Below are 121,896 nucleotides of genomic sequence, written 5' to 3'. Positions count from 1 at the left end.
TGAAAGACTCATATTGTATATTGTATTATTAGAAAGACATATATTTCAACATAGATTATTAACAGCATAACTGAAAACCTTCTGTTACAAAATCGTATCACAAAAAACACCTTTCATATCTTTTGTGGCAAAACCAAACTCTTGAATTTGTCAGATGTTTTGCCAGGAATTTCTCTATGACAAATATATAGATGTGTATGCACAGTCATTCCAGGTTACAGATGAGTGACCACAGTGTCACCCCATTGCTATAGATGATCACATTCAGATACATCAGAACAATGATGGTTGAAGGACAAGCTAGGGGCTGACCATTTGATATTCTGGAGGGGGGCACCTGGGATTTTGTATGGAGATTAGATCTTTCTTCAGCTAAAGCTGCAATACCAGATATTTATTTATTTAAATTCATGAGCCTGAATATTTTTTTCAAGAAAAATATCTTGCAACAATATAACTTTCATAGTAGACAAAACAAATTCCCACACACTGAAGCATAATTACTTTTTTCAAGAATTTTATCTGTCAATTGTATATTTTTTTTATAAACTCCCAGGCCCGCTGCCCAGAATAGCAAATGGTAGGTGCCTGACATGATATTGACATTAAAAAAACCCAGGTTATTTAAACAGGTTACTGATGGATGAAAGTGTAGAGAATTCATGAGTGGAAGAAATATGCAAGTTTATTGAATGGAATATAATTGGTCTCTATGTCCAATAGGACAAGATCCACATGCTATGGAACATCACATAAGCCATGGATTCTTTCGATTTCTCTGAGCTCAGGAAAACAAATTGGCCCAATGATACTTAAACAATTGTATCACAGCTGATCTACACTGTTTAAATTCTCCTACTAAATATAACTAAGACACATTTTCACTGAAACGCAGTTCACGCGCAATCAGAACACATCTTCATATTGCATTTTATTGCTCAAACAAACCATCCATACACTTCACATTCTATCACTAGAACAGTCCTAACCATTGTCCTCAAGAAACATAAAAACATTGGGGAAGAAGGTTTCAAGGATAATCACAAATCGTGACCTGAAATATATCCCGTCCTGATGCCAACACCTACATACGTGGATACAGAGGGGTGCAGGGGTGATCAATACCCAGAGTAATGCTGCGACAAGGAATTTATCTTACCAACATGTTTCAATCTGCCACTGTAATTGAGAATTCATAAAAACAGCTGTTCGACTGAGCTGAGGTTAACTTGTGCTTTGTCACATGACTATCATTGAATCATAAACAACATGCATCTTTTTGCTTCAGAGTTGTGTATAAAGGATTTATTCTCCTGCTCAGAAATCCATGTGCAGCCTGTCTTCTTCATGGCGGGGTATAAGAGACTTCTTCTCAAACTTAGAAATTTATTTTCCTCCCCGGAGGGATTCATAGTATTTTATCAAGATCACGTTAACAAATCAGATCTCCACATTCTGACATTGAGGTGAGATAATATATTTATGATTGTGTAGGACACCAGGTTAACTATCAGGTACGCACCTGAAGAAATACCCTGTGGAAGTGACTGACCATTTATTATTACTTGGAGCATGGGGAGGGCTGGGATTTTTAAGAGGAGGCAAACAATAGTTGATTTACCCACCAATACACATTATTTTTCAGAACATCCAACATGTCCAGTGAATTAATTTTAATCTTAGTATAACCTGGGGACAAATTACTTTTTCAGCATTTTTTTGACCTCTTGACAGCTTGTCAGTTATTCCCTCCTTTTGTCCCACTAAGCCAAAAACATAATGGTGACAGACTGAAATCCCCTAATCACACAGACTTGTGACACCCCTATCCCCAATCAGGACCCTCTAATCAAGTAAGGACATGACAATAAAGCCCCTAATCATACTGACTTGTGACACCCCTATCCCCAATCAGGACCCTTTAATCAAGTAAGGACATGACAATAAAGCCCCTAATCATACTGACTTGTGACAGCCCAATCCCCAATCAGGATCCTCTAATCAAGTAAGGACATGACAATAAAGCCCCTAATCATACTGATTTGTGACAGCCCTTTCCCAAATCAGGACCCTCTAGAAAAGCCAAATTTGAAAGTTTCATGACTGAGAAAACAGTCTTGTGTCACATATCACAAGAAATAAATTGATAACAATAACCATGCAGCTAATTCACATTCTGCCTCTGATGGTATGGAACACACAACAGACTACGTGGTAAGAAACAGAAGCAACCTTGATAAAACAAAGACCCACTCACCAAATAGAACTCAACACACATACTATAAATATCACCCTTCTACTCTAACACATAAAACAACACTAACAAACACAGTTATGAGCAAACATTTTATATTAGATCATAATATTGTTTGATATAAGATAACATTGTGATCAATGAACATTAAAAAAACTGGACAATAATTCATAAAAATATGAAAACTAAGGAATAAATTATGGTAAAGCACTTTAAAATTTTTCAGCATTGGCACACTATATATAAAAGGGGATTTAATGATCCTTCGGCATCACAATTATGGATGAAATTACCATCAATAATTAATAGGAGTGTCACGAGTCATGATGTATCGCAAATGTACACATGAAACTATGATACACAATACACCTACCTATGTATCGATTAAATTAAATAGAAATTTCCAAGAAATTCCCCAGATTTAGTACGCCAAGGGTCACTTTCGTGGAATATGCCATTAGAATATATGCATCAATTATATAGTCCCCAAGATCCCTGGATAACTTTTAGTAAAGAAATTCTTATCCCTGGTGTCATGACACATAATAATAATAATAATATTAATAATACATACCCCTATCTACATGGGGAGATTCTAAGTTACTATCAGACGAAGAACTGATGGTTTTTCCATCCCAATTATGACTTGTAGGATTTAACCTTAAACCTTTCTTCCTCATTCCACAATTAACCAGTTACCTGTGGAGAGGGTATTACACTAGTCCTGACACTAGTAAAATGTGGTATGACAACTTGTTTCCTCCCCATTCTAGTAGCATAAAATACCACTAATCTGAAATCAGCTGCAACTAGATGAATTTAAATCAAAGTTTCTATGTATCCCTTATTGATAATACAGAAAACTGAACCTTTCTCATTATTTTAATCTGGGGTAAAACATTCATCTACCACTTACAGGAGAAATATTATACCACCTTTTTTAATAACCCAACCAGAATTAAGAAAAAACTGCAACTGCCACATGGTTCAACATGTTCTCACCACACCCAGTTTTAGCACCGCGGACAACCATGCCATTCCCCCATAACACCACTGCCATGATTTTCTGCTTGAATGAGTTTCATGCGTAACATTTCTCACAACCAACAAACCCTACATGGCATGAAAAGGAGGAGTTATTATCTGCAGAGCAATTCTTACTGGATTCGTGGATAACCATGCACCAATTTTTCCAATAACAAAGAAATTTATTTTCCTTAATGCTGTTTGAAAAAAGGTATGCTTTTTCTAAATAACATTTCATAGATATTTTGTCTTTAGCATAATTTACTTGGCAACAGTATTTAAAATCTTTATTTGGCCTATTACATCTTGACATAACATACACATTGTTGGATTGGCCTTCAATACCAGAACTGCCATTAAGTTCCACTGATTTCAAGTTTCTAATCGTAAGAACTATGGTATAATCCATTTTACATTCATTTAGTTTCATATCACCGTGAAAACCCTTGATTGGTGTGAACATATCCAATGGCAGTGGGGGGGATGGGAATTTGGAGCAGGATGAGAGATTTTACTTATTCATGTCAAGGCCATTATATTTTTATTTGTTGGATCATGGAACCAACCAACCAACCCTATTTTCTTCAAAACTAGATAAACATAACAAGCCTAATTTATGCTTATTTTCCCCCTGCGAGCAACTCATACACGCAAAACTATTTTGAGATTACTCAATGTTTTAATAGTAATCATCTATGAACATGAAATTCCTTGCATGATAAATCAAGAGTTATGTCCCTTGTCCTTGACACATGGACTTTGCTTACACTAACTCCCTTTGTCTTCAAAGAATAACTGACAAAAGAATGCTTCAAGCAGACAATGGAGCTAATGATATAATTTACTTATTATTTACTTATTTTTCCCCCTCCCCTGAAACAAGTAATATTTGTAAAAACATTTCATGAGACAGTGTAACAAATAGAAGCTAATGTCAGCTTTTTAAAAAAAATATACTATTCCCTCCTCCGACTTCCGACTACATGTATAACAAACAAAAATCTGTGATCCAACAAATAAAAAATAATGGCCCAATCTAAAACAACATTAAGAACAGCTCTTAGAAATCTGGGGAAAATTTCTTTTAGTTCAAAAGCTAAACATTTATTCCACATGTTCCCATACATTTATTCAATACATATGTCATTATAGACAACCCACCTGATACATTTCTATTAATGATATGACTTCAGCTACAAAGCTGAACTGGAAGGGTGTCTCGAAATTAAGATTCCTGTTTCCCGTAGTTTTGTCACAAGCTGAGCTTACACAGAGTAAGATGATTACACCACACGGAAACACTGGAGATCAATCTTACATAGCCACAATGATATGCATGAAATACAAACAATGCAAAATTCAAGTATCGTAATAAATGGGCAATTGCCAACATACGAATAATCACATATCACAATTTGAGCATTTTATGATTAAAGTTGTAATTACTTTTCATACAATGACTGAAATATATACATCAAATTTTAAACATCTTGCATTGATATTTGTCATGAAAAGGTGAAAATTGACAGCGGTAATGTGAAATTGCCTCCCACTTTATCAAGGTCATCTCATATGACCTTGGTCTTCCATTACTGTAAATGTGTCTGGATCAAACAACAAATGTGTCAGTCATAAAAAATAATGTCGCAGGGTAGAAAATCAATAACAAAAAAATTTAACTTGAAATTTCCCATGAAGCATCTCTTACACATGTCTGTAATGGATGGCACAACAGAGGGTCCTGATGGGGTATACTGTTTAGCGTAAAATAACTAAAAACATTTGTCATAAACATTAAATGAGTCAAATATTATTGTAAAAGATTAACTAAAATCTAAATTAAAAACAGACTAGCTCTTGTTTGTAAACTTTACTGTGATAATCATGCCAACATCTCATAAAAGTTGCGTATAACTAGATCAAACGATACAGCAAAAGCAGTCAGTGTTTGATAATTGCAGTAATGAAACGAAAGCAAACCCCCCTCTCCCTATGTTTCCCTAGACACACTGATGATCCATATTCGCATAGAAATGATTTTGCATTTTAGATTCAACTCCATGTCTTATCCACTATTCAAGTTCTTTTAATGACTGCCAAAAATTTTACTGACAACAAACTTGTGACACCCCAATCAAGACCCTCACATCTGGATGATGTCAAAACAATCAGTTTTCATTTCTAAAATTGGCAAATGCATAAACAATGAACCATATTCTCTCCAATATGGCAAACCTACACACCCACAATTCCTACAATAACTTGTATTGGAATTTTAAATCAATGAAATAAACCGGATGAAGATCTGACACCTGGGTAGCACAATTTAAACACAAAAAGCAAAGGTACTGGGGTAAATATTGGAAAATCAGTTTCCTGGTACCCATATCTGAAAAGAAATTCCACTTTGCAGTGCAGCACACATACAATCAAATTTGGCCTTGTAATATGACAGTTTGTGTATTATGGAAAGTGGAATTGTATATAATGGCATGGACTAAACATTGTTATTCCACTGTCTGTTATGAGTCACAGATGGACATGATCTTTCACTGAGATACATATGGTGAGATATATCGTACTTTTAAACAAAATCCTGTGACAAATCTTCCATATTGAAAATTGTATCATCTTTTCATAGAATTCCTTGGTAATATTCCCACCTTCTTCAGAGAGAAACATTCTCTCATTCCTTGGTGAGAATCATTCTCACATTCCTCGTTTTCTTCCACAATGGGATATCTTTCCTTCCACTTGCAAAGAGAAACATTCTCACATTCGTTGTGAGGTACTCCAATTACTAGGAGATATTTCACACTCCTCGTCCTGTTGAAATATGATGGTTCAGCAACAAGCTGTCCACATGGCAAACCCACACAGTAATTAGTCAGATATTTTATTCCTCTTGGAGATAAATTCATGTTCCAAGGTGAGATACATTCTCAGTCTACACGGTGAAGTAATCTTCTCTACAAGATACACAGTTGAAGATAAGACAGAGAGAATTTCACCACGGTCTTTTGATATCAAGTATATCTACACAAGTTTGACTCTGAGGCTTGCCGAGGTGTCTTAAACTTATTCAACGAACATCAAATATTTTACCACTCTCCTACCCTGAGTTCCATGCGGCCGGCAGCCAGCCAGCGTAGTACCTCTGCCACAGGCCAGCGCCATGTGACAATTCGTCACATCTTTCACAGTCCATTCAAGATATTGCATCTGCTTTTCATCCGTTTCATGTTTGACAAGTCTACACATTTTCATAAACAAATGTCAAAGAATGGTTACGATTCATTAAGAAAGTATGTTATGTTAATACGTGTAAATCTACTTGTTTTGCGTAATTATCCTTTTGCGTAATTACATTGGTAAAGAGAAAAGAGAAAAGTCTGGTCACGTGATATGCAAATTAGCCTGTGGCAGTGGTGTTATGCGGAGTCACCACTGCGCCAGAGTCTGATATTTTATATCAAAAGACACAAGGGTGATCCAATATCATTCTTCTTTCATTTTAACTGTAATAAGCAATCTTATCCAGCTTCAGAAGCAGAGAGGTAAGTGATGGCATTGACTGTGACATCATGCCATGGTAACTGGTGACGTTGCAACGGTTTGCTAAGCTATGTGATGCAATTTTATTGCAGCAATATCTCCAAGTAGAGATGGCTTGATCTCAGCTAAGCAGTATCTCCTGTGGAGGCCAGTTTGCATGATAAATATCTTTACCATTAAGCACAAGTCCTACATCTAATAACATGACACTGTTTAAGGGGAAGACACAATTTTCAGCTTAAAATAAACGTCTGAAGATGACAAGTTTTCACTTCTAATCCTCTGTTATTGCATGAAAATATATATACTTTAGCAGTGAAAACATCTGGCACAAATGCAACTGGAAACATAGCACAGCTTCAGTCTTCAGATATTTTATACAATGAATGCATCTTCTTTTGTTTTGCACTGGGATTCCTACTCTTCCATCCTCTAGAATGACATGAAATGGCTAATGGTAGAACCTTCAGCTGAAACATGGAGTCTGTCATGACCTCTAATAGCAGAACCTTCAGCTGAAACATGGAGTCTGCCATGACCTCTTATAGCAGAACCTTCAGCTGAAACATGGAGTCTGCCATGACCTCTTATAGCAGAACCTTCAGCTGAAACATGGAGTCTGCCATGACCTCTTATAGCAGAACCTTCAGCTGAAACATGGAGTCTGCCATGACCTTTTATAGCAGGACCTTCAGTGGAAATATGGAGTCCGTCATGACCTTTTATAGCAGAACCTTCACTGGAAATATGGAGTCCATCATGACCTTTTATAGCAGAACCTTCAGCGGAAATATGGAGTCCATCATGACCTTTTATAGCAGAACCTTCAGTGGAAATATGGAGTCCGTCATGACCTCTTATAGCAGAACCTTCAGTGGAAATATGGAGTCCGTCATGACCTCTTATAGCAGAACCTTCAGTGGAAATATGGAGTCCGTCATGACCTCTTTATAATAGAACCTTCAGCAGGAAGCCTTTCATGAGAGACAAGATCACAAAATGCTTATGTTTGAGATCAGCAGTTGCAGAAGATTAGAGGGTAAGTATAGTCAGACGAGTCTGGAACGAAAAGAATCAAAAGATGTTCAACAATATATTGCACGTACAGATATGGAAAGTAGATTCAGTGAGTGAATGTTGTTTTATTGTTCAGCAATATTCCAGCTGTATCATGGCAACCCGTAATTAATACCTGGCATAGTTTTGCATCGTATCGTGGAAACTTGTAAATAATACCTGGTGTAGTTTTACACCAGTCAGCAATATTCCAGGTGTATTGTGGCAGCCTGGAATTATCAAATGAGGGCCAGGAGGACAGTGGTTAACAGCATGAGCAACAATCCACACTACAGAGGCATGTTGACACACCATAGGCTAATGTAGCAGCCTGATCCTCACTAGCCCGCTCTTAGGATAACATGGGAGAATGGGGACCTTGTCTGCCCCGAGTGCCCAAGGGAGCTGCATATTCAGCAAAACACTGCATATTCAATACACACATATCATGGACTCATATATTATAAACAAAAGCGTCAAAACCCTTTCCATATCCATAGTAAATGTCTGCAAAAAACAGTCGATTGTAAGATTCCGACTATACCAAGAGTATGAGCATATGTTTGTCAATAACAATCAAAAATTGATGATGTACTACTCAAAAGAAGTTAAAGAAACCCTGGTTCTTTCATATTACAACAGTCAATCTGTCATGGCATAATATTCAATGATGAAATACTGAATATACAGATTTCCTGAACATACACGGGCCTACTTATACACAATACATTACTTGAATAAAATAAGGTATTTGAGCTTATGGATATAAAAAAATAGAACTTTATGTCATGTTTAATGTATATTGTGCAAACTGGTTGATAGAAACATCTTGCAAGCAAACATTCGTGAATGTATGGTGAAGAAAGTTAATTTAAAACAGGCAGGTTGTGCAACACCACCAGCCAGGTGGAGTGAGTGAGGGAGCAGGGAGTAAAGCTGCTCTTGCCACTCTTGGTGTCATATTGCATATAGTGAGCGAGTAAGTGAATATTATGAGATAATACCAGAGGCCAGGCAAACCAGTGACTGACAGCATGAGCAATGATACATGTCATCGAGGAATGATGACACAAATTTAGTCATTCATGGGAACCACTAAATCCCCATTTCCTTGGGCTCAACATCAAATTGAACAATTAATTGAACATCAAAATAATGGGGAATTGAACATCAAAATAATAGGGAAACTGAAATTCGAAATAATGGGGAACTGAACTTAAAAATGATTGAGAATTGAACTTCGAATTGACATGGGAATTAAATTTGAAAATGACACTGGAGTTAAACTTTATAATGATGGGAAATTGATCTTGAAAATGAACTGAACTTTGAAATGGTGTGTGAATTGAACACTGAAATGATATGGGAAATGGAGAATTGAACCTTAAAAATGACAAGAAATTGACCCTTTAAAAAGATAGGGATTTAAACTTTGAAATGGCATAGGAATGAGTTTGTGAGTTGGGTTTAACACCGCTTTAAACAGTATTCCAGTTACATCATGGCATGTCAGCTTAATGTGGGAGGAAAGCCTGAAGTGATTCAGGTCTCAGATGTTTAACACTTCAGCGAAACCCATGAGCACGGGTATGGTGCTGACAAACCTAGAAACATAATTGGGGCGAACCGGGAATCGAGCCCACAATCATAAGTTTCTGGTGTGCCCAAGGGACGCAACTCTGCACTGCGAATCGCGGCACATGCGATTTGAACAATGAAATAAAGGGGAATTGAACTTCGAATTGACATGGGAATTAAACTTGAAAACTTTATAATGATTGGAAATTGATCTTGAAAATGAACTGAACTTTGAAATGGTGTGTGAATTGAACACTGAAATGTCATGGGAAATGGAGAATTGAACCTAAAAAATGACAAGAAATTGAACCTAAAAAAGATAGGGATTTAAACTTTGGAATGGCATGGGAAACACATACTGAAATTAAGTGGGAACTGCACTTTGAAATGATGTGAAAACTGAACTTTGACATGTCATGAGATTATGTTTGTTGAAATGACATGGAAATTGATGTTCTAAATCAAACATGAGGATCTGATCCCGTGACAAACAAACCAGTTATCGGCGGTGTAAACAACACTCCACATTGTCTGTTTCAACCAGGTGTTACACAAAGTTGTGATATTTTAGTAAGTGGAATATATACAAGCTGCAAACTTACAAATAAATATGTTCAGAAATGCAGAAAGCAAGAACTACACCATCTGAAACAAAGGGCAGGGTCGGGTTAGAAACAGAGGTGAAATGGACTCACACAAATAAAACAAAAAAGCAAGCAAAGCAAACCGAAACTATAAATGTGAGAGAACTATTCAAATGATATATATACGCAATTTGTCATGACTTAAATCCCAGAAAGGTATTCATTTTTTTGGGTACTTTGTGTACACCAGTCAGCAATATTCCAGCCGTATCATGGTGACTTGTAAATAATTGTCTGGACAAGACAAACCAGTGGTTGACAGCATGAGCAAGGCTCCTAAACAGTTGAATACACTTTCAGTTATGAACTGTACCACCAAATCCACATTTCAGTGATGGCCTGTAAATAATCACATCTTGATCATGCAATCCAGTGATTGACACTGTGAGCAGTGATCCACATTGTTGGGTACAATGACACACAATCAACCAAGTCAACGATCCTGACCACCTGATCCATTTGGTTGCCACTTACAACCAGCCTAGGCTGCTGGGGACCAATTCTACCCAAGATTCACAACATGAGGTTCTTTTATTTTGTGATGGCATGCATGAAGAAAGTAAGGATGCATTTGTAATGATTCTTAAAAAATGGCAAATAGCAAAGCATCGTGCAACCGCTTGAGGACCATACAAGCAAGGTTTATATTAAGGCTCAAGTATAAAGAAGCTGAACTTTACCAAAGAACTTACATTTAAACTTTGAATGCTACGAAATATTTTCCTTTTCATAAGAACATGCATGTTTCATAAGGCCAGAGCAATGAATTACTTGTTTACACATCACGTTTTTCCATGCTTGTCTCTAGTAACCATTTATCTAAAAATTTACAGTTACATTGATGATGTTTGTTCTCTCCACCATGCTTTAGCAAAGATTTCACCTCAAGGGAAGAATAATATTTTTTCTACCAAGAAATGAACCCCATAAAGGAAGAGTGGAATGCACACAAAAACCTACAGTAACTCAATGCTGAAATACATACAGTCACTGTTTTTGTTAATATTAAAAAGGTCCTTTCATATATTTTGGTAAAACAAACAAGTAAATTTTCGGACTAAGCAGCAGCAGCAAGGTAATAGTGTTCCAACATTAAAAAAAAGCTGAGCACTGCCCATGAAGCCTGGAAATCAAATGTAGCAGCCGTGCATAAGCAATGCCAGGAACTCACCCCATTGGACTGATCCAGACGTAAAATGAGATCATCGTCATCATCATGCAACAGTCCACCATCGTCTTCAGACAACAGGAGAGGCTCCACATCATCTTCTGCTGCAGCCTGTGACCTTGCTCTCGTTCTTGACCTCTGGCGAGTTTTTGTGTCGTCTTCTTGCACAATCTCCATCTGCTGTTTCACGAAGTTGATGAACACCTAAAAGAAATGTTTGATCAAATATCAGTGATCTACCTCCAGGAGGTGCTGTGCATGACAAGTGATCTTTGTTTCTCCACCTGCATCAACTGAAGCCTTTCCTCCTTGGAAGAAAGGGAAACAGGAACAGAATAGGATAAAAACAGAATAGTTTGCTTGTTATTCATGTTTGCAAAAGGGTGTTAAAACTGACTCACACTATCCAGGGTGTTCAGACTGACTCACATTACCCTGGGTGTTTGGACTGACTCACATTACACAGGGTGTCCTGACTATCTCAAAACTATCCAGGGTGTCCTGACTGTCACACATTATCCAGGGTGTTCTCGCTATCTCACACATACCAGGGTGTTCTGACTTACTTACATTATCCAGGGTCTTCTGACTATCTCATACTATGCAGGATGTTCTGACTATCTCACATTATCCATTTGCTCTGACTATCTCACACTATCCAGGGTGTTCTGACTGACTTACATTATCCAGGGTGTTCTGACTATCTCACACTATCCAGGGTGTTCTTACTATCTCACACTATCCAGGGTGCTCTGACTATCACAAACTATCCAGGGTGTTCTCACTATCTCACACATACCAGTGTGGTCAGACTATCTCACACTATCCAGTGTGTTCTGACTATCTCACACTATCCAGGGTTTTCTGACTATTTCACACTATCCAGTGTGTTCTGACTATCTCACACTATCCAGTGTATTCTGACTATCTCACACTATCCAGTGTGTTCTGACTATCTCACACTATCCAGTGTGTTCTGACTATCTCACACTATCCAGTGTGTTCTGACTGTATGACACTATCCAGTGTGTTCTGACTATCTCACACTATCCAGGGTGTTCTCACTGTATCACACTATCCAGTGTGTTCTGACTATCTCACACTATCCAGTGTGTTCTGACTATCTCACACTATCCAGTGTGTTCTGACTATCTCACACTATCCAGTGTGTTCTGACTATCTCACACTATCCAGTGCATTCTGACTATCTCACACACTCCAGGGTGTTCTGACTATCTCACACTTTCCAGGGTGTTCTCACTGTATCACACTATCCAGGGTGTTCTGACTGACTTACATTATCCAGGGTGTTCTGGCTGACGGAGTAGTCCTCTATATGCAGGTCTTGCTGGGCCAGCTCCAGGGTGGAGAAGAGGTGGGCCAGGGACACACTCTCTGACTGCAGCTCATACTGGAGCAGGTTGAAGTGCTGCTCCTGAAACAGAGGTCATCCTCCATCAGTGTCTACAACATGGGTGAGTGTGTTGTAACAAACAACATTCCAGCCATATCACATTCAATCATGTGAAAGGTATCGTGATACGTATCGAATCGCACAGTTGGTGTATCGTCCAAGCCCTAATTGATATATGCCTGCTTAGAGGCAGATATGCCACCACAAGTCTGCAGCAAAGATCCAAATAGGAATTCAATATTTCCTAAGTCATGTTATTTTTGTTAAATAACTAATGCTATGGCTTTGTATATCACAGTCAACAGGACCATTTAAGTGGAATAGGCTTAAATGCCTAGTTTACATTATTGCACTGAATGCAATATTAAAATACCTCAGAATTTTCTAAAATACCAATTTTAAACAAAATAAATTTGTTCCACCCATTTTGCCTGCCAAGGGCACTGGTTAATGATTCTAGATAAACCCCTGGACCAGAAGTATTGTTTTATGATGGCTGGAGTGATATTTCAAGTGAAAAATCAAAAACTGTTTTTTGTGAGATGTAGCAAACAAAAAATATTCTATATTCAACAAACATGCACAAGCATGTACCGGTTACATATACCCCTAATAAATCATTTTCTAGAAAATAGTTTCCCTTGTCACAGAAGTCTTGCACTATCATCAGTATTTAATAGTAACTGTAAACTGAACACATGAAAAGAAAACAGCAAATAAAACTATTTTTTACCTTTAATAATGATAAAACCCAGGTCTTCGGTGTGATAAGCAAATGCTTTACCCACAAGGCTACCCGGCCGCCCCAACTTACGTATGAACATGAGTGAGTGAGTAATGTTTTATGTCGCTTTTAGCAATATTCCAGCAATGCCATGACAGGTGACACCACTATGGGCTTCACAAACTGTAACCATGTGGGGAATCAAACCCAGGTTTTCGGTGCGACAAGCTTATGCTTTAACCACTAGGCTACTGCACCGCAACCATATGAACCATACTATAGAGGAAGCATGGCGTATTGTCCTACTTCTGTTGCCTTACCTTGAGCGTTGCTGCTGGTATATTTCTCTCCACAAATCGTACAACCCCTCGACTGGCCTGTTCGTAATTTGGTCCTTTCAATCGGAAGCTGAAGGTGTATCCATCCCCATATTTGTTTTTGAGATGCTGAATGCTTCCGAGACACTTGAAGTGACCGTTGACCATGATGGCAAGACGTGTACAGAGAACCTCACACTCCTCCATGCTGCAACAGGTGAGCAGACAGTGACTGACTGAGACTAACTATAGTCAAGGCTACTGGATAGTTCATATTCATATTCCTTAGGATATGATACTGAGGGACTGGTAATTTATCATAGATCAGAGGGAGAGAGGGGAGGTCACCCCAAAAGATGCACTTGGACATGGGCACAGTCATCCAAAAGTATGACAAGCATTTGGGGAGGGTAATTATTGTCAGATCATCAAAAACCTCTGATCACCCAGCCCTGTAATAAATGACCGCTCCCTTGTGATACTAAATCACTCAACAGTAATAATCTCATGTAACATCATTCTTAAAATATTTAAAGCTTATGATGTATTTTCATTCAATAAGAGTTTAACTTTAGGAAGCAACTATTGCCTGAGTAAACTGCCCCACTAAAATATCATGAACAATTATTTTTTGCAGCCAGGTTTTTTCTACAGAAGCACTCACACATCAGAATACCAATTTCTCAATTCAAAGCACTCACACATTGGAAAACCCATTTCTAAACTTGCTGGTAACATAATACAATTGATTATCAACATATCGAGCAAGTAGGCGTTGCATCAACATAAAGAGCTGATATAGAGTAGAAAATATGCTTGATGACCTTTTTTGCACTTTTATTGGACCCTGATATCACTTTTATTGTATTGCATATCCAATAACACATTAATAACACTCTCCATTAGATGATACTGTAACAACTAGAGTGGTACTAGCCTTGACCACTAGGCTGTCCTAGCCTGTTTGAATCAAGTCATTCAAAATCCAAGTTTCTTGCTTTCTTCGCTGACATTTTATTATGGAAATCAATCTAGGTCCTAACATTGTTTCACACCACACTCAGCAATATTCCAGAAATATCATGGCAGTGTACACCAGAAATGGGCTGGACACATTGTACTCGTGTGGGGAATTGAACCTGGTCCTACAGCATGACAGCATGTAGGGTAGCCTCAACGGTTTAACCATGAGGCTACCCTACAACCCAGCTGTAAATGTCACAAAAGGCTCTAATTTCAACATCTAGGTTTTTGTCTGGAAATGAGTCCCAAGCCAGTTTCTGTCATCATCCTGGTACCGTTGACCTACTTTATATTGACGTTAAACAACAAACAAACAAGTAAAACCAACCTGTGTGAGGTTAAGATAACAGAGCGGCCATCTTGGATGAGGCTCAAAATGAGATCCCACAAAAAGCGACGTGAGTGAGGGTCCATACCAGTAGTTGGTTCATCCTGAAATGAACAGTGCTTTGTTTTAGATGAATGGAAATTGATATCAAAACATTTCAGAATAAATTGATAGAAAAGCCCCATGTGGCGCGGGTCGTAGACATTGAACACTCGATCTGGTGAAACCAATGAGCATTGATAATGTGTTGATGAAACCAAGGATTATAATTCTGGTGAATTTGATATGAAAAAGCATAATCAGTTGATCCAGTCAGGGCAAAGGGCTGCAACTCTGCACAGCGAGTTTTCCGCTGCAACTATAAAGAACTCCACCATCTTTCTAAAAATCTTTTATTTCTGAAAATATTAATAAGTTAAGATTTTCAACTAGAAATGTTTTTGGTTCCTTATACAAGTTATGGTTAAATATCTGGCAAATATCAGCTGTAGTCTACAACTCACCATGAATATAACCTGAGGATGTCCAATGAGAGCTATTGCTGTGGACAGCTTCCGCTTGTTGCCCCCACTGTATGTGCCGGATAGCTTGTCTGCATACTTGCTCAGCCCCAACTTGGACAGGGCCCAGTTCACAACCTGTAGGATGCAAGTCAGACTCTGTCAAGTCCTGTTCCCATGAACCATTAGTGCATGTTGACCTTGAAGTGTATGAATGTTGGCCTTGAAGAGTGTGCATGTATGTTGACTTTGAAGTGCGTATGTTGACAATGAAGTGCGTACATGTTGACCTTGAAGTGTGTATGTTGACCTTGAGGTGATTGCATGTATGTTGACCTTGAAGTGCGTGCATGTATGCTAACCTTGAAGTGCATACGTTGACCTTGAAGTGTGTATGGGCCCAGTTTATTCGACTAAAAGACATTCCACAGTATGTGTTGGCCTGTTGTTTTTCCCAGACAATTGGTCATTAAAGTCCTAAGTCTTCCAAACAACCTGAGGCAGGTGGGGGATCTATGTCTGCCTATCTAATAGCATGGTAGATGTGAGAGACAGTTGAAGTGTTGTGATCAGTCTATGGAAAGAGGAATACCTTAGATGCCCCTTGTAGACTTGATACTATAACTGACCAACCTGTTTCTCATCTTTAGGCGAGACTCCTCTGAGTCTGCAGTAGAACTGTAGATGTTCCCTGGCAGTGAGCTCATCGTAGAGGGAGTCAAACTGGGGGCAGTAGCCAATACTCTGTTGCACCTTGTTCAGCTCCTTGATCACACTGTAACATGGGATTGTAACAGAGGTAAGGTGAGTCACTGATGTAAAAGGGGATCACAATAAAGCTAATATAGGATTATAACAGATGTAAAAGGGGATCACAACAAAGGTAATATAGGATTATAACAGATGTAAAAGGGGATCACAACAAAGGTAATATAGGATTATAACAGAAGTAAAAGGGGATCACAACAAAGGTAATATAGGATTATAACAGAAGTAAAAGGGGATCACAACAAAGGTAATATAGGATTATAACAGAAGTAAAAGGGGATCACAACAAAGGTAATATAGGATTATAACAAGTAAAAGGGGATCGCAACAAAGGTAATATAGGATTATGATGGTGGCAACAGGATCACAATAAAGGTAATATAAGATTATAACAGATCATATTCGAGGTAATATAGGACTACAGAGGATATAACAGAGGATCATAACATGATAATAGTATCTAGAGAGGGATCACTACTGAAGTGTCATGAGTGAGTGTGTTATATGCTCATAACATCACAGCACTACATGTACATTTAGATTAAATGAGTGTGTGTATCTTTATGATCCATAAATCATAACTGACGTCAGTGAAGTAGTAGCACTGTTGATGCCTTGGAAATGGGAGAAGGACGTGATGGTCCTTACTTACCTATGACCATTAAGATAGGCACAACCAGATGTAGGTCGAAGGTCACCAGTCAGCATCTTGAAGGTTGTTGTCTTACCAGCGCCATTCACTCCAAGCAGGCCGAAACACTGACAGAGAGAAACAAGAACCTGTAGTATTAAATCTAATGAAAGCCAAACACCCTTTTCGCTGTGTCGAGTTCCCTTAGCCATCACGATTTGCTGGTCACGGCTTTAATACTACTCAACTTGTGATAGGGATCTTTGTACCTTTCCATGACGTCAAAGCCTCCAGATACATACCTCACCAGGTGGCACTCCCAGACACAGCTTGTCGACAGCCAGGTGGCGCCCTAGTTTGGCAGTCTTGTACACCTGAAGCACACAGTGGAGTTGGCATTATGACAGTATGATCAGCAACTTCAGCATCAACACACAAGAACCTTCTACAGAATGAGTGGGTGGGTGGGTGAGTGGGTGGGTAGTAGGGTGAGTGAGTGAGTGAGTGAGTGAGTGAGTGAGTGAGTGAGTGAGTGAGTGAGTGAGTGAGTGAGTGAGTGAGTGAGTGAGTGAGTGAGTGAGGATTTACAATATTCCAGCAAAATCAAGGTAGGGGACACCATGGGCTTCACCAATGTGGGAAACGAACCCAAGCCTTCAGCATGACAAGAGAACACTTTAACTACTAGTCTACCCCAACATGCAGTTACAGGGTTTACACTAAGAATTTATTGACATGGACCCTTTATGTGAAAGTTTCAAATATTCCAAAGGTACACCCGCATTACAATTTTTACTAGGAACTTCCATAATGGTTCGTCCTGGAAGGGGTAGTCATTGAAGTCTTATAAACATCAGTTTGTTTGTTTTCTAACTTATCATCATGATGCAGACCAGTCAAACAGTTAAATATAACACTTAGAAATGACTGAATTTCACATATGGCACTTATTACAACATCTGTGTGATCATAGTGTCCCTTTAATTAACAGGGTTTCATATCAGAACATTTGACAGTCATTGTATTTCAGTCTGCTAACTGTAGATCTGGACACAAAATGGGCTCCAGATTGTGGACTGTGTGAATTTGGTTTAATGCCACTTTTAACAGTATTTCAAGCACATCATGGCGTGGCAGCTAAGTGTGGGAGAAGAGCCCGAAGTGATGCAGGTCTTAGATATCTCCCACCTTGATGAAACCCACAGGGATGGATATGGTGCCAACAAACCTAGAAATATAATTAGGGCAAACCGGGATTCGAACCCAAGATCCTAGGTTTCTAACACATGTAGAGTCCAGTTCCTCATTAAATTTTGATGTTGGACTGCAATGTTACCTTGGTGAGATTTTCCAGTCGAAGCATGTCGTAACGGCCTGTCCCCTTCAGCACCCGCTTCCTCTCTGCAGCTACATCAACGTCTTCGTCAACATTTGTGGAGTTGGGCACTTTCACATATCTGTAAAACAAGGCTATACTCTGAATGGGTAACACTACAATATTGTTTTGTTTGTTTGTAGTTTAATGCCGCACTTGGAAATATTCCAGCTATATGACGGCAGCTGTAAATAATCAAATCTGGACCTAACAATTCATGTGCATTGATCTATGCACTTGGGTCATGATGACACGCATCAACCAAGTCAGTGAGCTTGACCATCCGATCCCGTTAGTCGCCTCTTATAACAAGCATGAGTTGCTGAAAATCAATATAATCCATAATTCCTCATACCTGGTTATTCTCTAAAACACTAATCATGCTAATATGACATGCATAGCTAAGCCCATATTAATTGTGCCACATGAATATTTTTGCCATTTAACAAAATGATATAAAAAAGTATCGTTTATTAGCAGGTTTGAAAGAGAGGGAGTTGGGTTTTAACTCCACTTTGAACTGTTTTTCAGTTGTATCACTGCATATCATCTTAATGTAGAAGAAAAGCTCAGGTTTTGGACATTTACAACTGTAGTGAAACCCATGAATAAGTGTATGGTCGTCACACAAACCAAAGATCATAATAACTGCGAATCGGGTATGCTATCACATAAACAGCGGATCCTGGTGTAATAAGGGGACACGATGCTGCACATCATTTAACCCTGAACGTTTGAAGTCCTGCGTCTGCTATGACTATTATTACGGCTTTCATTACTCTCCACTTAAACATAGACATACGATCACACGATACTTGGATCACACTGTGTAACCAGGAAACGTTCAGAGATAAATTATAAGATGTAGAACACCCAAAAATATTGAATATAGATTCATGCCTCATGCTTTTAGAATATTTCTAACACAGGAAATGTCTGGCTACCTGTAGAGTGGTGAACCTTACACAATCCCAGAACAAAGGCATATGTGGGTGTAGTTGAAATAACACTTGACTGTCAGCAAACCACCTACCTGGCAGGTATGAAGAACTTGTATTCACAGAGTATTGTAATGAGGAAGGCTATGAGTCCAATGACTGTCATGGCAACCAGATGTACTGGAATGATGCTCCACTCCATGGGGGACTTCATCATGTCGTACTGACCTGAATAACACATATCATCATCATCATCATCATCATCATCATCACCAGCAGCACCATCAACACCACTATCATCATCATCATCATCACCAGTAGCAGCGCGATCACCACCAACACCACCACCATCATCATCATCATCATCATCATCATCATCATCATCATCATCACCAGCATCACCAGCAGCAGCAGCACCATCAACACCAACACCAACACCACCCTCCCCCATCATCACCCCTCCCCCACACCACCACATCAGCATCATTATCACCATCACCACAACAATCATCACCATCAACACTACCACCAAATCATCATCATCATCATCATCACCAGCATCACCAGCAGCAGCAGCACCATCAACACCAACACCAACACCAACACCACCCTCCCCCATCATCACCCCTCCCCCACACCACCACATCAGCATCATTATCACCATCACCACAACAATCATCACCATCAACACTACCACCAAATCATCATCATCATCATCATCATCATCATCATCACCAGCAGCAGCAGCACCATCAACACCACTATCATCATCATCACCAGTAGCAGCGCGATCACCACCAACATCATCATCATCAGCAGCAGCAGCAGCAGCAGCGCCATCAACACCAACACCACCCTCCCCCATCATCATCCCTCCCCCACACCACCACATCAGCATCATTATCACCATCACCACAACAATCATCACCATCAACCCTACCACCAAATCATCATCATCATTGTCATCATCATGTTGCTGGAGACACACAATTAACCAAGTCCCCGAGCCTGACCACAGATCCATGTATTCACCAGATACAACACTCACAGGTTGCTGGGTCCTATGTAACCAGGCGTCCCCAGATTAATTTTGACTGGGTTCAAGACAAGAATATCCAACAGGGAAATAAGGCAACATTAATAAAGAGGTTAATGCTATGGTTACCAGTCTTAAAGTAGAACTCGTTCTTGTACTCATTGAAGGCCAAGTCCATGAGGCCCCGGCCCAGGCAGTAGTTGGGGAACATCATGAAGATAATCTTCAGGATGTCATGGACCTTGTTGAGATCCTGAAAAACAGGGGAGACAAATTGTTAAGGAGAGCAAAACATTTCGTACATGATCAACAGATCTGTCAGATAATTTTCATGTCCCTTGTCGAGATCATGAAACACAGGGGAGGCAACCTCAATACGAAGAGCAAACATTTTGTTCCAAAATCAATGTACAATGTTCCAAATTAAGCAGGAAAATTAGATTAAAGTTAAAGATTGAGGGGTTCTCTAGAAGCAACCTCAAGGTCCTCAGAGTCCCTCTTAATTAAACAAGAGTCATCAGGAGATGACATCTCCCCCCAGTCTGGTGCAGTTCGGAAATGGAGTTTCGCTACTTATATCCCTTGTTTGGTTTACTGCCATTGGACATCTTCAGTTCAGTGAAGATAAAAAATAATGCTGTTCAGTATTTTTCGAAATCCCAAATCATTAAAAGGTATCAGTTCACCACTACCATCATTATCAGTAAAGTCCAACTTGTCGTCATGAAAACATAAAAAAATTATAAAAAAACTCTTCTCAAATTATCAACAAGCACCCTACAGCGCTCTTACAATATGTCTGGTAGGTGTGTTACCTTGTCGTAGGAGAAGAGCTCAAGGAGGAAGCTGGACACAATGCATGTGATGCCAGTGAAGAGGTTGATGACTATCAAGCAGATATAGGCAGTACTGGGTTCGTTGAACAGGAAGGACGCGGGGTACATGACAGGCGTTATCGACCATCTGCAGGAAGAGAGAGAGAGAAGTTAATGTAAGACTCCATGTCATGGTTAATGTATCACAAAGAATCATTAAATACTGGCTATCAACTCATATACTACTCACAACAAGTCAAAGACTCCCACAATTGGAAGGCTGTGTGTTGCAATACACACCAGCCATGACACAGTAACTGTAGTCCTACGAAAAAATTGGGTGCTCTTTAACTTTTGGTAGCATATATCAATGACCTAGTTTCAGAAAGCAGTCTTAGTGCAATGACTATGGATAGTTTGTGTTAGAATACAGCAGCAGGAGTTCTGACAGTTGGTAGACACATCACACAGCATGACTGTTGTCTGTCTTTGGAGCTTCAATAGTCGCAGTACTAGGGCTGCTTTGATTTTGTTTGTTTGTTGTTTATAGCTGCACTCAGCAATATTCCAGCTATATGACGGTGATCTGTAAATAATTGAGCAAGACAATCCAGTGATTGACATCATGAGCATCGATCTATGCATTTGGGATACGATGACCTACATCAACCAAATCAGAGAGCCAATCCCGTCAAGCATGGGTTGCTGAAGACCTATTCTACCCTGGATCTTCACGGGTCAGGTTGCTTTGAGGGACACTGCATACAGATTAGGTGGATGAGCTACCATTAACACTACTTTAAGAAGTATTTAAGTTATATCAGAGTGTGTCAGTTTGATGTGATGCAGGTTTAAGAAGTATACCACTTTGGTGAAATCTGGAATCTGAACCCATGACCAGTGGATCCTGTCACCTTGGACAGCTGGGCCATAACGATACTTAATTTATAAATTCAGGATAATTAGCAAATTCCTGGATTTGAAACCGAAGACCAGCAGATCCTGTGAAGGCTAAGGGACATAACTCTGTTCCTTCCATCAGAGATAAGGTACAGCTACTTACCCATACATGAGGAAGAGAGCCACGACAGCAGGGAGGTTGCTGGTCGACACATACGCAGGTATTTGGAATATCAGCAGCACCATCACACACATGAAGGCAGGGATTGTGTAGTTGGCCTGGAATAGGCGTGAGTAAGTTAAGTTTAACTTTCTCGAAATTACAGACAAAAAGGAACAACAGATTATAATCAACGATAGCTAGGTTGGAAGAATGATTCCAAAACAAATATGTACTGACCATATCCCAGACATAGTTCCCGAGCCAGTACATGACAGGGTTGATCCCGGTGACAAACTGGAGATGTTTGGCCTTGGTGGACTTCTCATACACCAGGAACACCACAAAACTAGCCGGCACAAAGGACATGGCCACAATAATGAAGATGGCGATCAGGACGTCGGACCCCTCCATCCTGGAACAAGAATACTTATATAACAAGCTGCAATTATAATGATTGAAGCTTACCGCTTTTTATCATTCCTTCAGCCTAATGTGGGAGGAAAACCTGCCGTTTTGCAGGGGTCCGTTCCACTAAGTGATCGTAGCACTAAGGTGATCGTAACTCCCATACTTTAACATAGACTTACACATGTTGTAGCACTACGATCACTTTGTGGAATGGGGCCCTGGTCTTACACGTTTCCCACTTGGGAGATAACACACAAGCGCGATTTTGGTGATGAAACCCAGAAACATAATCAGGGCGAAACTGGGTTTCAAACTCACAATAAAAAGTTTCTGGCACGCCTGAGGATGGCAACTCCAACTTGGACAGCAAATTGCAGTGACAAAGACAACTGGATGACCCATGCCCCGCTATACTCAAAACACTCAGCCTACTTACATATAGTTGACCGTAGACATCTCATTATTGGTGTCATTCCAGGGGTGGTTGATGGCTGTAATGCCTGAAGCAGAAAATAAATTTTCTGTAACTAGTAGTATTTCATGAGGACAAGGTTAACACAAATTTCAACACTTGTTTGATAAAGGTACTATCACCTGTACTGAAACATAGCATTAGAAGAATAAAGAAGTTGTAATCCATTTCAACCCTGCCTGTATGGTTACTACAGCCACTTTAGAGCAAATATGTTTGTTTTGTCCATCAGCATATGGATGACGAAACACAACATACTGTATATAGCCGTGTATAAGGCGAGTCTTTCGTGCCTAGAATACAGGGGGATTTCAAGGTGGGTCGCCAACAGGGTGTACAGGGTAGAAAAGTTTTGATGATATTTTGCACCCAACACAAAGACATTACCATGAGCACGTAACACTGGAAATACTATGTCAAAAAGACGTACTGAAGTACGCAAAATAATCTGGTAATTACACTGTCTGGTTATAAAAAGTGTTCATTGTATATCTGGACATATGAATGGACTTTATTTGTAACCTATTTCATTTTATTTTTTCAAAAGTTTACATTCATTTTGGTGAAATTGTGTGTAAGGAAAGACATCGGTAGATTGCACAACTCACGGTTATTAACAGCAAACAGTCAGATTACCGCTGTTGACGCCTTGAAACGAACATACCCCCGGGTAACAATCTAATTCTGGATCTTACCAAAAGCTGCAGGGTTGCCCTTGCTTTTAGGCAGGTTGGCTCTCAGTATTGCGTTGTTGATGGTGTTTAGGTAGACGGCCATGGAGTGGTAGCCCTTGTTGTTGAACCACAGCTGCAAGTACACCACAATGACAAATGACAAATGACTGTGAATGGAATGAATGTTCTTTAACACCAAAGTCAGTAATAATCCAGCCTTATTCAAATCCTGATCAGACAAACCAGTGATTGATATTATGAGCAACAGACGAAGCCATACAGGTACTGACATGCAATCAACCTGAGTCTGGCCAAGCATCCATTCAGCTGCCTCTTATAGGAAGAATGTGACCACTGGGACCAACTCTACCCTGTGTAGAGTTATCCCACGGTGCCAATACACAAAGACTGAAGCAGTGACAAGAAAAGAAACAAAAGAAGAAAACATTGGATTTCTATTTCTGACATCCCCATGGGTATCCCCAATTACATCCCCAGTGACCTTCTCTTGTCACACATGCCCCCAATATAACAATACAAGTGCACTTTTCATATCAGTTTTCAATTAAAATAAAAACATTTTGATGTAATTGGTGTAAACATTGCAATGACTAACACTACTTTTCAATTTGCCTACATGTTTCTTTCACACGATAACCAAATCAAAACTAATAAGGACTATGTGACCCTTAAGGGTCAATGGCTGAACGATGACAATGGCTCCAGACACCATTTATTCACTCCATATATATGTCATCCATTATTCCACGTGGCCTTGCAGTACTCTTTGATCCCCTGCTACTCACCTTGGCGGCACTGCGGACTGCCAGCTTCCTGAACAGCGTGGGTGCCGATCTGCCAAAGTTCTCTGGTACATAGCGCTGCTCCAGACCAAAAGACAGAACTCCATATCTAGAAGAAGACAGTTGGTCGGTCAAAAAATGTATTCCCGTAAATAACAACAAATCTTTTTCAATAAAGTGCAGTAAAACTGTTTCTACTAAAGCATTGTTTTGTAGATAACTTTGTAATTATTCTTTTATTCAGTATCCATTTCAAATAATAATAATAATAATAATAATTCTCAGCTCCCTAGGGAATATGCAAACAATCTGCCTAGAAGGTTAACATGTAATACATATGGTCAAGACTAAAACGTGATGTTATGTTAGATATCAATGATAAATAAACATAATATTTAAATAACTGATGAACTTCGTCCAGTACCTGGTTTAGGGGTATCATTTCAGCAATAACTGGCAATGAGACATCTGGACATACCTGTGAAGTCTGTAGTCCTGTGTTGTATACAGTATGAAGTCCTCTGTCCTCTGTCCTGTGATGTTCTGGAGAATGTCCTGGGTGACGACCCGGAACTTGGGTGCCTCAGCATGGTTCTTGTTGCACTTGAAGCCAGTCTTGTCTCCCCGACACACGCAGTGGGGGTAGAAGTGGGTTGTTGAGTAGCTGGGGTCTGCAACATCAGAGCAGCGAGTGAGTGTGTGTGTTTAACAGTCAGCAATAATCAAGCTATGTCATAGCGAGTGTACATTATCAAGTCAAGGCAGACAGATCAATGCTTGACAGGATCAGGGAATAAAATTGCATGTCTTGAAGCAGGCATCTGTGAAGGGGTCACTAGTGGGGCTATTTTCACTTTTGTGATTGTATTGCAATAGTACTCCACCCTAATTGCATTAGTATTGCACTAGTATTAAAAAAACTTTAAGGCTTGATATGATATTAATCAATGAAATAGAAATGAATAAAGTATTGCTGACAATGTCAAAGTCGACCATCTTCCTCCCTGTCACCACTCAAACCAAAGGAAGTAACTCTAATCTGAAGTTATTGATATCCTTGCTAAGGACATATTAGGTTTGAAATTCGAAAGGTAAAAACTGATGGTTCTGACACATAATTTATGCTTTATTTATAATTAATTGTGACTTGAAACTTTCAATTGTTATGCATATTATCAACAATACCAATAGTGTTTTGATATTCCTATTGATATAGTCCAATCGTTGGGCAGCAGTTGCAATACATCGATTGTTCCATATATTGTTACACTTCTATATAAACAGTCAACTGAGATTGCTGCGCACCTATAGCCTCACCCCATTCCCCACAGGTGTACTAACTGTTCAAAGAGGGATAACTCCAACCTACTCATTCCAACTTAACTGCAAATTGACTGTCTGTAGAATAACACTGACCTATAGGGAAATCTACAGTGCTGTTGTCATCCTCGGAGGCCAAGTCAACCTTAGGCTGCACTGGAGCTTCTGGGGGGATGTAGCTGTCCAGGTGAATCCCCGGAGCGAACACTCTCCTACACTCAGGCTCATAGTACCGGGACAGGAGCTCGTACGTCTTCTGGGTGTAGTTCAACCTCTTCAACATGTCCACATCAAAGGAGCTATTAAACGGTTTCTGCAGCACACATGTGGCACCCACCCCAGATGGGAGGAAGAGTGTCCGGATTAATTTCTCCGCATCAGCGTCCTGGCTAGGTATTTCTGATCTTCGTATCATACGTTCATTTGTGAAGGGAATAAAGTTGCCTTTGGGCTGAGTGACATTGAAATACTGAGATGGGCTGAGTACAAGGGGAGGTAAGTCATCCACAGATGGCGCTGCTAGAGCTACTGTCATTGCTATGGCAACAAAGATGGCAGGGAGGATGATCTGCGAGAACAAGCTCCTCCAGTTGCGAGTGATGTAGTGGAATCGTTTGACGATGACGGCACGGAAGTGGTTGAAGAGCAGCAGCTTTTTATTCAAGATATGACTTCCACGACCTTCAAGCAAGATCTTTGGTTCATCTTCTGCAAGCATTGAAACTTTAGTATGAGATTATATATGTCTTGTCATTATTAAAAAGGATGTATTGTGACAGCCAAGTATAGCTGAGTGAGTGAGTGAGTGAGTGAGTGAGTGAGTGAGTGAGTGATCGAGTGAGTGAGTGAGTGAGTGAGTGAGTGAGTACCACTGTCAGCAATTTTCCAGCAACATCATAGCATTTTGGAACTGATCTAGTTTGGATCAGACAAACAAGTGACTGCAAGCATAAGCAACTATACACACAATTAAGGCATGGTAACACACAGACACCTGGTCTGACAACCCAATTCATCAGCTCTTTCAAACACAGGTTTGGGAAACAATATCTGTCCTGTAATCACTATGTGATGCTTCAGATAGTCACACTTAAGCATAAGTCCTTGATTAATGCCATAGATCCACATCACAAGAACACAGCTGCTTGTTTCATGAAGATATTAGTACAATAGAAGACTATTCCTTTTTTTCACCTTTTTTCACAAGGCTAAACATTGTTAAACAGGATAGAGCATCTTACAACTAACAGTGTATGCATTTTTAATGCCACTCCTCAATAACTGCATACGATGACAGTGCTTACATTTAAATGAAGCGAACAATAAGTTAACAATTAGTAGCTAATGGTGATATCACATCCATCAAGTAATGCCAACAATGTGCGGTCAATAGTTTGTAATATAAGATGGTTAGGTCCAGATATAAAGTCTCTGGTACAAACATGAGCTCACAATACTGGCACTGAAACCAGTCTTGACAGAACTGACCTGGAGCATTGTAGACCCCAATGTTCCTCACAGATGGATGTTCTGGCCGTCTGCTCTGTGCCGGCTCCTCTTCCCCTCCTGCAGCAATATCACCAAGTTCAAGGACATCTGCTGCAGGGTTGGTGATGCCTGTTGCACCCATTGCTGCTTCTGATTGGCTGTCATCTGCCACGTCCAGCAGGTCAGACAAAGATGCTGCGTTTTGACTGGCTAGATTGGACCTTGGGAGATCTTCAGGCAGGCCAGATGGGTCGGAAGATAAAGTCTCCAGAGGTTTAGCAGGTTCATCCTCACGACCTGAATTATAGAATTATCAACTGTAAGATAGAGGAAACACTTACTCATCTGAAGCCTGTACATTTGTGAGGCATTTAAATAATATCCACACTTTTGTTTTGTTTGTTGTTTAAAGCTGCATTCAGCAATATTCCAGCTGTATGACGGTGACCTGTAAATAATAAAGTCTGGACCAGACAATCATCAATCTATGCAATTAGGATATGATGACATGCACCAACCAAGTCACACAGTCTGTCAACCCAATCCCATTAGTCGCTTCTTTCATCATGCATGGGTTGCTGTTTTACGCTGCACTCAGCAATATTACAGCTATATGATGGCGGTCTGTAAATAATCGAGTCTGGACCAGACAAGCCAGTGATTGATATCATGAGCATCGATCCATGCAATTGGGATCGATGACATGCATCAACTAAGTCAGCGAGCCTGACAACCCGATCCCATTAGTCGCTTCTTTCATCCTGCATGGGTTGCTGAAGAACAATTCTTACAAAGATCTTTGCGGATATTATCGACACTTGACAGCCATCCTTCCAAAACAAAAACCCATCAAGTGTACCATTTCACCAAGCAATCTTAGCACTACAACTATCATGACTGTATGTTAAAGTTTGGAAGTTACTTCAGTCTTAGCCCTAAGATTTCTTTGTGAAGCAAAGGCCAGGTAGTACCAGGTTCTGAGTAACCATGAAAGCCCATGACAAAACCTGGCAAACACAGGCCTGTTTAATTTCATCAAGTCAACACAGTCCAACTCAGTTAAAATGCTTAAATAGTGAACCAGAACCGTCTTCCCACTTACTTTCTTCTTCCTGATAGCCAGCTTCTGTGACCTTCAAGAAAACCTCTTCCAAGGTCGTATCCTTCACACCATAGCTGATGATGTGGACATTGTCCATGTCGGAATCCATGGCCTGAAACAGCTTTTCAAAGCTCTTCTTCTTGGCTTCCTCAAATGGCAGAATGTAGTGTAGTTCCCGCTTGGACTCGGACACCAAGTACACCGTTGGCACATATTTCTGGATGAATTCTGTGACCTTCGCCTCCTTACAAGGGGAGACAAGCTTGGGTGGCTGGTGATGAGTATTTTCGACTTCTAGTTCATCACATGATGTGTCTGAAGAAAGGTGGAAGGATGCATATCAGGGTAAGAGAGCTACAGTCAAACACTGTTGTGTCGAAGTTGAAAGGGAGCTATGTAAATACTTTGAGTTATCCATGGTTCGACAAAACTGAAAATGATGAATAAAGAAGGAATATGCAGGGACCATGCTATTACTTCAAGACAACTGTAAGTTTGACAAATCAACTCACGGTTGTCTTGACATAGCGGTGTTTGACTGTATTTATAGGCACTATTGACATAGCAACAATTCTCAAAGGTACGTTTCTCCTCAAACCTGAATAAATCCTCAAAGTGAACCTGTTCAAGTCAGCTTTTCTCCCAACTGAATAAACAAGGTACATTTTTCAATCCAGTGAATCTCAACATGGAACAGTTTCTCCCCACTCATTCTGACAAAGGAATATTTTACCCAACTAAACCTAATAGGAACATATCCGCCCCACCCTCAATGAATCTGATCAAGAAACATTGACTCTTAACTCATACTGATATAACATATCTACTTCCTTAATCTGATCAAGTCTGATTTTCTCCCAAGTGAATCTGATCAAGTCCAGTTTTCTCCCAAGTGAATCTGATCAAGTCTGAATTTCTCCCAACTGAATCTGATCAAGTCCGAATTTTCTCCCAACTGAATCTGATCAAGTCTGATTTTCTCCCAAGTGAATCTGATCAAGTCTGAATTTCTCTCAACTGAATCTGATCAAGTCCAGTTTTCTCCCAACTGAATCTGATCAAGTCTGATTTTCTCCCAAGTGAATCTGATCAAGTCTGAATTTCTCTCAACTGAATCTGATCAAGTCCAGTTTTCTCCCAACTGAATCTGATCAAGTCCGAATTTCTCCCAACTGAATCTGATCAAGTCCGAATTTTCTCCCAACTGAATCTGATCAAGTCTGATTTTCTCCCAACTGAATCTGATCAAGTCTGAATTTCTCCCAACTGAATCTGATCAAGTCTGATTTTCTCCCAGCTAATACTGATACAGGGACTTGCTGAATGAGATCAATGAACATATTCTCCCTACCTGCATCTTGGTTGTCCTCAGTTGGTTCCTCCTTGACGACGGTCAGATGGTAGCCCTCCCCTATGCTGTTCTTCAGGAAGATGGATGACCCACAGCACTTGAGCTGGCCATTGTTGATGATGGCCACCCTGTCACCAAGGATGTCTGCCTCATCCATGTGGTGTGTGGACAGGATGATGGTGCGACCTGATGAACACAGTCACACTCATCACACTGAGTCAACAAAACACAGCAACACAACACACCAAGCAATGGATACAATATCACTATACTTTCGATGACCAAATAATTTCTAAGTGGTTGGTTGGTGGGTTTTTGTTTTACGCCGCACTCAGCAATATTACAGCTATATGACGGTGGTCTGTAAATAATCGAGTCTGGACCAGACAAGCCAGTGATTGATATCATGAGCATCGATCCATGCAACTGGGATCGATGACATGCATTAACCAAGTCAGCAAGCCTGACCACCCGATCCCGTTAGTCGCCTCTTACAACAAGCATAGTCGCCTTTCACGGCAAGCATGGGTCTCTGAAGACCTATTCTATCCCGGATCTTCACAGGTCAATTTCTCAGTGATTAATACAAAGGTGGCAGTATATCACACAATGGTTATTGTACCCTATGCATACATCCACCCATCCTATGCCCACTGTTTAATATGCATGATCCTATATGTAGGATATGCATAATCCAATATGCATCAAACACTCTTTGCTCATCCAAATAATATGCATCATCCCATATGCATCCACCCATCCAATATGCATCCATCTATTGTGTACAGATCCATTGATATCATATGCATCCACTAGTCCTATCTCTCTTGATATTAATATGCATCATCCCATATGCATCCTTCTTAATGCATCCACTAGTCCTGATCCACCCTTATCAATATGCATCACCCCATATGCATCCTTTTTTATGCATGTATAGGTCCTACCTCCATCCATATCAATATGCATCACCCCATATGCATCCTTTTTTATGCATGTATAGGTCCTACCTCCATCCATATCAATATGCATCACCTGATATGCATCTTTTTTTATGCATGTATAGGTCCTACCTCCATCCATATCAATATGCATCACCCGATATGCATCCTTCTTTATGCATGTATAGGTCCTACCTCCATCCATATCAATATGCATCACACCATATGCATCCTTCTTTATGCATGTATAGGTCCTACCTCCATCCATATCAATATGCATCACACCATATGCATCCTTCTTTATGCATGTATAGGTCTTTTCTCCCTCCTTATCAATATGCATCACCCCATATGCATCCTTCTTTAAGCATGTAAAGGTCTTTTCTCCCTCCTTATCAACATGCATCACACCATATGCATCCTTCTTTAAGCATGTATAGGTCCTATCTCCATCCATATCAATATGCATCACCCAATATGCATCCTTCTTTATGCATGTATAGGTCCTACCTCCATCCATATCAACATGCATCACACCATATGCATCCTTCTTTATGCATGTATAGGTCCTACCTCCATCCATATCAATATGCATCACACCATATGCATCCTTCTTTATGCATGTATAGGTCCTATCTCCATCCATATCAATATGCATCACACCATATGCATCCTTCTTTATGCATGTATAGGTCCTATCTCCATCCATATCAATATGCATCACACCATATGCATCCTTCTTTATGCATGTATAGGTCCTACCTCCATCCATATCAATATGCATCACACCATATGCATCCTTCTTTATGCATGTATAGGTCCTACCTCCCTCCTTATCAACATGCATCACCCGATATGCATCCTTCTTTATGCATGTATAGGTCCTACCTCCATCCATATCAATATGCATCCCCCGATATGCATCCTTCTTTATGCATGTATAGGTCCTATCTCCATCCATATCAATATGCATCACCCCATATGTATCCTTCTTTATGCATGTATAGGTCTTACCTCCATCCATATCAATATGCATCACCCCGTATGCATCCTTCTTTATGCATGTATAGGTCCTTTTCCCTCCTTATCAATATGCATCACACCATATGCATCCTTCTTCAAGTATGTACAGGTCCTATCTCCATCCATATCAATATGCATCACACCATATGCATCCTTCTTTATGCATGTATAGGTCCTATCTCCATCCATATCAATATGCATCACACCATATGCATCCTTCTTTATGCATGTATAGGTCCTACCTCCATCCATATCAACATGATTCACACCATATGCATCCTTCTTTATGCATGTATAGGTCCTACCTCCATCCATATCAACATGATTCACACCATATGCATCCTTCTTTATGCATGTATAGGTCCTACCTCCATCCATATCAATATGCATCACACCATATGCATCCTTCTTTATGCATGTATAGGTCCTACCTCCCTCCTTATCAACATGCATCCCCCGATATGCATCCTTCTTTATGCATGTATAGGTCCTATCTCCAACCATATCAATATGCATCACCCCATATGCATCCTTCTTTATGCATGTATAGGTCCTACCTCCATTCATATCAACATGCATCACACCATATGCATCCTTCTTTATGCATGTATAGGTCCTACCTCTATCCATATCAATATGCATCCCCCGATATGTATCCTTCTTTATGCATGTATAGGTCCTACCTCCATCCATATCAATATGCATCACCCCATATGCATCCTTCTTTAAGTATGTATAGGTCCTATCTCCATCCATATCAATATGCATCACCCAATATGCATCCCTCTTTATGCATGTATAGGTCCTATCTCCCTCCTTATCAATATGCATCATCACAAATACATCCATCCCACCCTCTCACCTTCTTTATACTGCATCAGGAGTTCCCAGATGGCCCTTCTGGCGTAGGGGTCAATCCCTGCAGTGGGTTCGTCCAGTATCACTGTCCTTGACCCTCCCACGAAGGCAATGGCGACAGACAACTTCCTCTGCATTCCTCCTGACAAGGAATCTACCACTGTGTGGCGCTTGTTGGGCAGGTCAAGGTCCTTAATCATTCTGACAACACACACAGTGAAAAATAAACTCAAACGCCATTATCTCGGCACATTGTTTATGATAGTTAAACTTAATAGTCCAAGCCGAATCCCCCAATCTCATTACAATCTGGGCCCCATTTCAGAATGCGGCCATACAGCTACAACTACTGCAAGTCTATGTTGAGTAATGGGCGAAATGACAGTCGTATGTAGCACTACTATTAATTTGTGAAACTGGCTCCAGATCTTTTCCTCTGATATAATGCCTCTCTGCATGAAGATCTTACAAAAAGAAAACCCACACATACATTTCCTCAATAATACACTATTCTGTCTCTAGATGTCATGGTGCTCATATATGACAGGGTGTATAAACTACTCACAAAATATAATAGTACGATAATATTCAATTCAGAAAATTCCTGTTAAGTCTTTTCTTAGAAATCAGTTAAGCATCCCTGAATTTCTTAACACAAGGGTTTTTTCAGATCTTCAAGCAGAGAGATCTGATATGAGATTGTAGGGTGCCCAGGACTTGTCTGTCATCCATTCTTTGATTTGCTACATCTTCCTTCAGAACCAGAGTATTATACTTCAGCTTTACACTTATGAAGTTAATGACATGACATCTCACAGCATAGAAAATGGGAAAATCTGTGTTTACCTGTCCAGTTCTATCTTGATATCCGGAGACTTCATGCCCTTCAGTTGAGCATAGAACCACAGGTGCTCCTCCACCGTCAGTCTGGGAAATACAAGACAGGTGTTGATATGGGAAATACAAGCAAGGTGATGATATGGGAAATACAAGCAAGGTGTTGATATGGGAAATACAAGCAAAGAATGGGCATGGGAAGGCAAGTAAGGCTACATGATGAAAACCCCCCATTTCATTAGCCAATGAATTGGGTTTTAACAAGAAATATTGTTCAATACATTCTTATACTCATATCAACATTTGTGGAAAGTTTAACACTGCAATCAGCAATAGTTTTGTTTGTTTGTTCGTTTAATAATGATGCATTCAGCAGTATTCCAGCAACAGCAGTGTTTGTGTACAATGATATCCAATAAACCCAGTCACACAGTCTGACCACCTGATCAGTTAAGCCGACTCTGGTAGGGACCTATTCTAACCCAGACACCTTGTGCTCCAGCTATAGCACTGCAGACTGCATGCAACCAAATGATGGCCAGGCAGACCACAAAATCATCACCCTTTCGAGTGGGTCACCAGTTGCAAATCCTGAGATAGTGGGATTTAATGGTGATGTCAGTAAATTTATACTTTGAGCAGCTACTTGAATAATCAACATTTTCATAGATTCTTGTGATGCTCCCATGTCTGCTTACTTGTCAAACAACACATTGTGTTGAGGACACATGCCCAGACTCTGTCTGATGACGTCCATGTCGCTGCGAATGTCAAGGCCATATATTGTTGCGTATCCCGATGTTGGGGGAATGAGGCCGGTCAGGATGGACATCGTGGTGGTCTTCCCTGCACCGTTGTGTCCAAGGAAAGATGTTATCTGACCTTCATAGAAATTCAAGGACAAGTTCTTGATTGCAGTCTTCTTGCCAAGCTTGTATACCTGAGGAAATGAGTACAAAAAGTTATCACTGGTCATATCATAGAGGATTTCAAATATTCTTATGTGAGGGATTAATATGGAGGAAGGCTGAATGTGTTCCGGTTGCAGAAATCTGCCACTTTGTGAATCTCAGGGAATGGAACTGACAGCGTGTTGTTTAAAGCTATTGCAGTATTATATGACGGCAGGTAAATAATCAACCAGACAATCCAGTGATTGATATTGTAAGCAACAATCCACGCTGTTTAGGTCATTGACCTGCCATCACTCAAATCATCGAGGTGCTTCTAGAGACCAGAAAAGGTTGCTGGGGACCAATTCTAACTTGGAATCTCCACCGAGTGATGGAGCTGACAGGCTAAGGACCAAAATACAGGAAAAAATAACATTGGAACCGTATAAAAACAAATGAATTTTTAAAAAAGATATTAACCAAAAGCCAGAAATATAGTTATTACTACAAAATAGTGTAAGAAGGGAACAAACTGGCATATTTCACAACCAATTTGTTGACATGTTGCATGTTATGCTTTTTCGTTTTGTAAAAAATCAATGAGCCCACTTTGTCTGCATCCATAATACGCACCCCTCTCTACACAGGTGTATTTCTACTGTGAAAAATGTGCATTATTCACAAGAACATATGGTCATAAACAGCTCTTCAGGCAAAATGTTTTCTCACAAATTGAACCCTGTTGCATGCATGACAAGCAAACAACTTTGCAACAAGGCTACCCACAACACCAGACAAAGAAAACAAGTTTGCATTAAAATACTGATCATTACCTTGGTGAGATTGTCTATACACACTCCTTCAGGTAAGTGGATGGGGTCCTGCTCAAACATGATACTTTGGTCTGGAATGAAACAGGTTTTTATTAACGCAGCGGTTAAACTTTATATTTTGAAAAAGTAAATATTCACAATAATCAGTTCTACATATAATCATCATAGAGAAGTCGAAAATGACATGAATTACAAAGTGTGCTTTCAGCCAAAATAATATTCATCTCTGCTGGGCTTTACAGTATTTCTTCTATTAGATGTTCCAGTGTCTATTAATTTCATGGAAGCATTGACTCGGCATTTATTCTGTTTAATGCTGGCACAGTGGCAACTCGCTAACTTGTCTGAAGGGAGTAATCATTAGATGGTGTAAGTTAATGTGATAGGGATCATTAATTTCATCAATTTATTCAATTGCAGATGGCCACTATTAGAGACCAATTGTCTAATAGATGCCTTGTTTCTATTTTGCGGAAAGAACGTATAACCTGGGGTCACTTGGCAGCTGGCCTGTTTTGGCGGCCAAGCATCTTAATAGAGAAAATACGGTAAGTGATCGCATGCAGGTGTTAACGGTTTTCTTTGAAACCTACTTGTCAAGTCCAGATAGATACATTATTTTGAATTCACTCAAGCACAGAGAATGGAATCATATTCAAAATGAATTGAAACTTTGAAACCCTGCTCACTTACCAGCACTCTGCTGTGCCATAGCGCACGCCTGGTCCTCCTCCGTGACAGACACATGGCTACCGTTGCCACGACGACACAGGTCTAGGACACTGGTGCAGTCGTCGGTGTGTTTGACGTGGCTGCCGCACCAGTAGGACTTGGTGAAGGGGAAGTACCACGGCTTGGAGAGACCATACGATCCTGAAGGAAACAGCAGATTATCATGGTCAACCACAGCTTGATCACTAGTATAAAGCGACGATCATAGCATGCACATATCTTGGTTACAATAGGTTGTGCACTGTTTTTGAGTTACGATGGTTGTGTCAGGTGTAGGAGTTTCGATGGTTGTGTCAGATGTGAGGGTTACAATGGTTGTGTCAGTTGTGGGAGTTACCTTGGTAGTGTCAGGTGTCGGAGTTACGATGGTTGTGTCAGGTGTGGGAGTTTCGATGGTTGTGTCAGATGTGAGGGTTACAATGGTTGTGTCAGTTGTGGGAGTTACCTTGGTAGTGTCAGGTGTCGGAGTTACGATGGTTGTGTCAGGTGTCGGAGTTTTGATGGTTGTGTCAGATGTGAGGGTTACAATGGTTGTGTCAGTTGTGGGAGTTACCTTGGTAGTGTCAGGTGTCGGAGTTACGATGGTTGTGTCAGGTGTCGGAGTTACGATGGTTGTGTCATGTGTCGGAGTTACGATGGTTGTGTCAGGTGTGGGAGTTACGATAGTTGTGTCAGGTGTGGGAGTTATGACGGGAGTGTCAGGTGTGGGAGTTACGATGGTTGTGTCAGGTGTAGGAGTTACGATGGTTGTGTCATGTGTCGGAGTTACGATGGTTGTGTCAGGTGTCGGAGTTACGATGGTTGTGTCATGTGTCGGAGTTACGATGGTTGTGTCAGGTGTGGGAGTTACGATAGTTGTGTCAGGTGTGGGAGTTATGACGGGAGTGTCAGGTGTGGGAGTTACGATGGTTGTGTCAGGTGTAGGAGTTACAATGGTTGTGTCAGCTGTGGGGGTTACGATGGTTGTATCAGGTGTTGGGGTTATGATAGTTCTGTCAGGTATAGGAGTTACGATGGTTGTGTCAGGTGTGGGAGTTACGATGGTTGTGTCAGGGGTGGGAGTTATGATAGTTGTGTCAGGTGTGGGAGTTACGATGATCATGTCAGAATGCACAAGAGTTACGATGGTTGTGAAATGTATAGCAATCATAACAGTTGGAGACATTCAGCACCAAACCTTGTATGCCATAATGACAATAATCAAGTACCTGGGAAGACATGCTCGATGTACCAGACGAGGAGTCCGTACAGGAAGGAGTCGAGGATGATCATGAGGATGACCATGAAGAGGGTGTACTCATCATCCTCCACTGGGGACCTGTAGATGTTGTCCCACTGTACCCCTACCCCCATCTCCTCATAGTACGCGAAGTACTTGGCCCCCAGGCCGAACGCTGTGGTAGAGGAGAGGGACTGAAACAGGCAGGTCACATGTCATGTCTTCATGTTATAGTGAGTGGATGAGAGTTGTCTTAAGCTCTTAATGTTTTAAATCTGATTTCAAGATTTCAAAGGTTTCAAATGTGAAGCCTATTTGTAAACATCATGGAGGACCTGCAAACTTTTCTGATTACCCCCATCGGAAAGAGCACCGAGTATTAGCATCCTCAGAGTAAATGTTTGACATGGTATGGTCTCAACACACATAATAAAGTCAGCAAGTACCCACCACAAGGGACTTGACATAGCCCGGGATGCGGTCGCCGGCAATGTCCTCCTTGATGGCCACGTACATGTAGGGGACGTAAGACAGGAAGTAGATGATGCCGGCACATGCAGCGGCCACCTTAGCCTTGGAGTACAACACACTGATCAGGAAACTGTAGGAACAAAGAAACAATAGAATAAAACTACATCCAGTGATAGAAGTGATGAACAAATAGCGTCATGGCTGGTTTACGGATTGTCCTATTTTGATTAATTTCTTTTATATACAAATTGTTCAATTTTTTATTCGACTTAAATGAATGATATACAATTAATCAAGTCAACAGGGAGGATGCTGTTCAGAAAATTATTAACTGAAAATTCATCTAGACATTTAAATCATTAATTATATTCAAACTAACTCAAATGGCTTTCAAATCTGCAGTACCCCATGGCATTTTGTCATCTCTGATAAAAAGACTCTTGTACAATATACCATTGCGCTGGAAGCAAACTCATTGGTTTGGAGGGCTCAGTTTCTGTGTAGCCATCTCAAAAAGGGAGATAACTGTGTAACGACAACTTCATAAGAGCTCTGATTTCAATATGGTACATCAGAAGTTCTATTACCTTAATGTTAGGAGATTGTGACACTTTCGGTTGAGAAAGTGTCTTTTAATAACAATGATGATGATGATGATAATAATAATAATAATAATAGTAATGCTTGTATTTATATGGCACAAAAAGGTCACAAAACTTTGTGTTCAGCGATCATGACATGAAATATATCAACACTCCCTTGATAAAAGCTTGAAATTCCTCTTTATGCCCTATTATCGACTTGTGTTGATATATGTGACATCAAAAGCCACTCGGGCGAGATTCTCTGTAGCTGCATAACCTCTCCTACTCACCATAACGATATAGTGGCTATGACATAGACCTCCAGCAGCATAAACACCACGAGGGGATCACTGTGGGCGAGAACACGCCCATACTTAAACATGGCGGTGAGGACCCCCACTGTGATGCTCATCTGCAGGAACGTCGTCAAGAACCATGCACACCAATGGACAGCATTGTTCATACCCATCATCTTCATCACCTGTAACCATGGCGACACAGAGATGTTGATCATGAAATGATACAAACACATTTTCATTGTTTGCTTACTTTACAAACTTACATTGTACTTCTTTGTCCAATCTCATCAAAGCCAGATCTTAGTTCTCGCTACCGCTAAACAAAGATCTGAGGAAATTCCATTACTGGTCACATCAGACCGACCTTTCGCAAACTTTGACTGACAAATGGAATGACTGACAAGAAGTCGACATTAGCCAATCAGAAGGCAACTTTCTCATGCTTTACGGCTTTACAAGTTTCAAACTTGCAACTATGCTTCAAAACATATTTTGAAACATTCTTGATTTAAAATTTGAAAACTGAACAAAAGAACATAGATTGTATGGATTCAGTCCAAAATGCCATCATTTGGAATACCCTGTGTTGAATCTTTTGAGGTTGCATGATTAAAAAACACATTCCATCTGTCACTTTCCCGATCTGGTAAGTGATGCTCTGATTGGTCCGATGAAAGATCATTCTGACATGACCCGTAATGGGATGTCCACAGATCTTTGTTTTGTGGGAGCGAGAACTAAGATCTGAATTTAATGAGATTGTCCTTTATCATATCTATCAACCAAAGACATTTGGTCATGACTTACTGATTAGAATGACTTAATTAGTAGAGGTGTAACGATACGATGGGGTGGCAGTATGATACATATCCCGATACTGTGGGTGCGTTATGATTCGTATCCCATTACAGCACTTTTATTTCATAAGTTGATATTTTTTTTTTTTGCAGGTGAATCACAACCGTGAGTCATATGTTTTAAAATTTTAAAGATCAAAATGGGCTATTGTAGGGCAGAGGGCACTGTGAATGTTCTGCTATTTATAGCCAACCGGGAAATACTACAGGATGTGCATAAGCTGGTTGTTGAACAAATATAACTTGTAATGTATTGTATGGTATAGTGATACATGGTTTGTTAATTGATGTATTGTAGCGTAGGCCTCGTATTGCCGTATCGTTACACCATTATTAATTAGGATAGAACTGACTTCTCAATTACATGCGGTAAGGGATTTCGAGTGGTCATGATGGGTGTTGTATGTAGTGAGTTAGCGATAATGGTTTTCAACCACTATCCAGCCATATCACTGCAGGGCACACTAGAAATGGGTACACACATTGAACCCTAGTGGGGAATGGAACAAAGGCCTTCAGCGTGATGAGCAAACACTTTAACCACTTGGCCACCTCACCACTGCTTTACACTGTATGGAAAAGATTTAACCCTGACACTTGACAGGTGCTTTCTGTCTGTATGCCACATACCTCTTTCAGCCGCTGCTCCTTCTCATACACAATGCTCTGCACCAACATGGCCACGGAATACACCCAGGATATAGTCAGGCACAGGGGCATCACATGCTCAATCATGAAGACAAACCTGCAACAGCAAACACACCATTTGTATATTCTAGCATACAAGCATTGGGATGTGGGTGTGGGGTGGGGGTAGGGAGGTGGGTGTGGGTAGATTGGGGTGTGCAGATGTGTATGTGTAGGGATAAACCCTGTGTACATTGTAAGGATATGTGTGTATAAGGATAAGTACGTATGAGAGTAGGTGCGTACAAAGGTAAGTCTGTATAAAGATACGTCTGAACAGGGATAAGTGTGTATAGGGATAAGTCTGTACAAGGATAAATGGTGTATAAGGATAAGTCTGTACATAGATAAGTGTGTATAAGGATGTCTGTGAGGATATGTGTGAACAAAGATGAATAGAGAATCTCAACCTCGTGTCTTTTGATATCAAATATATCAACACGAGTTGATAAAAGTGGATAAACTCTGAGGCTTCACAGTAAAAAGTACTGCTATCAACGAGTGTTGATATATTTGATATCAAAAGACACTAGCGTGAGATTCTCTATTTATCATGCTACATCATTCTTCCAACTTTTTCAGTTTGTAGACAGTAATAAGCAGTGTCTTGAGTGTAAAAAGTACTGTTAACAGCTTCAGTGAGCAGATCCATTAGTGGTGTCATTTAATTGTGACGTCATGGTAACCAATGACATCACAATGGTCTGCAAAGCATTGTGATGCAATTTCATTGCAGCAATATCTACTATGTAGATATCGCTAGATCTCACCCAAGTGATATCTTCTGTGGGAGCCAGTTTTGGATGATAAGTGTGTATAAGGATAAGTCTGTACAAAGATAAGTCTGTGGACAGCACTTACTGGTCATACATGAAGCAGGGGTAGGGGAACTGTTGAGCGTAGGTCCCTGGCTCTACCACATCACGCTCAACCTGGACATCGATGATGGCTCTCTCCACAATGTCCTGGAATACAAACATCCCACATTAACACGGATGCATCTACAGGCATATACACTGGCATAGGTAGAAATGCAATATACTTCCAACATGCCAATTTCTTCCTCCTTGAAGGCCATGTATTGTACATGTTGTACACATTAACTGGCAAGTGTATGTGAACAATTAACACATACAACAATTTTCAGGTGATCTTTTATTTATTATTAAATTATTAAGAGATAAAAAATCAGTAAACCATAAACAACATTATGACAGATCAACAGATAACAGATCATATGAACCCCAACAAACAATTTTTCATGTCTACCTGTGGGTAACTTTTAACAATATCATGACAGAGGATAGATCGAATGAACTTAGGGGTACGAGTGGCCCCCATGTCGTCTAAGGCACTGTAATTTGCTGTGCAGAATCGTGTCCTTTGGGTCCATCAGAAACCTATGATTGCGTGTTCAAATCCCATTTCACCTGATTATGTTTCCAAGTTTGTCAGCACCATACCCATGATCATGGGTTTCACAAAAGCAGTAAGTATCTGAGATCTGCATCACTTTTACAGCTTCTTCCCACATTAAGCTGACACGCCATCATATAACTGGAATACTTTTCAACATGGCGTTAAACTCACTCACTCACTCACCCACTTAACCCCCACAAACAATCCATTATGGTTACCTGGATCCAGACGAAGCCGAACTCGTAGTATGGGTGACTGCTTGGGCCAGGGCCTGGGTACCACGTCTGCTTGCGGACAAACTTCGTGGTTGGGGTGAAGGTCGCGTTCTGGCGGATCTTGTAGCGGATGTGCGGAGGAAGGGAGCCGTCTGCTCCTATGTTCTCGAATACAACACCTGGGAAGGAAACCAGTTTTTACTGTTAAAAGTGACCTGATTACACCTCGCCCATTCCTGATGTGGAAAATGTTGTATTCAGTGAACATTTTCCTATGAGCTATTCCGTAATTTTATGAAGTCGATGAATTCATAGTGTTTGTCAAATGTACCCTTAACAAATACAAAAACGTGAATTAAACCAGAATACTAGAGGTTCAGAAGTTCACCTTCATGCAGTGCTAAAACACTTGGGGTGTGAGAAAATACTTCACTCGCTTTTGTGTCTTGGCACCTCGACTATTCATTATGTGGAAAATGTTGTAGATGTTGAACCAATCAATGTAACCATAACTTTACAAAGTCTCTGAATTTATAGGGTCAGCTTTTGTGTTTTATAACCATACTACCCAACACTTGGATACAATGGGTTTTCATTGTCATTTGTCACGATTTTTCTTTAGATTAAATGACAATTTTATTTAAATGACAGTTTTATTGTCTATGCTGTCTAAAAGACTACCATGTCCTACCAAACAAATTAATTCGCCTAAAAAGGCGACTATGCTTGTCATAAGAGGCGACTAACGGAATCGATTGGTCAGGCTCTCTGGCTTGGTTGATGCATGTTATCGTATCCCAATTGCGTAGATCGATGCTCATGATGCCAATCACTGGATAGTCTGGTCCAGACTCGATTATTTACAGACCCGATGCCATATAGCTGGAATATTGCTGAGTGCAGCATAACACAACAAACAAATAAACAAACAAGCAAATTAAGTACAGCTGTATAACATTATATCTCACCTGCCAACACACTGACATTATCATGGTAAGCTTCATTAAGGAAGTACTGGACCATGGCTGTCTCGTTGTCGAATCCCTGGAACACGTTGAGACTGATGCCATCCATCAGAGTGAGCCAGCTGTGAGCAGCCTTGCTGATGACCTGGATAGAGTGCAGGTACTCCTTGCTGGTGGGCACCGTCTCGTTAAGGAAGGGAGACAACTGCGGGATCTGGAACATCCATCCCAGCATGCCACGGTGTTCTTTCAGCTCATGCTGCATCTGTTTTTCAAAAAGAAAAAAAACATGAATTCAGGTAGGAATACAAGTCAAAGGAGCTCATTTTCCGAGTTGATGCCAAAAGAAACGCGAACCATAGAAACATTTAGGGATGTATGTACACTAAGAAGAGATGTTTCAAATGTGTACCACTCAATGACAAAACTAACAATCAGTCAAGTGTTACCACAGAGTGACTTTATTCGTATCACGGTATGCTGCATTTGATTTCAAAACTTTACACGCTCTTCCTGCAGAAGACAAACGGTGCATCTCGAGTCATGGCTCTATGACGTCACGTGTTATGCATTTATGACCAACAGTTTACACAACATTACAGTATGTTTGTTTGTGCATCCATATTAAGCAACATGTATGGTATTCACATTTCTTTTGGCGGTGAGTATATATCTGTGACAAAGGGTTTTATCAATAGTTCAATGAAATTGAAGAAACAACTTTTAAAACACATTGAATATCAACTTAAAGAGAAAATGACCATCCATCAAATCTTTTCACTTTATTGATCTGTTGTGAACATTAAATATGAGTCTGCAAAAAGTCTGCTTTTAACAGTTTGTTGAACAATCTGCCATCAGGTATGATAGAAATCATCAATAAATCAGGCAGTGTGTTCATTTGTTGTTTAATGACACACTCAGCAATATTCCAACTTTATCAAGCTGGCCTGTAACCAAGTCTGGACCAGACAATCCAGTGATTATTATTGTGAGGAAACAAGTCACCTGATCCCTTACGCCACCTCTTATGACCAGAATAGGTTGCTGGGACCCATTCTAACCTGGAATCACCACAGGGTTCAGTACATCTGGGACAATGCGAGTCAGGTCACAGTGAAGTCCATCGACCCAGGTGGTCACCAATAGAAGCACTCTCCATACAGAGAAAGCAACAAGCAGACACACAGCCAGACTCTGACATACAGCAGACACCCAAACTGACAGACAGACAGACAGCTACACAGGCAGCCATACAGACAGACACACACACACAGGCTCCTACCTCTCTGATGGAGTCCAAGTTGTGGGCTGTCTGAGGCTCCTCCAGGTATTCCTTCAGCTCCACAGACACGTTCAGCCAAGTCCGCGCGTAGTCACTGATCAAGTCAATGAATGCAAACGAAGCATTTGCCTGCAACACAAACAAATCTACAAGCTGATTAAACTGTCAAGCAATTGTTGTTTGTTTGTTGTCCAACGCTGCACTCAGCAATACTCAAGCTATATGACGGTGGTCTGTAAATAATTGGGCAGTCGGGTAGCCTAGTGCTTAAAGCGTTAGCTCGTCACGCCGATTCTAAACATGGGTACAATGTGCGAAGTCCATTTCTGGTGTCCCCCGCCGTGATATTGCTGGAATATTGCTAAAAGCGACGTAAAATCATACTCACTCACTCACTGTAAATAATCAAATCTGGACCACACAATCCAGTGAATGACATCATGAGTATCGATCCAAACAATTGGGATACAATGACATGCATCAACCAAGTCAGCGAGCCTGACCACCCAATCCCGTTACGACAAGCATAGTCGCCTTTTACGGCAAGGATGGGTTGCTGAAGACCTATACTACCCAGGATCTTCACGGGTATGCTTTAACATACAATCATTTAAAGAAACCAAAGTTATGGGTCCACCTCAATCATGATAAGCATTGAAAAGATCTCGGATAGGAGTGAGTGAGATTTTCAGTTAAGAAAATGAAGTTCGTTTAACAAATTCTCCTTCCCTATGGTCTGCACACCTGAATCATGACGTCGTCAGCAGAGGTGTTGGCCGGGGCATAGAGGACCTTGGGGTTGCTGTACAGGACATGCAGTAGGATTCCCAGCATCCTGTGTTGCCGGGATGACAGGCTGAGGGCGTCGAGACCAGAGCGGTGTTCAGGGTTGCCGTCCTTGTCTGTGGGGATTGTTGGGGGCGGAGTGCCGCACACAGTCTGCTGCATGAAGGACCACAGCTTGAGGAGGCCTTGGGGATGCTGGGCCTTTGGTTTCACTGTGGGGATCTGTGCAAAACAATGTGTGAAGGAGTCGTTTTTTCACAGAACCCTTCTTTACATTTTTTATTTCGGAATGGAAATTACAGTTTTATTGGGAATTGAAATAAGGCCACTGTAATAAGAAAGATTAGAGTTACCTGCCCTTGCCATTTACAAAAATCTGGCACCAGATTCATGAATGGAAAAAGGGAAGAAAAAAGACTTGGTATCTTTTTCTTTCCTTTTTCAATTACATAAGTAAAAACTTTCCATAATATTCATAATTACTTGACATTCATCAGCAAACAAGGTTTGAGGCAATATGATTATCACAAAGTAACTTTGAAAATACACAAGGTCTTTTGAAACAAGGAATGTGAAGGTATATATATCTTTCAGAAGAGTATGTGATTTTAACAGGTACAACAATATCAAGCAAAATTTGTTGTTCAAGCCATTCATTTCGGTTGGCGTTTGTCGTAAAAATATGTTACTGCTCTCATTAAAAATCTAAATGCAGGTATATAACAGTAGACACCAATAAATGCAGGTACATGCTTTACGCCAAATACTAAAAACTATACTTTTATGTACACAGTGCTTACAAGTTCTACTGAATACGAAAGGGACCTGTTATGACGGTGACCAGAGAGTGACCATCAACACCAATAACCCTCCTACCTTGGTTGGCGTTGTATCAGTGGTGTTGCCTGCAGCTGGTGTTGTTTCGTTCCCGCCTTGGTGGGCGTCAGTTGTGTTGTCAATGTCGAAGGCATCCTGTGGGATCATTTCCACCAGCTTAGCCAGCATCTCCAGCTCTGTGTGGAACTGGACGAACTTGTTCACCTGTAAACCAACACAAGGCAGAGGTGTGTGAGGGAGAGTATTTTTTGTTTGTTTTTTGTTTAATGCCCCCAAACTAGTGATAGATATTATGAGCAATGACAACCATCGTCGGGGTACAATGACACGCCATCAACAGCGTTGAGTGTTTGTTGTCTAATGCTGCACTCAGCAATATCCCAGCTATATGACAGCGGCCTGTAAATAATTGAATCGGGACAGACAATACAGTGATTGATATTATCAGCAACGATCCATGCTGTTGGGGTATGATGACACACCATCAACGAAGTCACAGGTCCTGACCAACCATTCCATTTAGTCACCTCTTACGACCAGAATAGGTTAGTAGAGACCTATCCTAACCAAGAATCTTGGTGTCTTACAGGAGTAATGAAGTTTATGTCACACAGGTATATAATCTCTTTCAGTCATGATAGATATTATTACATTTGTTATAATTAAGTTTTGCTTGCTTATTTTTTTCTTAATGCTGCACTCAGCAACATTCCAGCTATATGACAGAGGCCTGTAAATAATCTTGTCTGGACCACACGATAAAGGGATTGACATCATGAGCATCAATCTAAGCTATTGGGATATACAATGACATGCATCAACCAAGTCATTGAGCCAGACCACCTAATCCTGTTAATCGCCTCCTTTGACAATCATAGATTGCTGAAGACAAAGTCTAACCCGGATCTACACAGTGCTTAACGTTGAGTAAGTCCCACGAGGTTGTTCTAAATGTCAAAAGCAAATGAATCCCATTCATGGAACTCTGCCCATGATACCTTGTGTCACCGTATCATGTAGTAGACATACTGCAACCATGGCAACATAATGGAGACAAACGATGAGTCTTTATCATTCTTTGAAGCTGATCTGCCAACTTTCTGTTGAGTAAACCACACATGATGCTCCACAAGCAGATGATCAATGAACTTACTTTGGTGATGAAGTTGGAAATCTTGTACGCTGTGGAAGTCAGGTTCACTGGCTTCAGGTTCAACTGAAATCATAATAAAAAGCTTTAACTACTCAATCCCTGGGAACATCTCATCACAGATATTTCAGACTACAGGCTCAGTTTGAAGACAGGTCTTTAAACCTCAAAATGAAGAGAGTACCTATAACAAGCGCTGTTGAGAATAGTCAGGCAGCAAAACCTTAATCTGCAAGCTCTACTAGTCGATTCTGTATTATCGCACAGCTACAGACATGAGGCAAGTGGAAGATGTGCTGTATCCTGGTGATGTGTATGGTGATGCAATTACATCTGCCTCACCATGGTGATATTACATCTGTCACCATGGTGATGTTACATCGGAATCACCATGGTGATGTTACATTTGTGTCACCATGGTGGAAACATCTGTCTAACCATGGTGATGTTACATCTGTGTCACCGTGGAGACAACCTCTGTCTCACCATGGTGATGTTACATCTGTGTCATCATGGTGATGGTACATCTGTCTCACAATAGTGATGTTACATCTGTGTCATCATGGTGATGTTACATCTGTCTCACCATGGTGATGTTACATCTGTGTCATCATGGTGATGTTACATCTGTCTCACAATAGTGATGTTACATCTGTGTCATCATGGTGATGTTACATCTGTGTCATCATGGTGATGGTACATCTGTGTCATCATGGTGATGGTACATCTGTCTCACAATAGTGATGTTACATCTGTGTCATCATGGTGATGTTACATCTGTGTCATCATGGTGATGTTACATCTGTCTCACCATGGTGATGTTACATCTGTGTCATCATGGTGATGGTACATCTGTCTCACAATAGTGATGTTACATCTGTGTCATCATGGTGATGTTACATCTGTGTCATTATGGTGATGTTACATCTGTCTCACCATGGTGATGTTACATCTGTCTCACCATGGTGATGTTACATCTGTGTCATCATGGTGATGGTACATCTGTCTCACAATAGTGATGTTACATCTGTGTCATCATGGTGATGTTACATCTGTGTCATCATGGTGATGTTACATCTGTCTCACCATGGTGATGTTACATCTGTCTCACCATGGTGATGTTACATCTGTGTCATCATGGTGATGTTACATCTGTGTCATCATGGTGATGTTACATCTGTCTCACCATGGTGATGTTACATCTGTCTCACCATGGTGATGTTACATCTGTGTCATCATGGTGATGTTACATCTGTCTCACCATGGTGATGTTACATCTGTGTCATCATGGTGATGTTACATCTGTCTCACCATGGTGATGTTACATCTGTCTCATCATAGTGATGTTACAACATCTGTCTCACCATGTTGACAATATCCTGGTCTGTGACGGAACTGCGCAGGTAGGCTGACAAGTCCTGGAACTGAGCAGACGTCATGTTGCACAGGTCCTTCTGGAGGTGAATCTGGAACAGGTGATCAGTGTCAGCATCAGATCAACTCTGCTACATTCATCAGATATGTTTATGTCAACATCCAAATCTCATCTTTGGTATTTTACAGCAGATTCCAAAGCCCAGAAAATAATGACAGGACCCAGTAAGTTACCTTTATGTCCAATCCTGTTAATTTCATCAATAAATTATGTCTAAATCAAATCAAATATCCAACAACTTGTTTTCATAACCATGTTCAAAGTGACCTGGAATTTTCATGAAATGCCAATCGTCTCCATTATCTAGGGTCTGGTCATTTATTAAAGTGGAGATGGGTCAGAGGTTTTTGATGCACTAAAGTACTGAAATACAGTGAAAATAATTACCCTCCCCTAATGCTTGTCATATTGCTGATGACCCTCCCCGTGTCCTTGTACATTTATTTCATGACCCTCCCCAAAAAGATGAAATACAAAAGCACTTTATATTATATTATACACTGTCCCTTTTTTCATGACCCTCCCAAAAGATGCATATTATTTTTTATGGTCCTACCCTTGAGATATTTTGGGGTGACCCTCCTGTTTCCCTCTGACCCATCCACCCTTATAATAAATGACTGGTCCCTTACATCCATCAAGCCAATAGTAGTCTCCCACCTTTGTTATCAGTTGGTCATGCCACAGTTTATCCCTTGAAGAATACCCTAAACCATGCTATTGTTATTATTTCAGGAGATCTCTTCAGATCTCAGTGACTCACCAGTGACTCGTTGTGGGTCTCAGGAATGAAGAGGTTTACAAGCAGTGTAGGGTCACATGACAGTTTTCTCAAGGACGAGGGTGAGAAGACCTCCATCTGAAACATGAGTGAGTGAGTTGGGTTTAACACCTCTTGGAACACTGTTTTCTGTTATTTCACTGCCTGTCAGCTTCATGTCTGAGCAAAGCTGAGGTCTTAGATGTTTACAACTTTGGTTTTTGTTTGTTTGTTTGGTTTGTTTGGTTTGTTGTTTAACACTGCACTCAGCAATATTCCAGCTATATGACGGCGGTCTGTAAATAATCGAGTCTGGACCAGACAATCCAGTGATTAATATCATGAGCATCAATCCGCACAATTGGGATCGATGACATGCATCAACCAAGTCAGCGAGCCTGACCACCCAATCCTGTTAGTCGCTTTTTACGACAAGCATAGTCGCCTTTTACGGCAAGCATGGGTTGCTGAAGACCTATTCTACCCCGGATCTTCACGGGTCTTCCAACTTTGGTGAACACACAGACACTGTAGTGGCGCTGATAAATCAGCAACTCTGGATGTTTGTTTTGTGAGGTGGAGGTAGTGAGGTAAAAATGGAATAGTCTTCAAAACTTTTATCATACAATGAGCCTTATGATGCCACTTGGGAAATAGCGTAACATTGCTGTAAATGGGGCTGTAATGAAATAATCACTAATTATGACCATATCACCATCTAAACATCTCAACCTCACCTTCAGCAGCTGGGCCATCTGATCAGGGCTAACGATGAAGGACGTGTTGAGACGTTCGACAATACTGATCAACGCCTCGATCACCACTGCCATGTTCTGACCCTCCAGGAGCTTAGGGTTACTCATTATCTTCTCAAATATCTGCGTCTCCAGATTATCAATATTGCCACTGGCAGACCTCTCCAGGATGTCTTCAACAATGCCTTCAACTCCCTTCTTCAGTATTCCCTGTCCAGTGTCTTTCCAGGGAAGTCTCAAGCCACCCGTTTCTCCAGACAGTGACTGGAGAATGTCTTGCATTGGTCCTGCGTCGGCGCTCCGTTTCTGGCGGTTCAAGGTGTCCTGCATGTACACCATGTCATCTCCGAACAGGTACTTGTACACCTGGGAACGGAGGCAGGGTCACTGTCAGCATGTTACACACATAACATCTATTTCATCTTCATACTTCAGAAATGCTTCATCATGATGATGATGATGATGATGATGATGATGATGGTCATTGTCGTCATCATCATCCACATCATCATCATGCACCACAACAACATCATCATCATCATCATCATCATCATCCTTCTCCATCATTATCACTGTTACAATCTACATGCCACAGTTGAAACTAAGATATTGCAGGGATTTATCTGGGGAAGGCTGATATTTGGCAGGGACCTTCATTTTACCGATATCAGAACCAATAAAAAGAAAGAGGCTTAAATGCTTATATTGACGTTAATGCATTGAATGCTATTTTAAACATGATAAAATACATCTGAAATTAAGAACATAAGAACTTTTACAAAATTTCAAATTTTGAACAACATAAAGATTTTTCTCAATTTGCCTGCGAAGAAGGGCACTTAGTTTGGAACCCTAGAAAAAAAACCTGCATTGTCTCAGTGTAAATGTGAAGTTATACCTTAACTGGTATAGATGATAACCTTTGCGATGGACAAAATGTATGTTGTTTCATGACTTGAATCTAACTTGCCACAAAGGGAAATTGGCCCGAGACTATAGCCCTTTTTAACAAGAAGTACCCCTTTAAAAACAAAATATTTTATAAATATTACTTTATTTACAGTTGGGCTGTTTCCTGGTTACAGAAAACATTGACCTTTCACAACCAAACAATAGTTACAAGTCATCAAAACCGAAACTGACATATAAAATGGAAAGATGAACTTAATAACACACAAATTTAAAGGAAAACATGCTTTTTCCTGTTTACATTAAATGTTGATTCTACCTTGAGTTTGGAAATTACTTGATTTTGATTGGTCAACAAGAGGTATCAAATCACAATAACCACAGCTCATTTGAAGACCACATCACTCAATATCTTCACTAACACCAAAGAGTTTGTGTTCAATTTTGACATGGCAGAAAGAAGATAAACATACTGTGTTAACAATTTACATGAATTAGAACTAGGTAACCAGTAGATTTAACCATTCTAAATGAAACATTTGAAACCACAAACTGCACGTTCAGCATTCAATTTAGTGTGGTAAAATCAACAGGTAACTAGCTCTAAATTGAAAACTTTATTTCCTAAATCAAACCTATCCTGACTACAATAGCAGGGGGTAGTGGCTATACTTCCTATTTCCTTGTTGATCTCAAATCAAAGAAAACACTGCCTGACATGAAAGACAAAAGAAAGACCTAGTTTCACAAGGACAGTTGGTGATGTCCCGGCAGTACTGCCTAGATGTGAACAGTCAATTTGAACATCGTGTCGATATTGACAAGAAAGACAGAACAAAGAGGAGCAAGTACTTCAAGGTTGTTTGGTTTGTTGTTTAACGCCGCACTCAGCAATATTCCAGCTATATGACGGCGGTCTGTAAATAATCGAGTCTGGACCAGACAATCCAGTGATATATCATATCATGAACATCGATCCACCCAATTGGGATCGATGACATGCATCAACAAAGTCAGCGAGCCTGACCACCCGATCCCGTTAGTCGCCTTTTACGACAAGCATAGTCGCCTTTTACGGCAAGCATGGGTTGCTGAAGATCTATTCTACCCCCGATCTTCACGGGTCAGTACTTCAAGGACAGAAGTGAAACACAGCATCAGTAGCTACTTCCTAGACGTGAACAGTCAAGTTGTCGATATTGACAAGAAAGGCAGAGTAAAGAGGAGCGAGTTTCACATATTTGGTAATGCGATGTAGCATCAGTACTTACTCCCTGGACGTGAACGGTTGAGTTTAGCAGTGTGTCGATATCCTCTTTGGGCAGAGAGAGGTTATTGTGGAGGAATGATACCAGACCCTTGACGCTGGGGAGCACCTGGGAGATCTCAAAATCTACAAAACATATAAGAATAAAATAATATAATCATGGGAATCAGGTCTCTCAACAATATCATAGTAATTTATTTCAGTTTTCAAGATAAAATGAAATTTTGACATTTTACAAAGGATTCCAATTAAAAATTAAGATAAAATAATACATTCAAGGTTGTCGGTCCTTCTTGCACCATCCTCATTAACAAATTACATTTTCTTGACATGAAATTTAATTAAACTTATTTCCATCTAAAGATTTGGGCACCTTCCATTGCAGTTATTGACTGGTCCCACATCATTGCTGTTTTAAGAGTCAATGACATTTTGACAAGACAATTATTTTGAAAGAAAAAAGTTTGCATAAATAAAATTCAGAATTAATACTTGCAATACAGTATCAATTTGGTTAATACAGTATTTCAGATAATACTGAAAATCAACCTGGCAACTTAAGACTCATAAGTAGAAGACTCCACACCGTAGTCGTAGAGATTGCTAAACGCTAAAAGCATCATTATGACATCTAATACTAAAGGATGAGATAGGATAAGGGTGACCTTTTTGGCCCACTACAAATGTCAATTTTTTTAAAGACGCAGAAAACTCTGACAGGACTTAATGTGTTGAGTGAGCATTTATGTACAAGGCCACTTAGCTCATAAAATCCTGTACATTCTGCTAACGGGCTAGTTAATCTTTAGTCATGTTAGGCAGCAGAGAAAAAAGTATTATACTTCTAGTCGTTGGTTTGGCTAAAAATTGCACTTTTCATCATTTTGACAAGCTCACTTGTATCATCCACCAACACTGACTCAAACAGTACAATCTTCATAATCTGGAGGAAAACCGTAGATGTTTCCAGTAACAAAATGCTTTTTATTACCAAGATTCATAGAAGTTCAGTAGCGTGAAGTCCAACCTGAACTTGACAAGCCCAAAAGATCTCATAAACTTCCCCACCCCAATACACAATACATTCAATCTGCACAGACACAAGGCATCATGTAAAGCATGACTTGTTCTGGGGGTAAACAGGTTAGAGTTACCTGCCCTTTGTAAAAAATCTGGAAAACAAGCAAGTCTGTGGGTGTGTAGGCTCGGGGACACCTGCAGTCACACAGAGGCTACAGCACATGGTATTTTCCAAGGGATAAGCCCAACACTCTCAAGGGATAAGCCCAACACTCTCAAGGGATAAGCCCAACACTCGCAAGGGATAAGCCCAACACAAAGTTATTGCCATGTTTAACCATTACTAGTGAGTGAGTTGGGTTTAACGCCGCTTTTAACAGTATTCCAGTTATATCACGGCGTGTCAGCCTAATGTGGGAGGAAAGCCCAAGGTGATGCAGGTCTCATACGTTTACCACTTCGGTGAAACCCACGAGCACGGGTATGGTGCTGACAAACCTAGAAACATAAGGCGTGCCCAAGGGACGTTTTTTATCATTACTAAGATTTGAAAACAGATGGTGATGTGAAGTGTTTGTTGTCATACTGCCACCAGAAAACACTTTGTTTTTGTTTCTGCTCTGTGTATCTGGGTACTATGAACATCCAAAGGCAAAGTTGATATAGATTTCTCTATAAGAAGCTTGAATATGGTTTGGTATTTCCATTTTTACACTCCAATAAATATCGATAATTGACATGTAAGGTAAGACAAAGGTAAAATCTTACCAGAGGCATTTTTAAACTGGTCATGTAGAAATGCTGGGTCATCTATGATGCTCTTGTACAGGTCTGGTATCTGGTTCATTTCTTCAGGAGTGAAACCTGGGTCGAAGAAATTGCGATTCTCTGCCAACACCTGTAGCCGTTTAAGGACGGACGTGGTGGAGCTAGAATAGAGAATCCATGATTACTTCTACAAAAGAAAGTGACACCTGGACAAAAGACGTTATAAGTTGCAGCAGTATCACAAGGGATACATGTGGTTTTATGCTTCCTGCATTTGGTGTTATACCATGAGCCGGAGGCGAGTGGTATAAAACCTAACGAGGGACTCATAAAACCCCATGTATCCCTAGTGATCCTGTTACAATGAACTTAATGAACTTTTAATATGACATTGTAAGAGAATTAAAACAATTTCAAAATGTTCGATTGAGCTGAGGTTAACTTGCACTATGTCACATGACCTACAGTGACTCGGAAAAAGTGTGTGGCTTCTTGCTTTGAAGCAGGGTACAAAAGATTTATTCTGCCTCTCAGAAATCAATGTGCAGCCTGACTTATTCATGGTGGGGTATAAGGGATTTATTCACCCGCTGAGATATTTATTCCCCACCAAGGTGGGATACATAGTATTTATCAAGATCATGTGAACCAGTCAGATGGAGGTATGACATGGAAGTGTGATCATTTTATTTACATTTAGCTGTCATCATCAGATTGTATCAACTATGGATCTTTCTTTCAGTATCATGACACATATCTGACCATGACATATCATGATATGTATTGTATAGTGACCTGACTACAGTGAGCAATATCAAATCATGACCTCACTATAGTGATATGTATCTATCGTGACCTCACTATAGTGATATGTATTGTATCGTGACCTTACAATGGTGATATGTATCTATTGAGACCTCACTGTGGTGATATGTATTGATCATGACCTCAGTGTAGTGATATGTATCTATAGTGTCCACTGTGGTGATATGTATTGTATCGGGACCTCACTGTAGTGATATGTATCTATCATGACCTCACTGTAGTGGTATGTATCTATCTTGTCCTCACTGTAGTGTTATGTATTGTATCGTTACCTCACTGTAGTGATATGTATCTATCGTGTCCTCACTGTCGTGATACGTATCTATAATGTCCTCACTGTAGTGATATGTATCTATCGTGACCTCACTGTAGTAATATGTATCTATCATGTCCACACTGTAGTGATATGTATTGTATTGTGTCCTCACTGTAGTGATATGTATTTATACGTGACCTCACAATGGTGATATGTATCTATCATGACCTCACTGTAGTGATATGTATCTATCATGACCTCACTGTAGTGATATGTATTGTATTGTGACCTTACAATGGTGATATGTATCTATCGAGACCTTACAATGGTGATATGTATCTATTGAGACCTCACTGTATTGATATGTATTGATCATGACCTCAGTGTAGTGATATGTATCTATCGTGTCCACTGTGGTGATATGTATTGTATTGTGACCTCACTGTAGTGAAATGTATCATATCTTACCTCACTGTAGTGATATGTATCTATCATGACCTCACTGTAGTGATATGTATCTATCATGACCTCACTGTAGTGATATGTATCTATCGTGTCCACTGTGGTGATATGTATTGTATCGGGACCTCACTGAAGTGATATGTATCATTCGTGACCTCGCTGTAGTGATATGTATCATTCGTGACCTCACTGTAGTGATATGTATTGTATCGTGACCTCACTGTAGTGATATGTATCTATCATGACCTCACTGTAGTGATATGTATCCCTTGTCCTCACTTTAGTTATATGTATCATTCGTGACCTCACTGTAGTGATATGTATCTATCATGACCTCAATGTAGTGATATGTATCTATCATGACCTCACTGTAGTGATATGTATCTATCTTGTCCTCACTTTAGTTATACGTATCATTCGTGACCTCACTGTAGTGATATGTATCATTCATGACCTCACTGTAGTGTTATGTATTGTATCGTGACCTCACTGTAGTGATATGTATCTATCTTGTCCTCACTGTAGTGATATGTATCTATCATGACCTCACTGTTGTGATATGTATCTATCATGTCCTCACTGTAGTGATATGTATCTATCATGACCTCACTGTAGTGATATGTATCTATCATGACCTCACTGTTGTGATATGTATCTATCATGACCTCACTGTTGTGATATGTATCTATCATGACCTCACTGTAGTGATATGTATCATTCATGACCTCACTGTAGTGTTATGTATTGTATCGTGACCTCACTGTAGTGATATGTATCTATCTTGTCCTCACTGTAGTGATATGTATCTATCATGACCTCACTGTAGTGATATGTATTGTATTGTGACCTCACTGTAGTGATATGTATTGTATCGTGACCTCACTGTAGTGATATGTATCTATCATGACCTCACTGTAGTGATATGTATCTATCGTGTCCTCACTGTAGTGATATGTATCTATCGTGACCTCACTGTAGTGATATGTATCTATCTTGTCCTCACTGTAGTGATATGTATCTATCTTGACCTCACTGTAGTGATATGTATTGTATCGTGACCTCACTGTAGTGATGTGTATCTATCATGACCTCACTGTAGTGATATGTATCTATCTTGACCTCACTGTAGTGATATGTATTGTATCGTGTCCTCACTGTAGTGATATGTATTTATACGTGACCTCGCTATCATAAGTATCATCTCGGGACATCATGATACATATCGTATCGTGACCTCACTGTAGTGATATGTATCTATTGTGACCTCGCTATCATAAGAATCATCTCGGGACATCATGATACATATCGTACCGTGACCTCACTACATTTATGATGACACGGAAGCGTATCTTGACTTTGTGTACAGCCCCAGTCTTATAGAAGTGACTCTACTACAGAGATTCTCACCTCGAGCTGGGGAAGTCCAAGAAGCCGTGTTCATCCGTGTGTCCATTCTCACAGAACATCTGCATGATGGAGACCAGGCCGGAGGACGGGAGAGGCATGGTGCGGAAGTGAGCTGAAAATAAACAAGTTGACATTTTACATCTTCCGATAACACAGACAGATTAAAAGATCATAAGGCCTACAAAGGTGGAGTTTAACTTCATCTGAAGGTTGTTTTTGCACTGTACTGTACAGCTCGTAACATAGTTTGCATCAGAAAATAGTGTGTGTGTAACAGTGTGTTACATTTGACTCATCAGGGCTTGAGACAGGATTTCAGTTTGTCAAACCTGCAGTTCTGTAGTCTAGCTGGTAGAAGTCCATATAATAAAAACATTTACCTTACATGTCTACTAAACTAAAAGCATTATGACAGCTTTGTTTGTTTTCCCTTACAGCATGTACAGAATCTTTACTTTCAATTCCATCTATCACAGAGAACTAGCTAGGCTAACACATTTGATTCAAGATCTGCAATTCCACTTTATTTGTCTGCTGGGAAATATTTCTTTTCTTATTGACCATGTACAATCTACAGTACGATGAAGATGGTGACCAATGTTATGATTTTTCTTCAGCAACTGACAAATTTACTTGCAAATCCATGTATTCAAGAAGCCCATAATCCTCATCCTAACACGTTTGACTAATTTTTTTTCCAAATCAAATTCAATTGAATATATTTTTATTTCGGTGATATATTGATTTACGTGTTATAAAAATTACCAAATCCAACAGTTTTGATGGTATTTTTTGTTTTCTCGTTTACAATCTTTTCAATGTCTGTCCTAATATTAGCGCAAATCAGCTTCATACACATTATATATGGATGTGATATTCAATATGACAAAGAGAGTGCCCAGTAATTTGCGAGGTCGATGCACATCAATAATCGCCCTGTTAATAAAGAAGGAATGAACACCTGTGCCTGTAGCAGTCATTACATGTTTACACATTTTAACATCTGTATTATCAGAAAAAATACTTTTTGGTACAGAAATAAACTGTCAAAAATTTTTCTTGATGACCTGCAATAACAGATTAGCTATGGGCCTATGTGAAGACCTATGTAAGGTCCTAGGCTGTATATTAGGATGTAATGATCGATCAAACTATCAGTTGTAAGACATCAGTGCCAAATTGAACTAGCAATTATCTTTTAATCATATTATTATTTTTTATATATCAACAATGACATCCGGTTACCATGTGATCACATCTCCACATATCTAGACAAGAGTCATCAGAAAGATGACATATCCCCCCAGCAGCTGTCTGTAAAGTAACCACAAGTAAATGTGCAATTCTGTACATGCTGTACATAATGAGTAAAGAGTTGAATGTTCTTTAAGAAGCATACATTGTTTACCAACAAAAGATCCACCATGGTCGCATCCATGTGAAATGGAAAGTAAAACGTGTGTTTCTGTGGGGTTTTTTTTATATAAACAAATGACAAATTACAAGAAACAAGCGTATAGTCAACGACGTCATCTATATCCCCCACCCATTTTAACACGTTATGGTCCCAAACCAGGTAACTGACCCAACATTTCTCTTAGCCCATGTCAAAATAGCTGCAATGGAAATTCTAAAATAAACATTTCTAAAACTCCTTAATATCAAATGGCACCTGTTCAGTATGTACTTTATATATGGACATGCAATGTTTGGCAAGGAAATATTTAACAGTTTACTTGTTATACTCCATAAGTGAACCCACCCTATATGAAAACTTAAATCCAACTTGTTGCCATGGAAACGTAAAAAAATAAAATAAAAAAATTCCAAAATAGCAAAAGGCACCAGTTCAGTATGTGCCTGGTAGACATGCAAAGTTTTGTAAGAAAGTATTTAACAGTTTTTGAGTTACGCTCCGGAAACGAACACCACCCTTATAGAACCTAAGTCCAACTTGTTGCCATGTAAACGTAATACATAAAAATTTCTAAAATTCCTAAATAGCAAAAGGCATCAGTTCAGCATGAGTCTGATAGACATGCAAAGTTTTGTAAGAAAGTTTTGAATGGGTTTTGAGTTATGCTCCGGAAACGAACTCTACCCTATAGAACCTAAGCCCAACTGGTTGCCATGGAAACGTAAAAAAAAATATATAAAAAATTCCTAAATAGCAAAAGGCACCAATTCAGTATGTGCCTGGTAGACATGCAAAGTTTTGCAAGAAAGTATTTGATGGTTTTTGAGTTACGCTCCGGAAACGAACACCACCCTTATAGAACCTAAGTCCAACTTGTTACCATGGAAACGTAAAAAATAAAAATTTATAAAATTCCTAAATAGCAAAAGGCACAACTTCAGTATGTGACTGATAGATATGCCAAGTTTCGAACAAATACACTGAATTATTTTCGCGTCATGCCCCGGAAAAGGAAATGATTATGGACGAACAGACGGACAGACAGACAGACTGGCTGATCGCTATATCCCCCCGCATTATATGCTGGGGGGATAATAATTACAAAGTATATAATGTTATGGTCGTTAGAGGTGAAACGATACATCGGTACACTCGTTAGTCCAGCCAAAATATTACTCCATAATTCCCGCTTAGTTCGGCAAATTGGAACTTTATAGTCAGTTAACTCCCTAAGTGCCTCGGGAAGATGACCAAAGAAGATCACTATTCACTATATATATTTCCCGGTGGGGCTTCTGGTTTCAAATAGGTCCCCATGAATCTATAATAGGCTTGGTGACAGTTGGTTGATTGTGTGTCATCCATCCACTGGTGGATCAAGAGAGAGGGGTTCAGGGGGTGCGTAGCCCCAAACCACCCATCACACACACATTTCTTAAACACCTTACATGTTAGCTTCTGTACAGCACCCTCGGCCAAGTCACTTTATGACTTGAGTTATGTGCACCCCTACTTTAATGAAAATCCTGGATCTGCCTGTGTCATTGTACCTAGGTGCATGGATTGTCTGGTCCTGGCCTGATTATTTACATCACAAAGTCACTATATATGATACATAAATATACATAATTAGCCTACTGTACTTGCTGTATATCATATATAGATATATATTTAGCCTACTATACTCACTATATTTCATGATATATATTCATATTTAGCCTACTATACTCACTATATTTCATGATATATATTCATATTTAGCCTACTATATTCACTATATTTCATGATATATATTTATATTTTGCCTACTATACTCACCATGCTCACTATATTTCATGATATATATTTATATTTAGCCTACTATACTTACTATATTTCATGATATATAGTGAGCATGGCCTACTTAACTCGCTATATCCTGATTTATATTTAAGTACATAGCTGACCCAGCTTCCACTGCTGTGCCTGCACTGTGCATACTGAAAGTGTCACACCTCTGTTATTGACTAGAAACACTTCAAATGTCAGCGCTGAGAGAAGGTGAAGGTAGCCCCTGTCTCAGTGATCAATACCCCAGCTTATTATTGATTTAAGCCGTCAATACACATACAATTATATTATAAGTGCATGGATCTATATGGCAGTGAATCACACAGTACCAGTCGATCATACATTCATGTGTAAATGACATCCATAACTGGAAATTCAGTCACTTAGTGTTTGTGAAAAATATTTGAAACAGTTTTGATATCCTAATATATCCTGCCAGATGTTCATATCTCATGATGCATGAGGACGTTGATAACACTGTACTGACATGATTAGACTTGAACCCGAGCACAGACTTGCCGCTAGAGGGCATGTGATGTATCAGCAATATCCACTCGCATGATATAATGGAGTATATCCATTGTAGTTCGAAATACGACATCAAAGTCTAGGGGTCCTTGTCACAGCCCAAAATGTCAAAAGTTTAAGATTCAGGGGGTCCATAGATTCAAATACCACTGGAGAAGACCACAGGAACTCTATTCGAGAGAGAGAGAGAGAGAGAGAGAAAGAGAGAGAGAGAGAGAGAGAGAGAGAGAGAGACTGACAGACAGACAGACACAGAGTTGGGGGATCCCCCACACCTACCCTTCTTCTAAGTATTTCAGTTGTCAAACTACCAACTCCACATATATGTAGATGTTTATACCTTCAAGCATCTGACATGCTGCTTGGGTTGAATACTCCCCAGGGAGTAGAAATTAGGTGCACACTGATCCACTGACCAGGGTAATTATCATCACCATCATAAAAGATAAGTTTGGTCCCTAAACATGCCAAAAGAGACTAAGTCTACTTAAAACTATTAGATGACTGTGACACCACAGGAGAAATGAAGATAAGGAGGAAGGGTCTCAAATAATCGTGACATTGTCATTATAAGATCCGACAAAACCACATGATGGGGTTTTTCGATCACATCTCTTAAAGGAAATATGTCAGGTCACCATGGACACGGAGGCTTGTGAATAATTGAATGGTCGTTCTTCATCCCAGTCATGGGCAACTCAGCGACGCACCTTCAAACCTGGGGACCAGTTGACAAGGACATGGAGAATGAAACCCTGTTTATCCAGACTGAATTTTCAGTGGAACTGTCTGGATTATCAAATTTCAAACTTAACGAATCATTGATACCTTTGTTTATATGAATATACATTCCTTGAATCATCATCACAAGAGCTAGGATTCCGGATGATTTAGAGAATGATGACGTACAATGAATTACGGATTATCTGTCCCACTTAGAGAACAGACTTTTAATGGCACAAAGTTTGAGTCTTTGGCAAGGAACTTGGTCCTGTGCACAGCACACAGGTCACAAATCAGGTGAAGTTAAACAACGTCGGTCACGGAGAGTAGGTGGATGGGTGACCATGTTAAGCAGCTTGACTCCTGAGAGTTTCTAGGGCTTCGGTCCTGCCCCACACTGAAGCACATGTACCACATGTGGTGTCTCCTTACGCAAGTGGCTTTGTTCGAAATGTACCTCTGTTCACCCAGCAGTGAGTGGGTACCCGGTAGGATGAGACGGTAATGTGGCTGTTTACCTTCTAGAGCCTCACAGGCAGGTTGGGCTGTATACTCCCCAGGGAGCTGAGAATGAAAATTGCGTGCTCACTGATCCATTGACTGGGGTAACAATAATGTAGCACTATGAGCATCCACTTGGTGAATGGAATCTGGCGCACACTGCAGTCTGATGTTCACATGATAAATGTGTGACCATCATGAACAATAAATGATGTCATATCATATATTTCACAACAATGAAGAACTCTAATATCATATGGCTTCAGCTGACCAATCGGCATCAATAATTGCTCAAATGCACATGTGCAAACATTACAAAGTTATTACACACAAAGTTATCTAAAATTCTGAACAGTTGGTTATATTTGATGCAATGGACTCGACACATCCTGGCCTTTCTGTGGTGTAAGCCTATATTGCATTCTGGCTTTTCTGTGGTGTAAGCCTTTATTGCATCCTGGCCTTTCTGTAGTGTAAGTCTTTATTGCATCCTGGCTTTTCTGTGGTGTAAGCCTTTATTGCATCCTGGCTTTTCTGTGGTGTAAGCCTTTCTTGCATCCTGGCCTTTTTGTGGTGTAAGCCTTTTTTGCATCTTGGCCTTTCTGTGGTGTAAGCCTTTATTGCATCCTGGCCTTTCTGTGGTGTAAGCCTTTATTGCATCCTGGCCTTTCTGTGGTGTAAGTCTTTATTGCATCCTGGCCTTTCTGTGGTGTAAGCCTTTAATGCATCCTGGCCTTTCTGTGGTGTAAGCCTTTATTACATCCTGGCCATACAGTGCCAGACATGAGCTAATACCATCTCCATTGCTCAACTGTGAACATATTAGTGTAAATCCTCAATTGGAAGATGCAACCCGAATATAGGCTCCAAACAAGAGGCAGAGTAAACTGCTTGCTGCGAAGGTCTCAATCAATTACTGGCCAATAATCAGACCGTAATCTAAGAATAACACAAATATTGAACTTTCCTTATTTTTGTCTGAGAGAGAATTCGTCCAAACTGAAAATGATAGCTGTCATAGATTCACCATCCTATACAGAAAGACAAAACAACTCAGCATCCATTACAATTTCTAAGACTGAATTATGAATTATTTCTTCTGTGATGTTCTGTGGCAAATTGGTATTGTGATGTGATTGATTTTGAAGTGTGGTTGGTATTGATCTGTATCGACATGATAGACCCAAGACAATTAAGAAAGATACTTAGAGGATAACCTTCGAGCAATGACGTAGTATTTGCCTTTGCTGGTGACTTTCAACATTATTTCACAAGGGGCAGATAATCCATATTTGAGAGTTGCAACATTATTTTATATATTACCAAAAGTCTTGTTTTCTGAGAAACTCACAAGTGGAGACTTTTACTAAGCTGGTTGTTGGAGCGATGTCACATACAACCAAATGTGATATCCTGAACAATGGAAGATGTCATCTTGAATTATCTCAGAAATTGCATTGATATGTCGCAATGTTTCTATGGAGTGCTTCTTGAACAATAAAACAACTGACATGAACTAGCAACAGCAGAAAATATAAAGTTGCATGACAATTACTAAAAAAAGTTGCACATATATCAGTAATCATGGTAATATATTAAGATAATGACAATAATACCATTAACACTTTTCACTATTTTTAACGGGGCGCTGGGGTAGCCTAGTAGTTAAAGCATTTGCTCATGACATCGAAGGCCCAGGTTTGATTCCCCATATGGATACAATCTGTAAAACCCATTTCTGGTGTCCCTTATCATGATATCACTGGAATATTGCCTAAAGAAGCAAAAAACCCAACTCACTCACTATCTCACCATTTTTAACTGAAATCAATACACCTACATGGGACTGAAAAGAAGCATGAATTATGCACCTTCATAGCGTACTTGGGTCTAGGTTATCTCGCTGGGATGGTCCTTACAGAGATAATCAGTGGGTCAGGCATGCAGCCCACCTATTGTCATAACTATCTTGCATGTTGTGTTGACATGAGAGACAATGTCAAACACATATGCTTACTCATCAATCATATGAATAGGTGAGGTGAAATGGGACCTAACATGGCGTTCAAGATTATTTCACTTATATAGTGACATGCATGTGTGTGTGTGTGGCTGCTTGTACTAGTCCGGACTGATGCTGGTATATAGTACCAGGACACTGAGACAGCATGCCACAGTCTAATATGAATACCCCATTCAGACATAGTAAACAGACTCCAACGTCCTTGTTTTATCTTCTTAGTGTACTGAGCAGGGTAATAACAAGTACCATATTTTTAAAGTCTCTCTGTATGACGCATTAGGTGAGGTGAGGTGAAATGGGGTTTAACGTTGCGTCCAAGATTATTGCACTTACATAGCGACGTGCAGGTACGTGTGTGTGTTTGTGTGGCTGCTTGTACTAGTCTGATGCCGATTTATGGTGCATGCTCACTGAGATACCATGCCGCAGTTTAACATGAATAACCCACTCAGACACAGTATACTGACTCCGAGCCGACCAGTCCTTGTTTTAGCCCATTAATGCTGAGCGCCAGACAGGGTAACAACAAGTACCATCTTTTAACGTCTTTTGGTATGACGCGGTCGGGGATCGAACCCCGGACCTTCCGCTCTCCGGGCGGACGCTCTACCACTTGACCACGGAGGCGGTCTATGACGCATTACAAAACATTACAATGTACACTTTCATACTAAGAAAAATAGTACAAGACTATGCAAAACCATGCATACACCTTGTAAGTTTGTTTACCTTTCAAAGTATACACTTTAAGTTATATATCTAAAACATCCTCTCCAGCAATTAAGTTTAGATTGATATGTATAATATTTGACAAAGTGTATTGCCATTAACCGGTGGATGACTGTACCGTTACAAGCTTACACAGTGACACTCATGTACTGTTATCATGTCTAAGATCAGACAAGGGTGTAACTGTTCATACATGAGAGATAAGACACAGCATACTCTCCGCTGGTTACTAACACAAGCTCCCAAGGTCAATTCTACACAAGTGTCAGTATGTATCCTGACTTCATCAATTGTCAATATTGGAACAGTTGCTGAAAAATTATAACAATTTTAACTTGATCCAGGGCAGGGGTAAAATATTCTTTCATTTGTCGACATTTAAAATGTACCAAAATTCAAGACACACATGCATGCGTGCACGCACGCACGTGCACACAAACACATGCTCACACACACACACGCATACACCCTTAGGCACGCACACAAACACAGAGAGAGAAACACACACGCACACAAACATGCACACACACACAGAGACACACAAACGCACACACACATGCACACACACACAAAGGCACTCACACAAACACACAGAGAAACACACACACTCACACAAACATGCACACACACACAGACACACACAATCACACACAATCACACACAAACAGAGAGAGAAACACACACACTTGCACACAAACACACACACTCATGCATACAAACACTAGCACACATACACACGCACACACACAAACATACACACACACACAGAGGTGTCGGGAAAAGGTAATTCTAAGCCCTGTTGAATCCTACAGATATATGAACGTAGAAACTTAAGCAAGCTTTGTTGAGACATCAGACAAGCCATAGGTTAACAAGACATTATGACGGCCAATAATTGCCAGCAGGGCAATCAATCGACACTAACGCCCTGATGGTATTACACAATCACGTCTTGAGCCGCATGCAATCCTGTTAGAGAGATGAAACATGTGGTCTCAGCTTCCACAGAAACTTAATGTCACGATAATGTTGACATATCAACCATCGCTGGTATCGGCGCCAATAACCACCAGCACGTTCAATAATGGATAGGCCTTTTCCCCTAGTGACTCATAACAGGTAACGAGCATTAGGTTATTTTGGGTTATCAAATAAAGAAATCTATTGTTGGGCTAACATTACTTGTTCATATATTGCCACATATCAAACGCGAGCAAGCATAAATGTGCACTCAAATTACGTGTAGCAGAGATGAAACTTGCCTTTGGAAAATATAACCATTATTAAATTACAAAAGTATTTTAAGGTAAGGTCAATTTTCTTCTTCTTGTATTTATGTATTTTCTTGGTCGATGACCTTAGATCATGAAGATGAAAGATGAAACATAAACACATATCATGACATTTGGAAATGTCAGCATTCGTTTTAGGTTCATTTTTACATCTAAAAGCTCTCTTGAAGTTTAGACAAAATAGACATAACAACACTTTAAAAAGAACCTTGTAAAAAATATATTTACTGTAGAAATAACGGCTGATATAACCGATCAGAAAAACTAGAGCCAATGTTTATCACATGAATTCTTATTTTAGATTTTGAAACAGCTTGATCAATGGTGACACATTGTTCTATGAACTGACAAGAGTGAGTGAGTGAGTTAGGTTTAACACCACTTTTAACAGTATTACAGTTATATCACGGCGTGTCAGCTTAATGTGGGAGGAAAGCCCGAAGTTATGCAGGTCTCGGACGTTTACCACTTCGGTGAAACCATGAGCACGGGTATGGTGCTGACAAACCTAGAAACATAATCGGGGCAAACTGGGATTCGAACCCACAATCATAGGTTTCTGGCATGCCCAAGGGATGCAACTCTGCACAGCGAATCGCAGCATCTTAGACGACTGGGTGACCTGTGCCCCTAGAACTGACAAGAACCAGATAGAATTACAATTACCTTGACCTATGTTTGTGCTACTTATCACTTTAGTTAGAACATAATAATAATAAAATTAATAATAATAATAATAATAATAATAATAATAATAATAATAATAATAATAATAATAAATGATAATAATAAGCTATTTATATTGTGCATATTTCCATCACTCAGGGGCATATTCAAAGCACTATTATTACCCTGGTCACTGAATCAGTGTGCACTCATTAATCATTCTCAACTCCCTGGGGAGTAAGCAACCTATGCTGCCTGTTAGATATACTGTTTGTTGCTTAACGCCACACTGGGCTGTATGATTCAGGCAGTAAATGAAGTATCTGGACCAGACAAACTAGTGATTGATGATGCAAGGAACAATCCTTGCCATTACGTTGAAACACAATCAACCAAGTCACCAAGCCTGACCACCTGACCCATATCCATGATATAGTGACCTATAGTATAGCTTCCTACGGGGACTTTCCTCACCAGGGCCCACTTGCACAAAGCGATCTTAGCCCTAAGATTATCGTAAGCCTATGTTAAAGTATGGGAGTTACGGTCATCTTAGCGTTAAGATCACATTGTGCAAGTGGGCCCAAGAATACCATGGAGTGAACTGACAAGAGGCTAACCCTATCAAACATGATTTAAGCAAACCAAAATATTTCCTCTTACTGTGAAAAACATTTTTTCTGAAACATGTCCCACTAAGGGGTGCCTTGTGTAAAAGCAGGACAAAGCCGTTCTCTGGGTCCTTGTATTTTATTCATACTGAAGACTCTAGACCCCAAATACCTTGGTTACATCTGTAATTGACTGGAATGAGCTAATGTAATCTTTAACTAATAAAAGCTGGGGAAACACAATGTGCTTTGTGTTCAACTGGCTGGCTGTTTGTCTAAAACAATGGGCTTGGCCAGGGCGTGAGTGATGTCAGCAGAGCATCTTGGGATATCTCACAGTTATTAACTAAGGATAGATACATATTTATAAACTTGTACATGTTGTAGGAAATGAACAAATCTTAAAAGGATAAAGGATATATGTGACACATAGAAATACTGTTTAATCAGGAATGTTTACAAACTCTTTTGATTGCAGATGGAAACGGATGATGATAATGTAAGTAAAAGTGTGTGTCTGACAGCTACTTTACAAATGTTGAACAATGCTTCTGTCTGAGGCACCATGCACAAAGACTACCTGGTACAGACATCTCAAAAGGATCAATAATAAAGGTAATTTACACAGGTGAGCTATATAACTTATAAACCCACCCTGAATATATCCCCTAAGATAAACAGACTTTCTGTTGTGTGTACTTAATTAGCATGGTTAGAGGTATTCAAACACAAACAAGGGCCATAATGTTCATCAATAAAACAAATCAACAAAATTAAAGCCATATCATCCTTGTCTGAAAAACGATTGATGTCAACATCTCAAAATAATGCTCTCCATCTGTTATGATTGATTCAGACAGAAACGGCTGCACTTTAGGCAAGCCTCAGGCTTGTGTTTCTGTTTCCGCCACAACAACGCAATACCATCATGCCATTGTCACCAGACTTGCAACATCTGCAGCAGGGTCGATGTCAAGATAAATCTATACACATATATGAATCTCAAAGTTGAGGAAATTAACTTATATCTCCATCACAGCTACTGTGAGTGAGTGAGTGAGTGAGTGAGTGAGTGAGTGAGTGAGTGAGTGAGTGAGTGAGTGAGTGAGTGAGTATGGTTTTACGCTGCTTTTAGCAATATTCCAGCAATATCACGGCGGGGGACACCAGAAATGGGCTTCACACATTGTACCCATGTTGGGAATCGAACCTGGGTCTTCGGCGTGACGCTTTAACCACTAGGCTACCCGACCGCCCCAGCTACTGGGAAGAGAAATCCTTAAACATATGAATTTTGATGTTAGAATCTGTGAAATGTTTACGATTATCTCATACGTGATGTTAGGGATCAGGTGTCCAGGTCTTCAAAGGTCCTGAAATTCAAGATTATTTCCTTTATACAGCACATGCATGCAAATGCTGCTATGGCTGCTATGGCTGCTATGGCTGCTGGTTTAATAGTGCTAGCCCACTGAGATACCATGCCGTAGTCCACCCAATCAAACACAGTGTACTGAAGAGTCCTTGTTCTAGCTCCTTAATGTCGACCGCCAGGCAGGGTAACAACAAGGGCCAACTTCTGGTATGATATTGCCAGGGGATCTAACCACTGAGTCACCCCAGGGTAGATGATCGACAGAATGATGGTCATAAGTATTCCCTGAAGCTTACTATTGCAAGTCTGGGCTAAACTATGGAAATTACGATCATATCAGTGCTAACACTATCACAAGTCCAAGTTGAACTATGGGAATATTGATCTAATTAGTTTATTTGTTTGTTTTTATGCAATTTTAAGCAATGTTCAAGCTATATGAGAGTGGTCTGTATATAATTCAGTCTGGACCAGACAATTCAGTAATTGACATTATGAGCATTAGGGCTGGGACGAGTCCGAATTTACTACCCGGGTACCCACCCCCCTATTACCCGACCATACCCAGGTACCCACTGTAGGTCTCAAGAGATAGGTACAAAATGTCCGATATTGGGCATGTTTTTACCATAGCACTGGCAAAACGTATTTAGATACATGTATTAAAAAAATCTGGTCATGCATACACTGAAGTTGACTCAAGTTATATATATTTATTCAAAGATGTGAAAAGTCAGAAGAAATGGGTGCATAGTCAGAAAGAAATGCAAACATTTGTGACTTGTAGTGTAACCATAGAGTTCTAGATATTTTTTGTCATTAAACAATATATCATATGACCAACCACGGGTCCGGGTAGTCCTGTGGGTACCCGGGTCCTACTCAGTACCCACCTGACCCGGGTACCTGAGTTACCCGTCCCAGCCTTAATGAGCATCGATCTACACAATTAGGATACAATGACATGAATAAACAAAGTCAGTGTGCCTGACCACCTGATCCCATTAGTTGCCTCTTTTGACAAGCATAGTTACCTCTTACGGGAAGTTGCTGAAGACCTATTCTCTATCTGCATTCATGGTGTCAGCCTCTAATTTGCCTGTTGGGTAACTGTACCCGAACAGCCCTGACAGGAAGATTGCTGTTCATGCTGTCAGCCTCTGGTTAGACTGGTCCTGGCAGACTGCAGGTAACTGTACCCGAACAGCCCTGACAGGAAGATTGCTGTTCATGCTGTCAGCCTCTGGTTAGACTGGCCCTGGCAGACTGCAGGTAACTGTACCCGAACAGCCCTGACAGGAAGATTGCTGTTCATGCTGTCAGCCTCTGGTTAGACTGGTCCTGGCAGACTGCAGGTAACTGTACCCGAACAGCCCTGACAGGAAGATTGCTGTTCATGCTGTCAGCCTCTGGTTAGACTGGTCCTGGCAGACTGCAGGTAACTGTACCCGAACAGCCCTGACAGGAAGATTGCTGTTCATGCTGTCATCCCCTTGTTTGCCTGGTCCTGGCAGACTGCAGGTAACTGTACCCGAACAGCCCTGACAGGAAGATTGCTGTTCATGCTGTCATCCCCTTGTTTGCCTGGTCCTGGCAGACTGCAGGTAACTGTACCCGAACAGCCCTGACAGGAAGATTGCTGTTCATGCTGTCATCCCCTGGTTTGCCTGGTCCTGGCAGACTGTAGGTAACTGTACCCGAACAGCCCTGACAGGAAGATTGCTGTTCATGCTGTCATCCCCTTGTTTGCCTGGTCCTGGCTTGTTTATTGTTATACAACAATATACATGAGAGGGGCATAAAACAACATTCACCCAATCCCATGAATGCACAGTGTTGTTTGTTTCCGCTGACTCTGACTTCGATGTTGTACTGGGAATGGATTCAGGACCCATGAGAGAAACACACCATGTCACGAACACAAAGCCAGGTCTACAAAGCCAGGTCATCCATATTGCATAATTCAAGTCTGCCTTCGGCACTGCATTCATCTGTCTGCACCTACATTGTGGGCCAATACTGCAGCACTAGACAGTGTTTATACATAGTTCATGATAAATGCCACAACTCCAGCCAAACTTTCTATTTCCCATTTAGCTAGATGTGATCCTTTATCACCACCAGATCAATATCAATCAATTTCATTTCTGCAAAGGTCAAAATAATTTGAATTCTTAAAAATAAGACCAAATCTACAAAAATATCTAATTCCCAAAACCTATTTTAAAAAATCTAACTCTAAGCTGTTTACTTTTGAATACAAATATAATAGGTGTTACTTATTCAAATTGATGATTCACAAAGATTATGAGCTGAAAGGATCCTTATAACTCCCTACAAGCCCCTGCAATCAGGGGAAACAGGAAATTCTGAAGATCTTAAATTTCTTTTTCCAGTTTCATTGAATTTGTATTTATTTAGCTTCTTCAGCAAGTTTAGTTTTTGTCTAACTTTGTTTACTTAGTTTGACAGTGTGACCATCAGGATGCTCACTTTTGTTAGTTTCTGTGATACACATTTTGTATTCTAATAAATAATGGTTTTATCAGTACCTTACTGAAGCACAATCAACATGATCAAGTGCTGTAAAATTCCTTAAAGGTGAAAAGTCATTCAACATGTTCAATATTGTTCCACAGGCTACATTCCCTTGTGAGACTATTTGCAAACATATAGCTGTAAAAAGAAAACTTGTTTTGTCTGGTCCACTTGTAGTCATATGAACATGTTTCAACACTTTCTGAATAATCATCACCTTCAAATATGTTCTGATACAAGGTAAGTTGTGCAGTGAACACATATACATCCTAAACATACCAAATATACCAGGAACAATAAATTATCTTTCTTTGGCCATAAGTATAAGCATGAACTATTAAACCTTAAACAAAGCAACCTCACTACCAACTTGGAACTTATGCCTACACATAAATATGAACTTATTTTGAAATAATATTTTTATTTTGAAAACATCTACTGTGTACAAGTGCAGAAATTCCGATGTTTGTAAGTTAAGAAAAATGTTTTAAAAATATATTCCTTGGGTAATATACATCATGATATATAAGGTAATCCAACATAAGGCAATATAAATGGAAATCTGACAATCAGATCAACGCCAACAGAACACTCTATTCTTGTTTCCTTTCTCAGAAAAATTCAAAAGACCTGTCTCCATGAGATAAAAATCAGCACTTGGCACAGAATCAATACAGCATTTCCACTTCAAAAGATTTCTTGCTCCTAGGGGGTAAATTTTGCGCGCCTAAGAACGTTATGCAATATTTATACAACATCCAATCTTGGGACCAAAAGTTTCTCACCCTTTACAGGAATAAATCTCACCCTTTACAGGAATAAATCTCACCCTTTACAAGAATAAATCTTTCCAGAAGCCACAACGAACATTTGTTTAACTGCAGAACAAACATTTTGCACCAGCATTTGGCTGAGCATTTAAGGACACACTTGTAATTTTTGAGTTTAGACATTGGCTGACCAAAAAAGTCTCGAACAGGAAGTAAATGAAATTGTTAAAAGTTATGTCATTTGTCTGTCCCCTCTTGTATTGATGGATTAGAAATAAAAGCACCTACAAAAATCCACACACACACACACACTTTAACATAGGCTTACAATAGTTGTAGCGCTAAGATCGCTTTGTACAAGTGTGCCCAGGACAAGTTCATCCATCCACTGTAATATATAAAGAGTGTAGCCTTATGTGTGCAGCCTTAGTCTCTATTAGGGTTGTCAGCGATACTGATGATCTAGTGTAGAATGCCTGACTGACCAAGAGATGTCAGTGAATATGTAGAGTATCTCGTACAAAGGACTGGATCACTTAATTTCATTATTGATATGTAATGATCTGTTTTGATTAATCGGATGATGAATTTGAGGGGTTATAACTGAATTAGTAAATTTGATTGTATATCACTTTTCTAAAATGTTTTCAGTTGAGCTAGAAATGAGTGAGTTAATATTGTTACAGGATGCATCAACTATATTCCATACACCATGACCATGGAGGATTAAATTATCAATCCTGGGCCACTTACACCAACCTTTGATAGCACAAGCAACCATCCACCTCAGTGGAGTATGATGACACACAACATGTGTGTGTGTTTGATTATCGCCACGCTCAGCATTATTCCAGCTATATGATGGCGACCTGTCAATAATCGTGTCTGGACAGCAATCCAGTGATTCAGCGAGTGAGTGAGTGAGTTGGGTTTACGCCGCTTTTAACAGCTTAATGTGGGAGGAAAGCCCGAAGTGATGCAGGTCTCAGATGTTTACCACTTCGGTGAAACCCGCGAGCACGGGTATGATGGCTGCCTATAAACAATCAAATCTGAGCAAGAATATCCAGAGATTAACATTATGAACACCACAGTTTTTGTCTGCAATACTCCTTTTTGTTTACCCCCATGGGGAGTCGGGGTTAGATTAGCAACCTATGCTGGTTGGAAGAAGCGACATAATGGATCAGGTGGTCTGGCTCAGTGACTTGGTTAATGGATTGTCATCGTATCCCAATGGTATGGCTCAAAATATCAATCACTGGTGGGGGTACGGGTGGCCCAGTCGTCTAAGGCGCTGCGATTCGCTGTGCAGAGTTGCATCCCTTGGGCAAAAATTGCTCACACTATCAATTACTGAATATCATGGTTCCTTAAAGATGTTAAATGTCAAACAAGAAACTTGATAAATCAGCACATTCGCATTGAATACACTATGCTTTAAACATGAGACACTGAGCACAGTGTATAAATGCGGTCAGGAGAAAAAAGGAAATCCAGATTATCACTGGCAGTATGATTTCTATACACCTTACATGCCACCTACAAAGTGTGTGTTTTCACATGACTTGGCTACAGTGTGCATCCCTTTTTTTCATCCTCATCAGGATCTGACACTGAATATGAGAGTTGACCTGCAATCTCTGTATCCCAGCAAACAGAACACCCAGCAACCAACTGGCTTGCTCCCATCATGTCAACATGACACAGGTGTCATTCAATATTTATCGGGCAATAAAACTCCCACAGCAAGCCGAAACTAACTGTCTATATGAATGTCGGCCACAGGTGAGGTAAGTAGTCATGGCATAGTCACAAACAAACACAGCCATTGATTGATTTCTTCATGGAAGCGAGACATGTCGGACAGAGTCCTACTATTTTCTGAGAAGTCATGCATACACTGCACAGCCTCACAGGTCTATTTTTAAATAGTTTGATGCATCAAATATTTTCAACGTAACAGCAATAAAAATACTTTCTCATCATCTTCACTTGTGCTAAACAACAGGTATATACCTATTTTTGGCATCCATTTTCAATTTTTATGCCTATTGAGCTCTAGGATACAGAATTACATGTCCCGAAAAACAACTAATATAAAATCTCTGTTGTGGGAATGAATGTCATATCTGACAGTCTGTGCCTCAGGGAGTGTGAGGTCATGTGACCTAAGTGTGTATTGGTTGTTTGAGGTTATGTGACATTATTTTGCCTTTTGTATTAGTTCTTTGGGGTCATGGGACTATGTGCTTTTTAAATTGGTCATGTGATTTACAAAAGTATCAATGATTGGCTGAGTGATTTGTAAATTAGTTTGTTTGTTGTTTAAGGCAATAATCCAGCTATATGAACACCACTTTCAAACTTACCTGAGTTAAGTGGAACATAGTCATAGCTGTATTAACTTGAATGAAAAATGGCTAGTCAGCAATTCTACACCAGTTGGTTCCAGACACATGTATTCATATATGTATTCATATGTGGCAGCGATAGAAACTAATAATTTTAACCCACTAGTCCTTGAAATGTTTCTTGTTTAACACTGCACTACACAATATTGAGTTTTACCAGACAATCCAGTGATTGATATCAAGAGCATCAATCTACACACTTAGGATACAAAGACAAGTCAGAGAGACTGACCATCTGATCCAATTAGTCTACAGCAAGCATGGGTTGAGGGTGACCTATTCTAACCCGGTTCGTTGGTTGGTTTGTTGTTTAACCCAACACTAAGAAATATTCCAGCTATATGACCGATGATAGCAGTCTGTAAATAATCTGGACCACACAATCCCGTGCTTGACATCATGAGCATTGATCTACACATTGGGATTGGATGACATGCATCAAGTAAGTCAGTGAGCCTGACCACTCGATCCTGTTAGTCGCCTCTTACGACAAGCATGGGTTGCTGAAAACCTATTCTCCACCTGGAACTTCACAGGTCTTGGCTGAGTGAGGTCATGTGACTTACATGTGCCTTGTGGATTGGCTGGAAGTTTCTTTCGGATCATAAGCAGGATGACAAACAGCACCAAAGGAATGAACAACTCGAACAGCAGCACAAACTGAAACAGCAAGAAAAATATTCAAAAACAACATCCGCAAACAGCAACATCATCTGGTCTTATACAACATGAGTGAAGGTCGTTTCCCACACCAGTCAGGAATATTACAGTTATACCATCATGACTGTAGTGCCCCTAGACTTGCACAAGTCTCTAAAGCAATAATTATCATTTAAAAATCATAATTTCTAGATAATATAAATAATAAGAATAGGTTGTCCCAATAAAAAAACTGGCATTCTTAGTATTGTCTGCTATCTAGACATGCCAAACATAAGGTAAAATTACTATTCATCCATGGACATATTATTCACTACAGCCTTGGAGCGAGGCTACAGTGCCCTTAGACTAACATTTAGTCTCTGAAATCTTATATTACACAATATCCTTCTTGACTCTAAAAATAAAAAAAGTCCCTATGCTGGAATAGAGCTAGCTTGAGCTGGCTAGACTTGCTTTTGTATGCATTTCTAGATTATTATTTTTTCATAAAATAAATATATTCCACGGTCAGGGTGCAGGACTACAGTGCCCTGTAAATAACTAGGTCTGGGTCTGGGCTGGGCCAGTGAAGGTTTCATCAGCACAATCCATCTGACACTATCCACAAGGTCAGACATCAGATCCACACAGTGCTCCACAAGCATGAGGTGGTGGGGACCTATTCTGACCTGGATTGATTGTTTGTTTATTAAACAGCATACTCACCAATATTCCACCTACATCACAACAGTATATATTCAAGTTTGAACCATACAATCTGGTGATTGACATTATGAGCATCGATCTATACAAATGGGATACAATGACATGCATCAACCAAATAAGTGAGCGTGACCAATTCAAAGTTGGGTCTACATGGGACTTCTAACCTGAATTTAGGTTAAAATAAAAAAATATCTGTGACAATTTACAGTGACCTAGTTATAGAAAAAGATTGGGTGGGTAGTCCAACAAAAATGAAACAAATATATCCAATACAGCCCATGCAAGTCTATAATAGTGGGCAAGTCAAATCTGATGCAGTTTCTGAGAATGAAGAGAGTTTCTTTTTATAATATTGCATTAAGACAGTTCAACAACTGTTTACTTCATTTAAGAGACGAGATGTAATAATCCTTCAGCTTCATGTTACTAAAGCTCATCTTATTATTTCTGTACAAAAACATTTTTCAAAAACAATTGCATAACATCTACAACATGTACAAGGGGAAGACGGTGACTGTGGTCATATACATTTCTGCACAATATACATTTTCAGTGTATCCACATTAAATTACACATTGTTACATTGTTACACGTCTCCATGATTGACGTTAATCAATAACTCATCAGCAAACCCTGTAACAGTGAGTGAGTGAGTGAGTTGGGTTTAATGCCGCTTTTAACAGTATTCCAGTTATATTGCGGTGTGTCAGCTTAATGTGGGAGGAAAGCCCGAAGTGATGCAGGTCTCAGACGTTCACCCCTTCGGTGAAACCCACGAGCACGGGTATGGTGCTGACAAACCTAGGAACATAATCAGGGCGAACTGGGATTCGAACCCACAATCATAGGTTTCTGGGGTGCCCAAGGGACGCAACTCTGCACAGCGAATTGCGGCGCCTTAGATGACTGGGCCCCCTACCCTGTAACAACATGTAATGATCAAACATTATCATGATTACAGAATCACTTATATTATAAATTTCTATACCGCACTTATCCATGTTATTCAGGTACTAATATCTGCTCAAATGTGTTTTATTTGTTCCTGACCAGTGGGTCCATTTGTCATGTTTGTCTTCCAGTTATCATTCTCAACTCCCTGGGATGTATACATCATGCTAATTGATTGAGAAATTGGTTATTTTAAATTCCATAGTTCACAATTGAGAATATATCATGTAAACATGGAAATGATCACACAACCATTCACTAAATTCATACAACTAAACACAATTAGCATGATAAGGTTTAACACTATAATGATCCATGAAGATCTGGGTTAGAATAGGTCTTCAGCAACCCATGCTTGCAGTAAGAGGCGACTTATAATGCTTGTCGTAAGAGGAGACTAACGGGATCGGGTGGTCAGGCTCGCTGACTTGGTTGATGCATGTCATCAATCCCAATTGCGTGGATCGATGCTCATGATATCAATCACTGGATTGTCTGGTCCAGACTCGATTATTTACAGACCGCCGGCATATAGCTGGAATATTGCTGAGTGCGGCGTTAAACAACAAACCAACCAACCGGGTTAGAATAGGTCACCCTCAACCCATGCTTGCTGTAGAAGTCGACTAACTGGATCAGGTGGACAGGCTCTCTGACTTGTCTTTGTATCCTAAGTGTGTAGATTGATGCTCATGATATCAATCACTGGATTGTCTGGTAAAACTCAATTATTTACAGACACCCATCTAGCTGGAATATTGTGTAATGCAGTGCTAAACAAGAAACATTACAAGGACTAGTGGGCTACAATTATTAGTTTCTATCACTGCCACATATGAATATATGTATCTGGAACCAACTGGTGTAGAATTGCTGACTAGCCATTTTTCATTCAAGCTAATACAGCTATGACTATGTTCCACTTAACTCAGGTAAGTATGAAAGTGGTGTTCACATAAGCATTAAAACACGTACAATCATCCTAAAGAAATTTTGCAAAATTCAATTGCACGTTTACAGCTTGGCCTTGTTACACAGGATCTAGTTCACAATAAATAATGGCCACAGCATGGAGAAACTACATTTCTATCTCCATGCAAAATTTGATGAGTCACACGCTCAATAGAACCATCCCATCAATCTTCAATCTTTCGCGTTTCTATGGCAACCTTTACAACGAGGCAGCAGAGACAGGCAAGTTTTTGGCTCAAGTTTGGGGTGCAAACATTTCAATTTCAGAAGTGCGACAGTGGAAAATCTCACCAACACCTCGAAAGAACGCCTTGTAGAATCAATAACGAATATAGCTAGTTCAGAAAGTTAAAAACTTGAATTAGATTTCCAAAAGGGGCAGCAAGTCTTAGGCCCAGAGTAACAAATACAATTATCATGATTATAGGTAAAATGATAACATGAGAAAACCGTGAAGATATAATTGCAAATTCAATAGTTTTCTTTTTATGAATGTTGGCCAGTATCAAATTTCATTCAACATGTTCAAGTGATTAATGTCTTCTTTCTGTTTGGGTGATAATCAGATAAGGACTTGGAAAAAAAAATGTTTTGTGCTGTTCGTCACTGTCATCAAAACCTGAACCTGCATAAGCCTTTTTTTTCAGAATGATCAATAACACATGCTTTCATTTGGAAGAAATCTGGTTTAAACATTAATCCACCAAATGTCAAGGCTGTCTGGATTTTAACTGCACTGTTATCTCACAGGTCTTTCAGGGGAGTCACAATTTGCTGTGCAGAGTTACCTCCCTTCTTTGCCAGTATCGCAAGGTCCTCAGCACATGACACCTTTGTTACATTCCAGGTAACATTTCTGCAACCAGTGTGGTAACGGCCATTACACAAATCATGAAATTTGCCCTCCAAATGTAGTGACATTCATTTTTTTGTGTATGTCTCTTAATACAATTCTAGTGAGTTGGGAAAAAGGTTTTTGAATGACTTACTATTTCCCAGATGAAGTTACATTTGTTTGTCTAATTAGATTGGACTGAGATTGCAGACCAACAAAAAGCACCCAACTTTCACCTTACGTTCTTACGACACCAACACAGGATAGTTGAAATTAAATGGGAATTTAAATTGACAAACAAAGAAAATATTTTAGCTTTTGGAAGAGTACTCAGAGTGACAACAGTCGTCACCTGTTTGTAAACAAACAGTCGGTTCAACTCCATGCATGGTTGTGCCTGTCACAGTGGCAGTATAGAGAACTCCGCGAACAGGCTTTCGCTGTGGGGAGCCTGCCAGCATCGAAAGATTCACCCCCATTATGACTCATAATTGCTCCATCAGCACCACACCAACAGTGTTAAACGTTTAAGACCTACGACACATTGGTCCTTCCTCCCACACACTATCATATAATTGAAAATATTGCTCAAAGTGGCATCCAACCAGATCAACTTTTCCCCATTGCAGATGTGTCCTTTCCTAATTAAGAACTCCAAAGAAAACCTAAAATAATTTTATCTTAGATAAAGAAAATTGGCTTCGGCCACAGAAGGAAGTGGCCAAATAATTAGGAAGCTCTCGATGAGATCGCTGCAGGTTGTTGAGGAGAAGGATAAGCTTGAAAAAGTCAGTCGGCTTTTATATAGTAAGAAAACCCAAAGAGGGCCCCAGCTGCAAGGATATCGGTTGTGGATACATTGTACTGTTAAGTGCCTCTGTGATTAGGTTATTGGCTTCAAGGTGACCTGACAAGAACCTCCAGAAATTCTTTGTCATCTGTCATCTTGTAAAAACACTTTTCACACTCAACTATCTACCACTAAACATTGAGAAGGAATTCAACCTCTGTCATCTGTCATCTTGTAAAAACATTTCTCACACGCAACTGTCTACCACTAAACATTGAGAAAGAATTCTTAAGTATGTTTATACATTTGAGAGAGGGAATTATTCATGACAATTTAAACAATCTTATTTGAACAATTTGTCTTGTTTCTGAAGTGGCATCATAATTTACTGTGCATACTAAAAGTATATATACATGTTTACTCATTTCCTGAGTCAATGTTATGGCGTTCGGTATGGGACCATCTTCTTCTATCTTCTTAGCAATAAGATTTTAGAAGGGGCGGTCGGGTAGCCTAGTTGTTAAAGCGTTAGCTCGTCACGCCGAAGACCCGGGTTCGATTCCCGACATGGGTACCATGTGTGAAGCCCATTTCTGGTGTCCACCACCAGGATATTGCTGGAATATTGCTAAAAGCGGGGTAAAACCATACTCACTCACTCACTTACTAAGATTTTAGAGTGAGTTTTTTGCAATATTCAAGCACTATCACGGTGGGGGACACCGGAAATTGGCTTCACACATTTAACCCATGAGGGGAATCGAACCCCGGCCTTCAGTGTGACGAGCAAATTCTTTAACCACTAGGCTTCCCTACTACTTTATGAAGAAACGTAACATTGCAACAATGAATGACATCACAGTTGTTGTTCACTACACTAGACATGAAGGTAAAATGCTTCAAGAGCATACTGGTAGAGGTGAGGTGAGGTGAGGTGAGGTGAGGTGAGGTGAGGTGAGGTGAGGTGAGGTGAGACGAGGTGAGACGAGGTGAGTACTAGTCCAGATCAATTTTGTTTTTTCAGACACCATGACACAGTTTACATAATACACCACTCAGACACAGAATACTGACACCGAGCCGACCAGTCCTTGTATTATCTGCTTAATGTTTAGCGCCAGACAGGGAAACACCAAGAACCAATGACTGTCTTTTGCTATGATGCGGCCAAGGGTCGAACCACTGACGTTCCGCCCTCTGGTCAGACATTCTATCCACTACACCACAGAGGCGGTCATCCCAGCAGTGACAACAAGGATGGGTTTCACATATTGACCCCATGGGCGAATATTCCTAGTCAGGGTGACCAGCAACTGCTTTAACCACTGGGCTCCCCCACCGCCTTCAAAACGATTGATACAAGAATGTGTTTTTTACTTTTTTTGATTCATTAGTTGAAGTTGTTACTGTAAATGTGTTTACAAATTCAAAGAACAACAAGTATTTGTCACAGAGTGACGAAATATCCCCCGCCATATACACCATAGTACCAAATATGAAGACAATCCAGCGATTAGTTCTTGAGATATTGTGGCAACACCGTTTTCCAACTCCAAAAGCAGATTTGCCTGCTGTGACCTTGAAAATGGGATCAAGGTCACCAAATCTGACAGGTGTATGCGGTGTCTGTATATACACTATAGTTCCAAATATGAAGACAATCCAGCGATTAGTTCTTGAGATATCGCGGCAACACCGTTTTCAAACTCTAAAAGCAGATTTGCCTGCTGTGACCTTGAAAATGGGATCAAGGTCACCAAAACCGACTGGTGTCTGCAGAGTCTGTATATACACCATAGTTCCAAATATGAAGACAATCCAGTGTTTAGTTCTTGAGATATCGCGGCAACACCGTTTTCCAACTCCAAAAGCAGATTTGCCTGCTGTGACCTTGAAAATGGGGTCAAGGTCACCAAAACCGACTGGTGTCTGCGGTGTCTGTATATACACCATAGTTCCAAATATGAAGACAATCCAGTGTTTAGTTCTTGAGATATCGCGGCAACACCGTTTTCCAACTCTAAAAGCAGATTTGTCTGCTGTGACCTTGAAAATGGGATCAAGGTCACCAAAACCGACTGGTGTCTGCGGAGTCTGTATATACACCATAGTTCCAAATATGAAGACAATCCAGTGTTTAGTTCTTGAGATATCGCGGCAACACCGTTTTCCAACTCTAAAAGCAGATTTGTCTGCTGTGACCTTGAAAATGGGATCAAGGTCACCAAAACCGACTGGTGTCTGCGGAGTCTGTATATACACCATAGTTCCAAATATGAAGACAATCCAGTGTTTAGTTCTTGAGATATCGCGGCAACACTGTTTTCCAACTCCAAAAGCAGATATGCCTGCTGTGACCTTTAAAATGGGGTCAAGGTCACCAAAACTGACTGGTGTCTGCGGAGTCTGTATATACACCATAGTTCCAAATATGAAGACAATCCAGTGTTTAGTTCTTGAGATATCGCGGCAACAAACAGGTGGGACGTACGGACGGACGGACGTACGGACGGTCGTGAATACTATATCCCCCGCTTCGCGCTTTCGCGCGGCGGGGGATAATAACAGCAAATTAGAGACTGAAAGATAATGGTTTCATGCAGAAATAATTTTTAGCTGTACAGATTTGGCAGGAAACAAACTGCCAAACTTGTTTGAGACAGTCCAAATTGTTTCCATGGAAACACAAGAGATGTTAAAAAAAATAAAAAATAAAAAATATGAACAGGTAATAATTGAGCACATGGTCATTGCACATGTATAGTTTCATGCAGAAATATTCATCAGTGTGAGAGTTATGGCTCAGAAATGAAGGCTTGAATTGTTTGAGACAAAATTATTTCCATGGAAATTAAGAAAGATTTCAAAATAGCAAAAGGCACCAGTTAAGATGAGCAATGCACATGCCAAGATTTGTTGAAAAATGTTATGGCCCAGAAATGAGTCCTACCCCTGTTTGAAACCAAAGACGTATATACGTCTTTGTTGAAACCTAACCTAAGTGGAAATTGTTTCCATGAAAACGTAACATATAATTTGAATAAAAATTATATAGCAAAAGACACCAGTTCAGCTGACGAATAGTTGAAAATGAATACATTAACAGATATGATATCCAATGAACCTGTCACTTGACCTCAATTAGGTAGCTACAATTCCTATCATTGTCAACAATTAATGTATGTGCAATCAGAAAGGACTGAAAATCATAGTAAAAAATATTTCATCATAGCATTACCATGGTAACAACACTTATCAAAGCAGTCATACTTTCTCAACAGGAGAACAGTCAGGGGTCTTTAAACATTGCAGGTTACCATGGTTACATGTCAAAGTCAATAGACAATTCAAGATAACCAGGACATATTTGACCTTGTTCTAAAATTAAACAAATGATTTAACTTAATACTTTACGGCCTCCTGCCATAATTATTGTGTGTTTTACTATGCATTGTACATTCATGAACCAACAACCCTATTTGTTTTCAGTATCTTTACGATGAACATACAAGGAAGTATTTGTTTGTTGTTGATAGTAGTCATCATAATACACAGACCTAATGCATTGGTGGATAGTTAGTGAATTCTGTATTTAATAGTTCATGAGGTGTTTTTTTATATTACCATGAATTCTTACATTATGGATCCGACAAAAAACAACATCAATGTGAAAAAATGAATATGTGAGCTGTTTCTTATTAACGTGTTTACTGTTGATTTTGAACATTATTTCAGTTACATAACGACATGTCAGCTTTATCATGTTTGTGTGGAAGAAATAATTAAAGCCTAAAGCAATCTATTGCTGGAATTTTGCCCAAAGCGGCATAAAACTACACTGACTGACTCAGTCATTATGATCATTATGATCATGAGCATTGAAGACCCGGGTTAGACTAGGTCTTCAGCAACCCATGCTTGCCGTAAATAGTGACTATGTATGTTGTAAGAGGCAACTAATGGGATCAGGTGGTCAGACTCACTGACCTGGTTGATTCATGTCATTGTAGCCCAGTTGCGTAAGTCGCTGTAGAAACTGGGCACCCCATGACTCCAAAACACAATAAGGAGATATCAAACTATAGTATGCATATAGGTGTTATATGACAATATTTTTTTTCATGTAATGCGTCACAGCAGACATGCATACTTCACGACTACCATTACAAATAGAATAGGGATTGCCTACAGCCCCCATGACAACTGTGTCGCAAAGCCAATGTTTCATCTATACAGGAACATTTAGAAATATCTGTAATCTAGATCATGTCAGGGCTCCATGTAACTTTGTAAGGAACAGGGTTTAAGTTGCACCAGGTGCATGTTGACATAAAAACCTAATTGCACCTGTTGAAACACAGGGAGGCGCAGTCTGCTGCCAGTGTCACATAAATTCATGAGGCATTGGTGTAAAACGCAATAGGAACATATGCACATAATCTTAAAGTACGCTCAATTTGATGACATCAAGCCGAAGAGCGCATGGGAAATTACTCATGACATAGGATTAGTGATACAGTATGGTAAATAAAGCCTTGAGGTATTGTCTTCAAAGATCGTGGTTGTGTCTCAAAAGAAATATTAGGTTGCATTTTTCAATAAAGCTTGCCCTGGTTTTCAGTGATTCATGTTGCACAATTGAGTCCAGTCTAAAGTTCATTCACAAATATATTTCGCTATAGGTGGTTGGTTCATTGCAGATGATAATTGTGATTGCAGAGCTTCACATATACCATTACAGAGTTTGCATACATACACAATGAATTTTGGATACCCGGAGGCAGCATGTTAAACTGAGTAAGCTAGTAACACGCTACTGGCAACATGGTAACCCATGCATAACGATGATAACATGCTACTTGCAACATGTTAGCCTGGGTATAACAATGATAACATGCTACTGGCAACATGTTATTGTTAACCTGGATATAACAATGATAACATGCTACTGGCATCTACTGATTACGGCCAATTATTTTGTTCAATTTTCAAGTGTACATGAACACATTTAAAGTCAAAAGGTATAAAACAGAGTTCAGATTTTTTTGACACAGCCATATGTTTTACACACTCGTTTCCTTGCAGATCAAGGTAACAGAATCAACAACATTACAGAAAAAACACTTATGGAAACAATGAATCAAACAAAACTCTTCTTTTTTTAACAAACTGGCTTGTATTATCCACACATGAAAGACTCTATGAACATGATGAACACTAGGGACTTGTGTGAATAGCAACATATCATAAGATCATCATGCTAATACGCTTCCTTGATTTCGATTCAGAAATATTTCAACCTCTGACATTAAGTCACGTAATCCCCTGCATGAGGTGAAGAATGGTGAACCCTGGATTGTTGCTAAACCTGTACGGTTTCAGCTAATCATAGAACGTAATCAGCTTACAGGATCACTGACGTGATGCTCCCCAGAAACTTTGCCAACCCCAACCTACTGCTGAGATGGCAAATATCTTGTTAGGTCATCACGTGGTCTGTTGAACTGTTAGAGTTACATCATGAAACATCATGCATGTGTTCATCATGTGTATTACCATGATGACTTCACAAAATCTAATACAATGAATCAGCACAATCATGTTATAGCCCCTCAACTACTTATTTTTAAAAGAAAGGGGTTTCAAACATTGTCAGATGGGAAGAAGAAATACATGCAATGAACGTGTTGAAGGAATTATCGTCACAAAATATGATTTTAGCCACACTGATTACAACTGATAACATTTAGTTTTGTATTATATGATAGTTCTTGGCCAACTAAGATAAGATGCAAGAGAAAAAAAGTGCCCTCAAGGTTAATTTCAGGCATATTCCCTTGAAATACTTTCTAAAATTTAACAATGAAATACTAAATAAGCCTTTTTTCAAACAAACATGATAAATTGTTATTGTTTCTTCTATTCTGAAATGAAAAGTTGTTTCTTCTATTCTGAAATGAAAAGTACAAACGGTATGACCTCATGAAACAAAATTCCTTGGTCCCGCCACTTAAACACGTCATATTACCAGTACTTATTGCTTGAACATTTTTCATGTTACCACGGCTACAAAGATTTTTTTTTTGCAGATCAAAAAAACAGAAACAAGAGCATTTCAAACATAACAATCAAAACTATTTCATACTATAACATCCTGGACAAGTTGTTACGGTTTATGTTATTGGTAACATGAAAGGAAGGTCACGTAAATATAATTGTTGATACCCAAACAAGCGTCGGTCGTTTGTTTGATCAGCAGTTCACAGAGTAGTGAAGTACGGCAAGGGGGGAAGTGCACACTTGTCACTCCTTTGACAAACTAACAGGTGCTCCAGTTTACCTGCAAGTGCAATTTGGGATCTTTGGGGGAAATCCAGGTCACTTTCAACATGTCTCAATCATTAACTACATTAATCATATCACAAGCACGGTCAAGGTTAGGAGGATTCCATAGTCTTCTATGATATTTGAGTCGAGGAATCTTGGGAAATCTTTAGTTTTTTACATTAGAGTTATGGCAAAGATCTCTTGCTTAATTTCAAGCCCCCTGAGCAGCGGTAGAAACTAACATTTTTAGTCCACTAGTCCTGATAATGATAACATATAGCAAAACCTTAAAATGCTATATTTCTACTTGTCCTTATGATACTTTAACTATTGGGTAGTTTGGCCACGACTACAGGACTAGTGCCAATGTCTAACGCTGCTGGGAGAGTAGAGTTTATTGTGGAAGGAAAGTTCAGATGTCTTAGACAGTACTCATGAGAATGATGAAGACAAAAAACATCATAATCAAGGTAAAGGCTGGATTCAAACTCAGGATCAGCAGATCCTCGTACAATCAAGGGACACAACTCTGTACAGTGATTTGAAGCAACAAAGAAACACTTGTCCAACACTGCCCTGCTGTTATAAACAATATGTACCATTATTGAGTAATATGGCTTGCAGTGACAAAACACTTGTCCAACACAGCACTGCTATTACAAACAATATCTACCTGACATGATTAAGTAATGTCTTATCATGGCCAACAAGTATTAATTTACCAAAGAACGGACATCACTGAATGCTAAAACTCAGGATGGACCATAATTATTGAATGAAATAGAATATTCTAGTATAAACATGGTAACCATGGATACAAAAAACTAGTCAAAAACGTGAACAAGGAAGTAAACGTATTTTGTTTCAAATTTTGGGATATGGTTTGATACCTAAAACTGATCTGAAACTGTAAATGCATTAGCAGCTAAAAAGTCAAACAAAGACACACCACACAAAGAGGTTTAGGGGAAAATGATAACAATCTTCCATTTTTAACGCAGGTGGATCAGGAGATGTGACATATTGTCTAAAATGCCAGGAATTTATACATGTAGTTTGATGTGGTGCCTGTGGCAGTGTGACCATGGTGATCGGTTAATATATGCATTTTGTAAGCATAAATTGGCAAGGCTGGATTCACATGAACATCATGAAGCATGGAAAATACCAGTACACAGTGTACATGGTGTTGTTCGGTGTGTTGGTTATTTGGTGATGGGGATGAAGATCTAAAATTAATTTACTAAGGTTTCGGGATTTTGATCCAAACAAATATTCCAGTCACCAATATTCCAACCATATCATGGTGAACCAGTGGGTGACAGCACGAGCAATCAGCACAGGACACTGGGACCTTTCTGCCAAAAACACGATATGGGGAGGATCTGTTTTCTTATTTAACATAGCAGTCAGCAATATGCAATTTACAAAATGGTGACCAATAAACAATCAAGTCTGGCCCAGACAAACCAGTGGCTGTTATTATGTTAACTGAACTATACACTTTAAACAAGTGCATTTTATATTATGTGAATAGAAATGTAGTTGTGCATTGTGCAGGAAGTCCTTGAATAAGTTGATTCTGTGTATAGATATTCCTCTTGTGCCATCATCCACAGGATGTCCTTGAACATGTTGAATACATATTGACTTCATGTTGTACCATGTTTACAGTCACTGATCACAACTAATAACATGCTATTTTATCTCAGGTTTCATTATTCCTCTTGGTCATCTCATTCATTGTGAGGGGCGGTCGGGTAGCCTAGTGGTTAAAGCATTCACTCGTCATGGTGTCGATTCCCAACATGGGTACAATGTGTGAAGCCTATTTCTGATGTCCCCTGCCGTGATATCACTGGAATATTGCTAAAAGCGGAGTAAAATCAAACTCACTCACTCACTCATTCATTGTGTCATCATACTCCAACAGAATGGATTGTGGCTCATAATATCAATCACTGGTTTCTCTGCCCCAGACTAGATTATTTACAGGCCGGGTCCTTCACACAGCTAGAATTTCGCTGAGTGCAGCAATAAAACAAGAGATAAACAATCAGTAAATCACAAGTCAGCTGTCATGGATACACAACCACTTGTCAGAATAGTTCTAATTCAGTCCAGGTAACCTTGGTAACCATCCAAGCCCTAAGTCAAAGCTTTCATTGATCTCTAAATTAAGTAGCATATTTTAAACATTATTAGTCTTTTCATCTTTGTAGTCAACACTAAGGATGCTAATCCTCATTGAGCATTGCTGGTGTGCGAGTCCTACAACATGTACAAAACAAACAAACCAATAAACTATTAATAAAATAGAAAAAACCCTTGGATCTTCAATCAGTCAACTGAAACATGAACAAAGATTGACCTGGTCAGTTATTGTGTAGGTTTATTGAGCTTATGTGTTGGTCATCGGACATTTGAAGCTTTTTGTGCGTTGAATATTGATGGCCCTTAGGTCACACACGACCAAGCAAGCAAGAAGGCTTTGTGGCAGCTATACAAACGAAGCTGGTCTTACTGTGGTATTTCTAGCTTTGAATGTTTAGTGTTGGGTGCTGTCCATCTGCCCTACACATGTCTCAAAGAGCCAACACACTCATTGACTGATGCCTGCTCCCTGAGCTCCAACAGCCCCTCCACCAGCATGTTCAGATATGTCTCTGCCAATACGGCCAGTTTCAGTCCTTGTTTACAGTTTCAGTCCTTGTTCACAGTTTCAGTCCTTGTTCACAGTTTCAGTCCTTGTAGTCCTTGTTCACAGTTTCAGTCCTTGTTCACAGTTTCAGTCCTTGTTTACAGTTTCAGTCCTTGTTTACAGTTTCAGTCCTTGTTCACAGTTTCAGTCCTTGTTCACAGTTTCAGTCCTTGTTCACAGTTTCAGTTCTTGTTCAGTTCCAGTCCTTGTTCACAGTTTCAGTCCTTGTTTACAGTTTCAGTCCTTGTTCACAGTTTCAGTCCTTGTTCACAGTTTCAGTCTTTTTTCACAGTTTCAGTCCTTGTTCAGTTTCAGTTCTTGTTCAGTTTCAGTCCTTGTTCACAGTTTCAGTCCTTGTTCACAGTTTCAGTCCTTGTTTACAGTTTCAGTCCTTGTTCACAGTTTCAGTCTTTGTTCACAGTTTCAGTCCTTGTTCACAGTTTCAGTCCTTGTTCACAGTTTCAGTCCTTGTTCAGTTTCAGTCCTTGTTCACAGTTTCAGTCTTTGTTTACAGTTTCAGTCCTTGTTCAGTTTCAGTCCTTGTTTACAGTTTCAGTCCTTGTTTAGTTCCAATCCTTGTTCACAGTTTCAGTCCTTGTTCACAGTTTCAGTCCTTGTTCACAGTTTCAGTCCTTGTTTACAATGTGTGTTTACAAATTTACATTTATTTCGCCAGCATAACAAGGAAAAATCTTTTCTACAGATTACCATGGAAATCATGTGATATTGGGAGTGAAGAATTGAATTCAACCATGTAGGTGTGAAATTACACCAACCCAGCCAGACAATAACAGAGGACAATTAATAGAGATTATTAACTGAATGTGTTTCCGTATTGCAAATATCATATATTAGGAATAATATATTTCTGATTCCTAAAATATGATATTTTGATAACACAAGAGGGTAATAATCTCTTTATCATATAAAACAGGTGAAAATCTGGGTAAGAATTGGTCTTCAGCAACCCATTGCTTGCCTTAGAACTGCCTAGATCGAATCTCATAATGTCAACCACTGGATTGTATAGCCCAGACTCGATTATTTACAGACCACAGTCAGATAGCTAGAAAATTGCTGAGTGTGGCGTTAAACAACAAACAACAAAACATTATTGTATAAAGTTATTCTTAAAGTGATAAATGTGTTAGACATTTTCATTCAATGAAGTGGCTTTAGAAGGCATGTATGAATACAAAGTTTGAGTAAACTGCCCAATTTATCATATTGTGCCATTTTCCACACGACTTGCAGCCATTTTTCCCACTATGTTTCTGAGACACATGGAAAAACCCATATCTAAGCACACAGGAAAAATCAGTCAATGGTTTATCAGTGGTTTATTTAGAAAGCATCGCACTGATATATGCAGCTTGGAAGGGGCTCTGCTGGGCGACCTGACGTTCCTATATCTCAGATCATGATACCCAGTTTTTCAGATTGTTAAAACATTGGTATCATTTTTTGGGTGCAAACGTTTTTCGAAAAAGTAATTTTCATTATAAAAACCATATGATTATCCAGGACACTATATGTCCGTTCAAGTAAGATTAATGCTCTGGAGCCATTTGCCACCAAAGCAAAATCACATCTCCTTCATTCCCACGAGTGTTGTCAGATTGGATGACTACTCTTAGCAACATGTCCTTTTGAATATGGTTTGACCTATAGCACTATGGCTGAGGAAAATCTCCCTATGTCCCTTTTCTTTTTCAATTCTCTAAGCAAGTTGAGACAGGTTGTATTGAATTCAACATAAGGAATAGGCTATTGTAGAAAACATTGCTTATTGTTTTTTAACAAAGTTTATTTGTTGTTTAATGCTGCACTAAGCAATATTCCAGCTATATGAAGGCTGTCTATAAACTGAATAGTCTGAACCTGACAACACAATGATAGACATCATAAGAGCATCAATCTAAGGAAATTGGGATATGATGACATGCATCAACTAAGTCAGTGAGCTCGATAGTGTTAGTCACCTTAAAAGACAAGCAATTCTTACGACAAGATCAATTCTAATCCGGATCTTCACACATGTTTAACAAAAGAATTTCTGGACAATGAAAGATGCAAGGGCTAATCTTATTTCTACATCCTTTCCTTCAAAAACAATCGTGAAACTGTGTTGGGCCTTTTCTCCCACTCAATCCTATGGTATTACTATTAGTGTGAGTGTGTGATATTGGGTGTTACCCTGCTTTTAGCAATATTCCAGCTGTCACGGCAGGGGACACCAGAAATGGGCTTTACACATTGTACCCCTGTCTGGAATTAACCCTGGTCTTCGGCGTGATGAGCAAACGCTTTAACCACTAGGCTTCCCGACTATTCTTTTAACCTTTTAGCAGAAAATGTGTGGTCCAGATCTGATATTTTTACAAGCTGCTGTCCTATAGATAGATTGAATATTGCCGAGTCGATGAGTCTGACTACCTGATCCATTTAGTCGCCTTAAACATAAGGTGCTGGGGACCTATTCTAACCTGGAATCCCCACTTTAGGGTTGCTTTAAAAGCCTAATCAACTCTGAAATCTCCATATTGACAAAAGCTCAGCAGTGTAATCTATGCTTGTAGTCCAACTGGACAAGGAGTATTGTATGCCATGTGTAAGGTCACACAGCTTATGCTACCTTTGAACAGACATGAATTTCTCCATGACAACAATATGCAGACATAATAGTTTCACTTTCTAAAATAGTTTACCATCTCACAACGAGAGTAAGGTATATTTTTGTCATATCTAGATTTTTAAAAACATTTTACAAATTTTGATCATTCTTCAACTTATTTTACATAGAGTATGTTAAGATATCAACCAATCCTCACATACCAGGTGATAAATGTATACACCTTTTGCAGAGCTATGTCAAGAGTTCATCTTAATTGCAACAGTAAAGAAAATCACAAGTTTCATCATCATCATCATCAGCAGCAGCAGCAGCACTGTTAAAACAATCATACACATGTATGGAATCAACCCCAATCATTTGAGTTTGACCGGGCAAACACATTGACCTCTATGCTAACAGCCGTCCACAACTTTATATCCATTATTATGATACATGGAATCAAACACAAGAATTATGTGTGACTGGCAAACACACTGACCCCTATTCTAACAGCCGTCTACAACTTCATATCCATTATTATGATACATGGAATCAAACCCAAGAATGATGTGTGACTGGCAAACACACTGACCTCTATGCTAACAGCCGTCCACAACTTTATATCCATTATTATGATACATGGAATCAAACACAAGAATTATGTGTGACTGGCAAACACACTGACCCCTATTCTAACAGCCGTCTACAACTTCATATCCATTATTATGATACATGGAATCAAACCCAAGAATTATGTGTGACTGGCAAACACACTGACCTCTATGCTAACAGTCGTCCACAACTTCATATCCATTATTATGATACATGGAATCAAACCCAAGAATGATGTGTGACTGGCAAACACACTGACCTCTATGCTAACAGCCGTCTACAACTTTATATCCATTATTATGATACATGGAATCAAACACAAGAATTATGTGTGACTGGCAAACGCACTGACCATTATGCTACCAACCACCATAAATGTTGTATCCATCATACCCATGTGCGGAATCAAACCAAGGCACTCTGTGTCATGGGCAAACACACTGACTACTGACCCAAACCCATTCAGATACATAGTTGGCCTGACCTTTCGGTTAGATAAAAGTGGGTTCAAACGTTCAAGGTGATTGATCTGCCCAGGTCTGTGACTGCACCCATACTAACACCACATCTTAATCCTTGATCATCTAGTTCTGGTCACAACAGGCTACATGTGATAAAGCTAATTATTTAACTCAACAACCATGCTCGGATGCTACAAGCATTCCTGATCAATTCAACCTGCCATCACAAACATGTCATCTGTGATTTATGTCCCAATGTGGTATCCATTCTTATTTTCCAAATGGTCCATGTCCTTCAGATCATATTAATTCAGCACATGGTTTTATCGGATACAAAATATAAAACAGACACAAATAATGATGATCATGAGACCACTGGTATGTGAAAAAGCATGGTCGTTTGAAAACTAAATTAAATTTTAATCATATTAAATTTATCAAAATTTCACGATTGGTAGATTGCATGTTACCATGGTTACATATACTGGAAAATGTGTATTCAGGAAAGAAAGAGGGTGAATGAATTGGGTTTAGCGCCACTTTGAACAGTATTCCAGTTAAACAACGGCGCCGCGGCTAGATTAAAGGAAAGACTGAATAGATCATGTAGATGCAGGTCTCAGACGTTTGCCACTTTGGTGACACCCACAACCACAGGTATGGTGCTGACAAACCCAGAAACATGGCCGGGGTGAACCCGGACTCGAACCCATGATCATAGGTTTCTGGTGTACTGATGCAACTCTGCACAGTGAATTGTGGCACCATAGACGGTTAGGGCCACCTGGGCAACCTCAGGTATAATGAACATGAAAATAAAGTTCAATATGAAGAACGGCCAAAAATCACAATATAAACATAGGCTACAGATAAAGTTATGCACATTTCGATCCAGAAAGTTTAAAACAAATTTAACAATATGAACATATGATGATAATGTCGGAGTTATCTTCAAAAAGATATTTTGTAAAGTTTTAACAGAATTATGTACAAGACACCAAGGTTTTATGACAATTCACCATTTGTCTGTGGCAAAACAGCCTTTACAAATGCTTTAGTTGGGTCAAGACAAAAACTGCCCCACACCGATGCCATATTTCTACCTATTTCTCTTAACTTGCGGTGGTGGGCAAGCCTAGTGATTAAAGTGTTCACTCGCTATGCAAGAGACCTTGATTCATTACTCAATGTTAGAAGCCCATTTCTGGTGTCCCCCGCCGTGATATTGCTGGAAGAATGCTCAAAGCGGCGTAAAACCATCCCCATCTTGTACGCAGCAGACTTACGTCTGCATACCCTTTACATGGACACCTGGTGTCATCACTGATTTTCAGTGATCCATTCATATATTTTTCACCCCTATTTTGCCTCTTACGCCCAATGAAATCTGTTTCGGCAGGTAATTGAGAATGGTTAATCTCTGGCGTTTTATATTTGGTAGACTATTTGAGGGGCAATGTAGGATAGTTTTGGATATCCAACAAATTGAAACTGCCGAATGCTCTGTGCATAGCATCATTCATCAATGTGCAGGCCGTTCTTCATCTTGTTGGGGTAAGCTGCATGAAAAGTGCATCCACTGAGCCAATTTGTGAGTCATAGGTTCTGACGTTGAGAGAGTTGCTTCCTAATTTCATCTGACTCACACCCTATCATGCCTAAATTGGGAGCAGATTTAATAGTTCACTTTTCAAATCAATACCTTGCCATACTTAGTTAACATTCAGAGAAATGAAATTATTTGAAATCTAATTCAGGAAACATAATTAAAGTCATTGTCAACAAAGACATAATATTCAACATACAGTATTGTAAAACTCAATTTCTTTTAGCTCTTATTGGCTTAGATTTTTGTGGGTTAAACATGTTAAATTTGTATTTCATATTTGTCTGGCCATGCTGCCAAATAATAATAAAACGTTGACAGGAATTATGAGGTTAATTAAGACGTCTGTTTTCATTTCTAGGTTTACAGTGGTAGAAACTAACAGTTTTAGTCCACTAGTCCTTATAATGATAACATATAGTAAAAAACCCATTAACATGATTAAAGTGGCAAATTTCTACTGGTCCTTATGATACCTTAACTATTGGGCATTTTGGCAAGGACTACAGGACTAGTGCCAATTTCTAACGCTGGTTTACAGGGTAGGCACCGTGGGAAGGAAAAAACATAAACTAAAAAGACTTTTTAGCTTATTTTTATGTTTTTGGTTCGTGATGAACTAACATGACTAATGTGCCATACCAGTTAGCTTGTCTTGTATACTTGCAATTTAACCCTTTGCAAGCACATTTGTATGTGGTCAACACATACAGGGCAGATCAACCACAAGATAAGAAAAATATGTCAAGCCCAACAGAAATTCAATACAAAACATTCACAACACATTTTTCAATGTATAACGAATAAGGTTAATCATATTTCACATAAATTAATATTGATCATGCATTTGGTACAGCATTGATATATGTGAATGTGGGTTGTACTGTTAGCAATGTTATGGCTAAAGTATCAGATCAGATGAAAATGTATGTAAGCACATCTTAACCCAGTGGACAATAGCATGAGCAAATATAGTGCATTGACTAAATATTTCTTCTAAAATCTGCATTCTACAGTGTTCTCATCTGTAATGATTATTATCGAAATTCTTCATAAACACCGCGAATCATGATCGTCTTTGGCCTGTAACCATCAAAACATAACCAGCTGATAACCCTGCTAAGGTAACTCTGCTTGTTCACTCGTGCAGTTATCGTAAACCACCACAATAATCTATTAACTGACGATCTAGCTGTCATAAATTCCCAGAAACCTGATCGATATGTTCGATATGTAGGTATATCAATCCTAAGACTTTCGGTTAACCTTCGCATGAGCTCGTTCGATCACTGAACCTGTGCTAGAGAAGGATAGCAATGTCAACACTTATGAACAATTTTAACACTCCTCGATATATATATATGCTGATTACATCACTGTCAATCCTACTCACCGGCCTCCGAATCTTCAGAGTGAAATTCTTCCATAATAATAGCTTTAGTTGGTGAAAGAACCCCATGTTGAAACAGCTTAATTGCTTAATCACTGTCGAAGATTATCTTCTCGCGAAGCAGATTGCAGGATACAGGCTCGTGTATCTTGACGTACGTGTTCACCTATGTCTGTTCCGCCGTATGGCTCGCCATGCGTTTCTACATGGCAGTATATTGTCTCCAAACACTCGCCGCGGCCTCAGACGACATCCATTGTGTTAAAATATCGCCACAAACGACCGTAAGCACCTTCTCAGTTCTTGCAGTTATGTTTCAATTGACATGTATGCATCGCGCACCATTGTTGTTCATCTGTGTCACATGACCTGTTTTGGGCGATTTGATTGGTGTGAGTAGTATCCTAAAAATAGAAACTGATACCACGTGAATTTGTTTATTTCTCGCAGCTGATCGCCAGTATCTAGGTCAAATCAACGGGATCGCTTTAGGCTGAAGAGACAAAGGGCCAGACCAAAAAATACCTATAACAAAGAAGTATGTAAGGCATGTCCGAGCTAGTTCTAAAGTCGCAATCGTTTATATGTGTATTTCTTAAAATATATACATGTACATCAGGTTTAAACTCGCTCAGCCAACAGCTATATAACAGTACAAATATCCAATCTCGTGTGCTACGTGGTTTATGAAATTTACATTTGCATTTTTCAATCTCGCAGATTTGTCCCTGTTTTTAATGATTCATTTGGCCCAACAGCAATGAGAAATCTGAAGCATGTTTGATAAATAATAGCGCTGATCGACTTATTTAATGACTTTTGGCACAATGTCATGTTAAAACCTTTCATTTTTTAACAACTTGGTTTAAGGTTTCTATGAGAACGTTAAAAGTCAGAGGTCGAAATAAAAATAAAGATAAAATTGTAAAAACACATTTTGCTAAAATGGTCACTAAATAGTACAGTTGGTGAACAAATTAACATGTATGACCAGTTTTTCAACCACATTGAAGGAATTCAACAACAGTCATTAAACGCAAAAATTCTCTTTTGTATACCGTTTACGCTTGGGGCCTTTAACAAGAGCCTAGTACCGCTTCTCTACTATTTTGGTTTTTTTTCAGTGAAGTATGTATAAACCTTAGCGGGAATGAAACAATGGCTTTCCTCTCATTCTTAATTATATTCAACATTTGTATCGGCGATCCGTAGACCAAATAGAAAAATGTATACAACATTACGATCAAGTAAATATTTTGAATATTCATAATTTGGAACAACCATTATCTTCACTGCCATCGTAAACAGTCACTGTGCACAATTACATTTGTCAATAATCGTCGCAAGCAACTTCGTGATCACCGCTGTAGTCGTGACAGTATATTCAAATCGCTTGGAATATGCACCCTGAGCAGGAACTCGACATTAAGAGATTTGCGTCAATCATTTTTATTTACTTTTTATGTTCATGACTATTAATACAAATATAGTTATAACATTTTGCAGCCAATACATCGTCGAACAAGGTTGGTCACAAATGTAAGCTTTTAATGTCACCGACACATGATATTGATCACCACCTGCATGCTTATCACGTTTTCAATACGTAGTGGAGCTAGCCGATGTGACAGCAGTCGGGAAATGTGCAGTAAACAATTAGTCCTTGTGATAAACTACACGGAAGTGCCGACAAAAACTGCGTCACAGATTACGTCGCTATTGGTGTTCTTCAAAGTGGGCGACAGGGCGGATATGCTAACTGCGAAATCGCAGCTATCTATGTACTATTTTCACGACGCGACATTTACCGTTCACCAAGGTGTAATACCACTGTTACATTGCTAATACTGTGGGGATCCCGGTGTAGAATAATTATTAAATAATTAAATAAGTCATCGGTATTACCAATACTTGTTGTCAGGGACGGCTAAGGGAGTGGTCATTTATTATCACACCTCCATTTAAATGCCTCGATAATGCTGGAATAGTGCTGACGGCTGCATAAAACATTATTCACCCATTCATTGCTGCCCATACACATCCGAGTCAATTGTGTGAACGCGATGGGTGTATTTTAGACAGTATTTCTCTTACATCAAGGCGCGTGTCATCTTAATGTGGTCAGAAATTTAAAATGATACAGTTTGACAGACGTTGATAAATCACACCAGCATATGTCTAAGGCACTAAATAAACCAAGGCTTGGGGAGCATCTGGGGTTAGAACCCATGGTCATACTGGGCCCTTGTACGACTAAGGGACGCAACTCTGCATACGAACGGCTCCCTCAACAACTTTGCCAGCTATGAATTGTGAAAACGATGAAATATATTATTTGACAATATATCTGCTTACAGAATAGATACCCATTCCTAATATATATTGTGAATTTGTCGTATGGGTCCACTAAACCTGCATAACAATGTGTGACATCTCTCTCTCTCTCTCTCTCTCTCTCTCTCTCTCTCAGACCGACGTCATAAAAAGGTGCGGCGTTAAACAACACACTCAAAGTGATAAAGTAGTCGTTGCTGGCATTGCTGATAACCCATGTCGATATTGCTATTTGATCACGTGTGCAACATACACACATGACGTCATTCAACATATTTATGTTATCGTTGTTTACCTTTCAAATAGACCCGTGAAGATTCCGGGGTAGAATAGTCTTCAGCAACCCATACTTGCCGTAAAAGGCGGGATCGGGTGGTCAGGCTCGCTGACTTGGTTGATACATGTCATCGATCCCAATTGCGTGGATCGATGTTCATGCTGTCAATCACTGGATTTTCTGGTCCAGACTCGAATATTTACAGACCTCCGTCATATAGCTGGAATATTGCTGAGTGCGGCGTTAAACTACAACCAACCCACCAACCAACCTTTCAAATAGGAACTGGCTTTCAAGAATGCGGCTTTAAAACCTAAATCATTGCCGTCGGGGCAAAATGACACTTTCCAGCAATGCCGGTTACTCATTGGGTCCGACCCGTGAAGATCCGGGGTAGAATAGGTCTTCAGCAACCCATGCTTGCCCAGTCAAAAGACGACTATGCTTGTCGTAAAAGGCGACTAACGGGACCGGGTGGTCAGGCTCGCTGACTTGGTTTATACATGTCATCGGTCCCAATTGCGTGGATCGATGCTCATGATATTAATCACTGGATAATCAGGTCCAGACTCGTTTATTTTACAGACCGCCGTCATATAGCTGGAATATTGCTGAGTGCGGCGTAAAACAACAAACCAACCAACCAACTACTCACTGGGTCCACCCGATACTCATTTCAGGAGACTCGTGGTATACTTGGAGTAAAGTACTCAGGAGTCTCCGCGATAATAATTTAACTGTAGAAGCGGTTCTGAGTGAAATTCCATGAACTGTCCAAAACAGTTCTCCCAGATGACAGATGAGTAAATTTATTTACACCTACATTAACCTCGGCTTCTTTGATGGATCGCTCTGTTGCATGAAGTTTAAGGTCGTAATGACCAGTGAGCGTAGCGTAGGCAAGGCGGCAATATATATACGTTTGTTATCTTGAGAACCGAACTGAAATGACCCATATATCACAGGTATGATTAACTGTATTCCATCGTTACGAGGTAATACAATCTTTATAACCCATCCGTTTTTGGTATATAGATTATTCCGTTAAATAATAGCCTGAAGATACTTGTCAATGTATGTAAATATTGTTAATTAGTGCTCCCCTGAAGGCAGTGATTTCACGGAAAGAGACGAAGCATGCCGAATGACATTCTTGATCAGACGCCATGTGACACTTTTGTATTAGTCACATTGGTGGTGTTTCCATGAACAGGCAGACACAGATGCTTTATAAATACGCTATAGATAAAATGTTATCTGCAAACTGTCATGACATTGTAATTATTCTGAAATGGACTTTTCCTTATTGAAAACTATGATGATTTTGTACAGGTCAGGAAAATGACCTTGTGTGTATGTGGGAACTGGCCATACGTTGGAGGGGTTTGGGGTGGGATGGGGGTGCGGGTGGGGTGCGGGGCGGTTAAATTCGGGGTGCATGAAAAAAAATGGCAGCGAAAGAGAGAGAGAGAGGGGGGGGGGGGGGGGGGGTGGCGTGGGTGTGTGTGTATATTTATGGGCGTCATTCGGTCAAGAAAAAATGCATTAGTTGAAATAAAGGTCCAATGTGTTCAATAAAAGTCGGATGTAACGTATAAAGGTCGAACCCGGGTCTTTAGCGCCGAACGCTTTAACCACTAGGCTACCCCGCCACCCCACTCTCTGTAAAGCCTTACGTTATAAATACTGTAGTTAATAGTAACTTAATGCTGGCAGCCCAGGTAACAACACGGGGCATTAAACATAAACCAATACCGTCAATGTTAACAGCGTAACTATGCTGTGGCACGAAATCCCCACATGGCCATATATCATGACCAACGATGCTTTCACAGCTGATAAATGCGCCCGAGTGTCTCCTGTGAATCTGGAGGGTCAACCCCGTCAAACCGCACACCTACACCCACACCCCTACACACCCACACAGATAAGTTACTGAAAAAGTATTTAAAAAATGGAATACATAAAGGAAATATTTACGTACACCATTATCTTCTTTTAAATGTTGAATCTGCGAATGCCAAATACGATTTTATTTGCGTCCTACGTACCACACTGCTGAGTCCCGAAAATATTCTAATCCAACTCAATATTCAATTTTTTTTGCAAAAGATGACTATATTTTTTTCGTCACGTATCCTTTTAAATGAGAAATCTGGAAAAAAAGCAGCTGCGAAATACTCAGCTACCAATCACTGATTGCAGAACGTGACTCACTGTACGTAGCCCAGTCTGATCAAAGCGTGCTCCATCAATCAATTGTCTCAAGTTGTTTCTTACAAACTTGAAAGGAGAGAAGTAAATTAGGTTTGTCTGAAGATCGTATACCTTCAGGAGAACATGTTCAAGACGTCTGCCTATAAATGGAGGATTGGGTGAATGCTGGTTTATGCCCCATTAAGCAATATTCCATCTTTCAACATTTATGTGAAGTGAGGTGAAGTGAAATGGGATTTAACGTCACTTTCTTGATTTTTGCGCTTATGTAGCGACCTGCGTGTCCACCAAAACACGTTACACGCGTGTGTGTGTGTGTGTGTGTGTGTGTGTGCGTGCGTGCGTGTGTGTGTGTGTGTGTGTGTGTTTGTTGTTTAATGCCGCACTCAGCAATATTCCAGCTATATGACGGCGGTCTGTAAATAATATAGTCTGGACCAGACAATTATTCTGTGATTGACATCATGAGCATCGATCCACGCAAGTGGGATCAATGACAAGCATCAATCATGTCAGCGAGCCTGACAACCGAATCCCGTTTGCCGCCTTTTAAGGCAAGCATAGGTTGCTTAAGATGACCTCTCGTCTGGCCAGTGATTGTTTTATCCCCTTTATAACGAAAACCGGACAGGGGAACAACAAGTTCTACTTTTAATGTCTTGGTTTGGCCCGCCGGGTATCAAACCACCGACCTTCCCCTCTCCGGACAGACGCTCTATCCACTACACCATAAACAGAAGCAGTGGACTTATTTTGACATTCGACTGCCCTTTCAATTGTCTCTCCTGCTTCTTTGCATCATTGGGGGCGGTGGGATAGTCTAGTGGTTAAAGCATTCGCTCGTCACGCCGAAGACCCGGGTTCGATTCCCGACATGGGTACAATGTGTGAAGCCCATTTCTGGTGTCCCCCCGTCGTGATATTGCTGGAATATTGCTAAAAGCGGCGTAAAACCATACTCACTCACTCACTCTTTCCATCATAGAGGTATGGATGGCCCAGTCGTCTACGGTGCTACAATTACCCGTGTTGCGTCAATTGGGCACGCCGGAAACCTATGATCGTGGGTTCGAATCCTGGTTCGCCTCGATTGTGTTCCTAGATTGGCCAGCACCATACCCGTGCTCGTGGGCTTCACTGAGCGGCATTTAGTGAGTTAGTAATTATTGCTTAACGCCACAATCAGCAATCTAGCCGCTATTCGCAGCGAGAAAATGTCTAATCGGACCATATGTAAACGAACATAATAAAAGTGATGAAAGAATCACTAAAACATTAGTCAGATATCACATTCAAGGGTAAAAACCGACTTTTCAGATAAAAATCTATATTTCATCATAGATTTTGATTTCTTTTAAATGTGCAAAAATCAAATGGTTAGAAACTGTTCTAATAAGATCAGATATGAACATTATCACAAAAGCGTTGTCTGATAAGAGCAAAATCAACACATTCAATTAAACTGTAATTGGAGTATTGCAAGGGATACAAAAAGGTGGATCTTCACCCTTCACTTCTTCCCGAGGCAAGAGAGTTAACTGACTGTAAAAGTCCAGTTTCCACCCTTGCCGAACTACGCTGGTACTAACAAGTCTATGCATAGTCCAATCAAAATCGAGCAACGAAATCGAAATCCGGTTCGTAAAGTGTCGTGCAGATTTTTGTCGAATGCAGGATTTGCAAAGCATGTGCACCGCCAACTCGTTGTCAGCAGATATTTTCCCAATCTTTTCACGTTTTTAATCAAGGTGCTCACATGATTTGATGCATTTCGCGATGTAAGACCCGTTTTATCACAATACAGTTCTTGATAATCGCCATTTTGTTTGAAGCAAATGCAAGTGGTGCGACAGGGGGAATCTGATTGGTCCATAGGAGAGGCTTGGAAGGGACATTACTGGCAATAGACACTGGTGGCGCTACGATCGAGCCCAGTAATTCCCGCCTAGTTCGGCAAGGGTGGAAACTTGACTTTTAAACTCAGTTAACTATCTTGCCTCGGGAAGATGCACCCTTCAATACAAATGAGTGTGTATAATAACCGTGGTCAATGCGGCACACTTCATCGTGTCGATAAAGACCAGAATGGGCGTGACCTCCAAGCAGTGAATTGATGAAAATTTGGCTTGGCTTATTGAAAACCCTGGGATTTTTTAACTTTGTTGCCAATGATCATTCACATATTGTCTGATGGAAGGTTTTTGATCAGAATGCGTGATGTTTGTGTTTGACTTATTGAGAGCGGATTTTGTGGAAGCATCTGCTTTACAGCTGCCACTGATGCCAACATGACCGGGCAACCAAAACAAACGTGATATCTTTATCAACTATTAAAAGACATATTAAGATGGCACCGTAAATGTCAGCTAAAAAGCGGCAAACGTCTGAGACCTGCATCACTTCCGGCTTTCCTCCCACATTAAGCTGACACACCGTGATTTAACTGAAATACTGTTCAAACCCAACTCACTCACTCCTCTGCATCTGTCCTTGTCCTAACATGTCACCAGGTATGGAATTAGATATAGACATTTATAAAATGAGATTAATGTCACATGCAGACACAAGATGCTAGGAAGTTCAAGTGATTTGAAGATAAAGAAGATAAAGAATAATGAGTAAGTATTGTTTTACGCCGGTGTTAGCACTATTCCAGCAATATCACGGCGGGAGACACCAAAAATGAGTTTCACACGTTGTATCAATGTAGGAAATCGTACACGGGTCTTCGGCGTGACGAGCGAATGCTTTAACCACTAGGCTACCCGACCGCCCCTGGCATTATATAAGCGAAGTCATGTATATCAAGTGTAACAGTGATGTAAGAGGGAAACATCAATGATGCTGGTCGTCGAGTATGGATGTGGTGCTGACAAACCAAGGATCATAATCGAACGAATCTGAAATTCGAATCCACGTTCAGCGGATCCTGGCTTAAATTAAGGAAGTAACTCTGACAGCAAATACCGGCGTCTCGGTGCTTCCGGCACTGTTTAGTGAAACGCTACAATGTGCTAGCGTGTCTCGAATTGTTTCCCGAGCTTCAGAGACTGAACATTTATTCACGAGGGACAGTTAAACCATAATACTCTGTGGGGGTCATATTGTGGTCACTACAAAATTGTGTGTAGGTAGAAACTTGTTTCGTTGACTAGCACGTGATTACTTGTGATTAAGGCACTGATTACGTTATTTCCATAAGCCTCGGGCTAAAAAATTAAACTGTATTGTTATATCAAGGCGTGTTAGCTTCGTTAGGGGCAGGAAACCCCGAAGTAATGCGGGTATTAGACGTTTACAACTTAGTTGAAACCAACGAGAACGTAATGGTGCTGACAAACCTAGAAACTTAATCAGGGCAATGGGGATTTGAACCTTAGATCATAAAGGTTTCTGTCACGCCAAACTTGGCACTCTTGACTGCGGGGTCTTAAACGTCTGGGCCACCTTTGTTCCGAATGATATTGCCGTACCGCGCGAACAACCCAAAGGATCGATCTATAGACAAAGCGTGAAGTTAAATAGGAAATGACCAGTTAGTGCGAAGAGGTTCACTCGATAGTGGCACCGACCCGTGAAGATCCGGGTAAAGAATAGGTCTTCACCAACCCATGATTACCTTACCGTAAGAGGCGGCTATGCTTGTCGTAAGAGGCGACTAACGGGATCTGGTGGTCAGGCTCGCTGACTTGGTTAATGCATGTCATCGTATCCCAATTGCGTAGATCGATGCTCATGATATCAATAACTGGATTGTGGGGTCCAGACTCGATTGTTTACAGATCGCTGTCATATAGCTGGAATCTTGCTTGGTGCGGCGTTAAACAACAAATAGTGGCGGCCCTCATGTTTCGGGTGAGTGAGAGAATGGTTGTTTTACAGCAAGCAACAATGAATATTGTAATTTAATTCAAATTATGTGGATGGTGTATAGTTTAACATGGTGTTTAGGAAACGCAGATACAAGAACCTATATAGTTGAATACTGTTTATGTTTGTGCGTTTGGCATGATGCATATAGTGGGATGGCTAGATCGGGGCTCTAAATTATATTGACCACTATATGCATCATGACAACATGGAAGTGGTCGGTCAGGGGTTCTAGTCTATAGGGTGGATATCGGGGTGGTCAGGGGTTCTAGTCTATAGGGTGGATACCGGGGTGTCAGGAGTTCTAGTCTATATGGTGGATACCGGGTGGTCGGGTTCTAGTCTATAGGGTGGATATCGGGGTGGTCAGGGGTTCTAGTCTATAGGGTGGATACCGGTTGGTCGGGTTCTAGCCTATAGGGTGGATGTCGGGATGACAGGGGTTCTAGTCTATAGGGTGGATACCGGGTGGTCAGGGGTTCTAGTCTATAAGGTGGATACCGGGTGGTCAGGGGTTCTAGTCTATAGGGTGGATACCGGGTGGTCAGGGGTTCTAGCCTATAGGGTGGATGTCGGGATGACAGGGGTTCTAGTCTATAGGGTGGATACCGGGTGGTCAGGGGTTCTAGTCTATAAGGTGGACATCGGGGTGGTCAGGGGTTCTAGTCTATAGGGTGGATACCGGGTGGTCAGGGGTTCAAGTCTATAGGGTGGGTACCGGGTGGTCAGGGGTTCTAGTCTATAGGGTGGATACCGGGTGGTCAGGGGTTCTAGTATATAGGGTGGATATTGAGGTGGTCAGGGGTTCTAGTATATAGGGTGGATGTCGGGATGACAGGGGTTCTAGTCTATAGGGTGGATACCGGGTGGTCAGGGGTTCTAGTCTATTAGGTGGATATCGGGGTGGTCAGGGGTTCTAGTCTATAGGGTGGATACCGGGTGGTCAGGGGTTCTAGTTTATAGGGTGGATACCGGGTGGTCAGGGGTTCGAGTCTATAGGGTGGATACCGGGTGGTCAGGGGTTTTAGTATATAGGGTGGATATCGGGATGTCAGGGGTTCTAGTATATAGGGTTGATATCGGGATGTCAGGGGTTCTAGTATCGGGGTGGATGTCGGGATGACAGGGGTTCTAGTCTATAGGGTGGATACCGGGTGGTCAGGGGTTCTAGTCTATTAGGTGGATATCGGGGTGGTCAGGGGTTCTAGTCTATAGGGTGGATACCGGGTGGTCAGGGGTTCTAGTTTATAGGGTGGATACCGGGTGGTCAGGGGTTCGAGTCTATAGGGTGGATACCGGGTGGTCAGGGGTTTTAGTATATAGGGTGGATATCGGGATGTCAGGGGTTCTAGTATATAGGGTTGATATCGGGATGTCAGGGGTTCTAGTCAAAAGGGTGGATATCGGGGTGGTCAGGGGTTCTAGTCTATAGGGTGGATATTGGGATGTCAGGGGTTCTAGTCAAAAGGGTGGATATCGGGGTGGTCAGGGGTTCAAGTCTATAGGGTGGATATCAGGGTGGTCAGGGGTTCTAGTCTGTAGGGTGGATACCGGGTGGTCAGGGGTTCTAGTCTATAAGGTGGATATCGGGGTGTCAGGGGTTCTAGTATATCGGGGTGGTCAGGGGTTCTAGTCTATAGGGTGGATATCGGGGTGTCAGGGGTTCTAGTCTAAAGGGTGGTTATCGGCGTGCCAGGGGTTTCTGTCCAGAGGGTGGAGATTCGGGTACTATTAACCACTTGGCCATAGTAAAGGAAGATCAGATCTTAATGCTGCTTCCGCTACGCATAGAAATATATAGCGAGCACCAAGACCTGATTTTAATGAAATTGTGAAATGCTAGAAGGGACACTATGGCGTTGAAGTTTGTCAGTTTTTGCTTCGTTCCGTAAGGTCTGTAACGCGACAATGTTCCTAACAGGATTTCAGTAGTTCACCGACCGCTATGTGAAACGCCATTATGCTCCCTAAGTAAATACCGGTTTGTCCAGATGTCCCTTTCATTGGCAGTCCAATTGTCATTAATGTATTATTCATATGGTGAACATGTCGGACGCATATATCTAAATAGGACTGCACGGGCCGATTTATTATGTTTGTCGTGAGGAAGAAGCAGTTGAGTGTCGCCTTCATTAGTATATTTACCTTCTTAATACATATATATGCTTTAATTATGAACGAAATAACGAAATCAGGGAGGATAAAAATATTTGCTGATTAAAATTATAGATATGAAAACCTATGCAATTGATTGAGATGGCTTCATTATTTGAAGATGTAGCGAAATAATTTGTTTGTATTATTGTGGACATTTACATTTTGGGTGGATAATTTTCCACGAGCATATTTCTTTCTTGAGTGTGTTCGGTCCAGTGTAGTAGGGAGTATTTTTCATCATCAGTGGTTGAATATGTAGAGCGTCTCTGATGTTGTGGGGTGGGTGGTTTTGTGTGTCTTCCATGGTTATGGTTACTTAATCTTAGTTCAGAAAAGTGCACTGATATTTTGTTAGTTTGCAGTGACTGAGATAAGGTTCTAATTCTATTTCATTTTTTAACTATCCAGTATGACCTAGGTTTATTTCCTGTGCCTTTAGTTGCATTGGCGTCTGAAGAGTTTCCTTGAAGAGAGAGTCTAATTTAGACTTCATTGTCTCTTTGAATGTTGGTGACAGAAGATCTTAATTACTTATAATATTTTGTTTTTCTAAGAATAGATTGAGTTGGTATATCCACCCTATTCGTTTATTCACCACAGAAGTACTTTCAGCAAAAGCATTCCAAAGTATTATGTTTTTTTGACATCTTCCCGAGGCAAGGGTGTTAACTGACTATAAAAGTCCAGTTTCCACCCTAGGCTTGAATTTCAAGGCTCGATCGTAGCGCCACCAGTGGCTAATACAAGTCATGTCGCTTTTATGTCCCTCCTATAGACCAATCAGATTCCATCTCTCATAACACTTGCAATTGTTTCAAAACAAATGGCGGCGCCGAGTCAAGACGATCTGATTGATGATACATAGTTCCGACTGGGACCCATATAAACAGTCGGAGCGCTGCTCTCCTTCACAGACGAATAGCTTGACACTAGCGCGCCATCTTGTCCCCAAGCGCTAACGTTACCCAAGGCCTTTACAGCCACGTGTTTTATTGGTGTCTTTGCACGAAGGCGACTTTTTTTATTTTTAGGTATTCGCATGAAGTTTCTTGAATCTGGACGAGGTCTTGAAATGGGTTAAGAACACCCATGGACGCTCCGACACACGCCAATTTCGTAGCGGCGATGTCCCTCAAGGGGAGTCTAACTTTTGACGGCGTTGGTACAAGCAAACCATTTAAGGATTCGATTATGGACGAGGTCGGAATTGGGTAGAGAACACCCTGGGACCATGCGGCATACGCCAAATTCATAGCGCCGATATGCTACAAGCAGTGCCTTACTTTTGAGTTGGTCCAAGAAAACCATTTGAGGATTTGATATGTTTTGCGTACGTTTGTACACGCCTAACTAGCCCTTCATTGCTGCTTACATCTATATTTAAATATATATATATATATGCGCATCACATTTTTTCCCTTCCCACGCCCTGATTGTGATTTCATGTATGCAGTCGGCAGCATAAAGGCAGGAGATATTTATTGTATTGGACATGTTGGATGCACAGTGAAACATTGAAAAGGAACCTTGAGAACTGTCAGCGACATACCACACAAGAGGGAGCAAGCCATGCATATCAGTTTATGGGCAGTGTTATCTATTCACCACGACTGCTGTTAGTGTGCGTGTATGGGCGAGCAGAGTTTTTGCGTTATGATAAGATTATGTAACAGGATCGATTTTGTAATATAACGGGCCTTCCCTCGCGAAGTGCATCAAATCATTTTGATTAAGAACATGAAAATATTTTGCAAAATATCTGTCGACGCAAAGTTGGCGGTATACATGCTTTGTAAATCCTTCAGTCGTGGATTTACAAAATCTCAGCTGCAGGTTTACGAGGACGAATGAATCAGAGTTGTCCAGGAGGACAATATTCTGTACCCCAGATTTCATCATTATATAAATTGGCTCGATTAATGTTTTGAATAATTTGCAAACATATGTAGGTTGTGTACATATCAGCACGTATAGTACCAGCTTGCAGATTGAGTGACGACACTTGTCATTCGCATCAAACGTCACCCCCGTGACTGACAGCAACAGATGGCCGCCAGCGGTTGTCGGAAACACAATCCAGGTCAGTAGTCGACAAAATTAGAACACGGTGACCTACTTTGGATATTGACATGACAATTGCTATTGTTGCAATAATCTGTCTCGTGTAAAACAGTCCTCAGAATACTCAACGGGAATACAGACAATAGCCTGTTGTGATCGTATTTGTGATACATTTCACGCATTGGGTTGGTTATTTGGGTACCGAACGAAGTTAGCTATGATTGGTTTTATTTTCAAATCAAATCAAATTATCAAAATAAATGACTGCATTCCTATTTTTGTCACCAACAAATCAATGTGCGAATTTCAGACTTTTAAGATTAATCTGAGCTAAAGTCATTTAGGGTCATAATGCTATAATGTTCTTTTCCGCTTTAATCACGCCGAAGACCCGGGTTCGAATCCCCACAAGGGTACAATGTGTGAAGCCCATTTCTGGTGTCCCCCGCTGTGATATTCCGGGAGTATTGCAAAACGCAGTGTAAAATCGCACTCATTCTTTCGTTTCCCCCTCACAGCAAGGGGAAACTTATAATTGCTTAAAGATGGCACACTTACACCATGCATGACGTAGTGACGCCAGTAAATGGCATACTGACTGGATGCTTGTTTTTAAAGGAAGTTATATTTAACGCAGCTCATCCTCGGTTATCAAGTGTATTATATTTTTATTCTCTCGTGATAAATGTTTTGAGCCTGATTCGAATGCCAGGGTGCCGTTTTACAAATCAGTCTATGTTAGGGTATGAGAGTTACGATCACCTCGTGTGCATCTAAGATCGCTTTGTACAACGACACCTTGAACGCTTAATATAGCTGTCCAATCAGATATCGCTCCTGAGCGAGATAAATTCTGCGCTCAGTTAGTGGTGATCAGAGGGATTGGGATAGTGACGTCACTTCCGAAACAACGTTATGGTGACATTACAGTTGTAGTTATAATAGAAAGTCGTAATAGAAAGGAGACTACATGTAATACACTGGCTAATCGAGAAGGAACATCGCAATGATCATCTTTTCAGTAACCACGAATAAGACGCTGACGTGCAGTGTAGATCAATGTGTTCACAATAGGCTCGAATATGGAGTACAAGAACACGACTGTGAATTCTGGCGCAGTCGTATCCAAGACTGTGACCGTGCTGTTATAAAATATTAAATTGAAGGATACAAATGTGACATAAGTAACTGTACGTACACAGCGTCAGTGGCGTTACAAACGTTATTACGTTACAGCTTCTCGCCAACATGGCGTCAATAACGTAACAAAGTCACGTCACATAATGTCACATATCTTTTCGTCACGCGACGTCAGTGGCGTAACGTTTAGCGTCACATGGAGGTGCATTCGCCATGTGACGTTACATCTTCTCGCCAAATGACGCCAACGAGGAAACATATTCAAGTCTCCACTCGGCATATTCCGCTAACTACACACTACCTCTGAGGGCAGTGGAGTAGCCCTGTGATTAAAGCTTGTCACGCCGAAGTCCCGGGTTCGATTCCCCACATGGGTACTATAAGGGTAATGCTATTTTTTCAGGGCGTTATCATTTGCCTAAGCCCGAGGACTTCCATTACAGCCCGAAGAAGGAGGGCAGTTGAAAAGAGCAATTAGCTCTTAGTTGAAAATTTCAGTTTGCAATTAGAGATACTGGAATGCATGAATGACGAACTGGATGTTTATTAAGATTGAAAAGTGTTTGCATTGTTCCTCAGGAGAATATGTACTTTAAACCTTTCAACTATTTTGAAACATACTTCTGAATACGGACATTGTATTTGTGTAAATTAAAGGAAGATAATTGGTCTCGCCAAATAAGGAAACAAATGTTACATTGAGACGGTAGATATAGTTTACAAAGACGACATATCATGAGAATTGATAGCGAACAGTGTCTCGACTTGCCTTTGACCAACATTCAGTTCAAGTCAAAGTCACATTCCTGTGTGTAGAGAACGTTATCAAGACTCGTTCCTTTATCTTTCGAGTGCGTCTGTGCCTTGAACAATGTCACTATTTAAAAAACAAACACATGTTCATACATGGCTATCATACAATGACATTTTTTACGACACTTTGAGATTTATTTTAGTTATATCAGACTTGTCAGCGCCATGTGTTTGCTGTATTTGCTGTTTGACGCCGTACTCAACAATGTTCCAGCTATATGACGGCGGTCTGTAAATAATACAGTCTGGACCACACAATCCAGTGATTTAAATCATGAACATCGAGGGGTGGGGGTGGGGGGACGTCTGAATGAGATCCGAGTTAGGATAGGTCTTCCACAACCCATACTTGTCGTAAGAAGCTGCTGACGGGATCGGATGTCATCGAATCCCAATTGATGCTCATGATGTCAATCACTGGTTTGTGTGGACCACGCTCCATTATTTACAGACTGCCGCCATATAGTTGGAACATTGCGACGTTAACCAACCAAGAAACAAACATTGAATAATCGTGGCCATCAACATTAACTGTGAAAATGGATACAAGGAAAATAATGTACCACGCTTTCGTTTTGTTGAACTGATTATCTTTCGGGGAAAACGTATTGTGTTTGTTTATTTAATCAAAATTTAACGCCTGCTTATCAAACTGTTGAGAATAGAACTCCAGAAAGCAGATATATTTTTTCTGGGTCTTCAGGTTCAATATTCATTGATAACTTGATCGTAAAGCCCTACAGGAAGTTGTCTCCTCGCTGACTGCAAGTGATAAGCTTATCACCACACATTTAAAACAAACCCTGACTGACACTGATTGCTAATAACTCTCCATTTAGTAAATAACATATTATTTTTTTCTCTTCTACTTACTTTCGTCAAATCACATTATTCTCGCGCGAGATTTTGTGCTAATTCAGGGAGGAGAGTTGTGGATGGTGAAGTCACTTTCGAAAAGTTTTGATGGCAGACAGGCCCTGGGGATTGTGCTTATTCGATGGTGATATATGATATGGGTATCCGTTTCGGACCTTAAGTGTTTCGGCGACTGTTTTCTGCCTATAAACGTTTTAATAACGTTTGTAATTTTTTGGTCAAATCCAATTTTCAAGTTTTCTTTCTTTTGCCCGGCTGTTTACATAGCGTTTACCGATATGTGCGCTCGTACAACTACGGTATTGACTTAAAAACATAGTTTTAATTTTAAAACGTTATTAAAAAAGGGATATTTGTTGTATTGTGGTGTGTTTTTACAGGTTTACATTTACAGACTCGATTGTTTACAGGCCGCTATCATGTAGCTGGCATATTGCTGAGTGCGGCGTTCAATAACAAACAAACAAATCAAGTTATGATCAGGGTCATGTGGGGACTTCAACCCTGAGACCCACTTTCCGGATCTGGTATTTAATTACTCCTGTCAAAATATTGAAGCCGCTGGCTATTTCCACGTACGATTAATTATATATGTGACGGACCCACTGCTGACTGGTGATATAAAATTCAGCAACGTCGCACCTTTGTAACTTTCAAAATAATATACATGTACACTGGGTATAGGGTTTTGGGGGCAGAATACGCCCCATTCCGTCCAGAATAGGGATTGGTGGTCGCAATTTATGATCTTCCCGTTCCACAAAACATCTTAGCCCTAAGGTACTTTAACATAGGGTGCGGCAGTTGTGGCGCTCTTATCGCATTGTGCATAACGCCCCACTTGATAACGCGTCATCGTGCCCGACAGTGTTGATTCGTTCTCATGCTATCAATCATCAGTTTGCCTGTAGTCATGACTACTTACAAGCCGTCGTGGTATGGCTTGAATCTGTATGACTGCGGCGTTAAACAACATTCACCCCCCCACACCTGACAATGTGGCGTGTTGCTGTCTGGAGTTGTGTGACTGGTACAGACTAGATTAGTTCCGAGCTGTAGCCATCTGTCTAGCAATTTACTTATACATGTATGAATGCTTTCATGTACATTTTGAATGAATCTGCATCTGTAAATATGCATATGTTTTGCGCTTGTCACAGGCACAGCAAATACAATAGGAAATGCATGCTAAGGCCGGATTTGCGTATGTTTCCCGATATGAACTAATTGTGGGCATTTACTTCATATGAAGCTATATCTCAGAAACAAAGTATATTGTCGTTCGCACAAGCACCGTTGTCACGATTGCTATGACCGGATTTGCAGATATTTCCAAGCATGGAAGTTACCCCAGTAAATTCTTCATCATAGAGTATATTTAATGCATTTCTTTAGATTGCAACAGGTGATGAAATTTCCGACTACTTTCTAAATTTTCAAGGGTTTGATTTATGGAAATTTCCTTAGGTGTAGATTTGTAAATTTACAAATGTTTTCATGCCTAAGAAAGTTATGTATTATTCCGGATATGATTCCGTTGTATATGCTCGTATTACCGGTACTAAAGCCAGATGGTCATAGATGCTTCCACTATGTGAAATATTGGGTCAACTTTACTTTCACATATGTGTAGCGGCCATACAATTTCCGAGTCCCGTGATGGGATTCGAACCACGGACCTTCTGATCCGAGGTCGGACGCCTTGTCCACATGACCAAAGAGGTTAACCCCGTCAGCAAGCTGACATGGTAAGGATTTCATCTTTGGGATGACCCCACGCCCTGCTACATATGCATTCGTCACCGACTCATGTTATTTCGGGACAAGCGACTTGGGACTTGTGTCCCTCTCATGGCCATTTTTGCGATCGGGCTCCGTCTTAGCGCAAACGGGTTTACCTAAAACAACTTGTTGCGTAATGGTTCACATATATTTCCCCATATATCATATATAATCCAGATGCAATTTAACGCACATCAGGACGTGTGGAATTACACACATTTAACTGTGTCTTGGTATATTTTTAGATGCAAGACATATGTGAAATCAAAAATTATTTCTGAGGGATTCTTTGACTAAGAACTTGAAATCATACGCGCATTCTGAGTGGTTTGTCGTATTTTCGCACATAACATTCATCGATAGGGGGACGAGTCTTCTTGCAGGTTACGGAAAGGGGCGAGTGGTGACGAATGTCACATTTGCTGATACCTTTGCCATCAAGGCTCATGACATCACTTGTCTTTTAACCCTCAGGGTCTGGCGGTCCCATTAGGTCAGCAGTTTAATCACGTCCCTTCACCCGGTTGCCGGTTATTTAGACAACTGTGAGTGGGAGAGTGGGAGACCAGGGCTCATATAGATTGTGAGCCATTGAATATAAACTCATATGTTTTCATTCACATTGGGTATTAATAGTTTGTTGGGGTATTCAATATTAACTACCGAGCAAAAGAAACGTATCACCTTGTTCAGTAGCGCCATAAAAAAGAAACAAAGTGAGTGAGTGAGTGAGTGAGTATGGTTTTACGCCGCTTTTAGCAATATTCCAGCAATATCACGGCGGGGGACACCAGAAATGGGTTTCACACATTGTACCCATGTCGGGAATCGAACCCGGGTCTTCGGCATGACGAGCGAACGCTTTAACCACTGGGCTACCCGACCGCCCCAAAGAAACAAAGACAGGTGTTAACTATATGATGATTATTTTAATTAAAGGAATCATTTTTCGGGGTCCGTACGAAATTGCAATGCCAGGGCCTAGATTTTGAAACGATCTTAGCCCTAAGATTATCGTAAAGTTATCGTAAGGAAATCGTAGGCTATCGTAGCCTATTTTCGAAACTATCGTAGCCCTAAGATATCTTAAGTTTGTCGTAAATCTAATATAGCCCTATACCTGTCGTAAGTTTATTTTATCTTCATCCAAGATGGCGGCATACTTTTCCATAGATATTTTGCCAAACAATAAGTCTGCTTTACGTTCAAACATTGACATTTCATTTGGTAAAACTGAGTGATTCAAATTGACACTTCGAAAACAAAAAGAACGCATCATGGATTTCGCGTCAAACATTTCTCAATCGCGACAGCGATCCACATAACTGTGGAGTCGATAGCTTACAATATATTTCTATCCGAGTCCATGCAGAAGAAGTGTGAAACAACATACCTTTTCGATAATTTGGGAGGGATAAAAAGGGAAAGTGTCGGCAGGCTACAGTAATGACCGTGACCTCATTGATAACCCAGGGGGAGCTAATCTTAGTTCAAACTCTAGTTGAGAGTGGTTTCCCTTTGTACTCGCCCGGGACACCTTGCTCAATGGTACAGTTTTCATAAAGCGCGGAGTTCCGCTGTTATATTTTCTGGATCGCATTTGTGTCAATGCTTTAGTCTTTATTTTCGCATTTGATAAAATTATATCAATCTACATATGTAAAAATAACCATAAAGGTTTCGCATAAGTTTTTACATCTAAAATCGTGTGGGACGGGTGGTTTTAATAATTGAATTTTAACTATACAGTGTAGTATTTATTGACTTAACAAGGAAATACATGTGATCAAATATTTGTTTTCAATATCTAATATTTTTCTTGCAAAAGTAATTGTAATTTGTTTCGTTTTAAATTCAATACCTATGTTATCTATATCATCTTGAAAGACAAATATTTGAAAATAAAATGATTAAAAACTGTTTGTTGAACAATTGCATTCTTTAAAAACATTGATTAACGGCATATAGATGTATTCAAGTAAATATAACAATTTACTGAAATTTTGACAGTAAAAGTTAAGCACAGATTTTCGTATCGACAAATCAAATAAAAAATGGGTTCCCATGCTCGTTCTGGTTCTCGTCAAAATGTAGCATAGTTTGCAAATTCCAATATATGTTCGCAGAAAAAAAAGTTTATTGAATGAAATATACTGATCAATATAAAATACACATTTTCAACACAATAATCTTTGCATTCAATAAACCGGTTTAAAAATATTTTGGTGTTTTTAATATTTAAGTCTACATCTTCCCGTTTTATGTTTAAAAAATATATAGATATACTTGAGACCATTCAAACAATAAAATCGTTGTCACGTTTAGGGTCAACGGACAAATACTAGTAAATGATCCTCAGCAATGCTGTCAGACAAGCCAAACATCATTGAACTACGTTCTGGAATAGATTTGACACATTACAAAGTATTTCGCACCTTAGTCAGATTTAAATGAAATCAGACAAATCAGTTTATTAGCTCTACTTAATTTAAAAGGATAGAAAATGACTACATTATATGTATGTTTACGTTAACTTGTGGCTTGTTCCATGAGACAACATAACTTGACAATTCCGAAATTATCTCTCTTTGCGAACGAAAATTAGTGTCACTTATAAATTTTGAAAAGAATTATGGATCTATATAGATAAAAAATAATTTCATCATCTAAATACTTATAGCTTGATATTGTATTTAAGTCCTTGGTTAATTCGTGAAATATATTGGATACATAAATAACAAAACAAACTTAACAAGCTTAGATTGTCATAAAATCTTGCTTGTGGGTGCGCAGCTTCCTGAACAATTTTTGTTTTGAGTGTTTCCACGAATAATGTTGGTGTTTACACTAATATAAACTTGACTTTTGACATAAACACAAACATATACAGTATACATCACTTAACATCAGACTTGAACACGCATGTTAAATGCTGAACGCATCTGCTGTTCGATCAAAGGTCTCGTCATTGTCATTTAGAATAACGTCCCTTACTTTCGTCCTTGACTTTGTACGCGATGTGTTTGTATCATAAAGTTCTGCGCGGTCACGAGAGGACCATTTGAAGGGAAAATTGTGAAGTATCTTTTGGCACATTATTTCCATTCTAATAGCTAAAGTGTGGTAACGCTATACTTATTGATTTAACATTTTTTGGCTTTAAAAAATGCTATTGCATGGCACACGAATGCTTTTTGTGTTCGGTTAGTCATGGCATCTTTTATCATAAGAACAACACGTCTACATGTAGGACATATGTAGGATTGTACAGAATTTCACTCAAATATGTGCATGTTAAACAATGTGACCTAACAATGTGATCATGAATTCCGTGTCACTTATCTATGTTGTTGTTATTGTCAGCAGCTGGGAAATCCCCGTGACGTCATTGGGAAACACCTCGCTTTTTCAATCTCTAACACAAATGAGTTCCTTGTCAGAGTTACGATAGGTATCGTAACTCTGAACGATCTGCGACAGGTTTACGATAGTTTCGAAAATCTATCTTATCTTAGCCTTAAGATATCTTATCTTTGAACGTAAGTTGTTAAGATTTATCTTAGCTAAGATCGTTTCGAAAATCTAGGCCCAGATCGATAGTGCACTTGCCATAAGGCCGAGCAAAAGAGACATGGGGTCAAAATAAAAAAATACATTAACACGAGTCAGAGTCCACTCAAAGGTGCTCACAAAGTCAAATCATGTGACAAGACATGTCCTTAGTAGCGTGTGTGACCACCCCCTGCATCAATGCACGCCAAAATGCGTCTCCTCGTAGTTGTCGTCAGTCGCCGGATGACGTCAGCAGGAATTCTGCCCCACTCAACCAATAAAACCTGTTCAAGCCGCAGTCTGTTTGCTGGGGGAGGCACGCGCTGTCTCAGCTGATCCCAGAGATGCTGTATGGGATTCATATCTGGAGAACATGCTGGCCAAGGCAATATGTGGACGTTAACGTTGTGCAGATATTAATGAACAAGTCTGGCGGTATGAGGTCGTGCATTATCCTGCTGCAAAGGGTATCCCTTGGCTGTCCACGTAAGAATGGCATTACAACAGGTCGCAACACTTTATCTCTGTGTCTTTGGCCAGTCAGATTTCCACGGATGATGACAAGCCTTGTTGTCCACTGACTGCAAATACCGCCCCATACCATGACGCCGCCTCCAACATAAGGGTGCACATCTTGGATGCAGTTAGGTGCCAGTCGCTCTCCTCTACGTCGATAAACACGGATTCGGTGATCATTAGGGAACAAGTTTAAGCGACTTTCATCGTGAACAGCACCCTTTCCCAATCACGCCGCTGCGACTGACGAACAGTTCGTGCCCATTGTCATCTGCGTTGACGATGTAGAGGGTTCAAGGCCATTCCACGGAAGGGTCGATAGGCTCTGATACCAGCAATGCGGAGTCGCCGTAAGATTGTTCGTCTGCTAATGGGGTGTCCCAGTGCCGTCGCTGCCGTTGACGTCGCCGTCACACATCGGTTCCGAAGGTGGATTGTCCGGATGTAGCGATCATCAACTGGCGCTGTAACCCTTGGTCTTCCCGACGGTCTTGTGTCTGGCCTGTTTGCTGATACCGGCTCAACAAGTTGCTGATACTGGTTTGACTGCAGTTAAAAGTTCTTGCAATGTGCCCTTGAGAGGCCCCTATCTCGGCCATACCAATAGCTCTGTCACGTGCCTCTTGTGTGAGTCTCGGCATTTCTCTGATGTTCTTTTTGATGTTGCATCCTTGGACTGCCCAACGCCGGAATGTATGCAGCAATCATGCACGAACATGTTTATCAGTTCCCCCAAATCCTGTTTCCTCCTTTTTTCATGACTGCACGAAATTCACTGAATCCTGCAAAAAAGTGTCTTTCGTGCGTGCACAGGGTGTGTTTTGGTGAATGTTTTCTGATAACGTTCTAACCTATCGCACTGTCTTTAATTCAGATAAAACTTGATTTACAAGTGATAAGTTTCTTTTGCACGGTAGTTTATGATTTACGCTCGTCCAGCCTGTTGTATTTTGTAAACCGATGAGTGGATATTTTGGAAAATAATTATATTGTCGTCTTTGCTGTTTTAGGGGCACCGTTTTAGGTTTTACATTTTGATTAGCATGACTGTGTTCGTTTGTAACGTCATTACAGTGATAATTTTTAAATGTGTTACAATGAACGAGATGGCGCATATCTGTGCATTATTCACTACAGTAGGGTTCTTGTATATATGATGCCTGCATTTAGTCAGAAAGGGGAAATATCTGTAAAAACGTTTGTGTACGTAAGCTGAAAAAGCTGCCTGGGTTATTACCCACAGTGTTGTTATACTGTTGGCTTCTCTAATTTCTTCATGCGTTTCTGTACGGAAACAGCTCCAAACTAAATGGGTTATGGTGGTTTACAAATATAGCTTATGTATCTTACGCAAATACGGAGCTCTAGAGAAGTATGGAACAACCATTTGATTACACATCAGATGTGGGAGAAATTCATAAGTACGGGTTTTTTCCTGACAAACCTATAAGTATAACCGGGGCATGTTTCGACCCATAGGTATAGTGTTCTCGCACGTCTCCCGAGGCAAAGGTTTAAACTGTCCAAAGAAATCTGGTTACCACCCTTGCCGAACTAGGCTGGCATTCCGGAGTTACATTTTGGCTGGACGAGCCCGTGCTTAGTCTAATCATTCGCTTGGTAAAGCATGTGTACTTTCAACTGGGCGTCGCCAGATATTTTCCAAATCTTGTCATGTTTTTTATTCAAGGTGTTAACGTGATTTTGATGCACTTTGCCACTGGTGGAGCTACGACTGAGCCTGGAAATTCCAGCCAAGTTCGGCAAGTGTGGAAACTGGACTTTTACTGTCAGTTAACGCCCTTGCCTCTGGAAGTTGCTGTGCAGAGCGAATTTGGCTCGTCCGAGGAAGGAGGCGCACTTTATAAAACAACAACAAAACAAACCCAGTTCTTTCTGCGACATGATTTTTCGAAAACCAAAATTCCAAAATTAAAATAACGCAGCATGTCTCAGTCATCCACACATCCTTGAGGAAACAAGTGTATCTATATCACCATCCCATGATATTTCTACAAAGGAAAGTTATCTCATTTTTTTCAATAATAATGTAACACGTGAATAGCTTCAATATTGTTGATTAAATGTAAAGATATAAACTCTCACTTACTGCTCAGTAACATAGATGTAATGTTGTTAATATTCAAGTATGTGTACTTGTTCTTAGTGTGCGGCGTAGATCAGAAGCAACAAATGTATTATGATCAGGGTTCTTTTGTATCCCATCAGCAAGTGTGAATCAGGTCCAAGCACATCTGTTTTGTCATGTATCACGCGTTATACGTCTAGTTTAACGAAGCGCATCATTAAGATGCACCAAGATGGGGCCTCACGTATATATTCAGTATTCATATATATTTGTTTAACACATAGCAAAACACCCGGGTAGCAATGGCCGGCCATGTAACGTCAATGTCTAAATAAGCTATATCACTGAACATTGGTCAGTGTGTTTATTCAGTAAACAAAGATCTGGGAAGACAGAGGCTGTATTTCCTTCATTAAACACACGCTGCGCTGATCACAGCTGGTGACTTGCTAATCTATGTTGGAATAAGGCAGTTGGCATGCCTATTAGCGAACTAGGTAGACAGATTTCGTTAAGACTTGCGATCTTGCTATCTCTTGCCTACCCCTACTTCTTTAATCACAAGTTCTATATGGACAATTGGGCTTAAACATCGTTAAGCAATTGTAGACCTTTTTTCTATATTTCCTAGGGCTCATTTTCCGTAACGTTCACACATCTCATAAGAATGCGTTATTTTCGATAGTCAAAGCATTGTCACATGTTTTTTTATTAACAGTTTAAGATGCTACACACTGTCCAAAATGTCTTTTATGCACAAAAAAACACACGCGCGTTGTCTTTTTGTAAGATTTTTGGGTATGACAATTGTATGTGACTTTTCCCTCCCTGTTGTGAAACATCTTTGTAAATATAACGGATTATAACGACTGATCGGTCGAAAAAACGCCTGAGTGCTTTCATTCCTAATCGGTCGAATTGATGTATCTAACCATGTTTGGTTACCGTTTGTGATCACTTATGTATTTTGTTAGAGGCGCAAGGCAATAGTGAGTGAGTGAGTATGGTTTTACGACGCTTTTAGCAATATTGCAGCAATATCACGGCGGGGGACACCAGAAATGGGCTTCACACATTGTACCCATGTCGGGAATCGAACTCGGGTCTTCGGCGTGACGAGCGAACGTTTAACCACTAGGCTACCCGACCGCCTCGTGTAAGACAATAGGGATGGATGGTAACCCAACTTTGTATATATTGTAACATTCTTTCTCTAACAATCTATATATCTGCAATAAAATATTTGCAACATTTTACTCCAAATATATTTTTCAACAAATAGTTTAATACATATAACCACTTATTTCCTTTCTATTGATTAACAAATCAGCATTCTCCTTCGGCGAAATATCTCAGTTGTGCGCCCGACATTAAATAAGTGAAATATGAATGGGTGCTGATTGGCGACCTTGTCTAAGTCGGATTATAGGAGCTTGGGTTTAAGTATATTTTAAGGAGAATAAGGCGATTATTGTTTACATTTAGCTTGAGTAAGTGAGTATTCAAGTTATATCACGGCGTGTCAGCTTAATGTGGGAAGAAAGCTCGAAGTGATGCAGGTCTCAGACGTTTACCACTTCGGCGAAACCCAGCAACACGGGTATGGTGCTCACAAACCTAGAAACATAATCGGAGCGAACCGGGATTCGAACCCACAATTACACGTTTCTGGCGGGCCCAAGGGACGCAACTCTACACAGCGAACCGCAGCGCCTTCGACGACTGGGCCACCCGTGCCCGTAGGAGATATGAAATAACTTTAGTGAGAAGTATATATTTTTCGAAGGAAGGCAAAGGTTTAAAGGAAGAATATTCGTTTCCCTTAGAGTTTTGACCGTAGAGTACAATTCCATGACCGAGAAGTGATATTTCAATGTTATTTCTATCTTTGATGTAAGCCATAAAGTGTTCAAGTCCTGGTGGTTATAGAACTCTTCACTTAATCAACAGCTCATCTTATCAAGCCAGCCATTTTAGCATTAACATATATATTACTTAATATGTTCACATCTTTTTCAGGGGCAGTGGGGTAGCGTAGTGGTTGAAGCGTTCGCTCGCCACGCCGAAGACCGGGTCCGATTCCCACATGGATACAATGTGTGAAGCGCATTTATGGTGTCCACCGCCGTGATATTGTTAAAAGCGGCGTAAAACCATACTCACTCACTCATTTCTTTTTCAGAGATGTTTTTTAAGAGAGTACTCGATTTAAAGAAAGATAGACCCAGATATTTGGGCATTTCTGCCGTGGAATACCCAGATTCCATTGCAAACTTGCTGGGCGTGTGGGAATAATCGCTATGTATGAACACGCCCTTTTCACAATGTTGTTAGCATATGCGTGTGTTTGTTTGTTTGTTTGTTGTTTAACGCCGCACTCAGCAATATTCCAGCTATATGACGGCGGTCTGTATATAATCGAGTCTGGACCAGACAATCCAGTGATTGACATCATGAGCATCGATCGATGGGATCGATGACATGCATCAACCAACTCAGCGAGCCTGACAACCCGATCCCGTTTGTCGCCTCTTACGACAAGCGCATGTTGTTATCATGAAAATGTTCTTTTTTGTCTACACACTTTGCTTCATAAATATTCAAATGCTCTGTTTTGAGATTGTTAATCTCCAGGTACAGATCCGTCGAATATGCTAGAATACACAGTGCTGATCGGTCGAACACTGTTTTCTTATTCTTAACTACTTGTATATAGTCGACCGTTCGGGATGACACAGTCATAAAGTTGGTGGAATCAAACGCCACATCAACTGTCAACTATAGTGTAGTAAGAAACATGGCAAAATTTAACGATCGTGTCTTTTATGTGAAGTATCATTTTTTGATTGGGCGTGATCAATTCATGCTGCAGTGTAATATGATCTGGGCAGTAAAGCAGTAGAATAATGTGTTATTATTATTTCATGATATTTTTTGGTGTTGTGTTCATGCTAATTCACTGTTACAAATCAATATTAATGACATTTGCAAACGGTTGAAATGTTGTAAAAGACACCAAAGAACCTTGAGACTATCGTTGTCATAGCAAAACATTCCTTTTACGGCTAATATGTAAAACTCTGTTGTTTGCCCGCTGCACGACTACGTTCAAGTTGACGATATAATTTATTTACTAGTATCGCGAATATATTTTTAAAGGCGTAGTGCATTGTCAACGAGAAATGTTATATGAATTACGCTACACTTCAGTGCATTTTGGGGAAAACGTTTTACCAAATAATTCATATAAATCCTATACCTTGAAATGGTCATAGCTAATGTGCTCTCTCGACCCATGAAGATCCGGAGTACAATAGGTCTTCAGCAACCCATGCTTGCCGTAAAAGGCAACTATGCTTGTCGTAAGAGGCGACTAACGGGATCTGGTAGTCAGGCTAGCTGACTTGATTATTTACAGACCGCCGCCATGTAGCTAATATTGTTGAGTGTGGCCTTGAACAACAAACAAAGAAACATATGCTCTCTGCTGTAAAGTCATGTTTGGTTGTCTCAAACAACAAATCTTTGGAATCAGTGGCGTTCTTTTTCAGAGGCGTTATCCGGTGCCAAGGGTGGCCTTGC

General features: G+C 40.1%; 1 protein-coding gene across 3 annotated transcripts; it reads right to left on the bottom strand.

Annotated features, from left to right (window-relative positions):
• Positions 1 to 819: 819 nt before the first annotated feature.
• LOC124142830 (ATP-binding cassette sub-family A member 2-like) lies at positions 820 to 94,980 on the bottom strand. Of its 3 annotated transcripts, none has more exons than XR_007219379.1 (48): positions 94,634 to 94,980; positions 74,570 to 74,663; positions 56,587 to 56,698; positions 53,637 to 53,797; positions 51,853 to 51,974; positions 49,655 to 50,038; positions 48,921 to 49,016; positions 48,087 to 48,188; positions 46,726 to 46,788; positions 45,612 to 45,776; positions 44,694 to 44,957; positions 43,950 to 44,078; positions 42,668 to 42,929; positions 41,703 to 41,878; positions 40,927 to 41,030; positions 40,009 to 40,123; positions 38,513 to 38,703; positions 37,618 to 37,768; positions 37,157 to 37,361; positions 35,910 to 36,089; positions 35,217 to 35,287; positions 34,189 to 34,430; positions 33,500 to 33,580; positions 32,658 to 32,854; positions 29,832 to 30,017; positions 28,481 to 28,795; positions 27,379 to 27,675; positions 25,987 to 26,598; positions 25,049 to 25,241; positions 24,574 to 24,679; positions 23,789 to 23,900; positions 23,058 to 23,121; positions 22,451 to 22,625; positions 22,214 to 22,329; positions 21,151 to 21,298; positions 20,465 to 20,588; positions 19,395 to 19,527; positions 18,323 to 18,443; positions 17,289 to 17,360; positions 17,008 to 17,114; positions 16,221 to 16,362; positions 15,591 to 15,725; positions 15,088 to 15,191; positions 13,740 to 13,944; positions 12,579 to 12,716; positions 11,285 to 11,485; positions 7,780 to 7,894; positions 820 to 7,734 (listed from the first exon to the last, which is right to left on the bottom strand). XR_007219379.1 is itself a non-coding variant. In XM_046511520.2 (48 exons), exons 1-47 carry the CDS (start codon positions 94,697 to 94,699, stop codon positions 10,106 to 10,108), a joined length of 7,548 nt encoding a protein of 2,515 aa, XP_046367476.2. In that variant the 5' UTR covers positions 94,700 to 94,980; the 3' UTR covers positions 820 to 7,894; positions 10,072 to 10,105. The 3 variants fall into 3 exon arrangements, 2 of the variants coding, with proteins under 2 accessions (XP_046367476.2, XP_046367475.2); XM_046511520.2 differs by adding an exon at positions 10,072 to 10,114 and having other exon boundaries at positions 820 to 7,894; XM_046511519.2 differs by having other exon boundaries at positions 820 to 7,894.
• Positions 94,981 to 121,896: the final 26,916 nt, after the last annotated feature.

This window comes from Haliotis rufescens, unplaced genomic scaffold (assembly GCF_023055435.1).
Source record: "Haliotis rufescens isolate VD_foot unplaced genomic scaffold, xgHalRufe1.0.p SCAF_8, whole genome shotgun sequence".
NCBI classification, from domain to species: domain Eukaryota; kingdom Metazoa; phylum Mollusca; class Gastropoda; order Lepetellida; family Haliotidae; genus Haliotis; species Haliotis rufescens.
The sequence above is the reverse complement of the archived record's forward strand: the minus strand, read 5'-3'. Positions and strand labels throughout refer to the sequence as shown.

What these genes read in the sequence shown, in the direction of transcription:
- LOC124142830 (XM_046511519.2), bottom strand. Translation starts at nt 94,699, where the DNA reads ATGGGGTTCTTTCACCAACTAAAGCTATTATTATGGAAGAATTTCACT. An exon ending in TATGGCACAGCAGAGTGCTG is followed by an intron (nt 35,288 to 35,909) that starts GTAAGTGAGCAG and finishes GTTTCATTCCAG; the next exon opens with ACCAAAGTATCATGTTTGAG. An exon ending in GTTATCTTAACCTCACACAG is followed by an intron (nt 13,945 to 15,087) that starts GTTGGTTTTACT and finishes CACCTGTTGCAG; the next exon opens with CATGGAGGAGTGTGAGGTTC.